The sequence below is a fragment of the Prunus avium genome, chromosome 8 (genome assembly GCF_965620075.1).
Source record: "Prunus avium chromosome 8, drPruAviu1.hap1.1, whole genome shotgun sequence".
Classification (NCBI taxonomy): Eukaryota; Viridiplantae; Streptophyta; class Magnoliopsida; order Rosales; family Rosaceae; genus Prunus; species Prunus avium.
The window spans coordinates 5,750,989-5,873,453 of NC_142291.1; the positions used below are offsets into that span (position 1 = coordinate 5,750,989).

A 122,465-nucleotide genomic window follows, 5' to 3' on the forward strand; every position below is an offset into this window, starting at 1 on the left:
GCAAAAACAATGTCATGTAAACAAAAGAACAGAAAATAAGCATGGAAATTGATGGCTCAAATTCAACGAAGTAAATTGCTATAATATATCTTGCTTTAGAGGTTCTGATTGTATGAAGGAGCTACCCTATTGCTAATTGAGAGTGACCTGCAAACCATGAAAATATAAACTGCCTAATATTGTAGATTATAAGATATTTTATTAAAATGACGAAATTATGTTGATAGTATAGGCATATGTATGAATTGTCATTCTTTCTAATTCAGTTACAAAAGATTTTAGTCGTTATAATCGTCCGATATATAAATATTCTTTTGTTTCTCTATGCATAAGGTATTAATCAAGTTACAAGACATACACAAGGAAACTCAAGTAGACATGTTGCTGCTCAGTTTTTTGCAATTCAGGATGGCACTTCCCCATTTCAGTTATTAGTGTTACACTTCCAATCGCTAAAACATGTGTTTAATGCAGTAGCTAAGGCAAGTCATTTCCTTTCACGGATGGCTTGTCAAAATGTACTTTGACTTAGTGGTAATTTCCATGCTAAATTTTCATTGGTCAACCAACTGACTAGAGAATATTATACTCAAGAAAGAAACAAAATCACGAAAACACAAAAAAAAAAAAAAAAAAAAAAAAAAAAAAAAAAACAGTAAAGTGTAGAACTTACATCAATGATTTCCCATTAAAGACAATTGGAGGAGCCCTCAACAATCAGCGCAAGGTGGAAAAAATACCCCTCAACAATCAGCGCAAGCAGTGAAGATAAGGATCATTTTGTGAGACATGCAGATGCTTATACTTTTGTATATGGTTCCTACATCGTCATTCCAAAAATCCTAGGTTGTCTTCGATCTAGGATCCATGATATTTCAGTCAAATATTTCTCTAAAGTGCCAAAAGTTCTATTATGTTCTATTCTATATTTATCTGGAAACTAGAAACAAATCTCTCTTTAAATATTTACATCATTGCCTATGAAACATGGCATCCAAGTAGAGCATAGATCGATGAGAGCACAAATATTTTAACACCTGCAGTTTATGAACCTCATCAGAAGATCCTATTGGAAGAGCTAATTCTACATATAATTCACAAATAACGAATATCACTATGTAAAGCTTATCTCCGCTTCTAATCCAGGAAATAATAACAGCAATTACTACATATCATAGAAAAACAGTTTACTATCAAAATATGACTAATTATGAAAAATGGATTTTTGAAATACTAATGTTTTCAATGATAGTTTTGTTGGGGATATCAATATTGGTATAAACTATATCTTTCTTATACTAAAACTGGATTTCCATATTTTGATTTGTTGGGGATTTGATTTTCTAGTATTTTTAATTGAATCCAAATGGGGGGTACTTCTTTATTTACATTGTAAACTTAAGTAAATGGAGTAATGAGCAGGCCTACTCGGGGCGGATCATGCTATGGATGAGCCTTGTTGGGCCAGGCTGAGGGCAGGCCGGAGGTTTCAAAATTTAAACCCAAACTCTACTCAACCTTAGAACAGGCCGGGCCGAGTGAACCTAATTATCGAACCGGACTACCCACTTCGGTCAGCGGGCCACAAGCCAAATGATGACCCTAGTTACGGACATATCATCCTTACTATTTAAATACATCACCAAAAGAAATTGAAAACAAAAACAAGGCATATCATATTGCTATTTACAATGATGTCCTTAACAATGAAAACATGCTATAAATGCACATAACCAAAAATGAGGGTGTGTGGGTGCAAAAAGTCTCATTTGCATATGAGCAAGATAAGTCCTATATTTAAGGGCATAACCATGAATTTTTTAATGGGCGGGCTAGCCTAAGTTATTATCTTAAAATATTTTTCTAGAAATAAAAGTATACATTTTGATAAAACAGTAGAGAGTTAAAATCTTGAGTGTTTATTAAGAGATTATATTTCTTAATTGAGCAAACAAATTAAATCTAAGATGATTATAAGCCTATAGAATTGAGTGAACAAGTTTAAAATACATGTAATATATTTTTATTTTAAAAAAGGGTAGCCCTCTTCAAAGTTCCATAAGTGCCTATATTTTACCAGACTATCTGAAATATTTTTCCACATGTAACATCCCGGTCCGAAGAAAAAAAAAAATAATTAAATTAAGAGGAAATAAATTAGAATGAGAAAATAAATTGAAATAAACAATAAAAATATAAAATGATTTGAATTAATTAAGGGTTTTGAAAATAATAAATATTTACTTAATTTTAAAAAGGGGCAAAAATGTCATTTTAAGTTCGGGAATGAATTTGGGAATTTCGATTGTACCGGTGCATAGAGCACGTCGAAACGAGTCCGTAGACACGTAGTGGGTTCAGATCAGAGTTATAACGAGGAAAGTACGATCTAAATACTCCGAGGGGTAAAATCATAATTAAGGAAAATCAGATTTTAAAAATCTGATTCTCCTTCTCTCTCCCCTCTCACGATCTCTCCCTTCCTCTCTCTGCGAAACAGACCCCCCCCCCTTGTGATGGCAGCGACTTCTCTCCTCCACCGCCACCACCACACGCCGCCACTTGGGGCGGCGCCGGTCCCAATAGGACCACCACACTTCCCTCTTCCAGTTCCGGCCCATCGTCGACCGGATCCGCCGTCGTGGTCGCCGGAAACAGCCACGAAACTGGCGGTTTTGGACAGATTTTTCGTGAACTTTCGGCCGCTCGTTCTCCCACTTCCGGCCACCAAATCTTGCGATCCAGGTATGGATCTTGAACCTCTCAAACTTTTCTAGCTGCTGGTTGTGTTAGGTTTGGGAAATTTCTGCGTTATGGTAGTTAATTAAGCGATAGAGAAATCTGCCGGTTTCGACCTCCGTTTTCAGCCACTTCCGGCCACTTTTTGGCCACAGCCCAAGAACAAAAGTGACTCCAAATTAGGTGTTTTACCTAGGGTAGGAGTTTGGAGCCAAGATTCTAAGATTTTCCGGCGAAGCGATATCGCTTTAGACACCCACGCGCTGCCAGCGCGTTTGGTGGCGCGTGGGCACTGTAGCAGAGGGACATTATGCCCCAATGCGATCCCCTGGTCGTCACGAGCGCGTAGGATTTTACGGATCTCATTTTGGATACCGTATGAGTCTCGAACGGATATCGCCTATTACGCGTTATCCGGGTTCGACAGGTTTGGACTATTGGATGGTCTTAAATTTATTATATGTTAACCTGGGCATCCTTAGGATTATGTAGGATTCGACGGATCGTGAAACGGAGTTCCGGATACTCCGGAAATGCCAACCCTAGGGCTAGGATTTCAGTAACCGTCCGGTCGTGCGATCGTGAGTGATCCGGCCATCCGATCTGGACCAAACTTGCAGGACGTGTGTTCGAAGCCTGGTAGGACACATAGGAACTTTTGGATCGGAGTTTGGAGGTCGTGGGCCCCGCGGGCCCGATTGACTAAGTTTGGACAGTTTGATTCTCGGTTGACCAAGAGTCTTTCGAGGTTGTTTTACCCTTCGAAAAGTATTAGGATAACCTTGCGAGAGAGTCTAGGGTCTCGGTTTTGAATATTAGTATTTAAGTGGACGTTTGTCTTCAGGAGTGTTTAATTTTTCTTTATGGAATTCTTGGATATTATTTGATAATGGAAATTACGAAATGGATGAGTATAGGATACTCGATTTGTTGGGTTGTGAAAGTGAGTCTTGGGACTCGGTTATAATTATTGGAAATAAATGGCATGAGTTTGTGATGGAAGTATTATATATGAACGTGATGGTTTATCGAAATTCATTTTATATTTATTGGTTGAATTTATTATCTTTGTAAGTATTTGTGATATATGTGAGTTTTGACATATTCTAGTATTTGGAGTATATATACACAATACTCGAGAAAGTGCTATGTTTGTTGATTATGTGTGGGGTATTTGGGTTGTTGATTTGAGATGCTAGGAAGATTTGAGTTAGAATGTTAATTTGAATGCTATTAGCACTACCTTAGGTACCTCCCCGGTTATGGGTTTTAGTTTGAGATATATTTTGCCCAGGCCCTTCAGATGTCTTCTTAATACGATGCCTTGGGAAAAATTGGATTAAGGAAGGGAATATTATTTTTATAATATTTATATAAGGATTACGAACTCCACCATCATACGTACCTTCCCCTTGGATGATGATACTTGGAATCAGTGGATATGGACACTGGGATACATGGATATGGTTTGGATATGACGGAACCCAGGGCATACCTTAACGGGGTGTCACTGTAGACCCTTAATTGGGTAGTCTGCGCGCGTAGGGCTGTTTTCAGGCGTACGGGTCTTGATTCTTCGTCCGTACGTGCTGGCTGAGAGTTAGTCCCCTAGTTGGACGGCTCGTCCCTAGCCACATGGGCGTTTGAGGCCGGATACTTGTGAGCTTGTCAACAATCCCCGGTTGGATTGTTTCCCCTGGTACATGATGATGGTGAGAGGTGGGTGTTATTATATTACATATGTGTATATGTGATTTTGATTCTGGTTTGAGATTTGTGAGCTTGTACATGTATGAACGTATAAGCCCTGGATTTGGGCAGTGTTGTTTGGCACCATACGCCTTGGATAGGGTATGGTTGCGGGCTTGAACTGTTATAAATGGAATAATTTGATAATGTGTCATTGTACATACGCCTTGGATAGGTTATGGTCGTGGGGTTTGAATTGATATAAAGAAAGAGATTGAGAGTGTCTTCTTTGTATTTTTGTCGGAAATTGGAGTTGTGTTAAATATGAAATGTATTGTTGGTTGTATTTCAAATAATTGTATATTATCGGAGTTGTGACTGTTCAGATGAGAACTACGTATGGCTTGATCCCTTGTCCAAGGGTACGTAGGCAGCCTGGGGTCTCACCTAGGTGCAGCTGCGAAATTTTACTGGGTGTAAAAGGTTTGATTGATTTTGTGTATGTGATTGGATTTTGATGGGGTTTTTGGATATGAATCCGATTTATTGAGATCATTAATTGTTTGGTCTATGCATTGTTCGACTTAAGAACTTTGCTAGTTTTGTTTCGAACCATTTGAAGGCCGGAGGCGGTATATGTGAATTGCATGAGATTGTATTGTGCGTGCTGCCTGTTGGGATATTAAAATGTGAATTTTGTGCAGGTTGAAATTTGGGGAATGTTCAATTTACAGGGGAGACTCTGCCGAAATTTCGGCAGAAAGTCTCGGTTCTTAGTAAGTGGGTCCGACATTGGTAAAATGTGGAAATTTTCGCAGGATTCGTCTCGAGTTTCGAGGAATTTGGGGCGGGTCCTGTCACCACAAAAGTCCTAATGCCCTATGTTAGTCTCCCCTAATTTTTTTTTAAATGATAACTAACTTTTCCTCATCTCTATTAAAATAATTCCAATGAAAGGAAAAGAATATCCTTCTAAAAAATAAGAGTATCCATTAATAACATTCTTTATTAATAATAACTTACAAGAATTCATTCAGCAAACAAATTTGGAGCTGTCTCTTCATATATCGAATTTTGATTCTATTAAAATATAAAAATCTGCAAAATGAGTCACAAATATAAATATGCGATTTCAATTTACGGTTTAACTGAATGAATTAAAATGTTCTTCCATTCAACAGAACCAAAAAAAAAAGGCTTGATATTTTGATCAAAATGATATGTATTTAGTTTCCAAATACCATAAATCTAATGCTACGTCAGTATAATCAATTAGTTTCCATATTTCTGAATAAAAAACGTGTTATTGAGAGAAAAAGGGAAGCACAATGATGTGGAATAGGATGTATAACTTCTAAGATGGCCCGACCTATTTCACACGTTTACCATACATAAAGAAATAAGACTTAATAAAGATATGAGGGAAGCATAACGCTTGCCATTCCAATTTAAATTTAAGAAGTAATAAGTTTTTTTTTTTTTTATTGAAAAATTTATGAAGCAAGTTCATTAAACATCTCTAATTCATCATTAATATATCATGTTGCATCAATGAAACGATCAACCATCATGGTTTCGTGAATGTTTAACACGAGGTTCAAAATCCATGAAAAACAAAAGTTATTTAAACTCTCAAAATATGAAGAAAAATATGATTTCCCATCTCCAAGCCTCATTTTTTATGAATCAAACGCATCTTAATGGGGAGGTGTTGGAGGTCAATTATAAGATTCATAGCTAGGCTATTAAATAAATACATTATGGGAAAGATGCAAAAGATTAAATAATGGGAAGGCTAGAACAATGTAAAGGGACAACATTTCAGAACAATTTAAATACAATAAAAACTAGTTGCTACGCCTATGCTGGATAACAATTGGAATGAAGTTCAATTTTGAGTATCCACCCCTCAAGATTGTAAATTTTAACTTTGCTGCCATTGCGCCTCTAGTTGTGTTCTGTTAATTGGGAAAATTCTTGTTTTTCTCCTTGAAATACCTCATGACCATAAATCTACAACTCCTAAATTTTTTTTTGAGAGAAATCCTAGTACTCCTAATATTATTTTTGTTTAATTTTTGTAGTGCTTGGTGTGTTGATTTTTTTTTTTTATAAAGGGAGTGTGTGCAAGTTGTTTATTTTAAAAATAGGCTGGATCCAATCAACTATATTTTTTTCATTATAACTTTTGTGTAAGACTGTTAGTGCGTCCCAGCACTATGTTTTCTAGCCATACATTTATCATTAGATTCATCACTTTGTTATAAGGATCCGTTTGGGTGCACTAGTTTAATTGTAATTTGTGTGAATGATATATGTATTTTGAATGTTTAATAATGTAGCGTTATATGTTAAATTATATATTTATTTATTTTGGTGCCAAATATATTTAATTTATAAAAGAAAAAAAGAAACAGAGGAGGAAACAGAGGAAGTTGACTTAAAATTTAAAAATAGGAAGAGAAAAAGGTTTAGAGTATTTTGATTTTTTCCTTTTGGGTTAAATCAACGTAATTAACTTTAATTTTGGAAGCTCAATATAATGCCTGAAATTAAAGTCTATAGTTGATTATTACCGAAGAAAAGAAAATAGTCTTTTGTTGATTCATCATCATATGTTGTTTATAATAACAAGACTGCTGTTGAAGCCCGCCAACTCAAATACAAACAAACAGAGGGAACAACACCTCCTCTAAGCAAAGCTTGTTGCATGATTTTTTATCAACTCGAGGGGATGAAAAATAGTTGCGTGCTTATTAGCCAGGTTCACTGTTGATTATGGCTCAACTTGCACCGAAAGAACTTTGTGCTATCATGTGGGAGGATGCTGTCATGTGGGGGCAGCAGCTTTGCAGGTGAATAACAACTTTGCAGCGCCTTTGCAGAGGAATATTGAAGCTTTGGCAGAAGATGGGAGCACGTGGGAGACAAAAGCCATGCAAACTTGGCTGGCTTTCTGACTTCATAGTTGGCCTCATAATTTGACTAGCTGGCCTTCACCCGTTGGCTTCTCTATAAATTGAGAAGTATGGCAGCAGCTGAAGAAGAAGAGTAGAGGGAGAGAAACAGCAAGAAGCCATTCGGCAGAGAGAAGAAAATTCTCTCAAGTTGTCTTTGCTTTGTATTTTCAGTTTCTCTTCCTATTGTAAATGTGTGAGCTTGGGTTATTTGGGTCTTTGGGAAATTGAGTGATAAACACTGTTGTATGTTCTCATTGATTATAGTGGAATGCTCCGTCGTCTCCAAACTGGATGTAGGCATTGCCGAACCAGTATAAATCTTGGTGTTCTTGTTGGTGTTGTTTTGTGTCCATTATTTTATATCCTGCTAGTTGTGTTTATTTTCACTCGCACTTGGTTGATGCTTCCGCACAACAAGTGGTATCAGAGCTCCAGTTTCGACTGGGGAAATTGGGGTGCTACAGTACTGTGAACAGTACCAGTCTACAGTGCCGTGAATAGTAGCTGTGAATAGTACCGAGTGGATTTGATGGCTGGAGATAAAGATGAATCTGTGAAGGAGAAGGAGTCGGCATCATCTTCGTCGGCACCTACATCCAATAGACATCCAATCGCCACTACAAGGTTAGAGGTTGAGAAATTCAATGGCTCTAATAGTTTTGGTATGTGGCAATGTGAAGTTATGGATGTGTTGTATCAACAAGAATTGGATATAGTTCTGGAGGATAAACCAGAAGATATTGATAACAAGCAGTGGACGCGAATTAATCTTCATGCTTGTGCCACTATTCGATCGTTCCTTGATAAGGAGTTGAAATACCCATATATGAAGGAAACTTCTGCTAAGGAGTTTTGGACGAAATTGGAGGAGAAGTATATGACCAAGAGTGCAGAAAATCGGCTCTTCTTGAAGAAGCGACTCTTCCGATTTCAGTATTGTCCAGGTATTTCTATGCATGAACACCTAAATGATTATAATAAAATACTTGCTGATTTAGCAAATCTTGATGTGAAAATTCCTGACGAGGACAAGACACTATGTTTGTTAAATTCATTACCTGATGATTATGATCATTTGACAACTACTTTGTTGTATGGAAAATCCGAGGTGAAACTTGAGGAGGTGTCTGCGGCATTGGTGAATCATGAGTGCCGTAAAAGGGATCAGAAGACTCACAATTCACAAACCGAGGCACTTGTTGCAAGGGGTCGAACAGAGGAAAGAAAATCTGGGAAGCGGGGAAAATCTCGTTCCAAGTCGCGAGGGAAGTTTCCTGCTAAAGATGAATGTGCCTTTTGTCGCCAAAAGGGTCATTGGAAGAAAGACTGCCCCAAATTGAAGAACAAAGAGAAGGAGAAAGCGAGTTCTGAGGCAAATGTTGCAAAATCTGGAGATGATGATTTCGAGTTTGCTTTGGCTAGTTCATCTGCTGATGGTCACTCCGAGGAGTGGATTTTGGATTCAGGTTGCACCTATCATATGTGTCCCATTCGGGAATGGTTTTCTAGCTTCGAGGAGCTGGATGGTGGAGTTGTTTTGATGGGCAATAATAATGCCTGCAAAACACAAGGAATAGGAAAAATCTATTTGAAAATGCATGATGGAACAGTCAGAGAATTGAGTGATGTTCGGTATGTACCGGATATGAAGAAGAATCTCATCTCATTGGGCGCTTTGGAATCCAAGGGTCTCAAGATCACCATGGAGGGTGGAGTTCTTAAAGCTGTGTACGGGGCACTGGTGGTGATGAAAGGTACAAGACGAAATAACTTGTATTTCTTGCAGGGGAGTACAGTTATTGGTAGAGCAGCTGTCACCGAAGCTGCTGACGCAGATAGCACAGACACCACGAGGTTATGGCATATGCGTCTTGGGCATGCTGGGGAAAAAGCGTTGCAAGGATTGGTGATGCAAGGCTTATTGAAAGGTGCAAAGGCATGCAAATTGGAATTCTGTGAACACTGTGTGTTGGGTAAGCAAACTAGAGTAAAATTTGGCACTGCTATTCACAACACTAAAGGCATTCTTGATTATGTTCACACTGATGTTTGGGGACCTTCCAAGAATGCATCTTGGGGAGGTAGCCATTATTTTGTCTCCTTTGTTGATGACTTCTCTAGAAGAATATGGGTGTACACCATGAAGCGTAAAGATGAAGTCTTAAAGATATTCCTGAAGTGGAAAAAGATGAGTGAAATGCAAAGCGGTCGAAAGATCAAGACTCTCAGATCAGACAATGGTGGTGAATATAAGTCTGATCCTTTCTTGAAAGTTTGTCAAGATGAGGGTATTGTGAGGCACTTCACGGTTAGGGAGACACCGCAACAGAATGGGGTGGCGGAGCGCATGAACCGTACTTTGCTTGAGAAAGTCCGGTGTATGTTGTCTAATGCTGGTTTAGGCAAGGCGTTTTGGGCTGAGGCGATTACTTATGCAAGCCATCTTATTAATCGGTTGCCGGCTGCTGCGAACGAGGGCAAAATGCCCATTGAGGTATGGTCTGGTAAACCTTGTACTGATTACAAGTTTTTACACATATTTGGTTGTCCTGCTTACTATCATGTCAGGGAAAGCAAGTTGGATCCAAGAGCAAAGAAAGCTCTATTTATGGGCTTTAGCACTGGCGTGAAGGGATACCGACTTTGGTGTCCAGATGAGAAGAAATTTGTTGTAAGCAGAGATGTGACTTTTGATGAGGCTGCTATGGTTAATCAGAACAAGCATGAAGTTGAAATTGAAGCAACCAAGACCATGGGTAGTTCAAAGCAGGTGGAGTTACTGAAGACTCCAGTTGTTCCAGTAAGGTCTGATGTAACAGACACTAGTCCTACAGTTAATTCTGATGATGAGGACGAGGATGATGAAGAGGAGGCACCTACCCAAGAGCCTCCACAGCAACAGGATTTTATTGCAATCAGAAGACAGAGAAGGGAAATTCGGAAGCCCGCTCGGTTTACTGATATTGTGGCATATGCACTTCCCGTTATTGAAGATGATATTCCATCCGCCTACAAAGAAGCTGTCAGAAGTTCAGAGAACGTGGAGTGGAAGAAATCTATGGATGAGGAGATGAAATCTCTTCATAAAAATGAGACTTGGAAGCTGGTTCAGTTACCAAAGGGGAAGAAAGCAATTGGTTGCAAATGGGTTTATGCCAAGAAGATGGAATCTTTGGGAAAAGACAATGTAAGATTCAAAGCCAGATTGGTAGCTAAAGGCTACGCTCAGAAGGAAGGCATTGACTACAACGAGGTATTTTCTCCTGTAGTAAAACATTCTTCTATTCGTATTTTGTTGGCTTTGGTTGTGCAGTTTGACCTCGAGTTAGCTCAACTTGATGTCAAGACGGCGTTCTTACACGGTGATTTGGAGGAAGAGATTTATATGTCTCAGCCAGAAGGTTTTAAGATTGCTGGCAAGGAAAATTGGGTTTGCAAATTGCAAAAATCATTGTATGGCTTGAAGCAGTCTCCAAGACAATGGTACAAGCGATTTGATAGGTTTATGATCGGGCATGAGTACACAAGAAGTCATTATGACCATTGTGTATACTTTCGCAAGCTACAAGATGGATCCTTCATTTATCTGCTTTTATATGTTGATGATATGTTGATAGCATGTAAAAGCAAAGTGAAGATTGAAAGGTTGAAGACTCAACTCAGTAATGAATTTGAGATGAAGGACTTGGGAGAAGCTCGGAAGATACTGGGTATGGAAATTGAAAGAGATAGAGCGAAAGGCAAGATTAGTCTGTGTCAGAAGCAGTATTTGAAGAAGGTACTACAACGTTTCGGGATGAATGAAAATTCAAAACCGGTTAGTACACCTCTTGCCCCTCATTTCAAACTTAGTGCTTCTATGTCTCCTAATACTGATGAGGAGAGTCATTACATGGCTCAAATTCCATATGCAAGTGCTGTTGGTAGTTTGATGTATGCTATGGTGTGTACTAGGCCTGATATTTCACAAGCTGTTAGTATTGTCAGTAGATATATGCATAATCCAGGAAAAGGGCATTGGCAAGCTGTGAAATGGATTCTACGGTATATTCTGGGTACTGTGGATGTTGGTTTATTGTTTCAGCAGGATAAAGTTAATGGTCAATGTGTTGTTGGATACGTAGATTCTGATTACGCAGGTGATTTGGACAAGCGTAGGTCCACTACAGGTTTTGTATTCACTATCGTTGGAGACCCAGTGAGTTGGAGGTCGATTTTGCAATCTACTGTTGCTTTGTCGACTACTGAGGCTGAATACATGGCGGTAACAGAAGCTATAAAGGAAGCCATCTGGCTTCAAGGGTTGCTTGATGACTTAGGGGTTCAACAGGACCATGTGGATGTGTATTGCGACAGTCAGAGTGCTATTTATTTAGCAAAGAATCAAGTTCATCATGCACGTACGAAACACATTGACGTGAGGTTCCATTTTGTTCGTGAGATTATTGAAGAGGGAGATGTTCTTCTTGAGAAGATTGGAACCACCAACAATCCTGCAGATATGTTGACGAAACCAGTTTCGTTGCTCAAGTTTAAGCATTGCTTAGACTTGATTGGAATTTGTAAAATTTGTTGATTGCCCCGTGGGGGATTGGGAGACGACCATTGGGAGTATTACGAGTTTGGTACAATTTGAGCCAAGGTGGAGATTGTTGATTATGGCTCAACTTGCACCGAAAGAACTTTGTGCTATCATGTGGGAGGATGCTGTCATGTGGGGGCAGCAGCTTTGCAGGTGAATAACAACTTTGCAGCGCCTTTGCAGAGGAATATTGAAGCTTTGGCAGAAGATGGGAGCACGTGGGAGACAAAAGCCATGCAAACTTGGCTGGCTTTCTGACTTCATAGTTGGCCTCATAATTTGACTAGCTGGCCTTCACCCGTTGGCTTCTCTATAAATTGAGAAGTATGGCAGCAGCTGAAGAAGAAGAGTAGAGGGAGAGAAACAGCAAGAAGCCATTCGGCAGAGAGAAGAAAATTCTCTCAAGTTGTCTTTGCTTTGTATTTTCAGTTTCTCTTCCTATTGTAAATGTGTGAGCTTGGGTTATTTGGGTCTTTGGGAAATTGAGTGATAAACACTGTTGTATGTTCTCATTGATTATAGTGGAATACTCCGTCGTCTCCAAACTGGATGTAGGCATTGCCGAACCAGTATAAATCTTGGTGTTCTTGTTGGTGTTGTTTTGTGTCCATTATTTTATCTCCTGCTAGTTGTGTTTATTTTCACTCGCACTTGGTTGACGCTTCCGCACAACATGAAATTTGCACCTCAAGATCTACAAGCTTGTTAGACCTAACTTTGTTATAATGGCTTGGTTTTTATTGACACAACTTATGAACTATAGCATTCTCAATAAGCTATTTATTCTCAATGTCTAAGTCGTAAAATGGTATTTTTATTAACCTTTTCTGTTAAATGTAGGGGCAAAATGATATTTTTGTATTATTAACCTTTTTTTCTTGTGTAAAACAGAGATATGAAGTTGTTAAATTCATATTTATATTTGAAGGCTCAAGCTAAGAGATAGGAAGTACTTGTACAGATTTTAATTTGTCAAGTAGAAAACTTGATCATATTTGCACTATAGTCTCTTAGGAAAACACAGAGAGAAAAAAAAAAGAGGAAATTTTGCACTATAGTCTCTTAGGAAAACACAGAGAAGGTTGCAGTGAGTCCATGGATAGGAAATTTTGTTGACTTTGGCATGCAGTGCGTTTTGGCTCACACTTTCTCTATTGCGGGTGAGCTTTCCAGGATGTTGTGGTAATTAGCAAGGCAGAGAAGGTTGGGGAACCCACTGTGATCACTGCAAATTGCCCTAACAAAACTGGGTTGGGCTGTGATTTGTGCAGAGTTATATTGCTCTTTGGGCGAAGCATTTGCAGATGAGGTGACAGACAGACGGTGTATTCAAATGCTTTAACAAAAAAATTATATTATTGATTGATCTGAGGGAAATATCAAGTAATTGCATTTTCTCACACCAAGAATAAAATAAAATAAATAAATAAATAAAAAAATATCACCACACCAAGAATAAAAATAAATAATTGGCCCGATCATTGACCCAAGAGAAACCGTGTGCTCGCCTCGCCAATACTCTCCCTCTTTCTTTCTCTGTCTCTTTTCTGAGGCTGTTAGCTTCATATTGTTGGTCTTACCAATTCTATCTGGCTTTGTCTCCATTTCATAATTGCTTTGTTCAGGTAACATTAAGATAAAGTATTTGAGTTTTTTAGTTCACCCATTATTTGAGATGACATCTTATTTTTGATTTAATGTTGAAATTGGTCGTTTAATGTTGAATTTCTCTCTGCTGAATTGGAAGTAGACATGTTTGCTAACATGGTCCAAATTGACATGTTTGCTTAGATGATCCAAATTAACACCGTGTTTGACTATCTAAATTTTCCAAATTTCAATTTCAATCTTTTTGATTTTTCAAGCCATTTATGATCATCTTCGTATTTATTCAGTTGAGTGTTTGGATTTTTGAATATTTAATTAGTTCTTGTTTCATTGAGTAGTGTTTACAGCAGAAGCAGCAGATTGCAAATGGCGTTGAGCACCCAAAGAGCCTCTGCTTTTCATCCTTCAGCTTATCGATGTTGTTAGAGTGGGACCCATCGGGCAGATCCAAAATTCAACATGGTATCAGAGCCGAGGCCCGTACAAAAAAAAAAAAGAAAAAAAAAAAGAAAAAAAAAAGAAGAAAAAAAAAAAGAAAAAAAGAAAAAAAGAGAAACAAGTCGGAAGGCCAACGAAGCTTGAAAAGAGCCGACCTCTGAGTTCCATTGAAAACAAGTGGGCCCAACGAGAGCCGACTTCTGAGTTTCAATTGCCGATGTGTGGATCTTCACGTGTGATTACACGTGAGGGGGAGTGTTGGAATCCCACATCGGTTGGGTGAAAGAAATGAAATGGGTTTAAATAGAATTACCCCACTCTAACTAATATCGAGGCCTTTTGTGGTAAAACCCCACACCTGACGGATTGGGCAGGTGGTAAAGTGGGGACAGTATCGATGTTGTTAGAGTGGGACCCATCGGGCAGATCCAAAATTCAACAATGAAGGAAGTTGAGATTCCACCCCAAAACCAATTGGCAATGGGGTGGAATCTCAACTTCCTTCATGGTATCAGAGCAAGGCTTCACGTGTTGGGCCTAACGGCCACACGTGCTCCCACGTCACCCAATATGTGTTGTTCACGTGTTAGGCTTGAAAGTTCGCCACACGTGCGGGGGCGTGTTGAGAGTATTTGTCCCACATTGAAAAGTTAAGGGACCAAGTCTGGGTTTATAAGGAGTTGGGCTACTCCCCCCATTGCCAATTGGTTTTGGGGTGGAACCTCAACTTCCTTCACAGCTGATCGGTCGGCTCCTCCTCAATGGAACTACGATGTGTTTTTGAGTTTCAGGGGTGTAGACACTCGAAATGGCATTTTATCCCATTTATACCACGAATTGCAGAACAGGTGCATCAAAACATTCATGGATGATCCAAAGCTTGAAAGAGGGACAACTATTTCTTCTGAGCTCTTCAAAGCAATCCAAGAATCAAGGCTTGCAATCGTTGTTCTCTCGCCAAACTATGCTTCTTCTTCCTGGTGCTTGGATGAACTTACAAAGATTCTCCAATGCATGAAATCCAAGGGCACAGTTCTGCCTGTGTTTTATAATGTGGATCCCTCTGATGTGCGAAAACAAAGTGGCAGTTTTGCAGGCGCGCTCGCTGAGCATGAGAAAAGGTTTAGGGAAAACATGGAAAAGGTGAAGCGCTGGAGAGCTGCTTTAACAGAAGTTGCCAGTTTATCTGGGTTGGATTCAAAGAATGAGTAAGCAACTTCTCCATATATACTTGGGTTTTTCGTAAGACCTTGTTATATCTATGGCTTATACTTTTGATTTAATCATTGTTCTTCCTTGTAGGTGTGAAAGAAAGCTCATTGAAAAGATTGTTGAATGGGTGTGGGGGAAAGTGCATCGCACATTCAAATTGTTAGATTCCACAGAGTTAGTGGGAATTAAGTTTACACGTGAGCAAATGGATTTGCTTCTAGATCCTACAGATGATGTTCGCTTTGTAGGGATATGGGGGATGGGAGGCATTGGCAAGACAACCATTGCTAGGCTTGTTTATGAAAGCATTTCTATTCATTTTGAAGTTAGCTGCTTTCTTGCTAATGTTAGAGAGGCTTCTGAAGGTAATCGTCTTGTTGATCTACAAAGACAGCTGCTTTCCCCGATTTTGAAGGAACAAATTACTCAAGTTTGGGATGAACAATGGGGGACCTATTTCATTAAGAGTTGCTTATGTGATAAAAAGGTTCTTCTCATTCTTGTTGATGTGAATGCATCAAGCCAACTAGAGAAATTTGCTAAGGAAAAGGATTGGTTCGGTAAGGGGAGTATAATCATCATTACAACTAGAGATGAACGGTTGGTTAAAAAGCATGATATGGAGATATCATATCAGGTTGAGGGATTAGGTGATGATGAGGCTCTTGAGCTCTTTAGTCTGAACGCCTTTAAAAAATTTGAGCCTGAGGAAGGTTTTTTGGAATTGTCCAAGTGCTTTGTAAATTATGCTGGAGGCCTTCCATTAGCACTTAAAATATTGGGATGCTCTATGTATAAGAGAGATCGAGATGAATGGAAAAATGAATTGGATAAGCTACGGAAAATTCCTGAGACAGAAATTTTGAAAGTGCTCAAAATCAATTTTGATACACTAGATGAGATGAACAAGAATATATTTCTTGATGTTGCATTTTTCCATAAGGGGAAGGAAAAGAATAAAGTAATTGAAATACTAAACATTTGTGATCGTTGTGGTGGGATAAATGCTCTGGTTGAGAAGTCGCTCTTAACTATTGATATTTCAAAGACTATTGATATTTCAAAGCACGTTCACATTGTTGGGATGCATGATTTGATACAAGAAATGACATTTCAAATTGTTCGTCAAGAGTCTCCTGAAGAGCCTGGTAGACGCAGTCGATTGTGTCATCCTAATGACATCATGCATGTATTAATAAACAATACGGTCAGTAGTTATGTAGAAAATACCAATTTTTGTTTGTTCTAAAAATATATATATGATTTCTTTTTAACTCAATACTAGACTTACTTGTCGAATTAACTTTTCCCTTTCTATTCTTTATTACAGGCAACTAACAAAATTCAAGGCATTGCCTTAAGAATGGTAGAACTTGAAAAGACAGATTGGAATTGTGAAGCATTCTCTAAGATGATGAACCTGAAATTTCTTGAAGTTGATAATGTGATCATTTCCTCAATCCCCAGAATTCTTCATAATTCCTTAAGAATTATGAAATGGAATCGGTATTCTTCCAAATATCTCCCATCAAATTTTCAACTGAATAAACTTGTTTCACTTGAGATGCAGGGCAGCAAACTAGTTGGGCTCTGGGATGAAAGAATTGTAAGATTACTGACCATTTGCCATCTTACGAATTTTTTGAAAGAAAAGAGTAAAAGTTTAAGTTTTCTGGTTGCTAATTATATATTCTACTATTTTTCATGTAAAATTTGTACAGGACTTGCCCAATTTGAAATACATGGACCTTAGATGGTCTCGAAGCTTGGCAACAACCCCAAATTTCACTGGCATTCCAAAACTCAAGGTATTGAATCTTAGAGGGTGCGTGAATTTAGTTGAGGTTCACCCGTCCATTGCATTTCTGAAATGGCTTACAGATTTAATTCTAGATGGATGCAAAAGTGTTAAGAGTCTTCCAAGGGAGGTAGAAATGGATTCTCTTATATATTTTGGTGTTGCGAATTGCTCAAAATTGAAAAAGATTCCAGAATTTTCAGGACAAATGGAAAAGTTGTCAATGCTTATTTTGAGTGGGACGCCCATTGAGAAATTACCTTCATCAATTGGACGTCTTGTTGGCCTTACTTTTCTGGATGTAAGCAATTGTGAAAATCTCTTGGGTCTTCCGAGTGAAATTTGTAATTTGAACTCTCTTGAAGTGCTCTATGCGGATGGATGCTCATATAGTGGCGCAGGCCCAATATACTGGGGGGAGATGTTCCATTTATATATCTCTATGCCTTATAATAATTCAGAGTCATGCTTTGTTGTTGAAGATTTGCGTTCTTTGAAATATGGATCACAGCCTAAAAAATCAAGGTTTAGGTGGGGCCTCCAAAGAAAGGCTATTGTGTTGGGTTCGCTACATAGTTTATGGTCTTTGAAGGAATTGGATCTAAGTGATTGTGGGCTTTGTGATGAGGATATTCCCATTGATATTGGCTGCTTGTCCTCTTTAGAAGCATTAAACCTTAGTAGAAACAATTTTGTTTGCCTTCCTGCAAGCATTGGATGTCTTTCTAAGCTTAGGAAATTTTGGGTGAATGGGTGCCAAAGGCTTCAACAATTGCCAAAGTTGAGCATAAAAAACGGAAGAAGAAGTGTTAGGTTGAGTTGTTTGAATTGCTCTGGATTGGTTGAGAATGATGGCTACGATGATAGTATAATACTTGGAATGCTCTGGACTGCTCTGGATTGCGGATTCCTTCAGGTTCTCTCTCTGTCTCTCTGTCTCTCTTTGTTTGCGATAATAATAATAAATAATCAAGTTACTAACCTATACATGGTACAGGTACCTGTACTGACTTGGCCACATGGATTGGCCTCTCCGTCTACCCATCCCCAATTCACCTTTCCCGATTTCGAAATTGTAACACCTGGAAGTAGAATTCCAGAGTGGTTCAATAATCAAAGTGAAGGAGATTTCTTAATTGTGGAGCTACCTCCATGTACCACGCCGATTTGGATTGCATTTTGTGCTGTCTTTGAAGAAAGTTCCCCTGTGGATCATGACGTTTCTGACAAATTTAGAATTACTTGTCGCCTAGAAGAATGCGTCCCTGTGTATAGTAGTGTTATCATTGATAGCGACCATCTTGTGTCACCTCACCTTTGGGCATCTTGTATATATCATTATGTAGACAAAGAATGCAGTCATATGAAGATTTCATTCCAATGTGAATATGTGTTAAGGGTAGGCAGAATACGTTCGGTTACTATAAAGAAGTGTGGGTTCCGTTTGGTGCACAAGCAAGACGTGGAAGAATTCAACCAAATCATGATGATAAACCACTCCATCAACATCAGCACAAAAGCTACTTCTCCGCACAATTCAGCTGATGCAAGTGCAAGTGCAAGTGCAAGTGGAAGCTCTCACCAAAAATCTCTCTGCCGCAAAAGCTATGCTCTTTCCAAATGGTTTTTAACCAAACTTGTAAAAATTTACTCCCTCTTTTTAACAACTGCAGTTTTTATGAAATCTTTCAACAATAGCAAACAATGCGGGTGCATAGGAATTTTGATTTGGTGGGTAACCACTTTGATTTCCTACTTGGGCCTTGCACCCTCTTATTTTTCGCTATTGTTGAAAAGTTTAATCAAAACTCTCATTCTTAAAAGAGCATCTAAATTTTTACAACCTTTGTTAAAAACGCCGCCTCCTCAAATGTCTGCACATAAATACTTGAAAGGCTAATGACGGTCTTCTCACAATTGATATTAGTAAGTTCCCATCATATCTTTTCTAGCCATACATTTACCATTAGATTCATCATTTATTGGTTCTTAGATGACAATTCCTCTCTCTCTCTCTCTCTCTCTCTCTCTCTCTCTCTCTCTCTCTCTTCATGTGCTTTTGCCATGAATGCATTTCTGTTTAAACTACTGCAGAGCATTAATCAACTCATGTAGTGTATACATGTTTGCAAGAGCTGCATATTTTATGCATTTGAACGAAGTATCTATTAACAATCAATAAGTATGTTCAGATAAGTAATTACATTAGCAATCAATAAGTATGTTCAGATAGACTGAATTGTTTTTTATTAGACCTAGCTGATCAAAAGTAGTCAACTCAAATTTGGGGTCTTGATACAGGATTTGGAGCTGATCAGAAGTAGTTGCGTGCTTATTGGCCAGGTTCGCATGAAATTTGCACCTCAAGATCTACAAGCTCATTAGACCTAGCTTTGTTATAATGGTTTGATTCTTATTGACATAACTTACGTTTCAATTGCTCTATTCTGTTGCGTGCAGGATAGAATAAGCCAACAAGAATTTTCAATCATAAGCTTAGCTTAGTGACACAATTGATTCTTATCTGCAACCGATCAATTGCTTTGTCAGGATTCCTACTTTGTTTGCTTCACTTCATCTCCTTGATAGTTTGTGCAATCTCCTTCAATTATGCAGCCTTCTCTTATATTAGCGCATCTAAGTTTTAAATTACCTTATGTAACAAAATGGAATTCTAAGACGTTCATTAAACTGTCATAGAAGTGAGTGTCGTCTGAGACGACAATTTTTCACCATGGTCAATATGTAGAGTAGAATTGGGCAGTGCTACTTGTATCTTGAAATAAACAAACTATAATAACGAAAATAACTTTCGTTATTAAAATATTTGGAGAACTGGATTTATGAGGTACCACATGATTTATGAATGAGTAGTAGGTGTCAATCTAGTCAAAATGTATGTACTCACATTTCCACGAAAGCAGAGGATGACATTTTCATGCTAGGGAAATCATTCTGTAGCTATAAGACTGACATTACAACATATGCTATAGTGTATATTAAAGTCACAAAAAATTAAGATGTATTGTGAGCTATAGATACTTTCTTAAAAGGAATGTCCTAAAGCGCTAACGCGCCTTATATTATTTGGTAAAGCAACCTTTCACCTTTATTGATATGATATAAAACAAGCTTACGTAGGGATATGGATGGAGGCTAAAAGGCAGTATGCAACAAACACAACCCAATTTATCTTTAATGCCATTGTAATTCAAACTAGAAGTAATGGATCCAAAAGCTGACAGTGATTTTAATGCCATTGTCTTACATATACAATGAAGAACGAAAATAGAGATCCAAGTAGGACTGTAATGTAGAAGAGCATAAAACTTCAAACATTCAAGATTGAGGCAGATTTAGCTAACATGTACTTCTTGAATCAAAGTACCAAGAGAAGAAAAAAGCTAGCACTCTTTATGCTGGTTTATTAAGTCCTATAAGCTAAAGGCATTTAAGGCATCAAGTAGTAGAAACATATTCCACAATACCACTATATGCATAGATTTTTTTTTTTTTGAAAAATAATGTAACTATTTATAAACCAGTTAATTTACTGTCTGGATGCATTTTATATAATGCATCGGTTGATAATCACCCATTTATCTATCTATTGTTTTGAATCTTAATGTTGCAGCAACAACATGATCTTACGAATGTTGTTTCCGAGGTTTGGTATTTCATAACCAAATTTATCTTTCAGTGCAGCTTGTCGCCAATTACAGTTATGACGACGTCCAGATGAGCGTCACTTGCTTCATCATCAAAATTCAGTTGATACTGAATCAAATTCTTTTTAACAAAATTTGAGAAACAAAAAGGCCTTACAAGGGAAAGCATCAATGGCGCCTTTCACCAATCTCCGGTTCTCTTCCTCATCCGAGTAAAAACTATTACCACCAGAGCAATGATCCAAGGAGGAAAATTCAAGCCAGAAATGTTCAATTTTTGGACCCACCGTGGAGGATCTCTCAAAATCAAGGTTATCAAGACGGTTATAACAGCTACTCCAAGCAAGATTTTTGTCACCGGTTGGATCAAGGAATCCTGCATTTAGAGAAGAATTAAGTAGGAAAATTAGTACCAAAAGACATATCACATGTCACTGCAACATTCCACTGTCTGCAACATAATGCATATCAAAGAATCTTGTGGCAAATAAATTGTAAACAGTCCACCTGCAGAGCATTCCTTTACATGGGAGAAAATCAAATTATTTGTCTTTTAGAAGGAAATGCGAGGGTGGAAAGACAAAAGATGCAGGAGATCCTGACAGACTGCTCATGAAATAGACAATAAACACATAAGGAAGTATGCGGTGCTGTGCTAATAGCAACAGTTTCTGACCATAAAAACGAACAATGCTGTGAAATCCTTGTTTTTTTTAGGAATATGTGGTTGTAAAACTCAGTGTCTATGATATAAATTATCAAAACCTATAAGATGAATCCTGCAGGTTCTTTACGGGAACTTTTGCTATTTTGACTTTTAGGAAAGGGGTCCTGTTTTTGTCAGACGAATGCCAAGAAACCCCAAACTGTTGGAACCCATTTTGGATTGTCTCACTATGAGTTACTGCTTCATGGAATCTTTAAATTAACTTTTGGGTAAGAGTTACTTATGTGGTCTTGACCTACTATCTTTGGTTCTTCCTTTCGCTTTTGTTTTCTTGTGTCCCAAATATGTGGATTTTCATGTTTGTTATACAATATTTGAGTTTAATTCAGCAAATCTTCAGTTCAAATACATCTCCCTTTCCCTCAGCTATTTCTCATGCTTGTTCAACTTCGCCTCTAATCTCTTCTCTTCAGTATCTCTAGATTTCCAATGGAAATATCCAAAATTACTTCAAATTTTGGTTATTTCTTTTGGGTCTTTCCATTAAATTTTCTTTTATATTTCTAAGCTAAAATAGGCATACATAACCCTTTACATCTCAACCTAAACCTCAGACTGTTATCATACATCATCATGTGTACAAAGAGAATTTGAACTTCAAGCGTCCTCTTTAGATTAAATACAACTATTAGGTTATTATTTACCTAACCAAATTGGAGGACAATATTTTGTGCCTTTTTTTTGTTGGTACAAATGATATTGAGGGAGTGGAAATCGAACCTAAGACCTCTCGTGTATGGATAAATGCCCTTAACCAACTGAATATCATAACTTAATACTTTATACTGCAGAGAAATTTAATATGACTAATGGCTTGATTAAGGGATGGAGTCTTATTTTGAAAGATCAAATTATTACTTTGATGCCAAATTTTCCAACAAATGAAAAAGAATTCTTCAAGAAAAATGCTGTGAAATCCTACTGTTCATTTATTTCATATAGTTGGAATATGATGGCTGCAAACCATGAAAATATAAATTGCCTTAACAAAGCATTCTCAATATGAAAAATTCTGCATTAAGTGTCAAACACTTCTCTATCTATTCTATCTCACACTCAAATTCAATATCTGTTACGACCACATTAAAGTTACATTTATTTCTACCCAATGCAACCAAATTTTCTAGGCAACCAAACAGAAACTTACTTCGATTAATTTCACAATTGGGTTTTCATAAAAATAAAAAAAATAAAAAGATATAGAAATGAAGTACCTTGGGCTCTCCGTCAATGTGAACCTTAGATCCATCTTTATAAGCCAGCATAGATCTGCCGTTCCTGGGGTTAAACCGGATCGGAACGCCGCGACCCGACCAGGTATTGAAAGCGTAAAGCGATCTTAAGCAGTATTTGTCGAGAATGTCTCGGACCTCCAACTGGTTCTGGTCCCAGTCCTCGAGGCTCGTCCTGAACGTCTCGATCGGGCCTTTACCTCGCCGATACAAGTAGATCTCCACTTCTGGAACCTTTGTCCTCGCGGTTTTAGGATTCGGATTCGGGTTCCGGGATGACTCGTCGGGTTTTGAATCTGATTCCTCGAGTTCGCCGATTTTGTTGGTACGTGAGAGGAAGGAAATTGGGAAGATCAAGTAGCTGATGCAGAGAGGCAAAGTTTTAAAAAGGTGATATGTGACTAATTGGAAGTATTTTTGGAAGACACTTTACCAAGATTTTCAAAAAGAGATCAGGCAAGCTGAAATCAATGCCACCTATTTCCCAGCACTCTATTTTCTGGCCATACATTTATCATAAGATTCATCTCTTATTGTTTGATTACAATTTACAATTCATCACTTTGTCAAATATATTTAATTTATAAAAGAAAAAAAGAAACAGAGGAGGAAACAGAGGAAGTTGACTTAAAATTTAAAAATAGGAAGAGAAAAAGGTTTAGAGTAATTTGATTTTTCCTTTTTGGGTTAAATCAACGTAATTAACTTTAATTTTGGAAGCTCAATATAATGCCTGAAATTAAAGTCTATAGTTGATTATTATCGAAGAAAATAAAATAGTCTTTTGTAATATTTTTTTCCTGTATTCAATTACATATATGTAGTTTATAATTGAAGCCAGCCAATTGTGCCATGTGGCATGTAGCCAACTCATTGGAAAGCATTGGAAAGGCGACAATTCATTGGAAAGCAAGCTTGTTGCATGATTTTTTATCAACTCGAGGGGATGAAAAGTAGTTGCGTGCTTCAAGATCTTCAAGCTCATTAGACCTAACTTGGTTATAATGGCTTGGTTTTCATTGACACAACTTATGAACTATAGCATTCTCAATAAGCCATTTATTCTCAATGTTTTGGGAGTGCTTCTGGAAGGGCTAAAAGCGCTTTTTGATAACTAAAAGCACTTCTGACAATGTTTGGCAGAAAAGTTTAGAAGCGCTTCTGGGTCATAGAAGCGCTTCCTGGAGAAGCACCTGCTATGTGCTTCTTCATGAAGCACTTCCAAGTGCTTTTCCACGAAGCACTTTAATTTTTTATGAAAATTCAAGATTTTTATAATAAAAGTGCTTTTGTTAGAAGCGCTTATGAGCAGAAGTACTTCCTAGAAAAGCAGTCCCAAACAAGCCCTAAGTCATAACATGGTACTTTTGTCAAATTTTTCTGTTAAATGTAGGGGCAAAATGATATTTTTGTATTATTTTTAATTTCTACCATCTGAATATTCCAACAGAGCCATGGACACCGAGCCAATTAACCCACCACCTCGGCAACAACTAATGGTGCTCTCACAACCGACACCCCCACCCTCCATGCGATGGTGAGGATAGGAAGAAGGTTTTTTAGTTTTTATTTTTATTTTTTGAGTGAAAGGAATATTCAGAAGGTGAAAAATAAAAATAATACAAAAATACCATTTTGCCTATGCATTTAACATAAAAGATAACAAAATTAACGGCAAGACTATTTGCCCTAACGAAAGTGAAGTTGAAGGACCACGAGAACAATTTTGGAAATTGAGGGACCAAAATGCGAATCGGTCAAAGTTTATGGATCATTAGACCTAAAAACCCTTCAGTTTTTTAGTTTTGAAGAAATTAAAGAAGCACTGGAGAGGGAATGCCCTGGAGCTGTTTCTTGTTCAGATATTCTTGTTTTGTCTGCTAGGTAGGGTGTTGTTCGGGTAATTTCCTTCACCTTTCTTTTTCTTTGACCCGACTCTCTTCTGTTAAACAGAGATCTCAAGTTGCTACAATTTGGTTTTGATCTTTATTTAATAATTTGACAACAACTCTAGTTGAATTTATTCTTCCCTTTCCAGCTAAAAGATAAGAAGGATTTTTTTTTATACTGATTTTAATCCATTTTGGACCACCAAAGCTGTGTTGAATTTTTAGATCTGCCCGTTGGGTCCCACTCTAACAACATCGATACTGTCCCCACTTTACCGGGGTAATTCTATTTAAACCCATTTATTTTCTTTCACCCAACCGATGTGAGATTCCAACACTCCCCCTCACGTATAATCACACGTGAAGATCCATACATCGGCAATTGAAACTCAGAGGTTGGCTCTCGTTGGGCCCACTTGTTTTCAATGGAACTCAGAGGTCGGCTCTTTTCAAGCTTCGTTGGCCCTCTTTTATTTTTTTCATTTTTTTTTTTTTTTAAGAGTCCGACTTGTTTCTCCTTCTCGGTGACAAGCTTCATTGGCTTGTACGGGCCTTGGCTCTGATACCATGTTGAATTTTTAGATCTGCCCGTTGGGTCCCACTCTAACAACATCGATACTGTCCCCACTTTACCACCTGCCCAATCCGTCAGGTGTGGGGTTTTACCACAAAAGGCCTCGATATTAGTTAGAGTGGGGTAATTCTATTTAAACCCATTTATTTTCTTTCACCCAACCGATGTGGGATTCCAACAGTTCTCTCTCTCTCTCTCTCTCTCTCTCTCTTCCATTATTTTTCTTTCCCCTCTCTCTTTTTTTCCATCTGTTCACTACGCTAGGGAAATCATTTTGGAGCTATAAGAAGACTGACATTACTGCATATGCTCAAAACCGAGGTTAGCAGGACGCTTATAACATCCAAGCAAGATTTATGTCACCAGTTGGATAAAGGAATCCTGCATTTAGAGAATAATTCAGTAGCAAAACTAACACCAAAAGACATATCACATATCAATGCAACATATGCATATGTGGCAAATAAATTGTAAAACAGTCACTTGCAGAGCATTCATTATTGAAACTGGTCTTATTATTTATTTGTACTTTCTATTTGGGGACAAACACTTAATAAAATGATTGAAACTGTTAGCGAATCATCAAATTAAATCAAGTATCCACCATCGTAAGACTACTTTTCCTTTTCCATGTCACAAACAAATATGTTTCAAGTTTCTAATGTGAGAATACCAAACCATCTAATCTTCCTAAATGTCACACATGACGAAGCTACCACGTGGCCAAGGAGACGACTCATGTGTACTCCATATATATTTTTCCCAGATTTGTTACGGATGAGATTCTGGGTGTGGCCGCGACGACGCTTCTTTAGGTGGTGGTGGTAGGATTCGTTTAGGCTCATGGGTTGATTTAGGGTTTCGATTATGTTGATATGTGGGCTTTGTTTGGGCTTATAGTTAATTGTGGTGATGTGGATTAGTAGTTTTAGTGCGGCTTTTGTCTGTTTTAATTTTGTTTTTAACGTGTTAGTTTGACGTGTTATGGTACTTTCGCTATCTTGTTGATATCTTTGAATGTGTAGTTCAAGTTTATAATTGATATTAAAATAAAGTAATTGCCTTTTTATTGACCACCCAAAAAAAAAAAAAGGTTGCCTTTTCCTTCCATACCATAGTTTTTCTCTATCGTTTTCCTCCATGGTATCCTTCCATACCATAGTACACGTTGTATACTAAGTAGGCCTCATCATTTGGCCCGCGGGCTCATGGGCCGATGGGGGCCCGCCCGGCCCATCGAAAAAAAGCCCGGCCCGGCCCGTTATGGGCTTTGAGATGGCCGGGCTCGCCTTGGGCCGGGTCGGGCCGGGCTTGGGCTTGAGTGTTTGAAGCCCAGCCCGACCCATAGGCCCGGCCCGATTAGGCCCAAGAAAGCCCGGCCCGGCCCGCCCACAAAAGCCCGGCCCGTTAGGCCCGCATACATAAATAATTATGTATAAATAAGAGTTTAGGATTATGATTATATCACTTAAATCACATATATAATTTGTTTCATTTCATTTACTTTTCTTAACTCATTCCTAGTTTTATAATTGGATGATTAGCACATTAATTTAATTTGTGTCAATTATTAATACAACAATTATATATATATAAATAAGATGAACAACATATCATATCACCAAATATAATCATATCACGAAACATAATCGTACCACCAAATATAATCATGCTTTTTGAACACATCACCAAATATTTGCATATTTATTCATACCATCCTTTAAAAAAAAAAAATATTATACTTATTATTTTTAAAAATTATTTCTTAAAACGTATTACGGTCTAATTATGTAATAACCTCAAAAACAATACTTGGTTTTATTATTTTTGTAGAAAATCTTATTAAGTTGTGTGACTTTATTAGGTGTTTTATGAATTTGGTTTGATGTGAAAATATTGGAATTAAGTGAGTTTAATATCAAATTTGGACTAAAATGCCTTTATGATTAAGTTTATGATTTTTTTCGATTGAAGTAGGCCCGTTTTGGCCCGGCCCGTTGGGCTTAGCCGGGCCCGGCCCGATGGGCTTTCTCAAGCCCGGCTCATGGGTCGGGCTTGGGCTTTGAATTTTCTAAAAAAACCCGGCCCGGCCCGCTATTCTCTCTCTCCTCTTTAAAACCCGGCCCGGCCCGGCCCAAGCCCACTAAATTTGGGCCGGGCTAGCCCGGCCCGGCCCATTGACGAGCCCTAATACTAAGTTATTTTTGTTTAGCCATGCTTTGACTTTTGCCATTTTGACTTTGAGGAAAGTAGTCATGTTTTTGTCAGATGAACTCCAAGAAACCTCAAACTGTAGGAACCCCATTTTGGATTCTCTCACTATGAGTTATTGCTTCAACTTTCGAAACGGAATCGATGCTTCTAGTTTTGACTTGCGATAATCAACTTCATGGAATCTTTAAATTAACTTTTGGGTAAGAGTTACTTGTGTTGTAACATCCTGACCCGAAAATATTGATAAGTTTGGGATTTAATTAAATTCAAGAAATGTGAATACAATTTTGCCTTCGGGGTAGGGGTAAAATGGTCATTTTAATCCGGAAGGATTTCGGGGCAGTGGCTAGTACCTTTACGTAGGTCGTACTGAGACGAGTCCATAGACGTGTGGTAGGCTTGAATCGGAGTTGTAACGAGAAAGGTACGAGTAAAACATTACCAGTAGCACAATCGTTAATAAGTTGAAGTTTAAATTTTATTAAAAAGTCAGAAAAGCCCCTCATTTCTCTCTCTCTCTCTCTCTCTGTTGATCGCAAGCAGCCCTCCCCCTCCCATTTTTTCTACACAGCCGGTGGCTCCAAGGAGCCACCACCGCCGCTACAGGCCACGGCTGGCCTCGAGATCAGACCCAAAAGGACCGGCTCAACTCTGCCGTCACATCCCGGTCCTTCCCCATCGACAACAGCCGCTTTAGCCGCCGGAATCTCGCCGGAAACTGCTGAATTTATTTGAGCAATTAATTCACCTCTAATGCTGGGCTGCCTAAATTTTTCATTTTTTATGCTTCCGATTCATAGCTGTTCAGACCACTTTGTAAAACCCAAGGGAGGTGTCGTATAGCAGTGTAGCTTGGAAGTCCGAGTGTCGTATCCACAGAGAGCGGTGTAAAGATAACAGAGCTGAAAAAGAACAAATATGATTGAAAAGTATATTTATGCAAGATTTGATTTCAAAAAAAATCAATTGATTAAAACACTAAGGCATTGGGTTTCCACTTTTAACATAAGCATGCAACTCTTAATAATTTGATCCACAAAATATTTTCCTTTGTAGTTGTTCAAAATAATTAAAGCCCTTTTTAATTTCCTTTAGAAGTATTCTAAGCATAATTTGTACCATTGGCAACAAACTATCAAAAAATAATCTTCATCAAAATTCTATTAATCTTTAGTAATTCTCTTCTCTTTTAAAAGCATGAAAGTTTTTACTACACAATGGGAAAAACATGATTGAACCCATGAAATAGAATATCAAACATTCATCAATTAATTAAAAAGAAAACTACAAATTCCATTTGAACAAAAACTACAAAATCACATTAAAGCTTAAGTTTGGATCAAACTAATAAAAATTACACACTTATATTAAAAGCTTTCTCCCTAGCCTTAGCTAGGGAGTTAGTTCCCCATAAAAACTAAAACATAAATTAAGACTATAAAAGAAATGGAGGAAGGAGAGAGCTCATAGAGTTTGAGGAGCTTCGTGTGTCATTTGAAGCTGCATCAATGATCTATTTATAGGAATGGGGGCTGCTTATGTTGTAAACCGATTGCAACATACTTGATTAAACTATTATCCCATCATTCCACTGCCGTAGCCTTCCTCTTCTTTAATTTTTCAATTGACACTCCACTTTCATTGTCTATCTGGTGCTGGCTGCGTAGCATCCTTCATGCCTTTTGTTTTATCTTACTGGAGCTATCTTTCCTTTGGTGGCTGACTTCCTTTGGTTTCTTCACGTGCTGGCTGCATTCTCTTCTTTTCCTTTCTTTTATGTGTTGGTGTCCCACTTCATTCTTCCTTTTCTATCTTTGGCTGATGCAATTCTTCATTCTTTTACTAAAGTTCCACTGAATTGTAAACAATACATCTGTCGCCACACCCAACAACCAATTGTCTAGCTTTTTCTTCCTCAAGCCATTATTATCTTTTCTCTATTTCTTATCTCCAGCTTTTGTTTTCAATATCTATTAGTAAATGCTGCACTTATTTATCAACTTGCTCTGCCAATCCCACTGTTCGTACCACTTTGCAATGCATGGCTGGCTCCCCACACTTTGCAAACATTAAAGTGCAATATTACAAACCAAAAAGTGGTGTAGAAAATAGTAAGCAAGTAAATAAGTGAAAACACACCTAATTAACTAAAATTGTAAGAAAAACAATTACTAGCAAATATATTTAGGGATAATAAATGTGATAGTTTATGTGCTCATCAATAGCCATTGTTTGTACACGCTGTATACTAAGTTATTTCTGTTTAGCCATGCTTTGACTTTTGCCATTTTGACTTTGAGGAAAGTAGTCATGTTTTTGTCAGATGAACTCCAAGAAACCTCAAACTGTAGGAACCCTAACTTGGATTGTCTCACCATGAGTTATTGCTTCAACTTTCGAAACGGAATCGATGCTTCTAGTTTTGACTTTGTGAGAATCAACTTCATGGAATCTTTAAAATAACTTTTGGGTATGAGTTACTTGTGTGGTCTTAAGCAACTATCTTTGTTTCTTCATTTAGCTTTTGTTTTCTTGTGTCCCAAGTTTGTGAATTTTCATGTTTATTATACAATATTCGAGTTTAATTCAGCAAATCTTCAGTTCAAATGCATTGTCATCATCTCCCTTTCTCTCAGCTATTTCTCATGCTTGTCCAAAAGTACTTCACACTTTGGTTTTTTCTTTTTTGTCTTTCCAGCAAATTTTCTTTTATATTTGTAAGCTGAAATTGGCACCCTCTTTATATCTCAAATTAAACCTTAGACTGTTATCGTACATCATCATGTATGCAAAACTTAGTATGAATGTATGAGTCGTGCCATTATGATGAGTCGCGCTACTAACAGATGCAAAGAGAATTTGAACTTCAAACGTCCTCTTTAGAATTAATAGTAAATTGAGCTTAGACCCATAAAATTCATTTGTAATCACCTACAACCCTTTCCTTTATTTTTCTATTTAAAATACCCAATTTTTTCAAATAAAACCCGATGACTATGATCCAAGTAAGCAAGTTACCTAATCTAGCTTCAAATCTGATTTATTCTATTTTTCGGATTCCAAAACTACCCCTATTTACAAGTTAACGTGTTATGTGGGGTGTAACTAATGGCACACGTTGAATTCGAAAAGATTTTCAAATAATGGTTGTAATGGATGTAGGAATTAATTTAGAAACTTATTTGAAATTAAATGTTAAATTCAACATGAAAGTATTAGTAACGTTTTTGTTTGTTTTATGACCCCAAAAAAAACGTTTTGGTTTATTTAATAATTTTTTTTTTGTTGTTTTCCTTTTATGAATTATACTACTAGTAATCTATTTTATTATAGTTTTATGAATAATAGTGTACATTCTAATTATGTTAAAAAATATTTTGATAATCTATTTATTGTTTGTTTTATGAAATTTTTTTTAAAATGAACTAAATAATGTACCTATTTTTTTCTCAAAATAATGTACATTTTTTTCTCTGAATAAAGTACCTATTATTTGTTTTATGAAAAACAATTTTTTTAAATGAACCTATTTTCTCTCTCCAAATAATGTACCTATTTTTTTCCTCTAATAATGTACCTAGTAAAACAATGTACGTATTTTTTTAAATGAACCTATTTTTCCTCTCCAAATAATGTACCCATACACATTTATAGGTATATTGTAAAATAATTTACCTATGGGTAAATAATGTACCTATATTTTCTATAAATTATTGTGTACCTATTTTTAATTTATGAAAAATGTACCAAAATTTCAATTACAAAGTAACTCACTTAGTTTTTTTTTTAATTTTTTTGGTAAATAATATACCTATATTTTATTTAAATAATATATTTATATTTATATTTTTCGTAGGTACATTATTGGATATGTAATTTACAGATGTTTTTTTGGTTTGCAATTTAAGGGGTGGTATGTGAGAGGGAATGTCAACCAAAAGAAATGGGATGATTGATATGCTATTAATAGGGAGTGGTAATTACAATTATGAGAGTTAATAAAATGCTTGAAATAAATTATAAATAAAATATGAAGTTTGGTGGCAACGATGTAAAAACATAGGAATACTACGACCTCTTATATCCTACTGGTCATTTAAATTTGAAATTGGGTTTTACACATAGATTTATAGAGTGATGGGTATATGTCTAGGAAATAGAAAATGTAGGGATCTATATTGGACAAGCCCTTAGATTAAATACATCTATAAGATTATTATTTACCTAACCAAATTGGAGGACAGTATTTTGTGTTTTTTTTAAATTATTTTTTATTTATATAAAGTGATATTGGTGGAAGGGAAATTGAACGTAAGAGCTCTGGTGTAGGGATAATGCTCTTGACTAACTGTAAGGTCTTTATTTAGTAGATTATACTGAGAAGAAATTTAATATGACTAATTGCTTGATTAAGGCCCTTAGTGTTATTTTGAAAGATAAAATGATAACTATGATGCCAAAATTTCCAACATATGGTAAAGAATCCTTCAAGAAAAGAGGGTGAAACCTAATGCCATTGGGACATGATCCTCTACATTAGTACGTAGGTGGGGATTTCATGCCAAAATCTTGTAAAATGGACCAGAATTGTTGTGCCTAATTACAATCCTGCATAATATGATTGAGGGATTCAACAAAGTTACGACAGAAGGATAACATTGTAAATTTACCAAAAGGTTTGACAAAAATAATAATAATTTGCCGATGGGAAAAATCCTTCCTTAAAAGGTTTAACATTGTAAATTTTAAGGGATGCTTTAAAATGTCGATATTATTGATTGATCGATTTACCAAGAAAGCAACTATTGAAATAATTGGCCCGACAGTCAAAAGAACTTGTCCGAAACTCCTTCCTCTTCATTGAAAAGCAAAAGAAATTACCCAAGGGGTTTGGTCTAGTGGATATCCTGGCTAGGCCTGCAAGTGGGCGAATGTTAGCTGGCCTCAGTGAGGTCCAGCGTTCGAATCCCACCTTGTGAAAAACACCCCCTGGGGAGAGTCAAATCCGTTCAGGTCTACGACTCGGAGTGGTTGCTCACTTGCTATTACCAAAAAAAAAAAAAGCAAAAGAAACTGTGTGCTCTCACTACTGTAACTACACGGTTTCCAACTTTACTCTCTCCTCTCTCTCTCTGCTCGCCACCATCTCTCTCTCTGTCTCTCTCTGTATCTCTTTCCTGAGGCTGTTAGCTTTGCTGCTTCTTGTTGGTTTCTTGGCTGATCTTGAGAAGTATTTTTTCTTTGTAAGTTTCTGGTTGGCTTGCTGGTCTTGTGCTACGTAATTTTTCTTTTGGTAATTTTTTATTGTCTTGTTTCGCACAATATGCCTCCTTTTCTGATCTTTATGTCCCCTCTCCACTACCTTTCGGTGGTCTCCTTTACTTTTGCGCAATCTTCTCATCTCTATCTTTCTTTTATTTATCTGCCCTTCAATCACAGCATTATTTTCTCTCTTTTTTGGGTTCCCGCACCTCTTTTTCTTCCACTAGTTTCATTTTAAAATTTGCCACATGCCTTTCCCATGCTTTACCTTTTAATATCTTTAGTTTCTTCCTCTTTGGTCTACCGATGTGGTTTCCTCTACTGCTATGCAGCCCGGCTCTTTTTTTATTACCACTGTATTCCGTTCATTTTAGTGATCCCAATTTTTCAAAGAAGGTGATAAAAGTAGAGGTAAAGAAAAAACACATTTCAGAAAGGGAACGTTCATGAAATTGTACGTTCCTTCCTTCGGGTGGAAAGTGTCGTCCTTTCTCTTGTGTGGTGGGTGTGTTCAAGTCTTTCTTTGGTATTTTTCCATGCTTCTTCATTTGCTTGTCTTTTTGTATGCAGAAATTGGTTATGAATTATTTTTACGACGATTCTTTGGTAAAGCTGGGTGACGGTTAAGAGAAATCATGTTCTCCTCAAACTAAATCTCATATAATGCCCGGCCCCATCCCATTGCAGACGACGTGTGGTTGTAAAGAGAAAGAGACCGTGTTCACTACGCGGTTCTCTCTCCCTCTTCCATTATTTTTCTTTCCCCTCTCTCTTTTTTCCCATCTGTTCCTACATTTTTCTTGTGGGTTTCCATCTATTCACTACGCTAGGGAAATCATTTTGGAGCTATAAGAAGACTGACATTACTGCATATGCTCAAAACCGAGGTTAGCAGGACGCTTATAACATCCAAGCAAGATTTATGTCACCAGTTGGATAAAGGAATCCTGCATTTAGAGAATAATTCAGTAGCAAAACTAACACCAAAAGACATATCACATGTCAATGCAACATATGCATATGTGGCAAATAAATTGTAAAACAGTCACTTGCAGAGCATTCATTATTAAAACTGGTCTTATTATTTATTTGTACTTTCTATTTGGGGACAAACACTCAACAAAATGATTGAAACTGTTAGCGGATCATCAAATTAAATCAAGTATCCACCATCGTAAGACTACTTTTCCTTTTCCATGTCACAAACAAATATGTTTCAAGTTTCTAATGTGAGAATACCAAACCATCTAATCTTCCTAAATGTCGCACATGACGAAGCTGCCACGTGGCCAAGGAGACGACTCATGTGTACTCACATATTTTTCCTAAATTTGTTACGGATGAGATTCTGAGTGTGGCCGTGACGACGCTTCTTTAGGTGGTGGTGGTAGGATTCGTTTAGGCTCATGGGTTGATTTAGGGTTTCGATTATGTTGATATGTGGGCTTTGTTTGGGCTTATAGTTAATTGTGGTGATGTGAATTAGTAGTTTTAGTGCGGCTTTTGTCCGTTTTAGTTTTGTTTTTAACGTGTTATGGTACTTTCGTTATCTTGTTGATATCTTTGAATGTGTTGTTCAAGTTTATAATTGATATTAAAATAAAGTAATTGCCTTTTTATTGACAAAAAAAAAAAATCATAATAATAAAAAGTTGCCTTTTCCTTCCCTACCACAGTTTTTCTCTATCGTGTGACCAAAGAATAAAAAATCTCACCACAGTTTACCAAGAAAAGCAACTATTCAAATAATTGGCCTGACACGTATAAAAAAATAAAATAAAATAGGCCTGACACTCAAAAGAACTTGTCGGAAATGAAATGATGCCCTCCTTCCTCTGTTCGCCACTACTTATCTCTCTCTCTGCATCTCTTTTTTGAGGCTGTTAGCTTTGCTTCTCGCTGATCTTGTAATTTTTGTGAGTTTCTTGTTGGTTTGCTGATCTTGTCTTACCAATTCTCTGACGTTGTAACATTAAGCTGAAGCTGCTGCCTTGCTTCGTCTCCATTTTCATATAATTGCTTTGTTCAGGTAACATTAAGATAAAGCATTTGCAGTTTGTAGTGATGAGGCTTTTTAATGCCAATCCATTATTTGATATGACATGATATTTTTGTTTTAATGCTGAAATTGGTCTTTTTTGTTCCTTATGAGCTGTGCTAAATAATATGTTGAATTTCTCTCTGCTGAATTGGAAGTAATGTTCTATTGTTAGATACTTGATATCTTTTGTTAACATGGTCCAAATTGACATGTTTGCTTAGATGATCCAAACTAACACCACGACAAAATCCATGTTTGACTATCTAAATTTCCCTAGTTGCTCCGAAACTTGTTCTGATGTAATTTTCAATTTCAATTTTTTCATTTTTCAAGCCATTTATGATCATCTTCGTATTTATTCAGTTGAGTGTTAGGATTTTTGAATATTTAGTTAGCGAAGTTCTTGTTTCATTGAGTAGTGTTTGCAGCCACAGCAGCAGATTGCAAATGGCGTTGAACACCCAAAGAGCCTCTGCTTTTCATCCTTCAGCTGATCAGTCGGCTCCTCCTCAAGGGAACTACGATGTGTTTTTGAGTTTCAGGGGTGTAGACACTCGAAATAGCTTTGTGTCCCATTTATACCACGAATTGCAGCACAGGGGCATTAAAACATTCAAGGATGATCCAAAGCTTGAAAAAGGGAAAACCATTTCTTTAGAGCTCCTCAAAGCAATCCAAGAATCAAGGCTTGCAATCGTTGTTCTTTCGCCAAACTATGCTTCTTCTTCCTGGTGCTTGGATGAACTTACAAAGATTCTCCAATGCATGGAATCCAAGGGCACAGTTCTGCCTGTGTTTTATAATGTGGATCCCTCCGATGTGCGAAAACAAAGCGGCAGTTTTGCAGGCGCGTTTGCTGAGCATGAGAAAAGGTTTAGGGAAGACATAGAAAAGGTGAAGCGTTGGAGAGCTGCTTTAAAAGAAGTTGCCAATTTATCTGGGTTGGATTCAAAGAATGAGTAAGCATGCAACTTCTCCATATATACTTGGGTTTTCCATATATCTATGGCTTATACTTTTGACTTAATCATTGTTCTTCCTTGTAGGTGTGAAAGAAAGCTCATTGAAAAGATTGTTGAATGGGTGTGGGGGAAAGTGCATCGCACATTCAAATTGTTAGATTCCACAGAGTTAGTGGGAATTAAGTTTACACGTGAGCAAATGGATTTGCTTCTAGATCCTACAGATGATGTTCGCTTTGTAGGGATATGGGGGATGGGAGGCATTGGCAAGACAACCATTGCTAGGCTTGTTTATGAAAGCATTTCTATTCATTTTGAAGTTAGCTGCTTTCTTGCTAATGTAAGAGAGGCTTCTGAAGGTAATCGTCTTGTTGATCTACAAAGACAGCTGCTTTCCCCGATTTTGAATGAACAAATTACTCAAGTTTGGGATGAAGAGTGGGGGGCCTATTTGATTAAGAGTTGCTTATGTAATAAAAAGGTTCTTCTCATTCTTGATGATGTGAATGCATCAAGCCAACTAGAGAAATTTGCGAAGGAAAAGGATTGGTTTGGTAAGGGGAGTATAATCATCATTACAACTCGAGATGAACGGTTGGTTAAAAAGCATGATATGGAGATATCATATAAGGTAGAGGAATTAGGTGATGATGAGGCTCTTGAGCTCTTTAGTCTGAACGCCTTTAAAAAATTTGAGTCTGAGGAAGGTTTTTGGGAATTGTCCAAGTGCTTTGTAAATTATGCTGGAGGCCTTCCATTAGCTCTTAAAATTTTGGGATGCTCTATGTATAAGAGAGATCGAGATGAATGGAAAAATGAATTGGATAAGCTACGGAAAATTCCTGAGACAGAAATTTTCGATTTGCTCAAAATCAGTTTTGATAGACTAGATGAGATGAACAAGAATATATTTCTTGATGTTGCATTTTTCCTTAAGGGGATGGGCATGAATAAAGTAATTGGAATACTAGACAGTTGTGACCGTTGTGGTGGGATAAATGCTCTGGTTGAGAAGTCGCTCTTTACTATTGATATTTCAAACAAAGGTAACATTGTTGGGATGCATGATTTGATACAAGAAATGGCATTTGAAATTGTTCGTCAAGAGTCTCCTGAAGAGCCTGGTGGACGCAGTCGATTGTGTCATCGTAATGACATCATTCATGTATTGATAAACAATACGGTAAGAAGTTATGTAGAAAATACAAATTTTTACTTGTTTTTTTTTTTTTTTAAAGAAATATGATTTCTTTTTAACTCAATATTAGACTTACTTGAGAAATTAACTTTTCCTTTTCTATTCTTTATTACAGGCAACTAGCAAAATTCAAGGCATCGCCTTAAGCATGGAAAAACTTGAAAAGGCAGATTGGAATTGTGAAGCATTCTCTAAGATGATCAACCTAAAATTTCTTGAAGTTGATAATGTGATCATTTCCTCAATCCCCAGAATTCTTCCTAATTCCTTAAGAATTATGAAATGGAATCGGTATCCTTCCAAATATCTCCCATCAAATTTTCAACCGAATAAACTTGTTTCACTTGAGATGCGGGACAGCAAACTAGTTGGGCTCTGGGATGAAGGAGTTGTAAGATTACTGACCATATGCCATCTTATGAATTTTTTGAAAAAAGAGAGTAAAAGTTTAAGTTTTTTGGTTGCTAATTATATATTCTACTATTTTTCATGTATTATTGTACAGGACTTGCCCAATTTGAAATACATGGACCTTAGATGGTCTCGAAGCTTGGCAACAACCCCAAATTTCACTGGCATTCCAAAACTCAAGGTATTGAATCTTAGAGGGTGCGTGAATTTAGTTGAGATTCACCCGTCCATTGCATTTCTCAAATCGCTTACAGATTTAATTCTAAATGGATGCAAAAGTGTCAAGAGTCTTCCAAGGGAGGTAGAAATGGATTCTCTTATATATTTCGATGTTCAAGGTTGCTCAAAACTGAAAAAGATTCCAGAATTTTCAGGACAAATGAAAAATTTGTCAATGCTTTATTTGAGTGGGACGCCCATTGAGAAATTACCTTCATCAATTGGACGTCTTGTTGGCCTTACTTTTCTGGATGTAGGCAATTGTGAAAATCTCTTGGGTCTTCCGAGCGAAATTTGTAATTTGAAGTCTCTTGAAGTGCTCTGTGTGGATGGATGCTCATACAATGACAAACACCCAGAAAACCTGCGGGGCCATTCAAAGAAACCAAGGTTTCGGTGGGGCCTCCAAAGAAAGGCTTTTGTGTTGGGTTCGCTACATGGTTTATGGTCTTTGACAAAATTGAATCTGAGTGATTGTGGACTTTGTGATATTCCGGGTGATATTGGCTGCTTGTCCTCTTTACAAGAATTAGACCTTAGTCGAAACAATTTTGTTAGCCTTCCTGCAAGCATTGGATGTCTTACTAAGCTTAGGTATTTTCGGGTGTATGAGTGCCGAAGGCTTCAACAATTGCCCCATCTCCGCTTTGGATTGGTTGATGATGAAGACTTCTGCTTTATTAACATGAACATAAACGATTGCACTTCCTTAAAAATGTTGCCAAAGTTGAGCATAAAAAACGGAAGAAGTTATGTTACTTTGAGGTGTGTGAATTGCACTGGATTGGTTGAGAATGATGGCTGCGATGATTATTGGAGATTCGTTCAGGTTCTCTCTCTGTCTCTCTTTGTTTGCGATGATAGTATAATAATAAATAATCAAGTTACTAACCCATACATGATACAGGTACCTACACTGATTTGGCCTCCTTCCAATTTCCGAATTTTAACACCTGGAAGTAGAATTCCAGAGTGGTTCAATAATCAAAGTGTAGGAGATTCCTTAATTGTGGAGCTACCTCCATGTACCACGTCCATTTGGATTGCTTTTTGTGCTGTCTTTGAAGAAGCCCCTGTGGATCACCCAAATCCACCTCCTTACCTTTCTAGATCTTTTCAAATTGAATGTCGCCTAGAAGGTCACCCTGTGCATAGACAAGCCATTGATACAGGCCATCTTGTGTCACCTCATCTTTGGGTATCTTGTGTATATCGTTATGTAGTCGACAAAGAATGCAATCAGATGAAGATTTCATTCCATACTTTTTATGACCTTTTCCCTCCGTCTGCCGGCAGAATATATTGCTCGGGTATAAAGAAGTGTGGGTTCCGTTTGGTGCACAAGCAAGACGTGGAAGAACTCAACCAAATCATGATGATGAACCACTCCATCAACATCAGCACAAAAGCTACTTCTCCTCACAATTCAGCTGATGCAAGTGCAAGCTCTCACCAAAAATCTCTCTGCCGCAAAAGCTGTGCTCTTTCCAAATGGTTTTTAACAAAACTTGTAAAGATTTTCTCCCTCTTTTTAACAACTGCAGTTTTTATCAACTCTTTCAACACTAGCGAACAATGGGGGTGCATAGGACTTCTGATTTGGAGGGTAACCACTTTGATTTCCTACTTAGGCCTTGCACCCTCTTATTTTTCGCTATTGTTGAAAAGTTTAATAAAAACTGTCATTCTTAAAAGAGCAGCTAAATTTTTGCAACCTTTGTTAAAAACGCCGCCTCCTCAAATGTCTGCACATAAATACTTGCAAGGCTAATGACGTCTTCTCACAATTGATATTAGTAAGTTCCCATCACTATCTTTTCTAGCCATACATTTACCATTAGATTCATCACTTACTGTTTAAACTACTGCAGAGCATTAATCAACTCATGTAGTATATTTTATGCATTTGAAGAAAGTATTTGTTAACATACTGCAAATCAATAAGTATGTTCAGATAGACTGAATTGTTTTTTTTATTAGACCTAGCTGATCAAAAGTAGTCAACTCAATTTTGGAGCTGATCACAAGTAGTTGCGCGCTTATTGGCCAGGTTCGCATGAAATTTGCACCTCAAGAGCTACAAGCTCATTAGACCAACCTTTGTTATAATGGTTTGATTCTTACGTTACTATTTCAACTGCTCTATTTTGTTGTGTGCAGGATGGAATAAGCCAACTGCTCTATTTTCAATCATAATCTTTGCATTGAGAATTGATCGTATCTGCAGCCGATCAATTGCTTTGTAGTAGAAAAATATTCCACAATACCACTATATACATAAAAAAAAAAAATTGAAAAATAATGTAACAAAGTTTATAAACCAGTTAATTTACCGTCCGGATGCATTATAATGCATCCGTTGATAATCACCCATTTATCAATCTGTTGTTTTGAATCTTAATGTTGCAACAAGATGATCTTAGGAATGTTGTTTCCGAGGTTTGGTATTTCAGACCCAATTTAAATTTGTTGCTAATCAATTTATCTTTCAGTGCAACTTGTCGCCAATTTCAGTTATGACGACGTCCAGATGAGCATCACTTGCTTCATCATCAAAATTCAGTTGATACTGAATCAAATTCTTTTTAACAAAATTTGAGAAACAAAAAGGCCTTACAAAGGAAAGCATCAATGGCGCCTTTCACCAACCATACTTTTTCAGCAAATCTCCGGTTCTCTTCCTCATCCGAGTAAAAACTATTACCACCAGAGCAATGATCCAAGGAGGAAAATTCAAGCCAGAAATGTTCAATTTTTGGACCCACTGTGGAGGATCTCTCAAAACCAAGGTTATCAAGACGGTTATAACAGCTACTCCAAGCAAGATTTTTGTCACCGGTTGGATCAAGGAATCCTGCATTCAGAGAAGAATTAAGTAGGAAAACTAGCACCAAATGACATATCACACGTCACTGCAACATTCCGCTGTCTGCAACAGAATGCATATCAAAGAATCTTGGGGCAAATAAATTGTAAACAGTCCACCTGCAGAGCATTCCTTTACATGGGAGAAAATCAAATTATTTGCCTTTTAGAAGGAAATGCGAGGGTGGAAAGACAAAAGATGCAGGAGATCCTAACAGACTGCTCATGAAATAGACAAAAAACACATAAGAAAGTATGTGGTGCACGACTTTTTGTGGTGTTGTGCTAATAGCAACAGTTTCTGGCCATAAAAATGAAAAACAGGCAAAGTACCCACCGTAACAATGCTGTGAAATCCTTTTTTTTTTTTTTAAGGAATATGTAGTTGAAAAACTCAATGTCTATGATATGAACAAAACCTATAAGATGAATCCTGCAGGTTCTTTACGGGATCTTTTGCCATTTTGACTTTTAGGAAAGTGGTCCTGTTTTTGTCAGACGAACGCCAAGAAACCCCAAACTGTAGGAACCCACTTTGGATTGTCTCACTATGAGTTGCTGCTTCAACTTTCGAAATGAAATTTATGCTTCATGTTTTGACCTGTGAGAATCAACTTCATGGAATCTTTAAATTAACTTTTGGGTAAGAGTTCCTTATGTAGTCTTGAGCTACTATCTTTGGTTCTTCCTTTAGCTTTTGTTTTCTTGTGTTCCAAATATGTGGATTTTCATGTTTGTTATACAATATTTGAGTTTAATTCAGCAAATCTTCAGTTCAAATGCATCTCCCTTTCTCTCAGCTGTTTCTCATGCTTGTTGATCTTCGCCTCTAATCTCTTCTCTTCAGTATATCTGGATTTCCTATGAAAATTACTTCAGTATCTCTGCATACATAACTGTTTATATCTCAACCTAAACCTCAGACTGTTATCATACATCTGTTAGTGTTTAATAAGCTTTTGATAAAAATGGAGGAATGAGTATATTGAAGAAGAGAGTGAAGGAAATAAAATGCTCTGTGTTTCCTTGTGTATTTCGTGTGTAAAATTCTGGTGCACTATGCACAGCCAACTCATTTTTCTGTTAGAGGAGAGAGAGAGCTAGACAAGTCCTAGCCTCAATCCTCACCATCCAACTACACTATCAAAGAGATTATGACACCTGTCCAAGTTAAGTCCTATGAGACTTAACAAACTGACTTAGCCTATGAGCTAAGGCTTAACACTAAACAAAATGATTATATAATACTAAATCAGTTCACCATTTACACACCAACACTCCCCTTCAAATTGTGAACTGATTTCACTCCAAGCAATTCTCTGAGATAAGAGAACTGTTCTCTTGCCAAAGCCTTGGTAAATATGTCGGCTACTTGCTCCTTTGTAGGACAGTAAATCAAGTCTATTACTCCCTGTTGTAGAGCCTCTTTGATGTAATGATACCTTCGGTTTATGTGTTTGGTTTTCTGATGAAAGATCGGATTCTTGGTGATACCAATAGCTGAGGTGTTGTCACAGTTTAGGGGTGTTGCCACAGTCTGCATCTCACCAAAGTCTTCTAATACAAACCGTAACCAGGTAGCTTGTGCAGTTGCCTCTGATGCACTCACGTATTCTGTTTCAGCAGTAGATAGAGCAACACATTGTTGCTTCACAGATGCCCAAGAGAATACCCCACTGCCAAATGTAAAAGCATATCCCGATGTACTCTTCATATCCTCTTCTGATCCAGACCAATCACTATCACAAAAACCTACCAAAATCGATCCTTCTCCTTTCTTGTATTCCAGACCAAAATCAAGTGTGCCCTGTACATACCTTAGTACCCTCTTGGCGGTTCCATAATGTTTATTTGTAGGAGAATGCATGAATCTAGCAAGCAAACATGCAGCATACATTATGTCCGGTCTGGTTGCAGTGAGATAGAGTAGACTTCCCACTAATTTTCTGTATTCAGCTTCATTTGCAGCTCCACTTTCGTCATCTTTCCTCAGTTTATCAGCTGGTACAAGAGGGATACCAACCGGTTTACAATCCTGCATGCTAAACTTTTTCAAGAGAGTAGAGGCATATTTTTTCTGATGTATGAAAATGAAATCTTCAGTTTGGATAATTCCCATTCCTAGAAAGTGATGTAACAAACCCAAATCTGTCATCTCATACCTCTGCATCATATCAGCCTTGAAGTCTTGCATTAGCTCTTGAGAATTCCCTGTATAAACTATGTCATCCACGTAAATGGATACTATGACCAGATCCGAGGTTCCCTTACCTTTAACATACAATGTTGCCTCACTTGTGCTCCTTTTAAAACCACACTGCATAAGGTAAGAGTCTATCTCTCCATACCAGGCTCGAGGAGCCTGTTTCAAGCCATATAAGGCTTTGTGCAATTTATACACCTTATCCTCCTCTCCTTGTATAGTGAAACCATCGGGCTGTTCTACATACACCTCTTCCTTAAGCACTCCATTTAGAAATGCAGATTTCACATCCAGTTGGTACATTCTCCAACTGTTCTTTGCAGCCAAAGCGATAAGAGTTCGTATAGTATCCAACCTTGCCACTGGTGCAAAGGTTTCATTGTAGTCTATCCCAGGCTTTTGTGCATAGCCCTTTGCAACTAATCTGGCTTTATGCTTTTGAACCGAACCATCCAAGTTTAATTTGGTCTTGTACACCCATTTTACTCCAATTACAGGTTTATTGAAGGGTCTACGTACCAACTCCCATGTCTGGTTTTTCTCAATCATGCTCATCTCATTTTCCATCGCCTTTTTCCATGCTTCATCCTGTGCAGCTTCAGCAAAGTTTTCAAGCTCAACTATACATAAATGACATCTCTCATAAATCTCGCTCAAGTTTCTATACCTCAAAGGTGTGTCATCATAATGAGGTGAAGACTGTAGTCCACTCGATTCACCACCTCCAGCAGCTAAGGGACTATCAATTTCCACTTGAGAAACATCAACAATGACTTCCCCTGTAGGTGCAGCCACGGTTTCTGATGCTCCCCTATCTGAAATATCATCTGCAAGTAGTGGAATGCAGATTTCTTTCACTGTGTGCCTCTCCCAGTCCCATTTGCCATTTTCATCAAAGGTGACATCTCTAGAGAGCAAAACTTTCTGAGTTGCAGGGTTCAATATTCGATAACCCTTCTCACATGTTCCATATCCGATAAATACTCCAATGGCACTTGTTGCCTCTAGCTTATGCCTCAATTGTCCCGGGATAAGAGAGTAACACACCGAGCCGAACACCTTGAGATGTTTAACCCCAGGCTTTCTCCCACTAAACCTCTCAAACGGTGTAGTATTCTCCAAAGCTCGGGTGGGACTTCTATTTAGCAAGTACACAGAAGTATTCACTGCCTCACACCAAAGTGTGTAGGGCAGCTCTTTGTCATGAAGCATACACTTTGCCATTTCGACAATGGTTCGATTTTTCCTTTCCGCTACGCCATTTTGCTGTGGAGAGTAAGCGACTGTGAGTTGCCTTTCAATTCCCAGATTTGCACAAAACTGAATAAAATCTGTGGAGATGAACTCTCCCCCTCGATCGGTTCTCAACCTTTTCACATGGTATCCAGATTGCAGCTCAACCATTACCTTGAATTTCTTGAACACATGGAACGTCTCGGACTTGTTTCTCAGAAAATAGACCCAGCACATCCGTGAAAAATCATCGATGAAGGTGATAAAATATTTATTTCCACCGAGACTTGGGGTTTGCATTGGACCACACAGATCCGAATGGATCAGTTCCAATGGTTCCTTGGCTCTCCACTGTGATTCTTTAGGAAATGGCTCCCGATGACCCTTTCCCAATTCACAACCTTGGCACACCACATCGGCATTTTGGATTTCAGGCAGCCCCAATACCATTGCTTGGTTCTGCAGCAGCTTGAGACTCCTAAAATTTAGATGTCCAAACCGCTTGTGCCATATCTTGGAACACTCTTGCACCTTTGCTTTCAATGCAACCTCCTTGAGTGTGTTGAAAACCAAAGGAAAGCATCGGTTCCCCTTTTGTTTCACACTTACTACCATGTTGGTTAAGGAACTATCATCGAAAATGTCAACCTTGTGATCCCCAAATACAAGAAAATAGCCATGCTCTGTCATCTGTCCTACACTTAGAAAATTTTCAGCTAGACTAGGTACAAGCATAACCTCCTTTATATACCTCTTACCCTTCATTGTTTCAATGATCAGTGTCCCTTTTCCTGCCACATCAACCAAAGCACCAGTGCCTACCTGAACCTTAGCCTTTACCATTCTGTCAATATCCACAAGTAAATCAGCCCTTGATGTCATGTGGTTGCTGCAGCCACTGTCAATATACCACTCATCACCGACTCTTCTTCTGTCTGCACTAGAGTGGTTTGCATAGAACAGATTTCCGGTTTCTTCAAGCTGATGAGCAAAATTCACCTGTTGGACAGATTTGTTCGTATGACAGTACCTTGCAATATGTCCTATTTTGTTACACTTATGGCACTTGACCTTATTCTTAAGCCAACATTCTCCGTAATGCAATTTATCACAGAACTTGCATTTATTTCCAGCATTATCAGTCTCATTTTTCACAGAGGAATTAGACTTATTACCTCCATCACCTTTGTTACTCCATTGCTGCCCCTGTGACTTGTTATTCCTCTGAGATTTGCTAGTGTGACCATTAGACCGAGATGACTTCGGCCCAACATTCAAGCTAGCAAATGCCTTCTCCGCACTATTGTCACCATGCCTATCAAGCCTCTGCTCATATCCCTTTAAAATGGCTACAACATCCTGAGCATCAATGGTATCTAAATCCTTTGTATTCTCTATCACAGCAGCTATACTATCATAGGATTTAGGTAAACTGATAAGCAGTTTCTGAACAATACGTTGATTGCTCAGATCCTCACCATAGCTCCTCATTTGGTTTATCAGATCAAACAACTTAGCAATATATCCAAACAAAGAATCATTATCATTCATCCGAGAGTACTCAAAATCACGCCTAAGACCCTGAAGTTTCACGGATCTTACCTGCTTATCACCCACAAATTCTTGTTTCAGAATATCCCACGCAGCCTTTGCAGATTCCTGAGTTGCAATTCGTGGAAAAATTTGATCTGATACAGCCCCTTGGATGATACCCAGAGCTCGTGCGAACGAAAGATGGTTTTCATTTTGATTTGCCAGAAATCGAAATTTTCACCATTAAAAATGGGTGCCCTGAGTTCTCCTCCTCCAGACCCAGCCATGTTAGACTCGATCGATGCAAGCTTGAATCACTGCAATAAGCTTTTGCTTGTGAATCGGAGCTCACCCTAACAATCCCGACGCCCAGAAATTCAGACCGAACCTGGCTCTGAGGCCATGTTAGTGTTTAATAAGCTTTTGATAAAAATGGAGGAATGAGTATATTGAAGAAGAGAGTGAAGGAAATAAAATGCTCTGTGTTTCCTTGTGTATTTCGTGTGTAAAATTCTGGTGCACTATGCACAGCCAACTCATTTTTCTGTTAGAGGAGAGAGAGAGCTAGACAAGTCCTAGCCTCAATCCTCACCATCCAACTACACTATCAAAGAGATTATGACACCTGTCCAAGTTAAGTCCTATGAGACTTAACAAACTGACTTAGCCTATGAGCTAAGGCTTAACACTAAACAAAATGATTATATAATACTAAATCAGTTCACCATTTACACACCAACAACATCATCATGTGTGCGAAGAGAATTTGAACTTCAAGCGTCCTCTTTAGATTAAATACAGCTATTAGGTTATTCTTTACCTAACCAAATTGGAGGACAGTATTTTGTGCCTTTTTTTTTTTTGTACAAGTGATATTGAGGGAGTGGAAATCGAACCTCTCGTGTATGGATAAATGTTCTTAACCAACTGAATGTCATTACTTAATACCTTATACTGAAGATAAATTTAATATGACTAATGGCTTGATTAAGGGACGGAGTCTTATTTTGAAAAATCAAATTATTACTTTGATGCCAAATTTTCTAACAAATCTTCAAGAAAAATGCTGTAAAATCCTACTGTTTAGGAATATGTGGTTGTAAAACTCAGTGTCTATCATATAAATGATCAAAACCTATAAGATGAATCTGGCAAGTTCTTTAGGTGAACTCAATAGTCAAAATCATATCCATGCTTAGGCTGCAAACACAATGTCATGTAAACAAAAGAACAGAAAATAAGCATGGAAATTGATGGCTCAAATTCAACGAAGTAAATTGCTATAATATATCTTGCTTTAAAGGTTCTGATTGTATGGAGGAACTACCCTATTGCTAATTGAGAGTGACCACATTAAAGTTACATTTATTTCTACCCGATGCAACCAAATTTTCTCGGCAACCAAACAAGAACTTACTTCGATTAATTTCACAAATTGGGTTTTCATAAAAAAAAGAAAAAAGAAAAAAGAAAAAAGAAAAAGGGTATAGAAATGAAGTACCTTGGGCTCTCCGTCAATGTGAAATGTAGATCCATATTTATAAGCCAGCATAGACCTGCCGTTCCTGGGGTTAAACCGGATCGGAACGCCGCGACCCGAGCCGGTATTGAAAGCGTAAAGCGATTTGAAGCCGTACTTGTCGAGAATGTCTCGGACCTCCAACTAGTTCTGGTCCCAACACCCGAGGCTCGTCCTGAACGTGTCGATCGGGCCTTTGCCTCGCCGATACAAGTAGACCACACCTTCTGGAACCTTCATCCTCGCGCTTTTCAGATTCGGGTTCCGGGATGACCAGTCGGATTTCGGGTCCGATTCCTCGATTTCGCCGACTCTGTATGTATCTTCTTTGTCGTCCATCTTTGTTTCTGGGTTTTGATTTCCTTTCTGTTACAAAAGATTTTAGTCGTTATAATCGTCCGATATATAAATATTCTTTTGTTTCTCTATGCATAAGGTATTAATCAATGTACAAGATATACACAAAATTCAGGTACCCAAAATTCCCGACAATCTAGTTATCATACTGCTCATGCAAAATGGATATTTTCCAGCAAGGAAACTCAAGTAGACATTGTTTGGGCCCAAATTTAGCACGCCAAAAACAAAAGCCCACACCATCTCCTGGGCCGCTTGTATCAGACGACCTCAAGCCCATCAGCACGACCCAACCTATTAAATGAGCGGCCAGGCCAAAATCACGGCCCAAAACATTAAAGGGCTTGTGAACAATAGGAATCAGAAAAAACTTGGGCCTCGAAGAAATCCAAAACTAGGCTCAAAAGCAAATTAGACTCAAGCTGGCCTTCAAAACGGAACAGTCCCACGTGATCCCTGACTTGGAGGAGTCAATAATTTCGGCTGAAAACTGGAAATAGAACAGGAGCAGGTATAAAAGAAGAAAAAATCTAAAGTAGCTTGCTGCCAGAAGATTAGAGCCCGCTTAGTTTATCTAAAAGATATTCTGATATTTTGGAGGAATACCATTTTCGAGGATAAGCAGACTCTGTTTTTATAAAAAGAGAGATAAGCGGGAAACATGAAACTGTCCAAAAGCTGAGAGCCAGCCATCTCCAAGGCTCCAGACCTTTTGCAGAAGCAGGTGGAATGGAAGAACAGGCAGGGCACTCCATCAAAAATACAGAAGTGGTCACCTCAGGAACTAATCGTTGAGTGCTTACTCGCCAGAAAATGGATAGAACCCCTGTTTATTTCATTTTAAAATTAAAAGATCTTTTGATTACTTGACCGCCCATTCTCGGAGGAACACTTCCTATATATACAAGAGAGGGTGAATAGAGCAAAGGACAATCAATCAACCAATCAACCAAAACTCAGTCAAAAGACAAACACTCAAATGATCACTTGATCACAAAATCCTAAACAAGTTCCAACAGACTTCGAGCCTGAAATATTCAAAAGCTTGCCAACAAGCTTGCAGAATCATCCTGTCTTCTCCCAGCAAAGACAAGTTTAAATCGCTACCTCTGGTTTGAATCCCAGTTCACTAGTCAACAATAACGAGATTTCTCTCGTTACAAATTTGGTTTAGTACAAGCCAAGCTAAGCAGAGTTTCGAGTTTTCTCAAATATGAAAAACTCAACAAATTTGTGAAGAGCCCTGACTAAGCAGCACAGGTATTACAGCCCACTTCCAGCTCGAGTCCAGCCAATTCTGCCCCTTTCAGACTGGAGAAGTCCCAGTTCTGCCCATCCGAAAACCTTCCAGGGTTCGAAATAGATTAAAGCTCTGCCAAACTCAAGCTTTGGTATCGATTTACAGCTGAAGCCTAACAGTTGAAGTTGTTAAAAGTCCAGTCCAGCACAGGCGTATCCAGTCCAGCCCAGAACAGAGGCAACTATCCAGACAGAAATGGAAGCGCAGCCCTCTCCTTGTCCTTGTATAGTCAGTTTTTTCCCTTTTTGAGTCTTGTAAAAGGGAGTTCTGCCTGAAATTGGTTCAATCTGTCATCTTTCATTCTGGCCAGAACTGCCGGTTTTTATACTGAGATAAATTGTAAAAGTCCTTACCAGTCTGAGGCATAGAAAAGAACTTACTTGGGAGATATTCCTCACCCAAATTCACAATCGTTTGGTAAAAGTTAATAACTTGGGGCGCAAGTTATTTTACCATAAGTCTGTTAGGGTTGAAAAATCGCTAACAGTGGCACGCTCAACACATAAAGAAAGTTAATTCACTGACCAAAACATGGTCTTTGAATTAATGGGGAACTTTGCCCTGTCATCTCAGGAAGTAAATCAAAACGGGTGAACAATTTGGCACGCCCAGTGGGACTTCTCAGTATACACACCCTGCAGTATTTTGAAAGTATATGTATATTGGAAGTTCTAGCCAGAACCCATATCACACGATGGAACGAGACCAAGCAGCTTTCCAAGAAGGACCAGACTCGGAAGAAAGTGACGCTAGACAATCAGCTCATGGCAGTACAGGAAGCAGACGTTCCAGAACTGGTTCCAGGAGGCTGAACCAAATACAGGAAGCCGTGTTCCGACAAGAGGCCACAACACAAAGGAGTCAGGAGTCTTTGAACAACATAACAGCCATGATGCAGTGGCAAGTTAACAGGCAGTTCAGGAAAGACCGCGAGGCCGCTATGGCCAGGATTCCAAATCCTGACGCCGTAGTGCAACAGTTGGACCTTCCCTACGGTCCTCCACCAGGACTGGCATGGCCATATCAAGAGAATCCTCTTATTGCACAGATAGCTGGAGTACCGGGACCCGAAGAAATCCAAGCTGGACAGAGGGGCGGAGCCCTTCTAGCCCAAGAACACGAGGCCCCAGCCAGGCCAGAAGGTCTTGCACCAGTTCAGGTTCTCCAGAATCGGCCAGAACCGCCTGCACCACAACCTGTGGCCCCACGAGATCAACCATTGCCACTTCTGCCTAAGGCGCCAGCCGTGCCACCCTACAGACCAAGAAGAATGGACCCCAATCCATTCCCTCCATTAGCAAGGGGCAGGAGAGGCAGAGGGGGAATTAACCCTTTTGCCAACAATGACAGGAACAGACCGGGGGCAAATTGGAGAAACCATCTGGAGATTGAAGAAGAGGAAGAACACAGGGAGGAAGCTCTGCCCCGACCATACAGAATAGAGCATAGGTTTGATAATGATCAGCCAGAACAGGGACGAAATCCACGTCCTGTCAATGCTTTGAATGACATGGGGGCACTACAGAGAATGATCAGAGAAATGATGGAGCCAGAGGCCAGGAGAGGAGAAAGGCCCACCTACAGAAAGCCGTACCCGGCTTACATAGATCAGATTCCTTTACCTGCAGGTTTCAAAGTACCAAACTTCACCTTATTTAACGGAGAAGATCCTCATGCTTCGTCCGTTGAGCACATAGGCAGGTTTTCTGTCCAGTGTATAGCCATAGAGAATAATCCTCTGTTAAAGCTAAGGCTTTTTGGGAATTCTCTCTCCGGACAGGCTTTCACCTGGTATACCAGTTTGCCAGCCAATTCTGTTCAAACCTGGGAGCAAATGGAAAACATTTTTCATGACTATTATTTCAGGGTCCAGCCAGAAGTCACCATCAGTGATCTTGCAGCTCTTAAGCAAAGCGAAGACGAACCCGCCCAGGATTTCATAACCAGATTCAGGAAGCTCAAGATGAAGTGCCGAATTCCCATGGAAGAAATACATTTCATTCAGATGGCTCAGACCTCCCTCAAAATTTCATTAAGAAAAAGATTTGACGGGATGCTGTTCGGAGATCTGGCAGAACTGGCAGACAAAGCGTCCAAATATGAGGAACTGCTGAGGGAGGAACAGCAGAAGAGGAACTCTTCCAAAGGCACATACTACAAGTCCCCTTCTTCTTCAATTCATTTGATTGAAGTAAAATCAGAAGAAGACACAGATGGCTCGGAGGAAAGAGAGGTTGCAGTGGCAGAAATGGCAAAGTTAAAGCATCCTATCAGCTGCAAAGCTCTTACAAAGCCACCAAAGGACCAGAAACCGCCACCATTTACAGGAGGATTTGTTCCAAACAAACCAACACAGAACAAGGTTTACTCTTTCGATCTAACCAAGGTCGATGCTCTGTTCGATGAAATGTTGGCACAAAAGGCAATAGAGACGCCTCACAAGCTGCCCAAACCAGAGGAGCTTAAGGGCAGGCAGTATTGCAGATGGCACAACTCTTGGAATCACTCTACTAACAGTTGTGTCGTGTTCAGAGATGTCATACAGGAAGGAATAATTGCAGGAAGATTGAAACTAGCAGAAAAACCACCTTCAGTCACCACAGACCCGTTTCCCCAACCTCAAGTTAACATGGTCAATTTAAATTGGCCAGAACGGAGGGAAGATGCCAGTTCCAGCAGAAGCAGGAGAACTACAAAGGAGAATTTTCAAAGGCCAAAGGCGACCATCTCGGCCGGGATAGTACTATGCAGTAAATGCAAGTGTAAAAGTGAGTTAGAAGTTACTCTGGACAGGCAGAAACAGCCCACACACAGCGTATTTGACCGGATTGGAACATCGCACCAGCAAGGCCTAGCTCCGATTCCTCCCAGAAACAGAGTCAGACAAAGGGATTATCTCAGGCCAGTTCAGCAAAACAGAAGAATGCCAGGACAACCTAAGGAGGAGATACCAATTAGGATGCCAGGAAATGACAAGCCTTTGGCAACTATCATAGAGGGAAGATGGTATTCCGTCGGAAAAAGCGGCAGACCAACCTTGGAATTAACCAGAACTCAGAAAAGAAGGGTTCAGAGGCAATATTCCACCTTCCTTAGAAACAGGAAAGATGTGCAGGAGTTGACAGAACCAAATTCTGCCAGGAGAAGAGAAGATCCAGAAACAATTCCTCAGGCAGAACAGACAAAACATAAATCCCAAAAGCTGATAAAGACAGAATCCTTCATCTGTTCAACCTCATCTCCCGCCGATCAACCCAAACTTCAACAAGTACGAGAAGGGCCAGAACCTGTTCCAGAAGAAGAACAACAAGGCTGGACAGAAGAAAACGAGGAGGAACAGTTGGACTATGAGCCATCTGCAGATGATCAAGCTGGTTCCCTCGAAACAGGAGAACAAGGAGAATGGACAGAGGAGATGGAATACGATGGGGGATTAGATGAAGAAACCGAAGCTTTTGGGGCAGAATTGGAGAACTTGTTGCAAGGTGATCTTGGCATTAACATGGTATTTATCCTATCAGAGAAATTCAGGGCAGCAGAAGGACAAGGAAGCACTCTAGAGGGAGACGTACTTTCGCAAGAAAGCTTCGAGTGCAGACTGACGGAAATAGAAGGAGCGCCAGAACAGCAAGTGCCTGCTGCCAGAACAGGCGGAACCACCATGAAACTAGTTGCAGAACAGCTTTGTTTCTCCAAACCAACCGGGGAAATGGCCAATCACCTCAGGCCTCTATTCATAACTGCAAACTTTGGAGGCATTCCTGTTTCCAAGGTAATGATAGATGGAGGCGCAGCCATTAACCTTTTACCACACAGACTGTTAAGTAAAATGGGCAGAACAGAAAAGGATCTAATTCCAACACGTCTGACCGTCACCAACTTTGCCGGGGGCATCACTAAGACTCATGGAATTTTGGACGTGGATGTCATTGTTGGGACCAAAAAGCTGAAAATTGCATTCTTTGTGGTGGACACTACTTCTACTACCTACAATGCATTGCTCGGAAGAGACTGGATTCACCAAAGCCTCTGCGTTCCTTCTACTCTGCATCAGCAGCTAGCTCTTTGGCATGAAGAAGGTTACATGGAGATAGTAGAGGCCGATCCACGGCCATTTCTGCCTTCTGCCATGTGTTTTGAGGCAAGATACTATCACGATGACCTTGGTCCTTTCACTTTCTTTGGAGTCAACCAGAACGGCCGCCCTCATGGTGTCACGGCCCAAAGGCTCATTGAAGACGGTCTGGCCAGTTCTCTAGAAGACTGGAATAGGCATTTTGTTCTGAACCTCCAGAACTCCGATGTTTAGTCCCAATCAACAGGAAAAGGATCGAGCTGCAACAATCCGATCCATTACAAAAAGATTGTTGATATACTGGGAAGAAAAGAAACTCATTGTGCAGAATCCAGCCATTAATATGGCAGAATTCACACATGAGAGCATCAAAGAACAGGAAGAGAGTTTACAGGAGGAAATATTGGACTTTGCACCATCAGCACTAGATGATTCCTTACCAGAAGTGGAAGATCCATTACAGGAGATTAATCTAGGGACAGAAGAGGATCCAAGACCCACTTTCATTAGTGCACTATTGGAAGAACCGCTCAAAAACGAAATCATCGCACTTTTACATGATTTTAAAGACTGTTTTGCTTGGCATTATCACGAGATGCCAGGATTAGACAGGAAACTGGTAGAGCACAAGCTGCCTATCAAAGAAGGCTACCTTCCAGTTAAACAGGCCAGAAGAAGAATGTCCATGGAAACAGAATTAAAAGTCAAAGAAGAGATAGAAAGACTGCTTAAAGCAGGATTCATCAGGCCGGCCATCTACACTGACTGGCTAGCCAATATTGTGCCAGTTCTAAAAAGGAAAACAGGGGCAGTTAGGATCTGTGTGGATTACAGAAATCTGAATGAAGCATCCCCCAAGGATGAATATCCTATGCATATGGCAGATATGCTAGTAGATGGAGCTGCCCAGAACCAAATGCTATCTTTCATGGACGGCAATGCAGGGTATAACCAGATCATGGTAGCAGAAGAAGATATCCACAAAACAGCTTTCATGTGTCCAGGGCACATAGGTGCTTTTGAATACACTGTGATGCCTTTTGGCTTACGAAATGCAGGAGCCACTTATCAAAGAGCAATGAATTCTGTTTTCCATGATATGATAGGACATTCTCTAGAAGTATATATAGATGATGTGATAATTAAATCCAAGGAAGCTGAAAGTCATGTGTCGGATTTGAGAAAGGCATTCCAAAGAATGAGACAGCATAAATTGAAAATGAATCCTAAAAAATGTATTTTTGGAGTGCAGGCAGGAAACTTCTTGGGTTTTTTGGTCCATCAAAAAGGCATAGAAGTCGATAAAAATAAAGCAAAGTCCATCATAGAAGCTCAACCACCTCGGAACAAGAAGGAACTGCAAAGTCTTCTGGGAAAAATTAACTTCCTAAGAAGATTCATATCCAATTCCGCGGGAAAGATTCAGCCCTTTTCTTCCTTGCTAAGGCTAAAACAGGAACAGATCTTCAAATGGGAGGAACAGCACCAACAGGCTTTTGAAGAAATCAAACACTATCTGTCAAATCCACCAGTTCTGTCCCCACCAAAGAAGGGCAGACCGCTCAAACTCTATGTGTCTGCGTCAGGAACATCTATTGGAAGTCTGTTAGCCCAAGACAACAACGAAGGGAAGGAGCAAGCGGTATACTATCTGAGCAGAACTTTGACAGAAGTAGAAAGAAATTATTCTGTGATCGAAAGGCTTTGTCTGGCTTTATATTTCACTGCCATAAAACTCAGACACTACATGCTGCCATTTACCATTTATGTCATTGCCAAGACAGACCTAATCAAATATATGCTAACAAGGCCAATGCTAAGAGGCAGAATTGGGAAATGGACTCTGGCTCTGACAAAATTTGCCTTCAGATATGTCCCTCAGAAAGCTGTCAAGGGGCAAGCTGTAGCAGACTTCCTAGCCGATCATCCAGGAGAAGAAATCGAAAATATGGACTCTTTGGATATAGCAAATGTAGATCTATTGACAAGAGCTCATGTTTGCCTTAACAATCCCATTTATTCGATTCATCTCACACCATGGAAGCTGTATTTTGATGGATCAAAAACTGACTTAACTTCCGGAGCAGGAATTGTTCTAGAAGAACCTTTGGGAGTCAGACATTGCTATTCTTTCCAGTTGGATTTCCAATGCACCAACAACAGAGCTGAATATGAAGCTTTAATCATTGGCCTTGAAATGTTGGTGGAACTAGGAGTCCAGTCTGTGGAAATTTTGGGAGATTCTATGCTTGTTTTAAAACAGATTGCTGGAGAATACAAATGTTTGAACCCTGCCCTAGCTGTCTATTTAGTAGCAGCTAGGAATCTGTTGACAGAATTCAGGGAAGCCACTTGGGAACACATCCCAAGAGAAGAGAACTTTGCAGCCAATGAATTGGCTCAAATAGCTACAGGAATACAAATCCCGGAAGATTGTGTGCAAAGGATTATTAGGGTAGGAAAGAAAAGTCTGCCATCTGTTCTGACCAGAGGAATGGAGGTAGATGTCAATTCTGCCATAATCACTGAAGATGATTGGAGAACTCCCATCATAAACTACCTGCAGTATCCAATTCTGCCTTCTGAAAAGAAAGTCAGAATCATGGCTTCAAATTATCTTATGTGGAATGAAGATTTGGTCCGGAAAAGCAAGGATGAAGTATTATTAAGATGCTTGGGAAAGAAAGAATACATGAAGGTCATGGGAGAAACACATGAAAGGATATGTGGAGCACATCAAGGTGGAAGGAAAATGTGTTGGCTAATCAGAAGGTATGGTTATTTCTGGCCAACCATGATGAAAGATTGCATTAACTACTCCAAGGGATGTGAAGCTTGTCAAAGACATGGACCGATCCAGCAGGTTCCTTCGGTTCCCATGAACCCAGTAGTCAAGCCATGGCCATTCAGAGGATGGGCAATGGACCTCATTGGCAAGATTTATCCAGCCAGCAGCCAACAGCATTGTTTCATCATTGTAGCAACGGATTATTTTACCAAATGGGTAGAAGCCAAGCCTGTTAAGTCTACCACGTCTCAAGAAATCATCACTTTCATAGAGGAACAGATCATACAGAGATTTGGTATTCCAGAATCAATCACTACCGATAGGGGATCTTCTTTCATATCCGGAGATATGCTGAACATAGCAGAAGCGTTCAAATTTAAGCTACTCCAATCCACGCCTTATTATGCTCAAGCCAACGGACAGGCAGAATCAAGTAACAAAGTGATAATCAATATTATCAGGAAAATGCTTGAGAAGAATCCAAAGCAATGGCATGAGAAGTTGTCAGAAACCTTATGGGCATATAGAACTTCGAAAAGGGAGGCGACTGGTATGACTCCATATGCTTTGACTTATGGTCACGATGCAATTCTGCCTATGGAGATAGCAGTCCAATCCCTCAGAATTTCCCATCAAAACGAATTGGTTGGAGAAGACTATAACCAAGCCATGTTATTAGAACTGGAAGGGTTGGACGCAAGTAGGATTGATACCCTCAACAAACTCTTAGCAGGAAAACAGGCTGTGTCAAGAGCATACAACAAGAGAGTTAAAAACAAGAGTTTTGAAGAAGGAGAAATAGTTTGGAAAGCAGTTCTGCCCCTCGGAACACATATAGCTGGTTATGGAAAATGGTCACCAACTTGGGAAGGACCTTTCATAGTTAACCAAGTCCTAGGATTAGGGGCGTACAGACTACAGGATCGAGATGGAGAAGTCCATGCTGCGCCAATCAATGGCAAATGGTTAAAGAAATTCTATCCAACTATGTGGGATTCACAGGCTGTGCAGACAGATCCTGGGATAGAAAGACAACAACTTGAAACTGTTGTTTGATCTTGTTTTAAGTTTTAATTCGGTATTAGTATAAGCTTTTATTTCAGTTTGTCAAGAGAAATCGAAATTCCAAAAAATATAAATAAATAAACTTTCATTTTCAAATAGTCACTTTGGTGACTCAACCAGTTCATTACAATTCCAAAATCTGAATGTTAAAATCCTAGTTTTCTAAGGGTTTCCTGCAGACTCGTCTTCTTAATCGAAAGCTCTTTCTGAAGCAGTACTCCCTGATGGATTGAAGCCTCTGCAACTTCCAAAGCTGGCCTGGAGGCTGAAACCATGGTCTGCACCAGGAAAGTGGCCATAGTCTTGGAGCTCAGTCCAGCACCCAGCCTGCGCTGTGCCTCCCTGCGTTCTGCCAGCTGCTTTTGAAGCTCCTCAATCTGCTTCTCCAGCCTGTCTGCAGTAGCCTTGGCCTCTTTGTACCCCGCGACCATCTGATCCAGTTCTGCCTTCTGTTTTGCATAATCAGCCAAATTAGCGTCATGAGTTGTCTTGCAGAGTTCAGAAGTCTCGAAGGTAGGCTTGAGATCCTCATAGCGATCGCGAAGGTTAAGCACATCTCTGGCCAGGTTCAGACTTATCTCAAGAATTGGCCTAGGAGCCATGTTCTGCCTGTGCAGCAGGTCCAGATCTTTCATTAGTTGTTCTACAGCTTCCCTATTTTCCTCCAGTTCCAGCTCAGTAGATTGCCAGACCTTTACCCTCTCCATGGCCTCATCCACTGCTTTGAATTTGGTCTTGGTAGGGGTAGAACTGAGTTTCTCCAGCCTGTCCAGTTGGGCGTCCAAGTCCATAGCCTCGAATTCAGCCAATTCTGGGTCAGCAAAGGAGGCTGTGATGGTTGAAACAGCACGGGATTGGACGGGCATCTGCAAAACCAAAACTGTGGATTAAAAAAGGGAGAAACAAAAGAAAAATTCATGACATGGTGAAAACTTACAGCTGCGAGAACAGGCTTCAAAGGGCTGATAACCACTGCCATGGCTCCTGCGGCTTTAGAAATAGTAGCAGTTAATTCTGCTTCAGATTCTGGGGTTGCAGCAGGAAGCTCCACCTGCTCCACAGGCCCCGAGGCAGATGGTTCTGCCAGGCTCGCAACCGGAAGTTCTACCCGTCCCACAGGTCCCGATTCTGCCAAAGCCTCCATATGCTCCCCAGACCCTAGCATTGCCTGTTCTGCTTGAGCTGTGACAGAGAGTTCTGTTTGTTCTACAGGCTCGAATGCAGGTTGATCGGTTGAAGCGGCTATAGGAACTTCTACCTGCTCCACTGGCTCTGAAACAGAAGGCTCTGGCTGTTCCTCAAATACTGGAGTTGCAGTAGAATGTTCAGCCTCCGTGTCCTCAAAGGCGGCCAGTTCTGAGCTAGTCAGCTCTGTCCGGGGAATGGCACGCTGTTGTTGAGCCAAGGCAATGCTCTCTGCGATCACCTCAGCCGGGATCTCCTCCTAAACAGACAAACAGAAATCAGGAGTTAGAAAAGAAAAGCAGAAAGAGCATGTCTACAAATGACCAGAATTCAACCCCACCTCTTCGTCGAGATCTTTCCCTTTCGTTTTTAGAGTTTCCACTGCCGTTTCTTGTTGCCCCTCTTTTTCAACAGCCTCAAAAGCTTCTCTCAGCTCATCATCAGTCCCAGAGGCTTCATTCGGATTGGCGGCAAACTCTTCTGTCTCATCAGAATCGATCTCACGCCTCTTCCTAAGTCTTTTAGGCCTGGTGCGAGGAGGAGGAGGAGGGCTTTCAGCTGCACAAAAGAAGCAAGTATTAGAAGAAAGAGCAAGGCAGAACAGGTCAAAAGGAAGTGGGACCTAAACACAAGGACCCTACCAGAAGTTTCAGACCGGGCAACGCTGCCCTGAGCAAAAGTACTCTCTTTCCTTTTCTTTCCAGCAATTGGACTGGCCACGGCAGGCTGTTCTGCCAGATCTTCATCCTCCTCACCAGAAGGAGGCTCTAGGTCCCCAGCAGCAATGACAGAACTGACTATATGAGGAAAAAATTTGAAGTCAGAACTAAACACAGTATAAGGAAATAAAAGGAACAGGGTAGATCGAAGCTTACCAAACATTGCTCCAGCTTGAGCCGTCTGTTCACCAATGATTTTCTTCATGGAGGGGTCTGATACAGGCAGAATTGATTTGTCAGACAAAGTATAAACGACAGAACAAGAAATGGCAGACAGAACGAAGAATTTACCTTCTATGATCTGATCATTGACATCTTGAATAGTCTTAACTGTGAATTTTCTGGCCTCAGCCTCGCCAAACACATTTCCACAGGCCCAGCCCTCAAAAAGCACCTTGACTGCAGCAGCCGAAGCAGGCATCCCTCGAAACCTGGCCTTCCACCAAGCATCAAAATCGGAGGAACTGGATGAATTCGGCTCCCAGGATGGATAAAGACCATCCAGACTGTTATTGATTTTATTAACTGCACAACGAGCATCCTTGTGCACCTCCAGATTATCTGAATCTCTCCAGGACGAGGCTCGATTGCAACTTCGATAGTATTTGAACGGAATGACCTGTGGACAGCCAAGTTGTCGTGCACAGAAATTGGGATGGTAGACTTCCGCCCCCAGATGATAGCTTGGTGGCTTCCCACCTCCATGAGGCAGATCCCTCAGCAAGGCTACACTCAGAAATATCTTCCTGTATTCTGTCCTGGCAGCTTCGTCTTCTGGCTCCTTTTCAAAAAGCCGGTGCCCAGGCTGGAACCAAGGATAGGTTCTTCTGATCACCACTTGCCATTGAGCCGCGGAGCGCTTAAGACAGTGTCTGAACCACATCAGGTATTCGTCAATGGAACGCTTGGGCACTTCTGCGACATCAGAGGGAGAGCCAGAACCTGCTTTTCAGGCAGAACTAGATCAGGAAACTGGAACTCTGGAAAATACACCTGCAACCAGACCTGGATCATCCAAAACGAGCCAGGAGCAGATAAATTCAGGGGATTCTCCGTTGTGGCAGTATGCAGGTTCTTGAAAAGGTGAGCCAGAACTGACGGCCCAAGTCCAACGTCGGTATGGTTGTGTAAAGCTTCTGCCAAATGCCTATACTCAAGCAGAACAGCAGAAGAACGATTGGGGAACACAAATCTGTTCAGCCAATACAGAAGGAATAGCATATGCTGCTGATCCTTGTCCTTCTCCACACTGAATTTCCTCAGAAAAACAGAAAAGGAGCAGTTCTGATTGATAGTGGCAGGAGAGACAGTGAAGGGCTTGGCTAGCTTCTCCTGGTTCCTCCTACGATGATAGTCTCCAACAGCATCCACAGGTCGTCCATGGGGCCTAAACCCAAAGATCTGAGCCATGTCCAGCAGAGTTGGCGCCATTGGACCCACACGGAAATCAAACGTGTTGCTGGCAGAATTCCAGAAACATAGGGCAGCAGCAAGCGGGTTCTCATCCCGGTTGATGGATAGCTTAGACAGAAGAATCGCATCATAAATTCCTGCCCGCCTCCAGTGAGCTCCAAACTTGGGAAGAAGTTTGTCAATCCAGTCCGCCCACTTCACAGGACTATTCCTTACTTCACTGGACGGAAATGAACGACTTAAATTCTTGCTGACCCAAGAATAAGAGGATAGGGCAGAGTTCCCTTGGTAACATAAAGGCGCTTCGGCATCCTTCTTAACCAACTCTGCCATCTCAGCTGGGACAGGACCAAACCAGCGAGGTCCCACAGTCAGAGTACTGTCAAACAAGTGAAGGACGTTTTCGTCCAATTTTTTCTGAACAAAAGGATGAAGTCTGCTTCGAACTTCCATGGCGTGAGCATCGATTCCACTCCCAGTGATGTAGTCTGGAGGAACCGAGGAGGAAGCACTGTGGGCACGAGTCCTTGGAGAAGACATTTTCTGGGTTTACAGGTTAGGAACGAAAAAGGGTTTAGGGATTGAACGAAGCAAAGGAAAAGGATTCTGACAAAAACCGAGAAAATTGAACCCTGAGAAAGCTAGGTTTTGAGATGAACAGGAACTGGAAATTTCAAATTTCTTTTAAAGGACTCAAAATCGTGGGAAAGGGAAGACAAGACGCCAGCTGAAAGCCAATAGTGACGAGCTAGTGACCAGCTAGTAACTGACCGGTTTCCCACGAAGTCTAGGTAGGTGGACGTGGCAGACAGGGGACATTTTAAACTGGCGCGCACAAATTAATAGCCGAAAAAACATTAACTCTGAAAACCGGTTGATAAACGGTTCAGATTTAATGGGGGCATTGTTTGGGCCCAAATTTAGCACGCCAAAAACAAAAGCCCACACCATCTCCTGGGCCGCTTGTATCAGACGACCTCAAGCCCATCAGCACGACCCAGCCTATTAAATGAGCGGCCAGGCCAAAATCACGGCCCAAAACATTAAAGGGCTTGTGAACAATAGGAATCAGAAAAAACTTGGGCCTCGAAGAAATCCAAAACTAGGCTCAAAAGCAAATTAGACTCAAGCTGGCCTTCAAAACGGAACAGTCCCACGTGATCCCTGACTTGGAGGAGTCAATAATTTCGGCTGAAAACTGGAAATAGAACAGGAGCAGGTATAAAAGAAGAAAAAATCTAAAGTAGCTTGCTGCCAGAAGATTAGAGCCCGCTTAGTTTATCTAAAAGATATTCTGATATTTTGGAGGAATACCATTTTCGAGGATAAGCAGACTCTGTTTTTATAAAAAGAGAGATAAGTGGGAAACATGAAACTGTCCAAAAGCTGAGAGCCAGCCATCTCCAAGGCTCCAGACCTTTTGCAGAAGCAGGTGGAATGGAAGAACAGGCAGGGCACTCCATCAAAAATACAGAAGTGGTCACCTCAGGAACTAATCGTTGAGTGCTTACACGCCAGAAAATGGATAGAACCCCTGTTTATTTCATTTTAAAATTAAAAGATCTTTTGATTACTTGACCGCCCATTCTCGGAGGAACACTTCCTATATATACAAGAGAGGGTGAATAGAGCAAAGGACAATCAATCAACCAATCAACCAAAACTCAGTCAAAAGACAAACACTCAAATGATCACTTGATCACAAAATCCTAAACAAGTTCCAACAGACTTCGAGCCTGAAATATTCAAAAGCTTGCCAACAAGCTTGCAGAATCATCCTGTCTTCTCCCAGCAAAGACAAGTTTAAATCGCTACCTCTGGTTTGAATCCCAGTTCACTAGTCAACAATAACGAGATTTCTCTCGTTACAAATTTGGTTTAGTACAAGCCAAGCTAAGCAGAGTTTCGAGTTTTCTCAAATATGAAAAACTCAACAAATTTGTGAAGAGCCCTGACTAAGCAGCACAGGTATTACAGCCCACTTCCAGCTCGAGTCCAGCCAATTCTGCCCCTTTCAGACTGGAGAAGTCCCAGTTCTGCCCATCCGAAAACCTTCCAGGGTTCGAAATAGTTTAAAGCTCTGCCAAACTCAAGCTTTGGTATCGATTTACAGCTGAAGCCTAACAGTTGAAGTTGTTAAAAGTCCAGTCCAGCACAGGCGTATCCAGTCCAGCCCAGAACAGAGGCAACTATCCAGACAGAAATGGAAGCGCAGCCCTCTCCTTGTCCTTGTATAGTCAGTTTTTTCCCTTTTTGAGTCTTGTAAAAGGGAGTTCTGCCTGAAATTGGTTCAATCTGTCATCTTTCATTCTGGCCAGAACTGCCGGTTTTTATACTGAGATAAATTGTAAAAGTCCTTACCAGTCTGAGGCATAGAAAAGAACTTACTTGGGAGATATTCCTCACCCAAATTCACAATCGTTTGGTAAAAGTTAATAACTTGGGGCGCAAGTTATTTTACCATAAGTCTGTTAGGGTTGAAAAATCGCTAACAGTGGCACGCTCAACACATAAAGAAAGTTAATTCACTGACCAAAACATGGTCTTTGAATTAATGGGGAACTTTGCCCTGTCATCTCAGGAAGTAAATCAAAACGGGTGAACAGACATGTTGCTGCTCAGTTTTTTGCAATTCAAGATGGCACTTCCCCATTTCAGTTATTAGTGTTACACTTCCCCATTTCAGTTATTAGTGTTACACTTCCAATCTCTAAAACATGTGTTTAATGCAGTAGCTAAGGCAAGTCATTTCCTTTCACGGATGGCTTGTCAAAATGTACTTTGACTTAGTAGTAATTTCCATGCTAAATTTTCATTGGTCAACCAACTGGCTAGAGAATATTATACTCAAGAAACAAATAAAATCACGAAAACACAACAAAAAAAAAAAAGAAGAAGTAAAGGGTAGAACTTACATCAATGATTTCCCATTAAAGACAAATGGAGGAGCTATCGCCGCAAAAATGCAAAATCCAATGTGGAGCTACCTCATGAAATTAATTAAAAATCAGATCAATCAGCTGCACAGTAAGAATTCAAAATGATACAGAATTTTCGTCATTACATACCATGTAGAAAAGGAAAAACCAACCAAACTTAAAGGCAGTATCTGTCCTGCAAGGTGGAAAAACCACCCCCCAACAATTAGCACAAGCAGTGAAGATAAGGATCATTTTGTGAGACATGCAGATGCTTAAACTTTTGTATAAATGGTTCCTACATCGTCATTCCAAAAATCCTAGGTTGTCTTAGGTATGTCTAAGATCCATGATATTTCAGTCAAATTTTTTTCTAAAGTGTCGAAAGTTCTATTCTATTCTAACAAGCAGATTCTCTATGAACTCCAAATGAACTACAAATCCTATATTTATCTAGAAATTAGAAACGACTCTTTCTTTTAATATTTATCTCATTGCATGATAGAGAGGCGTGTACCACACAACCTATGAAACAAGGCATCCTAGTAAAGCATAGATCGTTGTAAGCAAACATATTTGTTTCCCTCTTTTCGGCCGGGTAGGCCGATTGAAGGAGTTTTTGGTCCTTCTTCTTTTTTGAGTGCGGGGTGTGCCACCACCAAGCCCCCCAAGTCCACTTGTTCGGCCAATCTTGGCCTTTGGCTGGGGCTCAATAAACTTGACCACTTGCAATTGTGGTCTCGCAATGTCGAGTTTTTCTCCTACAATCATGTCTATTATGATTCCACCTTGGGTCGTGCTTCGACCTCCTTCTTCACTAGGTGGAAAGCTATTACATCCTAGGATAGTGGCCTTGGGTTGGACGATATTTTTATCCTCAACATTAACCACTTTTTGAGTTTTATCCCTTTGGGTGGGCTCATTTTCCTCAACCAATGTCAGGTTCTCAATAGGGAGGTCAACTTGAGTATTCGATTTTAAGGTCGTCTCGCCCACCTCTTTCTCACTCTCATATTCCCTACCAACCTCATTTTTCTCTAGAGGAGTAGGTTGAACGGGTGGCCGAATTGCAACCATATGAGAATTTTCCTCTTGTGATTGAGAAACAAGGTTAGGGTTGAGAGTTTGCTCTTCAACTGCAAGTAGCGAGGCGATTTCACACAAACCTTGGATCAAAAGTTTGTTGGAAGCATAAAACTCATTCGCCATATCTTTCATTTTAGATACTTCCTTTATGAAATTTTGATGTTCTTTGTCCATGCGGTCAACATATGGCCTCTCACTTACGCTAAGAACATTTTGGCCATCATAGCCATTAGGATGAGTCGTTTGGTGGGAGTCATAACTAGGCTGATCATAAATATTGGCCGGATTATTTTGGCCATCTGGGTAAGTGTATTGCCCTCCGGCCACCTGATTGTATTGGCCATTCGCATAATTTTGATATATCATATTATTTTGGCCATGATTGTTGTTTCCGTCATGTTGGCCGTTGAATTGGCTACCAGAGCTATATTGATATGTAGAATCATGTTGGCCGTTATAGCCACCTTGATTGGTTTGGCCACCAAAGCCATTTTGATCATTTGAACCATTTTCGTTCATAAGATCATATCCGCCAATATAAGTGTGCCCAGGTCACCAAATCCACCAACATAGTTGTGCCCACCATATTGGCCACCGAATTCGCCAACATAGTTGTGCCCACCATATTGGCAACCAAATTGACTACTTGAGCCATATTGGTTGTTAGGCCCACCTTGATGGGTAAAATTATATTGGCCATAGTGTTGGCCGATGGATTGGCGGGGCGTGCCACCACCAAGCCCCAAATTTGGGCTTGAATGGAATGTGAGTTGATGGATGTGTTGCATCCGAGATCTGACTTTAATCAAACGATTGTTCGGCCGAGCAAGGAACCTCCTCACGGCCTAGGTTCTTTCACTACCTCGGGGTCAAGGCTTTATGTGAGCGACCAAATGATGTGGAGTGGGTGGAGATGAAGATTGAAGGTGAAACGTAATGAAACGAAGAATAATTGCGTAAAGTAAATGTGCTTAAACTTAAATATAATTTAAAGACAAACGCGTAAAGTAAAGTGCGAAAGATAAATAACGTAAAGACGAGAATTAAAGTGCGATAAAATGAATTAAAGCAATAAATAAAGCAAGAACGAAATGAAAGCGATAAGAACGATAAAGTAAAATGAACTTGAAATTAAACTTAATTGAAGTGCGATAACAATGAAAAGTAAAGCAATTGAAATAAACTTGAATTTAAATGACAACGTAATGTAAATTGCAAGAATTTAAACTTACACTAAGAAAAGGAAGAACTTGCTATACTAGGTGCATGAAAAGTAAAATCCTAAGTCTAGGAAAAGAAAAGTGCGAGACGAAAAATAGGTTTGTCTGTCTGATGTTGTGTGTCTTCTGTCTTCATTTGGTGAGGTTTATATAGGGCACTCGTCAGCCCATGGGCTGGCCATTGAATGGCCAAATGTCAACTCTTCTAAAAAATCTTTCCTTACGAAGCCCTCCTAAATCCGTGGGATTGCATTGATTGAAATATTCTGACATGCTTGATTCTTCCTCTTTTGGAACACTCGAAGTTACTATCAAATTCCTTGATTTCTTTCCTTGCAAAGCCTTTGTCACGTGCATATAATCCTCCGAAAATCTGGGCTTGAATTGGTGTCTTAAACTTGGGCGTATGATTTTATTATAATTTTATTACATATATTATATAAATGTGAAACAATACAAGAAGGGCCAATGATGTAGATTTGCCGATGGTGCCAACTCCACTTCCACGATTTTGAGTGCATCATCTTCTAGACCTTCATGGATAAATTCCACTTAGTTAGCGGTGGACCTATGCTCGGCCACTCTTTTGGCCCAAAACCATATAACCGCCTCAAAGTATCTTCCACCGCGGCCTTCTTCTGTCCCTCTATGGTTGTATCACTCATTGAAGGAGAAAAAAATTAGCTATCATGGGGTGCTCCCCATTTTCTTGGGCATCATGTGCCCCCAAGTTTATCAACTTTTGGGCCGAGACTCCCATAGGTCAGCCATTCATATCTGACCCCATAAAATAAAGAGGCATGATATCATCTTCATAAAACTTTGCCTCTACCGCATTAGCGGAAGCCATTAAGGGCCGTGCATCGGCCTGAACAGTCTCTATACTTCCATCCTCGTGCGAAAATTGTAAAAATCGATGAAGTGAAGAGGGCACACACATGCTTCCATGGATCCAATCTCGGCCCAACAAAGCATTGAAATGGGCTGTTGTCTCCACCGCAAAGAAAGCAATCTTTCTAATCTTTTGCCCCACTCTAACTTCGAGCGAGATGATCCCCTTTGAAGTCGTGGTGTCTCTCACGAACCCACTGACCGTTGTCTCGGTCGGAATTAATTCATTTGAGCCTTTCTTTAATTTCCTCATGATTGAGGCATGGAGGAAATTGACTGTAGCCCCTGTATCTACAAGGACCTTGCCAATCGGAACTCCATCAAAATGTGTGCCCATGTATAAAGGCTTAAGGTGGAGGACATTTTCTTGGTGGGCATCTCATAGCACACCTTTTCAGGCAATTTTTCCTCCGTTTTGGGCACCACGATGCAAGGTTGGGAATTCCATTCCTTTGGAATTTCTTGGGCCACCTCAATTTCTTTGGCTCATTCCATTTGGACCATGGACTCAACCTCATTGAACACATCTCCATCCATATAATTAGGATGATCCGGCCGAGCTTCGAAAAATAGTGGGAGTGTAACAACCATGGCATTTACCTCGTCAAAGTCTCCAAACTTCACTTTGGCCTTGCCCACTTTTAGTTCATTCTTAAACTTGGCCATGACTTCCTTGAACTCCTTTTCAAGATGCTCCACACCCTTCATCTCCATATTCTTCATCTTCGGCTATCAAACCTTCGGCCGATGCAAAATTGGGCTGGTGGTTTTCTAGCATCTCTTTATCTTCTCCTTCAACCGTATATTCGGCGTCTTGTCTTCCCTCGGCCGTATGTTCGGTCTCTTTTCCTATTCTGTTGGCCTCGGCCTCGGTCTCGACCATGACTTGGTCTTCCTCCACCTTTGGCCCACTTTCTTTCATATGGAGCTCGCCCCTAGTTTCTTCGACCATGTTCTGGTCATTTTCTCCTTTCTTCTTAACCTCGGTGAGCTGAGCTCCCTTGGTCACTATCGGAGTCTTGGCGACCAAAGGTTTGATTTTTGGTCAAGCAACCCTTGCTTTCTCACCCTTCAAAGGTTTCTTGCCCACCATTTTGGTTGGCCTACTAACTTCAGCCTTAGAATTTTTTGTCTTGAAAGCCCTAGTCAAATGGGCCTCCAATTCCGAGATTGGCTATTCCGGGGCCATTACCACGACTCGGTCATTCACCCATTCTCAATGTATTTTCATCTCCTCTGTCGAGGCTACCTCCAAGGAAGCGACGATATCGGCCTTGGCCAACTCCAATTCCTCCAATCGAAGCTCCTCTCGAAGCTCGACCAACCGGTCGAGTTGAGCTTGCCCTTTGTCCGCCCATTCTAACTCCGCCTTGCAAGTGGTGGCATATTGCCTTTGAGCCCTTCTAGTTTGAGTCTTGCTTAGGGGTACCGGTGGGAGTTTTGTCCTCTGCTTCTATACCATTGGCCCGCTTTTGTGTTTGGCACCATTGAAAGTTGGAACACCACTACCGTTTGCGGGGCGGGGTCTTGATACATAGGCCACATCTTAGCTTTTGCCTTCGCCCATTGAAATCCACATGCTTCTGTTTTGGCTTGAGTCTAGCGAATCAGTGTCTTCACACCTTAGAGGGGCATGTTGATTTCTCCTCTTAGGCTGATATCGTGGCCTCTCGTACCTATCTTAATTTTCATGCAATGGCCGTTTGTTTGGCCTTACTTTCATTTTGCCTATTGGGCTATGTGGGCTGTAATTCTCGGCCGGATTTGTTATCATAATCCTTTCAAAACTCCTAGGTCTGCCCACTTGGACTTGATCCTTGGGTTGCTCCTTAATCAGCCCCTTGGTAGGTTCCTTGGTTAGCTTCTTGGGCTTTGACGGAACCACTTCGAGAGTTACCTCGCATTGGCATCGACTGCATAGCACAATGGGCTTTGGAGGTTCTTCCTTGGTCGAAACTTTTGTTTCGAGAACCTTGGCCACCTCAGGGTACATTTTGGCCTTGCCTCTTGCCTTAGGGTCCGTCGGAATCTCCCTTGCCCTTCTTTCTAACTCAGCCTTTGCTGAGCCACACAAGTCCAACCTTTGCATAGGTTGGTCTGGCCTTGGGAAATTGACATTCACCATATTGACTTGGGCATTTGGAAAAGGGTTCTGGTCGATGCCCATGATAACTTTCTTTGGAAACTTCATGATCTTCAAATCGATGAAGTCTTTTGGGAGGTTCCACTAAACTTGGAAATTTGAGCTGTCGTCGGCCTTTGATCCTTGAAGGCTTTAGACAAAGCCTTGCACATATGGCCCTTTTGCCATAATCTCGGCCAAGTCTACCCCAGCCGACTCATCTTCTTTTTTTTAGTAAAACCTCTTGATCTTTTTCTTCTAATTTTATATCTTCAACGTCCACCGCGTGGACCGCCATAGTTCTAGGCCCGAAGGGTTTGGCCGAATTCTTATAAAAGGTTGGTCGAGGTGCCGGCGGCCCCTTTTGTTGTTCATCCTTTAAAAGGGGTTCGTATCGGTCCACCCGAAGTAAGAGATCATAAATGTCACGGAACTAAATTCCATCAAATTTCTTTCGAAGGTCAAGCAACAATCCTCATTGGGCCAATTTTGCAAATTCATACTTTGGCATATTAACCGTTCACCTAGCCCTTACTTCTCTAAATCACCCCAAGTATTCTTGGACCGATTCATTTGGCTTTTGGCTTATCTTCATCAAGTTGGCCATTGAGACTTCCAACTCCGGCTGATAAAATTGCTCATGAAAGATTTTCTCCATGACTTGCCAATTTGGGACGGAGTTTCGTGGAAGTTTGACATACCACAAGAAAGCTGCCCTCGTGACTGTACTTGGGAATAACCTTAGTTTCAAGGCCTCACGATGCCCAATCTCTGCACATTGGGTCGTGAATCGGCCAATATGTTCGACGGTCGATTGGAGCCCATCTCCCGAAAATAGTGCAAAATTCGGAACCTTGAAACCCCTCGGAAATTCCTCTTGATCAAAGTGCTCTGGATATGGCCTCTGGTAGACTGGCCTACCAATCCTCCTAGCATGGGGCACCATATCTTGAATCATTTGTTCGACCGCACCTCGGTCGATTACTAGATTCCCTAGCAATGGGTTGTTAGCATTCCCGCCGGGATTATTCCAACCACCGACTCTGGCGAATTGGTTGATATGAGGCCCAGCAAAATTGGCCCCAACCCCTTGGTGAGCTTATGGGCAGAATTAATTATAGGGCGGGAACACTTGGAATTGGTTGGCCCCCACATATAGGTTATTGCTCATCGGGGGAACATTAACCGCCGGGGCAGGATTGCCCCCAGCTGGTGGATTAGGTTGGGGCGAATTCACCCCAAAAATATTTGGTTGGGCCTCCGGCTGAGGCCCCATTGCTGGCATTCTATTAGGCATCACTAGATTCCACTTTGGCCATTTTGTTGGCCTAGCAATCGATCCAATCACTCTTTGATCGAGTGGCCAAGGTTTGAGGAATGGTTTGAGTCGCCTCTTGCATTCGTTGATGCTTGAAGTTATTCGACATCTCCATTGTACGGATGAGTTGTTGGATTTCCAACGAAGTGGCATGATTTGGCTTGAACAATGGTCCTCCAGCGACTTTCGTAACATCTTCAACCAACACATGGTCCAGACCGACGACTGGATCTTGGCCGAAATTATTTTGGTCGATGGCCGTGGTTCGGCCAAGACCATTTTGGCCCGGTTGAGCGGTCGGAATATTTTGTCGCTGAGTATACATGGGGAGTGAACCAACCATCTGATTATGATCGAAGGCATGTGAATCCCTCCGACGGATTACTCAGGTGGTGGACATGCCCCTAAGTCATTTTTGCCCACAAATCACAAACTTCCACTTCCGGGGCCGAAATAAAGGAATCATTCATCTTCCGCCAACGAAACTCAATCTTGAGCCTTCCACCAAGCAAAGTATAATATGTCATATGAAGAGGCCTTTTAATTTTTTAAAACTAAGTGGCCAATTTGTTTAAGAATGAACCATGACCTTTATTAGAATCTCAACGGCCTACCTAGTAGGTGGCCGTGTTGAACAAAATTTTCATGGAGACCATGGCGGTGGCCAACCATGTTTTACTCCAAGCTTGGAGCCCTTCTTATTCTCGACTTGGATCTTGCCATTTTGTTGGCGATGGGTTGAAATACTAGGATGACTAGTACGACCCGGATGACTTCTGGCCATCACTTTGGCCGACCCTTCATGCCCCCCAAGTCCACTTGTTCGGCCAATCTTGGCCTTTGGCTGGGGCTCAATAAACTTGACCACTTGCAATTGTGGTCTCGCAATGTCGAGTTTTTCTCCTACAATCATGTCTATTATGATTCCACCTTGGGTCGTGCTTCGACCTCCTTCTTCACTAGGTGGAAAGCTATTACATCCTAGGATAGTGGCCTTGGGTTGGACGATATTTTTATCCTCAACATTAACCACTTTTTGAGTTTTATCCCTTTGGGTGGGCTCATTTTCCTCAACCAATGTCAGGTTCTCAATAGGGAGGTCAACTTGAGTATTCGATTTTAAGGTCGTCTCGCCCACCTCTTTCTCACTCTCATATTCCCTACCAACCTCATTTTTCTCTAGAGGAGTAGGTTGAACGGGTGGCCGAATTGCAACCATATGAGAATTTTCCTCTTGTGATTGAGAAACAAGGTTAGGGTTGAGAGTTTGCTCTTCAACTGCAAGTAGCGAGGCGATTTCACACAAACCTTGGATCAAAAGTTTGTTGGAAGCATAAAACTCATTCGCCATATCTTTCACTTTAGATACTTCCTTTATGAAATTTTGATGTTCTTTGTCCATGCGGTCAACATATGGCCTCTCACTTACGCTAAGAACATTTTGGCCATCATAGCCATTAGGACGAGTCGTTTGGTGGGAGTCATAACTAGGCTGATCATAAATATTGGCCGAATTATTTTGGCCATCTGGGTAAGTGTATTGCCCTCCGGCCACCTGATTGTATTGGCCATTCGCATAATTTTGATATATCATATTATTTTGGCCATGATTGTTGTTTCCGTCATGTTGGCCGTTGAATTGGCTACCAGAGCTATATTGATATGTAGAATCATGTTGGCCGTTATAGCCACCTTGATTGGTTTGGCCACCAAAGCCATTTCGATCATTTGAACCATTTTCGTTCATAAGATCATATCCGCGCAATATAAGTGTGCCCACCATATTGGTCACCAAATCCACCAACATAGTTGTGCCCACCATATTGGCCACCGAATTCGCCAACATAGTTGTGCCCACCATATTGGCAACCAAATTGACTACTTGAGCCATATTGGTTGTTAGGCCCACCTTGATGGGTAAAATTATATTGGCCATAGTGTTGGCCGATGGATTGGCGGGGCGTGCCACCACCAAGCCCCAAATTTGGGCTTGAATGGAATGTGAGTTGATGGATGTGTTGCATCCGAGATCTGACTTTAATCAAACGATTGTTCGGCCGAGCAAGGAACCTCCTCACGGCCTAGGTTCTTTCACTACCTCGGGGTCAAGGCTTTATGTGAGCGACCAAATGATGTGGAGTGGGTGGAGATGAAGATTGAAGGTGAAACGTAATGAAACGAAGAATAATTGCGTAAAGTAAATGTGCTTAAACTTAAATATAATTTAAAGACAAACGCGTAAAGTAAAGTGCGAAAGATAAATAACGTAAAGACGAGAATTAAAGTGCGATAAAATGAATTAAAGCAATAAATAAAGCAAGAATGAAATGAAAGCGATAAGAACGATAAAGTAAAATGACCTTGAAATTAAACTTAATTGAAGTGCGATAACAATGAAAAGTAAAGCAATTGAAATAAACTTGAATTTAAATGACAACGTAATGTAAATTGCAAGAATTTAAACTTACACTAAGAAAAGGAAGAACTTGCTATACTAGGTGCATGAAAAGTAAAATCCTAAGTCTAGGAAAAGAAAAGTGCGAGACGAAAAATAGGTTTGTCTGTCTGATGTTGTGTGTCTTCTGTCTTCATTTGGTGAGGTTTATATAGGGCACTCGTCAGCCCATGGGCTGGCCATTGAATGGCCGAATGTCAACTCTTCTAAAAAATCTTTCCTTACAAAGCCCTCCTAAATCCGTGGGATTGCATTGATTGAAATATTCTGACATGCTTGATTCTTCCTCTTTTGGAACACTCGAAGTTACTATCAAATTCCTTGATTTCTTTCCTTGCAAAGCCTTTGTCACGTGCATATAATCCTCCGAAAATCTGGGCTTGAATTGGTGGCTCAAACTTGGGCGTATGATTTTATTATAATTTTATTACATATATTATATAAATGTGAAACAATACAAGAAGGGCCAACACTCTCAGCCCGGCTGCCCATTCTTACTCATTCATATATATATGTTGTATATAAATAAGCCACCAATCTGTAAGGGCTCCAAAGACTCCGGCCACATTAAATTAAATTCATATATATATATATATAAATATATATATATAAAATAGGGCAATGAAGTTTCAATTCAAAGAGCCCAGCCACCGTATTCTCACAAGCCCACTCATTTGATTTCTTGCATATATCAATATATGTGTATATAATAAGTCAATCAAACTACCAACTGAAAACCCTTTTCGGCCCAGCTTGCAAACAAACTAAATATCCCAGCCGCCATCTAGCAAGACTCGGCCGCATATTTATATTCGTTTATTATATATAATATATATAAACTTAGAGTAATGCAAGGGTGGCTAAAAATCTAAAAACCTTTCAACCCCATATTCGCAAGACCACCTAAAGGCTCCAGCCACAATATCCCTCATACTCATCTACATATATATATGAAAGGCAATTAGATTTTTGCCCTGCAAACCCTTCAACCACATATCCAGCCGCAATACTCCTTAAATCCGTATTCCAATTCTCGACCGCCAAGGTTCCAAAACTTCAACCCAAAGACTCGGCCGCATATTTATCCCAATAGTTTTGGCCGTGCCCACACAAATGTCATAGCCCCAGCCACTTTCAAGCCCAGCCGCAATTCGAACTACGCCCGGCCTCATCTCGAACGATGCCCGGCCGCAAAACTCCAACAGATTAGCCCGGCCGCAACCTTGCCCAGCATAGATCGCTCCAGCCGCCTTTGAGCTCCATATTACAATATTCAGCCGTGACTATGCCCCATTCGAATAAAACCCCAACCGCAACTTCCATTCGAAAATCCGGCGGAGATTTTCCAAGATCGCTCCAGCTGTCCCGGCCGTAACAAACTCTAAGCCCGGCCATATTTTTCAGTTCCTAGCCCCGGTCGCATTCCAACAAAACCCAGCCGCTCCATCTCTTCAAATCTCGGCGGCCACTCTACAAGAGCCCAGCCCGGCCGCGATTCCATTCTAAAAAACCCGACCGAGATTCCATTCTCAAAGCCCGGCCGACATTCCAAGAGTCTAGCTGCCCGTGTCTTTGAAAGGTGCCGGGTGAATTTTCAACAGCCCCAAACAATATTTTAATACCTGTAGTTTATGAACCTCATCAGAAGATCCCATTGGAAGAGCTAACACCACATATAATCCACAAATAACGAAATATCACTATGTAAAGCTTACCTCCGCCTCTAATCCAAGAAATAATAACAGCAATTACTACATATCATACTAATAGTTTTCTATCAAAATATGACTAATTATGAAAAATGGATTTTCCTAATCCTTTACTGTATCTAATTCCTTGTAAAGCACTCATATAAACTCTTATATATACCTCCTTATGGAGAAGAATAAAACCTAACTTAATATATTCAAACCCATATTCATATTTTAGCATGGTATCAGAGCAATCGATCCTCGGTTGTCTCTAAATCCTCATATCAAAGTTCTTCAATCACAAACCCTAAATCCTCATATCAAATTTCCTCAAACACAAACCCTAAATCAAATTCTTCATATTTACAGATTCATATTCAGATCTTCATACCCGAGTCCTCATATACCCTTATCACAACACCCTAAACACATATTTTTTTTCTTCTCTTATTCTTAAATCCTTCCGCTACCATGGATATCATCTCATCTACCCAAACCACCGCCTCCCAAATTGCCACCATAGGTACCAAGGTTATGTTTTGCATAGTTCTTCAAAGAAACACACATGGGTCATTGACACCGGAGCCACTGACCACATGACCTTTGATCCTGGCCAAATTACCTCTCATACACCGTCTTCTCAATCGGTGGTGTCTAATGTCAATGGTACCCCCTCTCTCTCTCTGACTCCCTCACTTTGGATTCTGTGTTGATTGTTCCATCATTACATCATAATCTCTTGTCTGTTGCCCAAATTACTACGGTTTTGAATTGCACTGTAACCTTTTGGCCTACTCATTGTGTTTTTCAGGACATTCTCAGCAGCAAGACGATTGATTGTGGTACTAGGAGGGGCAAACTCTACTATCTGGACTTGGCATCTGACAGTGAAGCCAGCCTCAGCCAAGCTTACAAAATTAGGGGTGCGAGTGTTGAGAAGCAAACTTCCGAAGTATGGTTATGGCATCATAGTCTTGGACATGCTTCGTTTGGATATTTACAGAAGCTATTCCCTTCCTTATTTTCCAATTTAGATATTTTCAGTTTTAAGTGTGACATTTGTGAACTAGCCAAGAGCCATCGTGTTCCTTTTCCTTTAAGTTCACATAAAAGTTTGGTTCCTTTTTCTCTTGTTCATTTTGATGTTTGGGGCCCTACTAAAATTACCACTCCAGGGGGAGCTAGATGGTTTGTCACGTTTATTGATGATTGCACACGCATGACCTGGGTTTCCCATCTCACAACAAAAGGGGAAATCAGTTCCAAGTTTCAACAGTTATATCAAATGGCGGAGACACAATTTCATTCTAGAATTCAGGTTCTTCGTTCCGACAATGGCGGAGAATTTCTCAACCATGATCTTACCCAGTTCTTACAAGATCATGGCATCATACATCAACGCTCATGTCCTTACACTCCCCAACAAAATGGGGTGGTTGAAAGAAAGAACAGACACTTATTGGAAGTAGTCCGTGCCTCTCTCTTTGGCGCAAATATGCCACGATCTTTTGGATTGAAGCCGTCATCTCTGCAGCATACCTCATCAATCGGATTCCCTCTAGTATCCTAAATTTCCAAACCCCCCTTCAAACACCCCACCACCATCTCCAAATACCTCTTACCAAAAACCTGGAACCCCGGATTTTTGGTTTTGTGGCCTTTGTCCACTTACATGATCACCAACGCAGCAAATTGGATCCCAGTGCCGAAAAGTGTGTTTTCATTGGTTATGCCCCTCATCAGAAAGGGTACCAGTGTTACCATCCTCCTAGTAAAAAATTCTATACTTCTATGGATGTTGTGTTCCTGGAACAAGTTCAACCGTACAGGAGGAGCATTGCGATGCCAACACTTCTCAAATTTCAGAAATTTTTCCTTCATATTCGTCTCTACTTGAAAACGACCGGTCGCAAGAGACTCTGTCTGAAAGCAACCGGTCGCAGGTTGAAAGCGACCGGTCGCCAACGACACTACCCGAAAACAACCGGCCGCATTTTGGAAGCGACCAATCGCTCCCCAGAAATCTGCATACGCCTGATCTGGTTCAAAACGACTGGTCGCCAAAGGACCGCGACCGGTCGTCTCCCTGCTGCCAAACTCAGGTGGAGAAAATTGAGGAGTTTTTGCCCACTCCGGAGAATTCTTCAACTCCAGTACCACTCCAATCACCTGCTGAGGATGTCATTCAGGTAACATCTTTTCCTGAAACTGATAACATTAATAAAATATCCCATAATGATTTGATTTCAGAAGGCACAGAGCCAACATATTAGATTCCAAACAGGAAGAACCGTGGCAAACCTCCAGTCCACTATGAAGCAGATCTTAATGCAAAAGGGAAATATCCCATCAACAATTATGTATCTCTCAACATATTATCAGAGTCACAAGTACACTTTGTGAAGCAGTTGGCCGACATATCTATCCCCAACAGTGTAACTGAAGCACTAGAAGACCATAAATGGAAAGAAGCCATGAATGAAGAAATGTGAGCTCTCTAGAGGAGTGGCACATGGGAACTTGTGTCATTACCTCATGGAAAGAAGACAGTGGGATGCAGATGGATTTATACTATGAAACTCAAAGCAGATGGATCCATTGAAAGATATAAAGCTAGATTGGTGGAGAAGGGGTACACACAAAGATATGGGATAGACTACCAAGAGACCTTTGCCCCAGTAGCCAAGATTAAAACTATCAGAGTCCTTTTGTTTCTAGCAGCAAATCTCGATTGGCCATTACATCAGTTTGATGTAAAAAATGCATTCTTACATCGAGACTTGGAAGAATAGAAGTATTTATGGACTTACCACTAGGATGTAACTTAGCTCGTGACAAGGAGAATCAAGTTTGCAAGCTCAGAAAGTCATTGTATGGGTTAAAGTAATCTCCTAGAGCATGGTTTGGCAGATTCACTAAATCCATGAAGAATTTTGGATATATACAGAGTAATGCGGATCACACTTTGTTCTTGAAGCGTGATGGAAGAAGACTTACTGCATTGATTGTTTATGTGGCTGACATAGTCGTAACTGGAAACGACACAGAAGAGCAACTGAAACTGCAGAAGTATTTGTCTCAGGAATTTGAGATGAAGGATTTAGGTGATCTGAAGTACTTTCTCGGAATTAAAGTAGCAAGGTCCACAACTGGTATTTTTCTATCCCAAAGGAAGTATGTATTAGATCTACTCACTGAAACAGGAATTCTTGAATGTAAGCCTGCTGACACACCCATTGAGATGAATCACAAATTGTGTGAAGATATGGATCAAGAACCAACCAATGAGGAACAATACCAACGCCTTGTTGGAAGGTTCATATATTTAGCCCACACAAGACCAGATATTGCATATGCTGTGAGTGTGGTTAGTCAGTTTATGCATTCACCCAGTGTGTCTCATAGGAATGCAGTTGATCGGATCTTAAGGTACTTAAAGTGAGTCTCCTAATTAATCAAGGAGATTTATTTTCTTGATTAACTAAGGGATTTACTTTTCTATTTTATATAGTTGTCAAATCATTGTATAATTAGGAGATACTTTCCTAATCCTTTACTGTATCTAATTCTGTTTGCGCTAAAACTAGACAGGTAGTATGTAGGCCAACTTAAAGATGAGGTGGATGTTGAGGGTGAGGACCCTCAGTATGTAAGAGCAATCGGTAAATAAATGGACATGCATACAGAAGACAAATGTACGTGGTTCACCCGAATAATGGGCTACGTCCACAGAGAAGTATGCTCTCATTATCATAATGTGTGTATACATTGTACATAGGGTTAGACCCAAGGGGAAGAGGAAGAATACCGAAGGCCGAAGGCTGAGGGCAGATGCCGAAGGCTGAAGGCAGATGCCGAAGGCTGATGGCCGAAGGCAGATGATCTGGCTGATGGCCAAAGATTCGTGGGCTTGTAAATGGGCTCATGGGTAAGCCCATAAGGCCCTAGTAGCCTGCCCAACCTCTTTCTTCCTCTCTCTCCTTCGAAGGAGAGGGGTCTTCTTTTATAGGGAAGGGAGAGTCCCCTTCTCTTGTGTTTTGTCGATGTGGGACTCCCTTCCCTTTGCTTGGATTAGCTTGGAAATGCTTGGAAATTCTTGGCCAGATATTGTACAAACAGGAGTCCCCCAAGTTCCCGATTAAGGAGGTACTTCTTGATTGGGGACTTGTAGTCATTAATGCACTGGCCAAGCATTGCTTCAGCTAATGGTCGAAGGCTGATGGTCGAAGGCTGAAGCTGATGGCTGAAGCTGATGGCCGAAGGCTGATGGCTGAAGCTGATGGCCGAAGGCTGAAGCTGATGGCTGAAGCTGATGGCCGAAGCTGATGGCTGAAGCTGATGGCCGAGAAAAGGCGCTGGAGAAGTGTCTCCTAGAAGGTGCCGTTCGGCATGGCTGAAGGCTGATGCTGATGGCCGAAGGCTGATGGCCGAAGGCTGAATCATTGGGGGATGTGAAGACATCGCACGCGCCGAATGATGATGGGTGCCGAAGGCGAAAGGCAGATGCCGAATCATTGGGGGGATGTGAAGACATCGCACGCGCCAAATGATGATGGGTGCCGAAGGCCGAAGGCAGATGCCGAATCATTGGGGGGATGTGAAGTCATCGCACGCGCCGAATGATGATGGGTGCCTGATCGGTGCATATTTACATATCATTTTGTACCCTTCTAATTTATGATTTGGTTATGTTTTTGAGTTAAATTTGTGCTTTTAATAAGTTTTGTGTTTATTTCAGTGTGATAAGCTTGAGAATCACTAATTGCATTTTGGAGACAAGTTAGCTCAAAACGGTGTCTGCAGATCAGTCAACTTCACGGATTGGACTGCACTTGCTCAAGAAGAACCAGTTGATGAGCCATACATCATTGGAAAGATACGGAAGTCTATTGTCTGTAGAATTTTACGGTTCATGATTCCGAGTCTTCTAGAGAAAGTTATACATGTTTTGGCAACTTAAGGTCAAATTCGGCAGCATCTGCGTTACTGGGCCAAAAATCACATTTGAAGGCCTTCCGGATTTTTCCTTGAGTTGGGCTGCATATGCTTGGAAAGATAATTCAAAGATCTTCAAGATCCATATTTTTCCAGAATTTTATGGATGGAGAAACAAGCCCAAAACGAGCCCAAAAGAAGACTGCAATGCATTGTCATGCTTGACATATGCATGAGGTGTTATTGATTGTGGGGAAGTTAGGTGAAGCATATTCAATTCCTATAATTGAGTGGAATTTTGCAGCAGCCAAATGAATTGAAAGATGTTGAAGTGGATGATGCAACACTAAGCTTAATGACAAGAAGAATTGTTTTCAAATGCAATTGTGTGTTAGGTTAAGTTGATGAATTAAGTGTTGTGTGTTAGGTGAAGTTAGTGTGTTTAGAAACTTCAATTGTATAATTCAGATTTTCACTTCCCCTAGGCCTATAAATAGGGAGGTTCTCTAAGCTTGTAAACACACCCCAAGGGGGGGAGCTCTCAAACACTTCTCTAGAGCTCCCTTCCCTTCTCTCCCTCAAATTCTCTTAGTTTCTCTTTCTAGTTTTCAATTGTTATAATGAGATCTTTGGGCTGAAATTTTCCTTTAAGTCTTTCCAAGTTCTACTTTAATTTTCATTGTTATGTAAATTCTTTTCTTTAGTTTCAAGTTTGATTAGTTTCCAAGTTTCAATTATGAGTTTTGTTCTTATTCATTATGCTTATAAGTTAATATGCTAGTTTGAATGATTGATCACCATTTAGGCTTGCATGTTAGCTATCTTGGTTTGAATTAAGAGTAGACACCATACTTTAATTCGAATTGAACTATGAATAGGAAGAGTATGTATGGACATTCGACAACAGGGATTAGATACATGCTTGGTTGTTTAAATTGTTCTTCTATGCTTAATGGGTTCCTAATGCTTAATTTTAGGTTAGACAACAAATGATCAAATTAGGGAATTAGGAACACAAGGTTATGACCACACACCATGGCTTAATCATACATTAGCTAGAATCAATCCGTTAATCTAATTGAACTTGGGAACTTATCTGCTTGAGTTAGTTATTTTCTTTCTTCCTTGTTTTATTTATTACCCTTCTTTTTCATTTCTGTTTTGTGTAGGGAAAATGAATTGAATCATTCAATCACCAATCCTCGTGGGATCGACCTCGCACTTACATACGCTATACTACCGAATGGCTCGTGCACTTGCGAGTATCACAAGTTGAGGATGCAGCTGAATCCATTTTGGTGCAGCTGTATCTACGCAACAGTGCCGAAGGCCGAAGGCAGATGCCGAATCATTGGGGGGATGTGAAGACATCGCACGCGCCGAATGATGATGGGTGCCGAAGGCCGAAGGCAGATGCCGAATCATTGGGGGGATGTGAAGACATCGCACGCGCCGAATGATGATGGGTGCCGAAGGCCAAAGACAGATGGTAGGAGGTTCCGAGGGCATGGCTCAAAAGGGTGCCGAAAGCACTCGTGAAGGAGAACGACATAGCGTTTTGTGTCGTTTCCCACAGACGGCGCCAATCTGTTTGCGCTAAAACTAGACAGGTAGTATGTAGGCCAACTTAAAGATGAGGTGGATGTTGAGGGTGAGGACCCTCAGTATGTAAGAGCAATCGGTAAATAAATGGACATGCATACAGAAGACAAATGTACGTGGTTCACCCGAATAATGGGCTACGTCCACAGAGAAGTATGTTCTCATTATAATAATGTGTGTATACATTGTACATAGGGTTAGACCCAAGGGGAAGAGGAAGAATACCGAAGGCCGAAGGCTGAGGGCAGATGCCGAAGGCTGATGGCCGAAGGCAGATGATCTGGCTGATGGCCGAAGATTCATGGGCTTGTAAATGGGCTCATGGGTAAGCCCATAAGGCCCTAGTAGCCTGCCCAACCTCTTTCTTCCTCTCTCTCCTTTGAAGGAGAGGGGTCTTCTTTTATAGGGAAGGGAAAGTCCCCTTCTCTTGTGTTTTGTCGATGTGGGACTCCCTTCCCTTTGCTTGGATTAGCTTGGAAATGCTTGGAAATGCTTGGCCAGATATTGTACAAACAAATTCCTTGTAAAGCACTCATGAAAACTCTTATATATACCTCCTTATGGAGAAGAATAAAACCTAACCTAATATATTCAAACCCATATTCATATTTTAGCAATGTTTATCTTAAATAATCAAACACAGTTTTATGAGATTTTAGGATAAAATATACATTGACTTATTAAGGTATCAATATTGGTATAAACTGTATCTTATACTAAACTAGATTTTCATATTTTGATTTGTTGGGGATTTGATTTTCTACTATTTTTAATTGAATCCAAATGGGGGGCACTTTCTTATTTACATGTAAACTTAAGTAAATGGAGTAATGAGCGAGCTTACTCAGACCGGGTCAGACCATGGATGGGCCTTGTCGAGCCAGGCTGAGAACGGGCTGAAAATTTCAAAACTGTAACCCAAATCCTACCGAACCTTAGAACGGGCCAGACTAAATGGGACTAACGCCTAACTATCGGGCCAGGCTACCCACTTCGGCCCACGGGCTGCGAGCCAAATGATGACCCCTAGTTACGGACATATCATCCTTACTATTTACATACATCACCAAAAGAAATTGAAAACAAAAACAAGGCATATCATATTGTGTAATATTACTATGATGTCCTTAACAATGAAAACATGCTATAATTGCGCATAACCAAAAATGACGGGGTGTGGGTGCAAAAAGTCTCATTTGCATATGAGCAAGACAAGTCCTATATTCAAGAGCATAACCAAGAATTTTTCAATGGGTGGGCTAGCTAAAGTTATTTTCTTAAAATATTTTTCTAGAAATAAAAGCATACATTATGATAAAATAGTAGAGAGTTGAAATCATGAGTGTTTATTAAGAGATTATATTTCTTAATTGAGCAAACAAATTAAAAATAAGATGATTGTAGACCTATAGAGTTGAGTGGACAATGGGTTATTAGGCTACATTGGGTGAGCTACTAAGCTTTTATGGGGTGAATAAGTTTAAAATACATGTAATATATTTTAATTTTAAAAAAGGGTAGCCCTCTTTTTTTTCTTTTTTTCTTTTTGATGAGATAGGGGGGACAAACTGCAGAAAGAAACAAAAACTAACTAGTACAGATCAAGCGAGACCTAACAACTCCTAATAAATCATCCTCCAAGAAAGAGCTAACCCAAGCAGGGGCCTCATTCAAATGACAAACCCCCAAATCCAAGTTAAATCTCCAGTTAGCCATACAATCAGCTACAACATTCATTTCTCTGTAAGTGCCTATATTTTACACGACACTCTGAAATATTTTTCCACAAAAGTCATAATGCCCTATGTTAGTCTCCCCTAATTTTTTTTAAATAATAACTAACTTTTCCTCATCTCTATCGAAATAATTCCAATGAAAAGAAAAGAATATCCTTCTAAAAAATAAGAGTATCCATTAATAACCTTCTTTATTAATAATAACTTACAAGAATTCATAGCAAACAAATTTGGAGCTGTCTCTTCATATGTCGAATTTCGATTCTATTAAAATATAAAAATCTGCAAAAAAAGAGTCACAAATATAAATATGCGATTTCAATTTACGGTTTAACAGTTTAACTTTGGATCTGAATCATATAATTAGGTCAAAATTTTCCAATAGGTAAATGATCATTGAGCTTTCCTTTTATTTTGATCAATTAAAATGTTCTTTCATTCAACAGAACCAAAAAAAAAAAGCTTGATGTTTTGATCAAAATGATATGTATTTATGGGGAAAAAAATAGTATATGTATTAGTTACTATGATAGGAGTGACGATACTACACTGGAAAAGAAATTAGTACTTGCCCTTCAAAAATATTATAGTACTTACTGGTACTTTTACAAGCAATTAGCTTACAGCAATTGGTGGCAGAAAAGACATGTAAATAAAATTTAAAAAAAAAACCATAAATGTAATGCTACGTCAATATAATGAATTAGTTTCATGATTTTTGCATGATTTTTTATCAACTCGAGGGGATGAAAATACAAGTAGGAAAACAAGTAGGAATCAAATAACAAACAGAGGGAACAACACCTCCTCTAAGCAAAGCTTGTTGCATGATTTTTTATCAACTCGAGGGGATGAAAAATAGTTGCGTGCTTATTAGCCAGGTTCACATGAAATTTGCACCTCAAGATCTACAAGCTTGTTAGACCTAACTTTGTTATAATGGCTTGGTTTTTATTGACACAACTTATGAACTATAGCATTCTCAATAAGCTATTTATTCTCAATGTCTAAGTCGTAAAATGGTATTTTTATTAACCTTTTCTGTTAGTTGTAGGGGCAAAATGATATTTTTGTATTATTCAAATGGTGAAAAATAAGAATAATACAAAAATACCATTTTGCCTATGCATTTAACATAAAATATAACAACATTGACGGCAGGACTATTTGTCCTAACAAAAGTGAAGTTGAAGGACCACGAGAAAGATTTTGGAAATTGAGGGACCAAAATGCGAATCGGGTCACAGTTAGGCACGATTAGACCTAAAAACCCTTCAGTTTTTAAGTTTTGTTTGTCTTTGAAACCTATATGAACCGAATTGCGTTTTATCCTATAGATCAGTACTTATTCCTCTGTTTTAATTCTCTTCTTTTTGGCTATTTTTGAGACCATGAGCTTTGGGATGAGAAACTTTTGGTACATTGAAGAAATTAAAAAGAAGCACTGGAGAGGGAGTGCCCTGGAGCTGTTTCTTGTTCAGATATTCTTGTTTTGTCAGCTAGGGAGGGTGTTATTCCTTGTCAGCTGGTAATTTCCTTCACCCTTCTTTTTCTTTGACCCGACTCTCTTGTGTAAAACAGAGATCTTTATGTAATAATTTGACAACAACTCTAGTTTAATTTATTCTTCCCTTTCCAGCTAAAAGATAAGAAGGATTTTTTTACAGATTTTAATCCATTTTGGACCACCAAAGCTGTTGTTACCTTTTTTTCTTGTGGTTTTGGTAAAACAGAGATATGAAGTTAGTATACTTGTACAGATTTAAATTCATATTTATATTTGAAGGCTCTAGCTAAGAGATAGGAAGTACTTGTACAGATTTTAATTTGTCAAGTAGAAAACTTGATCATATTTGCACTGTAGTCTCTTAAAAAAACACAGAGAGAAAAAAAGGGAAGGCAGAGAAGGTTGCAAGGACATTTTGTTGACTTTGGCATGCAGTGTGTTTGGCCTCACACTTTCTCTTAGGAAACACACACAGAGAAAAAAGAGGAAGGCAAAGAAGGTTGGGGAACCCACCGTGATCACTGCAAATTTCCCTAACAGAACTGGGTTGGGCTGTGATTTGTGCACAGTTATATTGCTCTTTGGGCGAAGCATTTGCAGATGAGGTGACTAATTAATGAATTTTGAGTCAATGCTTACTTCATATTTGGGAATATTAATAAGCCGTGACAGACAGACGGTGTATTCAAATGAAAATAAAATATATTATTGATTGATCTGAGGGAAATATCAAGTAATTGCATTTTCTCACACCAAGAATGAAATAAAATAAATAAAAAATTATCACTACACCAAGAATAAAAATAAATAATTGGCCCGATCATTGACCCAAGAGAAACCGTGTGCTCGCCTCGCCACTACTCTCTCTCTTTCTTTCTCTGTCTCTTTTCTGAGCATGTTAGCTTCTTATTGTTGGTCTTACCAATTCTCTCTGGCTTTGTCTCCATTTCATAATTGTTTTGTTCAGGTAACATTAAGATAAAGAGTTCAATCATTTGAAAAGTGAAAAACAGGTCGAATAGTGTGATAAACGATCATGTATGAAGACAATGTTGCTTGTATTGCTCAAATCAAAGAAGAGTTCATCAAGGGTGACATAGTTTTAGAAAAAAAGCCAAGAGATTGGAGTTAAACAAATTCATTCACAAGATAATTTGGCGGACCTTTTTACCAAAGCTTTTTCTGAAGCCTAAATTCCAGAAGTTAATAAAAATCAAGGGGAGATATTAATCAGGGGGAGATATCAATTAGGGGGAGCATCCCAATTCTACTACATACAGGACATATGGGCGTTGTACTCTTTTTCCCTTCGACTAGGTTTTTGTCCCACTGGATTTAACGAGACAACATAAGCGTGTCCAACACCATATCAATAATCCAGAAGAAAGCTACACTATTTTTCCCTTCTCTTCGGTTTTGTCCCATTGGGTTTTCCAAGCAAGGTTTTTAATGAGGCAACAATGTCATTGTATGGTGGACATCCAAGAGGGGGAGTGTTATAAATCTATGGAATGTGGATGACCACCATAATATCCATTACCTCCACCCCTTATTGCTTAGTAACCTATGCCCTTATTATTGTAATTAGTAGCTATAAATTGTGGGTTAAATACCTCTACTGTAAGCCTATAAATAGGCGCTTATCAAAGATGAATAAGATAAGTTGATACAAGTTCATAGAACAAATTCTCTGTATTTCTCTTCCTCTTATTGCTCTCTACAATTCTCCCTAGTTTTATAACAGTATTTTTATTAACTTTTTCTGTTAAATGTAGGGGCAAAATGGTATTTTTGTATTATTTTTAATTTCCACCATTTGAATATTCCAACAAAGCCATGGACAACTTCCACTTGACACCAAGTCAATTAACCCACCACCCCGGCAACAACTAATGGTGCTCCCACAACGACACCCCCACCCTCCATGCGATGGTGAGGATAGGAAGAAGGTTTTTTTAGTTCTTATTTTTATTTTTTGAGTGAAAGGAATATTCAGATGGTAGAAAATAAAATTAATACAAAAGTACCATTTTGCCTCTGCATTTAACATAAAAAATAACAAAATTGTTGGCAGGACTATTTGTCCTAACGAAAGTGAAATTGAAGAACCATGGGAACGATTTTGGAAATCGAATAACCAAAATGCGAATTAGGTCAAAATTTAGGGACCATTAGATCTAAAAACACTTCAGTTTTTTAGTTTGTTTTTTCAAATGTAGAACCGAATTGGGTTTTATCCAATAGATCAGCACTTATTCCCCTGTTTTAATTCTTTTCATTTTGGCTATTTTTCACACCATGAGCTTTGGGATGAGAAACTTTAGGTACATTGAAGAAATTAAAGAAGCACTGGAGAGGGAATGCCCTGGAGCTGTTTCTTGTTCAGATATTCTTGTTTTGTCAGCTAGGGAGGGTGTTGTTCAGGTAATTTCCTTCACCCTTCTTTTTCATTGACCCGACTCTCTTCTGTAAAACAAAGATCTTTATTTAATAATTTGACAACAACTCTAGTTTAATTTATTCTTCCCTTTCTAGCGAAAAGATAAGAAGGATTTTTTTACACAAGTAGAGACATGTTGCTGCTAAAATATGAATACGGGTTTTCAATATGTTCAGATAATTTATTCTTCTCCATAAGGAGGTATATATAAAGAGTTTACAAGAGTGCTATACAAGGAATTAGATACAGGAAAGAATTAGGAAAGTATCTCCTAATTATACAAAGATTTATCAATTATATAAAATAGGAAAGTAAATCCCTTAATTAATCAAGGAAATAAATCTCCTTGATTAATTAGGAGACTCACTTCAACACTCCTCCTCAAGTTGGTGCATATACGTCACCAATGCCCAACTTGGTAAGTGAGTCATGAAATACTCTTCCACAAACAGCTTTGGTTAAGATATCTGCCAATTGATCTTCTGATTTTACGAATGGTAGGCGAATGATCTTCTTCTCAATTTTTTCCTTGATAAAATGTCTATCCACCTCAACATGTTTAGTTCGATCATGTTGAACTGGATTATGAGCAATATCGATGGTTGACTTGTTATCACAATGTAACTCCATTGGTTTTTTTGGCTTGAAACCCAATTCTGTCAACTATCTTCTGATCCATAGTAATTCACAAACTCCGTGAGCCATTCCTCGATACTCTGCTTCAGCACTAGACCGAGAAACTACATTTTGTTTCTTACTCCGCCAAGTGACTAGGTTACCTCCCACAAACGTGAAGTAACCTGAAGTAGAGCGTCTATCAGTAATAGAGCCAGCCCAATCAGCATCTGTATATCCCACAACTTCGAGATCTCTATTTTTTGAGAACATTAATCCTTTCCCAGGTGCTGACTTTAAGTATCTTAAGATCCGATCAACTGCATTCCTATGTGACACATTGGGTGAATGCATAAACTGACTAACCACACTCACAGCATATGCAATATCTGGTCTTGTGTGGGCTAAATATATCAACCTTCCAACAAGGCGTTGGTACTGTTCCTTATTGGTTGGTTCTTGATCCATGTCTTCACATAACTTGTGATTCATCTTGATGGGTGTATCAGCAGGTTTGCATCCAAGCATTCCTGTTTCGGTGAGTAGATCTAATACATACTTCCTTTGAGACAGACATATACCAGTTGTGGATCTGGCTACTTCAATTCCTAGAAAATACTTCAGATCACCTAAATCCTTCATCTCAAATTCCTGAGACAAATACTTCTGCAGTTTTATTCGCTCTCCTGTGTCGTTTCCAGTTACGACTATATCATCCACATACACAATTAATGCAGTAAGATTTCTTCCATTACGCTTCAAGAATAAGGTGTGATCTGCATTACTCTGTATATATCCAAAATTCTTCATGGATTTAGTGAATCTGCCAAACCATGCTCTGGGGGATTGCTTCAACCCATACAGTGACTTTCTGAGTTTGCAAACTTGATTCTCCTTGTCATGAGTGAAGTTACATCCTGGTGGTAAGTCCATATATACTTCTTCTTCCAGGTCTCCATGTAAGAATGCATTCTTTACATCAAACTGATGTAATGGCCAATCGAGATTTGCTGCTAGAGACAGGAGGACTCTGATAGTTTTGATCTTGGCTACTGGGGCAAAGGTTTCTTGGTAGTCTATCCCATATCTCTGTGTGTATCCCTTTGCCACCAATCTAGCTTTATATCTTTCAATTGATCCATCTGCCTTGAGTTTCACAGTATAGATCCACCTGCATCCCACTGTCTTCTTTCCATGAGGTAATGGCACGAGTTCCCATGTGCCATTCTTCTAGAGAGCTCGCATTTCTTCATTCATGGCTTCTTTCCATTTTGGGTCTTCTAGTGCTTTGGTTACACTGTTGGGAACATGTATGTCGGCTAACTGCTTCACAAAGTGTACCCGTGACTCAGATAATCTGGTGAGGGATAAATAATTGTTGATAGGATATTTCCCCTTTGCATTGAGATCTGCTTCGTAGTGAACTGGGGGTTTATCACGATTCTTCCTTTTTGGAATTTGATATGTAGGCTCTGCGCCTTCTGAAATGCAATCAGTTATTTCATTAATGTTATCAGTTTCAGGTAGAGAAGTTACCTGAATGACATCCTCAGCAGGTGATTGGTGTGGTACTGGAGCTGAAGAATTCTCCGGAGCAGGCACAAACTCTTTAATTCTCTCCTCCTGAGTGTGATGGCTGGGATCGGACTGAAGCGGAACAACTTCAGAAAAAACTGGGGGGAGCGACCGGTCGTTAGGGTCAAGCGACCGGTCGCTTTCAGGCAGAGTCGTGGACATGCGTTGCGACGTGCGGGGCGACCGGTCGTTAGGGTCAAGCGACCGGTCGCTTTCAGGCAGAGTCGTTGACGTGCGTGGCGACCGGTCGGTAGAGACATGCGACCGGTCACTTTCAGGCAGAGTCGTTTGCGACCGGTCGTTTTCATTTGGCGACCGGTCGTTTTCGTAGGGCGACCGGTCGTTTTGAGTCTGGAACGAATCTGGAAAACCGGCTGAAGGGAAAAAAATCTGAAATTTGAGAAGTGTCCTCATGTGCATCTGAAAAATAGAGCTCGTGTTCTCGGAACACAACATCCATCGAAGTATAAACCTTCTGACTAGGAGGATGATAACACCGGTAACCTTTCTGATGAGGTGCATAACCAATGAAAACACACTTGTCGGCCCGGGGATCCAATTTGCTGCGTTGGTGATCATGTAAGTGGACAAACACCACACAACCAAAAATGCGGGGTTCCAGGTTTTGGGTGGGAGGTATTTGGGTATGGTGGTGGAGTGTTTCAAGGGGGGTTTTGAACTGGAGGATACTGGAGGGAATCCGATTTATAAGGTATGCTACAGAGAGGACGGCCTCTCCCTAAAAGGACCTAGGCATATTTGCACCAAAGAGTGAGGCACAAACTACTTCCAATAAGTGGCGATTCTTTCGTTCTGCCACACCATTCTGTTGAGGAGTGTAAGGACATGAGCGTTGATGTATGATGCCATGATCTTGAAAGAACTGATTCAGATCATGGAGTGGGAATTCTAGCCGGGCCCCAAACATCAGAATGAACAAGAGAAAAAGGAACCAGACTTTTAGCTGAGCGTAAGGGAAAAGGAACACGATGGCTCTTGGCCAGTTCACAGATGTCACACTGAAAACTGGAAATATCTAACGTTGAAAATAAGGAAGGAAATAGCTTCTGTAAGTATCCAAACGAAGCATGTCCAAGACGGCGATGCCATAACCATACTTTGGAAGTGTGCTTCTCAACACTCGCACCCCCAATTTCGTAAGCCTAACTGAGGCTGGCTTCACTGCCAGAAGCCAAGTCCAGATAGTAGAGTTTGCCCCTCCTAGTACCACAACCAATCGTCTTGCTGCTGAGAATGTCCTGAAAAACACAATGAGTAGGCCAAAAAGTTACAGTACAATTCAAAGTCGTAGTAATTTGGGCAACAGACAAGAGATTATGTTGTAAGGATGGAACAATCAACACAGAATCCAGTGTGAGGGAGTCAGAGAGAGAGAGGGAACCCTCCCCAATTACTGGGGAGGGGGTACCATTGGCATTAGACACCACCGATTGAGAAGACGGTGTATGAGAGTAAATTTGTCCGGGATCAAAGGTCATGTGATCAGTGGCTCCGGTGTCAATGGCCCATGTGTGTTTCTTTGAAGAACTATGCAAAACATAACCCGGGGAACCAGTGGTGGCAATTGCGGAGGAAGAGACGATATCCATTGCAGCGGAATGATTGAAGAATACGAAAAAATATTTAGGGTTTCGGGTTTGTGTTTAGGGTTTCGGGATTCAGGATTCAGGATTTCGGGATTCAGGATTCAGGATTCAGGGTTTCGGGATTCAGGATACGAGGATACGGGTTCGTGTTTCAAGGAATTCGATACGAGGGATTCGGGTGTCGAGAAATTCGATACGAGGATTTAGAGACAACCTAGGATCGATTGCTTTGATACCATGCTAAAATATGAATACGGGTTTTCAATATGTTCAGATAATTTATTCTTCTCCATAAGAAGGTATATATAAAGAGTTTACAAGAGTGCTATACAAGGAATTAGATACAGGAAAGAATTAGGAAAGTATCTCCTAATTATACAAAGATTTATCAATTATATAAAATAGGAAAGTAAATCCCTTAATTAATCAAGGAAATAAATCTCCTTGATTAATTAGGAGACTCACTTCAACAGTTGCTGCTCAGTTTTTTGCAATTCAAGATGGCACTTCCCCATTTCAGTTACACTTCCAATCGCTAAAACATGTGTTTAATGCAGTAGCTAAGGCAAGTCATTTCCTTTCACGGATGGCTTCTCAAAATGTATTTTGACTTAGTAGTAATTTCCATACTAAATTTTCATTGGTCAACCAACTGACTAGAGAATATTATACTCAAGAAACAAACAAAATCACGAAAAAAAGATGGTAAAGGGTAGAACTTACATCAATGATTTCCCATTAAAGACAATTGGAGGAGCTACCTCATGAAATTAATTAAAAGTCAGATCAATCAGCTACGCTGATTAGGTCAAAATTTTACAATAAGTAAATGATCATTGAGCTTTCCCTTTATTTTAATCAATTAAAATGTTCTTTCATTCAACAGAACCAAAAAAAAGCTTGATATTTCCCTCTATTTATATGGTCAAAAAAATTGGATATGTATTAGTTACTATGATAGGAGTGACGATACTACACTGGAAAATAATTTAGTTCTTGTCTTTAAAAAATATTATGGTACTTACTGGTACTTTTACAAGCAATTAGCTTACCGCAACTCGTGGCAGAAAAGACATGTAAAAAAAAAAATCAAATACCATAAATCTAATGCTACGTCAATATAATAATTTTGCAAGTTTTTTTTTTATTGAAAAATTTAAGAAGCAAGCTCATTAAACATCTCTAACTCATCATAAATATATCATGTTGCATATTAGTGAAATGACATGAAATGACAAAAATTGAAAGTTAAAGTTGCTCCAACGGAATAGTCAAATCCTACATGGATTTGAAGGCTAGAAGAAATATGTTTAAAATAACATATCAAAAGCTTGATGTCAAATATTATTTTAATAATTTTTTAGTCATGGACCCCGCTATCATTTACTATCTTTTCAAACCTTATGCATCATATGGGCTCATTTGCTTTTAAAAATATAATAAAATAATATGATATTTGGCATTTCGGGTGGAGTTCAATATTTTTCAAAGTGTCAAATTGCCACATAAGCCATCAAATTCAAATTTAACATTTTACATTTAACATCTCCCTTGGAGATGCTCTAAAGAAGTAGAATGGGAAGGCTAGAACAGTGTAAAGGGACAACATTTCAGAACAATTTAAATACACTAAAAAGTAGTTGCTATGCTACGCAGGATAACAATTGGAATGAAGTTCAATTTTGAGTATCCACCCTTAAGATTGTTAATTTTATCTTTGCTGCCATTGTGCCTCTAGTTGTGTTCTATTAAATGGGTAAATTCTTGTTTTTTTCCTTGAAATACTTGGCAACCATAAATCTACAACTCCTAATTTTATTTTATTTTGGAGAGAAATCCTAGTACTCCTTATATTATTTTGGCTTAATTGTTGTTTTTCCCTTGACAAATCCAATAAATCTGAGCGTAGTGCTTGGTGTGTTGATTTTTTTTCTTTTTGGGTTAAATCAACGTAATTAACTTTAATTTTGGAAGCTCAATATAAACCTGAAATTAAAGTCTATAGTTGATTATTACCGAAGAAAAGAAAATAGTCTTTGTTGATTAATCGTATGTTGATTTACTTTGCTCCAATCACTCATAAATGGAACATTGAAGAAATTAAAGAAGCACCTTTCTTTTTCTTATTCAGATATTCTTGTTTTGTCAGCTAGGGAGGGTGTTGTTCGGGTAATTTCCTATACCTTTCTTTTTCTTTGACAACAACTCTAGTTTTGATCTTTATTTAATAATTTGACAACAACTCTAGTTTAATTTATTCTTCTCTTTCTAGCTAAAAGATAAGAATGATTTTTTTACAGATTTTAATCCATTTTGGACCACCAAAGCTGTTGTCACCTTTTTTCCTTGTGGTTTTAGTAAAACAGAGATATGAAGTTGTTACCTTTTTTTCTTGTGGTTAAATTCATATTTATATTTCAAGGCTCAAGCTAAGAGATAGGAAGTACTTTTTACAGATTTTAATTTGTCAAGTAGAAAACTTGATCATATTTGCACTATAGTCTCTTAGGAAAACACAGAGAGAAAAAAAAACACAGGAAGGCAGAGAAGGTTGCAGTGAGTCCATGGATAGGAAATTTTGTTGACTTTGGCATGCAGTGCGTTTTGGCTCACACTTTCTCTGTTGCCACTGAGCTTTCCAGGATGTTGTGGTAATTAGCAAGGCAGACAAGGTTGGGGAACCCACTGTGATCACTGCAAATTGCCCTAAGAAAACTGGGTTGGGCTGTGATTTGTGCAGAGTGATATTGCTCTTTGGGCAAAGCATTTGCAGATGAATTTTTTTTCTTTTGGGTCTAAACCATGAGGTGGTCCTAGATGGGCCCCAACTATGGGTGGCATCTTTAAGCCTTAACCACAACCCAGACTAATCCCCACTCATACCGGGTCGGCCCGTAAGGAGTAAAGTGTTGGCCAAAGTGGTGACTCCGTACGAGAGCAGGGATCGAACCCCTGACCTCTCTTAAGGAATAAGAGTGCCGAACCACTCACACCAACCACCTTGGTTAGCATTTGCAGATGAATTTTGAGTCAATGCTTACTTCATATTGGGAATATTAATAAGCCGTGAAAGACAGACGGTGTATTCAAATGCTTTAACAAAAAAATTATATTATTGATTAATCTGAGGGAAATATCAAGTAATTGCCTTATCTCACACCAAGAATAAAAAAAAATAAATAAATAAATAAAAAATTATCACCACACCAAGAATAAAAATAAATAATTGGCCCGATCATTGACCCAAGAGAAACCGTGTGCTCGCCTCACCAGTGCCACTACTCTCTCTCTTTCTTTCTCTGTCTCTTTTATGAGGCTGTTAGCTTCTTATTGTTGGTCTTACCAATTCTCTCTGGCTTTGGTTCCATTTCATAATTGTTTTGTTCAGGTAACATTAAGATAAAGAGTTCAATCATTTGAAAAGTGAAAAACAGGTCGAATAGTGTGATACATGATCATGTATGAAAACAATGTTGCTTGTATTGCTCAAATCAAAGAAGGGTTCATCAAGGGTGACATAGTTTTAGAAAAAAAGCCAAGAGATTGGAGTTAAACAAATTCATTCACAAGATAATCTGGCGAACCTTTTTACCAAAGCTTTTTCTGAAGCCTAAATTCCAGAAGTTAATGAAAATCAGGGGGAGATATCAATCAAGGGGAGCATCCCAATTCTACTACATACATGACATATGCGCGTTGTACTCTTTTTCCCTTCGACTAGGTTTTTGTCCCACTGGGTTTAACGAGGCAACATAAGCGTGTCCAACACCATATCAATGATCCAGAAGAAAACTGCACTCTTTTTCCCTTCTCTTCGGTGTTGTCCCATTGGGTTTTCCAAGCAAGGTTTTTAATGAGGCAACAATGTCATTGTATGGTGGACATCCAAGGGGAAGTGTTATAAATCTATGGAATGTGGATGACCACCATAATATCCATTACCTCCACCCCTTATTGCTTTGTAACCTATGCCCTTATTATTGTAATTAGTAGCTATAAATTGTGGGTGAAATACCTCTATCGTAAGCCTATAAAATAGGCGCTTATCAAAGATGAATAAGATAAGTTGATACAAGTTCATAGAACAAATTCTCTGTATTTCTCTTCCTCTTATTGCTCTCTACAATTCTCCCTAGTTTTATAACAGTATTTTTATTAACTTTTTCTGTTAAATGTAGGGGCAAAATTGTATTTTTGTATTATTTTTAATTTCCACCATCTGAATATTCCAACAAAGCCATGGACAACTTCCACCTGACACCAAGTCAATTAACCCACCACCCCGGCAACAACTAATGGTGCTCCCACAACGACACCCCCACCCTCCATGCGATGGTGAGGATAGGAAGAAGGTTTTTTAGTTTTTATTTTTATTTTTTGAGTGAAATGAATATTTAGATGGTAGAAAATAAAAATAATACAAAAGTACCATTTTACCTCTGCATTTAACGTAAAAAATAACAAAATTGATGGCAGGACTATTTGTCCTAACAAAAGTGAAATTGAAAGACCATGGGAACGATTTTGGAAATCGAATGACCAAAATGCGAATCAGGTCAAAATTTAGGGACCATTAGATCTAAAAACACTTCAGTTTTTTAGTTTGTTTTTGAAACCTATATAGAACCGAATTGGATTTTATCCAATAGATCAGTACTTATTCCCCTGTTTTAATTCTTTTCTTTTTGGCTATTTTTCAGACCATGAGCTTTGGGATGAGAAACTTTAGGTACATTGAAGAAATTAAAGAAGCACTGGAGAGGGAATGCCCTGGAGCTGTTTCTTGTTCAGATATTCTTGTTTTGTTAGCTAGGGAGGGTGTTGTTCGGGTAATTTCCTTCACCCTTCTTTTTCTTTGACCCGACTCTCTTCTGTAAAACAGAGATCTTTATTTAATAATTTGACAAGAACTCTAGTTTAATTTATTCTTCCCTTTCCAGCTAAAAGATAAGAAGGATTTTTTTACACAAGTAGGGATTATTCTTCCCTACGGGGTCGTTTGGTACGGCGGACTGTCATGGACTGGACTAAATCCTGGGACTATCTTGGATTAGCTCGGATTGGACTAAGCTGTATTAAGTACTGACCTACGTTTGGTGTTGCGTCGGACTAAGAAGCTGAATTGTAAAAATAGTGAAGACCTATGTTTGGTGCTGTGTCGGACTAAAAAATAATTCTTGTAATATTTAAATTTAATTTGAAATTTTGACCTAAAAATAAATAAATGCTACAAAGAAACACAATTCAAAGATTTAAAACAATAAAACAAATAAAATTATGATTGTTTATGAAGAATAAAATTTTGATATTTTTTTTTTGGCTTCTCAAGATTTATCTTAGTTGCTCCTTAGCCTTGCCCCAAGACTACTACAAATCTTCTATTTTTTGTTGGTCGAAACATTACTAAGGAGCTAAACTCACTCTATATAATTCTATGTCTTTCATGGAAGACCAAGTAAAAAATAATTTAAAAAAAAAATATATATATATATATATATATATGTGTGTGTGTGTGTATAATTTTTGTATATTTGACTTTTGACTTTAAACTGAAAAATATAATTTAACAAGGTAATAATTGCTTGCGATAAAGAAAGCAGCACATCATGAATTATTAAACTTGTTTCAATATAAAAAGAATATCAAGCATTTGTCAATTATTATAGTTTGATTTTCCAGCACATCATGAATTATTAAACTTGTTTCAATATAAAAAGAATATCAAGCATTTGTCAATTATTATAGTTTGATTTTCCAAATACAAATGTGGTCAAATGCAATATCAAAATAATTCTTGTAATATTTAAATTTAATTACGGATTTTGACCTAATAAATAAATAAATGTTAAAAATCCCAATTAAAAATTTAAAACAATAATAAAAAGAAAACAAATAAAATCCTAATATTTTTTAAAGAGAGGAGTCGGACTAGCGTGTTCTATTTAGGAACGTGCTATTTAGTGAACCACTTTTCAGGCTCACTATATTAGACGGGCGAGTGAGGCCTTTTTTTCACTATTGGACTATATAGTCTCATTTAAGTTAGTCCCGTCTGTTACCAAACATGGGTTTCGAGTGCTATTTAGCCTAGTCCAGTCCAGTCCAGTCCAGTGAAGCGTACCAAACATACCCGTAGAGACATGTTGCTGCTCAGTTTTTTGCAATTCAAGATGGCACTTCCCCATTTCAGTTACACTTCCAATCGCTAAAACATGTGTTTAATGCAGTAGCTAAGGCAAGTCATTTCCTTTCACGGATGGCTTCTCAAAATGTACTTTGACTTAGTAGTAATTTCCATGCTAAATTTTCATTGGTCAATCAACTGACTAGAGAATATTATACTCAAGAAACAAACAAAATCACGAAAAAAAGATGGTAAAGGGTAGAACTTACATCAATGATTTCCCATTAAAGACAATTGGAGGAGCTACCTCATGAAATTAATTAAAAATCAGATCAATCAGCTATGCTGATTAGGTCAAAATTTTCCAATAAGTAAATGATCATTGAGCTTTCCCCTTATTTTAATCAATTAAAATGTTCTTTCATTCAACAGAAGTGACGATAAAAAGCTTGATATTTTGATATAAAAAAAAGCTTGATATTTCCCTCTATTTATATGGGCAAAAAAATTGGATATGTGTTAGTTACTATGATAGGAGTGACGATACTACACTGGAAAATAAATTAGTACTTACTGGTACTTACTGGTACTTTCACAAGCAATTAGCTTACAGCAACTTGTGGCAGAAAAGACATGTAAAAAAAAATCAAATACCATAAATCTAATGCTACGTCAATATAATCAATTAGCAAGTTTTTTTTTTATTGAAAAATTTAAGAAGCAAGTTCATTAAACATCTCTAATTCATCATAAATATACCATGTTGCATTAGTGAAATGACAAAAATTGAAAGTTAAAGTTGCTTCAACGGAATAGTCAAATCCTACATGAATTTGAAGGCTAGAAGAAATATGTTTAAAATAACATATCATAAGCTTGATGTCAAATATTATTTTAATAATTTTTTAGTCATGGACTCCACTATAATTTACTATCTTTTCAAACCTTATGCATCATATGGGCCAATTTGCTTTTAAAAATATAATAAAATAATATGATATTTGGCATTTCGGGTGGAGTTCAATTTTTTTCAAAGTGTCAAATTGCTACATAAGCCATCAAATTCAAATTTTACATTTAACATTTAACATCTCCCTTGGAGATGCTCTAAAGAAGTAGAATGGGAAGTCTAGAACAATGTAAAGGGACAACATTTCAGAACAATTTAAATACACTAAAAAGTAGTTGCTACGCTACGCAGGATAACAATTGGAATGAAGTTCAATTTTGAGTATCCACCCCTTAAGATTGTTAATTTTACCTTTGCTGCCATTGTGCCTCTAGTTGTGTTCTATTAATTGGGTAAATTCTTGTTTTTCTCCTTGAAATACCTGGCGACCATAAATCTACAACTCCTAATTTTTTTTTTGTTGAGAGAAATCCTAGTACTCCTTATATTATTTTGGCTTAATTGTTGTTTTTCCCTTGACAAATCCAATAAATTTGAGCGTAGTGCTTGGGGTGTTGATTTTTTTTCTTTTCGGGTTAAATCAACGTAATTAACTTTAATTTTGGAAGCTCAATATAATGCCTGAAATTAAAGTCTATAGTTGATTATTACCGAAGAAAAGAAAATAGTCTTTTGTTGATTAATCGTATGTTGATTTACTCTGCTCCAATCACTCATAAATGGAACATTGAAGAAATTAAAGAAGCACCTTTCTTTTTCTTGTTCAGATATTCTTGTTTTGTCAGCTAGGGAGGGTGTTGTTCGGGTAATTTCCTTCACCTTTCTTATTGGGAATATTATTGATTGATCTGAGGGAAATATCAAGTAATTGCCTTTTCTCACACCAAGAATAAAAATAAAATAAAATAAATAAATAAATAAAAAATTATCACCACACCAAGAATAAAAATAAATAATTGGCCTGATCATTGACCCAAGAGAAACCGTGTGCTCGCCTCGCCAATACTCTCCCTCTTTCTTTCTCTGTCTCTTTTCTGAGGCTGTTAGCTTATTATTGTTGGTCTTACCAATTCTCTCTGGTTTTTCTGTGAATCTTGGGGTTGGGACAATCCTAGAGGCTGAACTGTGGGGTGTTTTTTGGGGCCTCAAGTTGGCTTGGAATATGGGTTTCAGAGTTGTGGAAGTTGAATGTGATGCTAGCTCTGTGGTGGCCCTCCTTCAGAATGCTCCTATGTATGATCATCCTCTTTTTAGTCTTCTAAACTGCTGTCATCTGAAGCTTCATGATGATTGGACTTGCTCTCTTATCCATATCTACCGTGAGCAAAATCGTGCTGCTGATCTTCTGGCTACCAAAAGCTATGATCTCCCTCTTGGACCTCATATTTTTGACTCGGAGCCTGCCTTTCTTAGTACTGTCCTTGCTGCTGATACTAGCAATGTGGCTAGTCCTCGTTTAATTCCCTTATAGTTGCTGTTTCTTTTTTTGGGCGTTAGCCCTCCTTTGCACCAAAAAAAAAAAAGATAAAGTATTTGAGTTTTTTAGTTCACCCATTATTTGAGATGACATCGTATTTTTGATTTAATGTTGAAATTGGTCGTTTAATGTTGAATTTCTCTCTGCTGAATTGGAAGTAGACATGGTCCAAATTGACACCATGTTTGACTATCTAAATTTACCCAGTTGCTCTGAAACTTGTTCTGCTGCATTATATGCCTTCAACGCAAGTAATTTTCCTCGGGTTTATTAATTTTTCATTTTACCAAATTTCAATTTCAATCTTTTTCATTTTTCAAGCCATTTATGATCATCTTCGTATTTATTCAGTTGAGTGTTTGGATTTTTGAATATTTAATTAGCCAAGTTCTTGTTTCATTGAGTAGTGTTTACAGCAGCAGTAGCAGATTTCCAATGGCGTTGAGCTCCCAAAGAGCCTCTGCTTTTCATCCTTCAGCTGATCAGTCGGCTCCTCCTCAATGGAACTACGATGTGTTTTTGAGTTTCAGGGGTGTAGACACTCGAAATAACTTTGTGTCCCATTTATACCACGAATTGCAGCACAGGGGCATTAAAACATTCAAGGATGATCCAAAGCTTGAGAGAGGGACAACCATTTCTTCTGAGCTCTTCAAAGCAATCCAAGAATCAAGGCTTGCAATCGTTGTTCTCTCGCAAAACTATGCTTCTTCTTCCTGGTGCTTGGATGAACTTACAAAGATTCTCCAATGCATGAAATCCAACGGCACAGTTCTGCCAGTGTTTTATAATGTGGATCCCTCCGTTGTGCGAAAACAAAGCGGCAGTTTTGCAGGGGCGTTCGCTGAGCATGAGAAAAGGTTTAGGGAAGACATAGAAAAGGTGAAGCGCTGGAGAGCTGCTTTAACAGAAGTTGCCAATTTATCTGGGTTGGATTCAAAGAATCAGTAAGCAACTTCTCCATATATACTTGGGTTATATCTATGGCTTATACTTTTGACTTAGTCATGGTTCTTCCTTGTAGGTGTGAAAGAAAGCTCATTGAACAGATTGTTGAATGGGTGTGGGGGAAAGTGCATCGCATATTCAAACTGTTAGATTCCACAGAGTTAGTTGGAATTAAGTTTACACGTGAGCAAATAGATTTGCTTTTAGATCCTACAGATGATGTTCGCTTTGTAGGGATATGGGGGATGGGAGGCATTGGCAAGACAACCATTGCTAGGCTTGTTTATGAAAGCATTTCTATTCATTTTGAAGTTAGCTGCTTTCTTGCTAATCGTCTTGTTGATCTACAAAGACAGCTGCTTTCCCCGATTTTGAAGGAACAGATTACTAAAGTTTGGGATGAACAGTGGGGGACCTATTTCATTAAGAGTTGCTTATGTAATAAAAAGGTTCTTCTCATTCTTGATGATGTGAATGCATCAAGCCAACTAGAGAAATTTGCTAAGGAAAAGGATTGGTTTGGTAAGGGGAGTATAATCATCATTACAACTAGAGATGAACGGTTGGTTAAAAAGCATGATGTGGAGATATCATATAAGGTAGAGAGATTAGGTGATGATGAGGCTCTTGAGCTCTTTAGTCTGAACGCCTTTAAAAAATTTGAGCCTGAGGAAGGTTTTTGGGAATTGTCCAAGTGCTTTGTAAATTATGCTGGAGGCCTTCCATTAGCTCTTAGAATTTTGGGAGGCTCTGTGTATAAGAGAGATCGAGATGAATGGAAAAATGAATTGGATAAGCTACGGAAAATTCCTGAGCCAAAAATTTTCGATTTGCTCAAAATCAGTTTTGAGAGACTAGATGAGATGAACAAGAATATATTTCTTAATGTTGCATTTTTCCTCAAGGGGAAGGACAAGAATAAAGTAATTGAAATACTAGACAGTTGTGACAGTTGTGGTGGGATAAATGCTCTGGTTGAGAAGTCGCTCCTAACCATTGATATTTCAAACGACAACAACATCGTTGGGATGCATGATTTGATACAAGTAATGGCATTTGAAATTGTTCGTCAAGAGTCTCCTAAAGAGCCTGGTAGACGCAGTCGATTGTATCATCCTAATGACATCATTCATGTACTAATAAACAATACGGTAAGAAGTTATGTAGATAATACCAATTTTTTTATTTTTTTTATAAGAAAATATGATTTCTTTTTAACTCAACATTAGTCTTAAATGTAGAATTAACTTTTCCTTTACTATATTTATTACAGGTAACTGACAAAATTCAAGGCATCGCCTTAAGGATGGCAAAACTTGAAAAGGCGGATTGGAATTGTGAAGCATTCTCTAAGATGATTAACCTGAAATTTCTTGAAGTTGATAATGTGATCATTTCCTCAATCCCCAGAATTCTTCCTAATTGCTTAAGAATTATGAAATGGAATCGGTATTCTTCCAAATATCTCCCATCAAATTTTCAACCGAATAAACTTGTTTCACTTGAGATGCAGGACAGCAAACTAGTTCGGCTATGGGATGAAAGAATTGTAAGATTACTGACCATATGCTACATTACAAATTTTTTGAAGAAAAAAAAAAGTTTAGGTTTTTCAGTTGCTAATTATATATTCTACTATTTTTCATGTAATATTGTATAGGACTTGCCCAATTTGACATACATGGACCTTAGTTGCTCTCGAAACTTGGCAACAACCCTAAATTTCACTGGCATTCCAAAACTCAAGGTGTTGAATCTTGAAGGGTGTGAGAATTTAGTTGAGATTCACCCGTCCATTGCATTTCTCAAATGGCTTACACATTTAATTCTAAAGAAATGCAAAAGTGTTAAGAGTCTTCCAAGGGAGGTAGAAATGGATTCTCTTATATATTTCGGTGTTGAGGATTGCTCAAAACTGGAAAAGATTCCAGAATTTTCAGGACAAATGGAAAATTTGTCAATGCTTATTTTGAGTGGGACGCCCATTGAGAAATTACCCTCATCAATTGGACATCTTGTTGGCCTTACTTTTCTGGATGTAAGCAATTGTAAAAATCTCTTTGGTCTTCCGAGCGAAATTTGTAATTTGAAGTCTCTTGAAGTGCTCTATGCGGATGGATGCTCATACAATGATAAACCCCAAAAAAACAGGCAGGAGATGGGCCATTTAGTGATGTCTGAGCCTAATAATTCAAAGTCATTCTCCTACTCCTATGGAGGTTGGCGCTGGCATATGTCGAAATGTAAATTAGAGCGTAATAAATCAAGGTTTTGGTGGGGCCTTCAAAGAAAGGCTTTTGTCTTGGGTTCGCTACATGGTTTGTGGTCTTTGAAAGAATTGGATCTGAGTGATTGTGAGCTTTGTGAAGGGGATATTCCCGTTGATATTGGCTGCTTGTCCTCTTTAGAACAATTAGACCTTAGTCGAAACAATTTTATTAGCCTTCCTGCAAGCATTGGATGTCTTCCTAAGCTTTGGTCATTTTGGGTGAAGGAGTGCAAAAGGCTTCAACAATTGCCCGATTTCCGCTTTGGATTGGCTGTTAATGAAAACTTCCGCGCTATTAGAATATACACAGACGATTGCACTTCCTTAACAATGTTGCCAAAGTTGAGCATAAAAAACGGAAGAAATGGTGTCACGTTGAGTTGTTTGAATTGCTCTGGATTGGTTGAGAATGATGGTTGCGATGATAGTATAATACTTGGAATGCTCTGGATTGCTCTGCATTGGAGATTCCTTCAGGTTCTCTTTCTGTCTCTCTGTCTCTCTTTGTTTCCTACAATAATAATAAATAATCAAGTTACTAACCACATTATAGGTACAGGAAGAATTCCAGAGTGGTTCAATAATAACACGTGGAAGTAGAATTCCCGCTTTCCAATTTGTAATACCTGGAAGTAGAATTCCAGAGTGGTTCAATAATCAAAGTGTAGGAGATTCCTTAATTGTGAAGCTACCTCCATGTACCACGAAGATTTGGATTGCTTTATGTGCTGTCTTTGAAGAAGAAGATCACCCAAATCCACCTCATGACTTTCTTACCTCTTTTCAATTTGAATGTCGCCTAGGAAAAGGTGCCCCTTCGTATTGTTATGACACTAGGAAAGGCCATCTTGTGTCACCTCACCTTTGGGTATCTTGTGTATATCATTATGTAGTCGACAAAGAATGCAGTCAGATGAAGATTTCATTCCATACTTTTTATGAGAAACGTACTCCGTCCCCATCATCCAAAAAATATTGCAAAAGCAAGAAGGGTATAAAGAAGGGTATAAAGAAGTGTGGGTTCCGTTTGGTGCACAAGCAAGACGTGGAAGAACTCAACCAAATCATGATGATGAACCACTCCATCAACATCAGCACAAAAGCTACTTCTCCTCACAATTCAGCTGATGCAAGTGCAAGCTCTCACCAAAAATCTCTCTGCCGCCAAAGCTATGCTCTTTCCAAATGGTTTTTAACAAAACTTGTAAAGATTTTCTCCCTCTTTTTAACAACTGCAGTTTTTATCAAATCTTTCAACACTAGCGAACAATGGGGGTGCATAGGACTTTTGATTTGGAGGGTAACCACTTTGATTTCCTACTTAGGCCTTGCACCCTCTTATTTTGAGCTATTGTTGAAAAATTTAATAAAAACTGTGATTCTTAAAAGAGCAGCTAAATTTTTGCCAACTTTGTTAAAAACTCCTCCTCCTCAAATGTCTGCACATAAATACTTGAAAGGCTAATGACGGTTACAATTGATATTAGTAAGTTCCCTTCACTATCTTTTCTAGCCATACATTTACCATTAGATTCATCACTTATTGTTTCGTGCATGACAATTCCTCTCTCTCTCTCTCTCTCTCATCATGTAGTATATACAAGCTCATTAGACCTAGCTTTGTTATAATGGAGCTGATCAGAAGTAGTTGCGTGCTTATTGGCCAGGTTCGCATGAAATTTGCACCTCAAGATCTACAAGCTCATTAGACCTAGCTTTGTTATAATGGTTTGATTCCTATTGACATAACTTACGTGACTATTTCAACTGCTCTATTCTGTTGTGTGCAGGATAGAATAAGCCAACAAGAATTTTCAATCATAAGCTTAGCTTATTGACACAATTGATTCTTATCTGCAACTGATCAATTGCTTTGTCAGGATTCCTACTTTGTCTGCTTCACTTCATCTCCTTGATAGTTTGTGCAATCTCCTTCAATTATGCAGTCTTCTCTTATATTAGCGTATCTAAGTTTTAAATTACCTTATGTAACAAAATGGAATTCTAAGACGTTCATTAAGCTGTCGTATAAGTGAGCGTCGTCTGAGACGACAATTTTTCCCCGTGGTCAATATGTTGAGTAGAATTGGGCAGTGCTAGTTGTATCTTGAAATAAACAAACTATAATAACTTTCGTTATTAAAATATTTGGAGAACTGGATTTATGAGGTACCACATGATTTATGAATGAGTAGTAGGTGTCAATCTAGTCAAAATGTATGTACTCACATTTCCACGAAAGCAGAGGATGACATTTTCACGCTAGGGAAATCATTCTTGAGCTATAAGAAGACTGACATTATTGTAGAGCTATAAGAAAACTGACATTACTACATTTGCTATAGTGTATATTAAAGTCACAAAAAATTAAGATGTATTGTGAGCTATAGATACGTTCTTAAAAGGAACAACTAGGCTAAAAGGCATTATGCAACACACACAACCCAATTAAGCAGAGCCGAGCAAACATCCAGTGTAATTCAAACCAGTTAATTGAAAAATCCAGTGTAATTAAGCCGAACCGAAAAAAAATTGAAAAATAATGTAACTATTTATAAACCAGTTAATTACCGTCTGGATGCATTTTATATAATGCATCCGTTGATAATCACCCATTTATCAATCTATTGTTTTGAATCTTAATGTTCCAATAAGATGATCTTAGGAATGTTGTTTCCGAGGTTTGGAATTTCAGACCCAATTTAAGTTTGTTGCTAATCAATTTATCTTTCAGTGCAACTTGTCGCCAATTTCAGTTATGACGACGTCCAGATGAGCATCACTTGCTTCATCCTCAAAATTCAGTTGATAATGAATCAAATTCTTTTTAACAAAATTTGAGAAACAAAAAGGCCTTACAAGGGAAAGCATACTTTTTCAGCAAATCTCCGGTTCTCATCCTCATCCGAGTAAAAACTATTACCACCAGAAATGTTCAATTTTTGGACCCACTGTGGAGGATCTCTCAAAACCGAGTAATTTTTGGGTGTTCCAGGTACACCACGTGACTGGTGTACCATCCAATAGACGAAGGACATATGGAATATTTCCAATACAGCCCGCCAGATGTCATAAAAAGAAATGCAGTAAGTTGGACAATAATTCCACATGTCCTACCTGGAACATATAAAAATTTCTCCCAAGACGGTTATAACAGCTACTCCAAGCAAGATTTTTGTCACCGGTTGGATCAAGGAATCCTGCATTCAGAGAAGAATTAAGTTGGAAAACTAGCACCAAATAACATATCACATGTCACTGCAACATTCCGCTGTCTGCAACATAATGCATATCAAAGAATCTTGTAGCAAATAAATTGTAAGTCCACCTGCCGAGCATTCCTTTAAATATAAACACTTCTCTATCTCACACTCAAACTCAGTATCTCTTATGAGACCACATTAAAGTTACATTTATTTCTACCCAATGCAACCAAATTTTCTCGGCAACCAAATAGAAACTTACGTCGATTAATTTCACTAATTGGGTTTTCATTAAAAAAAAAAAATAATAATAATAATAAAAAAAGATATAGAAATGAAGTACCTTGGGCTCTCCATCAATATGAACCGTAGATCCATCTTTATAAGCCAGCATAGACCTGCCGTTCCTGGGGTTAAACCGGATCGGAACGCTGCGACCCGACCCGGTATTGAAAGTGCAAAGCGATTTGAAGCCGTACTTGTCGAGAATGTCTCGGACCTCCAACTGGTTCTGGTCCCAACCCCCGACGCTCGTCCTGAACGTGTCGATCGGGCTTTGCCTCGCCGATACAAGTAGACCTCCACTTCTGGAACCTTCGTCCTCGCGGTTTTAGGATTCGGATTCGGGTTCCAGGATGACCTGTCGGGTTTCGGGTCCGATTCCTCGATTTTGCCGACTCTGTTGGTATCTTCTTTGTCGTCCATCTTTGTTTCTGGGTTTTGATTTCCTTTCTGTGAATATGAATCCGAGTTTTGTGTTGTGCTATTTATAGATTTTGTGCTTGGAGACGAAGATCGGAGGCCCCGCAAAGCATAAAGAGGTAAACGCGCACAACAATATCCAGAGCAGGCGGTTCGCTTCGGTGCTGATTGGAAAATAAGCGGCTTTACCACCAAAATTCTCTATTTCGCTTTTGTGATTTTTTTTATAGTAAATTGAGCTTAGACCCATAAAATTCATTTGTAATCACCTACAACCCTTTCCTTTATTTTTCTATTTAAAATACCCAATTTTTTCAAGTAAAACCCGCTGACTAGGATCCAAGTAAGCAAGTTACCTAATCTAGCTTAAAATCTGATTTATTCTATTTTTCGGATTCCAAAACTACCCGTATTTACAAGTTAACGTGTTATATGGAGGTGTAACTAATGACACACGTTGAATTTGGAAAGATCTTGAAATGGTTGTAATGGATGTAGGAATTAATTTAGAAACTTATTTGAAATTAAATATTAAATTCAACATTAACATATTAGAAAAGTTTTGGTTTATTTTATGACAAAAAAAAAACGTTTTGGTTTATTAAATAAATTTGTGTTGTTGTTTTCCTTTTATGAATTATACTACTAGTAATCTATTTTATTATAGTTTTATGAATAATAGTGTACATTCTAATTATGTTGAAAAATATTTTGATAATCTATTTATTGTTTGTTTTATGAAAAACTTTTTTTTTAAATGAACCTATTTTTTCTCTAAATAATGTACCTATTTTTTTTTTCTCTAAATTATGTACGCTTTTTTCTCTGAATAAAGTACCTATTATTTGTTTTATGAAAAACAATTTTTTTAAATGAACCTATTTTTTCTCTCCAAATAATGTGCCTATTTTTTTCCTCTAATAATATACCTAGTAAAACAATGTATGTATTTTTTTAAATGAACCTATTTTTCCTCTCCAAATAATGTACCTATACACATTTATAGGTATATTGTAAAATAATTTACCTATGGGTAAATAATGTACCTATATTTTCTATAAATTATTGTGTACCTATTTTTAATTTATGAAAAATGTACGGAAATTTCAATTACAAAGTAACTGACTTAGTTTTTTTTTTAAAAAAAAAATTGGTAAATAATATACCTATATTTTATTTAAATAATATATTTATATTTTATATGTATATATTTATATTTATATTTTTTTATAGGTACATTATTGGATATGTAATTTACAGATATTTTTTTTGGTTTGCAATTTTAGGGGGCGGTATGTGAGAGGGAATGACTGTAACAACCCAAACCTTAATTATTATTTATTTAACTATTAATTTAAGGAAGGAAAAGACTAAACTACCCTCGGAATAATTTATTAGGTTTTAAGTTGACTTTTTGACCGAGAAAGAATTTGGAAAATCCACTTGTACCATTGCATAGAGCGCGACGAAACGAGTCCGTAGACACGTAGTAGACTTGAATCGGACTTGTAACGAAGAAATTACGAGCTATTTACGAAATTGGGCTAAAATTGTAATTTCGGAAAAATCAGATTTTTTTTAAAAAAAATCTGCTTCTCTCTCTCTCCTCACTCTCCCTTCTTCCTCGCGTAAACCCCTCCCCTCTTTCTTATTTTTCCAGCAGCTCCTTCAAGCCTCCATAGCCACCACCTCACCTCATTGCCTGGCACGAAACTGGCCAAGATCGGACCAGCCCAACCTCGCCGCCACACCCCAGACCTGCACCGCCGTTCAGCCGCCACGAAGCTGCCCAGAAAACCAGAAAATCGCGTCAGTTTTTGCAGAATTTCGTCGGCTCCGTTCGTCGTCATCCGGCCACCAAATCGGACAAATGAGGTATGGTTTTTCAACTGATTTTCATGCTCTAGCTGATGGTTTGGTAGGATTGGAGAGATTTTGAGGTTTGACAGGTTAAATTTCGAGTTGAAATTCTGCCGAGTTTGAGAGCTCCGTTTCAGTCACTTCCGTTCATTTTTTGGCCATAGTCCAAGAACAAAAGTTGTTCCAAATAGGGTGTATTACCTAGGATAGGAGTTTGGGCCGGCGGTTTGAAAATTTTCCGGCCGCCGGAATTTACTATTCACACCCATTTTCCGGCCGGCACGTGGGCGGCCAGGTAGCAGGGACCGCTCTTGGTCCCAGAACGATCCTCGTGTCCTCACGAGCGTGTAGGAATTCGCGGATCTCAATTCGGATAACGTTTGAACCCCGAACGGATTTCGCATAGTGTGCGTTTTCCGGGTTCAATACGTTCGGGCCGTTGGATCGTAGTCAAACTGGAGTATGTTGATCTAGGTAATTTTATAATCGTATAGGATTCGACGGATCGTCAATCGGAGTCCCGAATACTCCGAAAAGGCCAACCCTAGGGTTAATGTTACGGAAAAATCATTCGTTTGCCCGATCGTGCGATCGTGAGCAATCCGACCGTCCGATCAAGACCAAACTTTCGGGACATGTGTCCTAGGCCTATTGGAACCTCTAGGAATGATCGGATTAGAATTCTGAAACCGTGGACCCCACGGGGTCCCGAGTTGACTTTTGGGGACTTTATCGCTTTTGAGTCCCGAGATACTTCTAAAGTGTGTCCACTGAGAGGAAAAGCTAATGTGGGCATAGGAATGACTTTTAAAGTGATGCACGCACTTTTAGGAGCCGGGGGTCAGGGTTTTTAATTTAATATTATATTACTGAGCAGAGTTTTTAATAAAGTATTATGATGGTTATACAGGCACCCGGGCACCAGGTGACCCGCAGGAGGGACCTTCAAAGGGTCCAGCTAGCTCAGAGTATCTGTGAGTGGACTTTTTGTTTTATAAACGATTTATGCAATATAATTTCATTATTTGATCTTGAATAAGTTTTACTGAATACAGTTTTTCTAGCATGACTAGATAGATTTAAACATTTCTATTTGTTTGTATGCTGCCTAGTTGAGCATGATTAAAGGGATTTGGAGAGTCAGAATTGAGGTATTACCAGATTAAATGGCAGCAAGATTTAAGGAATGGTTTTATAAACTTTAATCTTTTTCAGAATCATTTATATATATTTATTTTAAACCACCATAGGTACCCAAGATTTATTAAGGTTGCCTTCAGTATAATAAATGTTGCCTCGGAAATAAAGTTGCCTTCGGAATAATATTATGTTGCCTTCGGTTATAATGATGTCGACGGACATCCAGTTGCCTTCGGGTAGGTCAGCATGCTTGACACAGCCCCACGAGTCTCGGGGACGCTCGAACCGTGTGGTGCTAGGATTTGCGGATCAGGCCGACCAAGTGTCCCCTGAATTCTGCTAGGATTGCGGATCAGGCCGACCAAGTGTCCCCTGAATTCTGCTAGGGTTGCGGATCAGGCTGACCAAGTGTCCCCTGAATCTGCTAGGATTGCGGCTTGGGTGACCTTGTGTTTCCCGAGGTCTGCTAGGATGTGTCACTCTGGTGGCACAAGGATGGAATTGACGGATTATATGGAATTGACGGAATTATAAATGGGTACACCTGGTGGTAGATTAAAAGTTGGTTTCAATGCTTTCAAGGATTTAATGTTTTAATCAAGTGTGTGATTGTTTATATATATATATATATATATATACATGCTTGCATTGATTTCTGTACGTATATTTATATAAGACTTAATGTTTGATTAAGTGTATGATTGGCTCTTAAATATAAATAGAAATGCATTGATTTTAGTACTAGTATAAATAAGAAAATGATATAGTTTTATAACTGTTTTTACAGAGGGGTTAGTATGTTCTAATACTATTTTCTAACGCTTTGTTTTGGTCCACTCACCCTTTTTAATGTTTTGCGCCCCCAGGCAGTAGTCGTGCATCAGTGCGCCACCACCGGGCCGAGTCCATCTTCCCCCACATTTCCTGACAACGTAGGGTCTTGTGTAATTATTTTACACCTGTAATCTTCTATGTAGAGCTCTGATATTGCCCTAGATTGCATGTCTGACTGTTGGAATGTAATTATTTGCATGCTGACAGTTGGTGTATATTTTATATGCATGTTTGACAGGTGTAATCTTGGGATTGGTTTAACTACGGGGGAGATCTTGCTGAATTTTTCAGCAAAAGTCAAACCCCAGTTTTAGTTGAAAGTTGACTACAAGGGCAATTAGGTCTTTGGTGCTCGGCACTTGCCAGGTGTCGGACACAAACAGGGTCCGGCTCGGATTCCAAAGTGGAATTTGGGTCGGGTCCTGTCAACTTGGTATCAGAGCATTAGGTTAACTTCCTGTAGACTCCGCACTTTATGTGCATCTTGATTTTAACGAGTTCTGTTCCTTTTGACAGCAATAATGGGCCCAAAACGTGGTGGCACTAGGAGAGGGACTAGACAGCCGTCCCGATTCGGGGAACAGGATCCCCAGGCAGAGCCAGAAGAATTCCCTATTCCGCCACCGGTACTTGAACCGGTAGAGCAGTTAATTGTTGGAGGCCCAGCAGGGACCATACCTGTGGTGCCCACATCGTCAGGAGATACCAGTTTCTCGCAGACTTTGGAGTTATTGACTCAAGCTCTATCCAGAACTGGGCAATCTAGAGATCTTTCTTTGAGCTACGTAGATCAGGCTACAAGGATAGGGGCCACCGACTTTGATGGGGAGGGTGACCCAACTGTTGCCGAGGAGTGGATAGAGAGGATGGAGTGGATTTTGGAGGTGATGGCCGTCCCACAAGATTACAGAGTGTCCCTAGCCACTTCCTTTTTGGCTAGGAAGGCTAGACATTGGTGGGAGACGGTTAGGAGGCGATACCAAGATCCGTCAGATATTACATGGCCAATTTTTAGATCAGAGTTTAATACGCAGTTCTATCCACTCGCATATCAGAATATGAAGTTGGAAGAGTTTTTGCAGCTGAAACAGAGAGGGATGACAGTAATGGAGTATGAAAAGAAGTTCCATGAGTTATCCAAGTATTGTGTTCCCCTAGTAGCAGATGAAAGAAAGAAGTGTCAATTGTTCACCAGAGGCTTGAGGGCTTCCGTCAGAGATATTTTGATTAATCAGCGGCTGAATAAGTTTGCAGATTTGGTTATGACAGCCTCACTAATCGAGAGCAGCCAGATGATGGTTCAAGGGCGGGGTAATTCCCGCAGGCGACAGTTTGAGGAGGGTGGTCCCAGTCAGGGGTCATAAAAAAGGGGCAGTTTCAGTTCGGGATCATCTAGTGGCCGCAGTCATGGAGGTTTTCGACCGAGAGTAGGTTCCAGCGGAGGGTCTAACCCGAGTGATAGTTTTGGGAACCGCTCTGGAGGTGGTACAGCTAGAAGTGCTGGGAGACAGTTGCCGTCAGGTTCTAGCAGAAGGAGTCGTTATCTGTGCACAGAGTGTGGCAGGTACCATTCCGGGCCTTGCCAACAAGGCGCTACAGGATGCTACCATTGTGGGCAAGCCGGACATTTCCGGAGGGAGTGCCCGATGCGCTCTCAAGGCGGAGAGATGACAGTTACATCGACACAGGGGACACCACAGTTGTTAGGGGCCTCGTCTAGCGGAGGGGCCCAGACCAGTGTAGCCAACAGAGGCAGTCGACAGCAGAGGGAACGAGGTGGACGTTCTAGGGCTTTGGGTAGACTATACAATTTGTCGCAGCGGGAGGCACAGACATCACCCGACGCGAGAACAGGTATTTTACCAATTTTCAAGATTTTTGCTAGAGTTTTAAATGACTGTGGGGCTACGCATTCACTTGTCACACCTAGTTTTGCCCACAACGCCGACGCGAGACTCTCAGCTCTACGGAACGAGCTAGTAATGTCTGTATCTACAGGAGAGACCTTTATGGTTGGTACGCTGTATAAAGATGGTATGGGGCCAGGAGGAGACATGTTTCTAGAGGCGAATTTGATTCCCCTAGACACGGTTGACTTGGATGTCATTTTGGGGATAGTTTGGTTAGCCAAGCACCATGTCTTCATAGATTGTTTTCGGAAAGAGGTTAGATTATGTAGTCCCAGACAACCTGAGGTGACATCTTATGATGAGCACATTGTCCTTCCATCTTGCCTCATTTCAGTTATGACGGCAGGACGGTTGCTCAGGAAAAGATGTTCAGGGAATTTGGCGCATATTAGCGACACCCAGGATAATTGATTGAGGTTGAAGGATATTCCAGTGGTACTTGAATTGCCAGATATGATTTCGGAGGATCTCAAGGTTTACCACCTCACCGAGAGATTGAGTCCACTATTGAGCTCATTCCGAGTACGAACCCCACTTCTCAGGCGCTGTACAGAAAGGCCCCAGCAGAGTTAAGGGAGTTAAGGACTTAGTTATAGGAAATGGTGAATAAGGGTCTCATCCAACCCAGTTTCTCTCCATGGGGTGCTCCAGTATTATTGTTGGGAAGAAGGATGGCACCATGAGATTGTCTAGTGACTACAGGCAGTTGAATAAGGTCACAGTAAGGAACCGGTATTCATTGCCATAGATAGATGATCTGTTTGATCAGCTTAAGGGTGCCAAGGTATTTTCTAAGATTGGTTTGAGGTCAGGTTATCATCAACTACGTATTAGAGAGGAGAATATGCCTAAGAAAGCAGTTCGGTTGAGGTATGGGCACTATGAATTTCTGGTGATGCCTTTTGGATTGACTATTGCTCCAGCTGCGTTTATGGATCTCATGAACAAGTGTCCGATGTTACTTGGATCACTTGGTGATTAGGTTCATAGATGATACCCTGGTATACTCCAAAGTAAAAAAAAAAATGGGGCACATCCAGTTTTTGGAAAGTGTGCTGAGGACTTTGAAACGGAAACAGCTGTATGCCAAGTTCAGCTAGTGTCAGTTTCGGTTGGACAGAGTGAGTTTCTTGGGGCAAGTGATTTTTCGCCGAGGGTATTTATGTGGATCCCCAGAAAGTTGAGGCAGTAGTGAATTGGCCACGACCAACCAATGTTACTAAGATACGGAGTTTCCTTGGGTTAGCTGGTTATTATCGTCGCTTGGTGGAAGGTTTTACTGCCATAGTGGCACCCAGAAGGAATTTAATTTGAGGTCAAGAAGATGGCTAGAGTTAATCAAAGATTATGTTTGTAGTATTGAGCATCAACTAGGAAGAGCAAATGTGGTAGTGGATGGCCTCAGCAGGAAGTCCTCGGGATCAGTAGTTCATATTCGAGGGAGGTATGTGCCATTGTTGGTGGAGTTGTGGAAATTAAGAGTTGGGCTAGGTATGGATAATCAGGGAGCACTGTTAGCTACTCTCCTTGTGAGACCAGTGCTAGTAGAGCGAATAATTGAAGCCCAGTCTCAAGATCCGTTAGGTTATGCATTGATATTAGAGGTTGAGAATAGCGACAGGACAGATTACTCAGTAAGGAATGATGAGACAGTAAAAAGGAGGACTCTCGAGGAGGCCCATTGTTCAGTTTTTGCCATGCACCTAAGTAGCACTAAGATGTATGATACTCTGAGGGAATATCAGGGGTGGCCTTTTAAGAAGGAAGAGATAGCAGAGTACGTCAGTAAGTGCCTAGTTCTCGGCAAGTTAAGACAGAGTGACGGTACTCATTGGGATTGCTGCAACCACTTCCGACTAAGTTAAGGCTTATTACTAGGGATTTCATGTTCCTGCTTTTTCAGACCCTGAGGAAGCATGATGGAGTTGGGTATTCCTAAGATTATCGCCTTGGAAAGGCATAGTGAGATTTGGGAAACGAGGAAAACTAAGCCATCACTATGTTGGGCTATATGAGAATGTTTAGCGTGTGGGCCCAGTAGCTTACAGACTGGACTTCCAGCAGATCTTTCCCGTCTACATGACGTATTTCACGTATCCATGCTCCGAAAGTATATTTCAGACCCATCCCATGTCTTGGAAGAACAACCCATAAAGTTGAAGGATGATTTAAGTTATGTGGAGCAACCTGTTCAGATTATGGATCGGAAGATGCAACTGCTTCGATCTAGAGAGATTCCACTAGTAAAGGTCTTGTGGAGGAGTCACGATGTGGAAGAGGCCACTTGGGGACCTGAAGAACAAGTGCTGGCTCAGTATACTTACCTCTTCGAGTGACAGGTACGTAAATTTCGAGGACGAAATTTTCATAAGGGGGGTAGATTGTAACAACCCAAACCTTAATTATTATTTATTTAACTATTAATTTAAGGAAGGAAAAGACTAAACTACCCTCGGAATAATTTATTAGGTTTTAAGTTGACTTTTTGACCGAGAAAGAATTTGGAAAATCCACTTGTACCATTGCATAGAGCGCGACGAAACGAGTCCGTAGACACGTAGTAGACTTGAATCGGACTTGTAACGAAGAAATTACGAGCTATTTACGAAATTGGGCTAAAATTGTAATTTCGGAAAAATCAGATTTTTTTTTAAAAAAATCTGCTTCTCTCTCTCTCCTCACTCTCCCTTCTTCCTCGCGTAAACCCCTCCCCTCTTTCTTATTTTTCCAGCAGCTCCTTCAAGCCTCCATAGCCACCACCTCACCTCATTGCCTGGCACGAAACTGGCCAAGATCGGACCAGCCCAACCTCGCCGCCACACCCCAGACCTGCACCGCCGTTCAGCCGCCACGAAGCTGCCCAGAAAACCAGAAAATCGCGTCAGTTTTTGCAGAATTTCGTCGGCTCCGTTCGTCGTCATCCGGCCACCAAATCGGACAAATGAGGTATGGTTTTTCAACTGATTTTCATGCTCTAGCTGATGGTTTGGTAGGATTGGAGAGATTTTGAGGTTTGACAGGTTAAATTTCGAGTTGAAATTCTGCCGAGTTTGAGAGCTCCGTTTCAGTCACTTCCGTTCATTTTTTGGCCATAGTCCAAGAACAAAAGTTGTTCCAAATAGGGTGTATTAACTAGGATAGGAGTTTGGGCCGGCGGTTTGAAAATTTTCCGGCCGCCGGAATTTACTATTCACACCCATTTTCCGGCCGGCACGTGGGCGGCCAGGTAGCAGGGACCGCTCTTGGTCCCAGAACGATCCTCGTGTCCTCACGAGCGTGTAGGAATTCGCGGATCTCAATTCGGATAACGTTTGAACCCCGAACGGATTTCGCATAGTGTGCGTTTTCCGGGTTCAATACGTTCGGGCCGTTGGATCGTAGTCAAACTGGAGTATGTTGATCTAGGTAATTTTATAATCGTATAGGATTCGACGGATCGTCAATCGGAGTCCCGAATACTCCGAAAAGGCCAACCCTAGGGTTAATGTTACGGAAAAATCATTCGTTTGCCCGATCGTGCGATCGTGAGCAATCCGACCGTCCGATCAAGACCAAACTTTCGGGACATGTGTCCTAGGCCTATTGGAACCTCTAGGAATGATCGGATTAGAATTCTGAAACCGTGGACCCCACGGGGTCCCGAGTTGACTTTTGGGGACTTTATCGCTTTTGAGTCCCGAGATACTTCTAAAGTGTGTCCACTGAGAGGAAAAGCTAATGTGGGCATAGGAATGACTTTTAAAGTGATGCACGCACTTTTAGGAGCCGGGGGTCAGGGTTTTTAATTTAATATTATATTACTGAGCAGAGTTTTTAATAAAGTATTATGATGGTTATACAGGCACCCGGGCACCAGGTGACCCGCAGGAGGGACCTTCAAAGGGTCCAGCTAGCTCAGAGTATCTGTGAGTGGACTTTTTGTTTTATAAACGATTTATGCAATATAATTTCATTATTTGATCTTGAATAAGTTTTACTGAATACAGTTTTTCTAGCATGACTAGATAGATTTAAACATTTCTATTTGTTTGTATGCTGCCTAGTTGAGCATGATTAAAGGGATTTGGAGAGTCAGAATTGAGGTATTACCAGATTAAATGGCAGCAAGATTTAAGGAATGGTTTTATAAACTTTAATCTTTTTCAGAATCATTTATATATATTTATTTTAAACCACCATAGGTACCCAAGATTTATTAAGGTTGCCTTCAGTATAATAAATGTTGCCTCGGAAATAAAGTTGCCTTCGGAATAATATTATGTTGCCTTCGGTTATAATGATGTCGACGGACATCCAGTTGCCTTCGGGTAGGTCAGCATGCTTGACACAGCCCCACGAGTCTCGGGGACGCTCGAACCGTGTGGTGCTAGGATTTGCGGATCAGGCCGACCAAGTGTCCCCTGAATTCTGCTAGGATTGCGGATCAGGCCGACCAAGTGTCCCCTGAATTCTGCTAGGGTTGCGGATCAGGCTGACCAAGTGTCCCCTGAATCTGCTAGGATTGCGGCTTGGGTGACCTTGTGTTTCCCGAGGTCTGCTAGGATGTGTCACTCCGGTGGCACAAGGATGGAATTGACGAATTATATGGAATTGACGGATTATATGGAATTGACGGAATTATAAATGGGTACACCTGGTGGTAGATTAAAAGTTGGTTTCAATGCTTTCAAGGATTTAATGTTTTAATCAAGTGTGTGATTGTTTATATATATATATATATATATATATATACATGCTTGCATTGATTTCTGTACGTATATTTATATAAGACTTAATGTTTGATTAAGTGTATGATTGGCTCTTAAATATAAATAGAAATGCATTGATTTTAGTACTAGTATAAATAAGAAAATGATATAGTTTTATAACTGTTTTTACAGAGGGGTTAGTATGTTCTAATACTATTTTCTAACGCTTTGTTTTGGTCCACTCACCCTTTTTAATGTTTTGCGCCCCCAGGCAGTAGTCGTGCATCAGTGCGCCACCACCGGGCCGAGTCCATCTTCCCCCACATTTCCTGACAACGTAGGGTCTTGTGTAATTATTTTACACCTGTAATCTTCTATGTAGAGCTCTGATATTGCCCTAGATTGCATGTCTGACTGTTGGAATGTAATTATTTGCATGCTGACAGTTGGTGTATATTTTATATGCATGTTTGACAGGTGTAATCTTGGGATTGGTTTAACTACGGGGGAGATCTTGCTGAATTTTTCAGCAAAAGTCAAACCCCAGTTTTAGTTGAAAGTTGACTACAAGGGCAATTAGGTCTTTGGTGCTCGGCACTTGCCAGGTGTCGGACACAAACAGGGTCCGGCTCGGATTCCAAAGTGGAATTTGGGTCGGGTCCTGTCAATGACAACCAAAAGAAATGGGGTGATTGATATGCTATTAATAGGGAATGTTAATTACAATTATGACAGTTAATGAAATGCTTGAAATAAATTATAAATAAAATATGAAGTTTGGTGGCAACGATGTAAAAATAAAGGAATACTATGACCTCTTATATCCTACTAGTCATTTAAATTTGAAATTGGGTTTTATACATAGTTTTATAAAATGATGGGTATATGTCTAGGAAATAGAAAATGTAGGGATCTATATTGGACAAGCCCTTTTTTTTAATACAAGTTTTTGTGATATTTAATACTCGTGATTAAAATAAGCACAACATAATTTTGAAAAAGTAGCCGTTGGGATTCAATCAAATGGGCAGCTTGTTGCAAAACTCACATAGGGCCAGCACTTTTTGTTGTTCACGTGGGCTTCCAAGTAAAAAACAAAGAAGAAAAAGCAGATTTGGGGCCCACAAACATTATCAGTCCAGGCAATAGTTTGGGTGGAATTCCAGTCCAAATTCGAAATTTCTCAAATTTCCACCCGTCCAAATACATGGGTTGGAGAAGTTTTTTGGACTCAAATCCTATAATTTGGGTTTCCACCCATTGGGTTGGAGATGGTCTAAGGCAAATCATTTCCTTTCACGGATGGCTTGTCAAAATGTACTTTAACTTAGTGGTAATTTCCATGCTAAATTTTCATTGGTCAACCAACTGACTAGAGAATATTATACTCAAGAAACAAACAAAATAACGAAAACACACAAAAAAAAACAGTAAAGGGTAGAACTTACATCAATGATTTCCCATTAAAGACAATTGGAGGAGCTATCTGTCCTGCAAGGTGGACAAAGTACCCCTCAACAATCAGCGCAAGCAGTGAAGATAAGGATCATTTTGTGAGACATGCAGATGCTTATACTTTTGTATATGGTTCCTTCATCGTCATTCCAAAAATCCTAGGTTGTCTTAGATCTAGGATCCATGATATTTCAGTCAAATATTTCTCTAAAGTGCCAAAAGTTCTATTCTATTCTAACAAGCAGATTCTCTGTAAACTCCAAATGATGAACTACAAATCCTATATTTATCTGGAAACTAGAAACAAATCTCTCTTTAAATATTTACCTCATTGCACGATAGAGAGGCGTGTACCACACAACCTATGAAACATGGCATCCAAGTAGAGCATAGATCGATGAGAGCACAAATATTTTAACACCTGCAGTTTATGAACCTCATCAGAAGATCCTATTGGAAGAGCTAATTCTACATATAATTCACAAATAACGAATATCACTATGTAAAGCTTATCTCCGCTTCTAATCCAGGAAATAATAACAGCAATTACTACATATCATACTTGAAAAACAGTTTACTATCAAAATATGACTAATTATGAAAAATGGATTTTCGAAATACTAATGTTTTCAATGATAGTTTTGTCGGTTTATATTCCTTATATCTTAAATAATCAAACACGATTTTATGAGATTTTAATATAAAATATACATTGACTTATTGGGATATCAATATTGGTATAAACTATATCTTTCTTATACTAAAACTAGATTTCCATATTTTGATTTGTTGGGGATTTGATTTTCTAGTATTTTTAATTGAATCCAAATGGGGGGTACTTCTTTATTTACATTGTAAACTTAAGTAAATGGAGTAATGAGCAGGCCTACTCGGGGCGGATCATGCTATGGATGGGCCTTGTTGGGCCAGGCTGAGGGCAGACCGGAGGTTTCAAAACTTAAACCCAAACTCTACTCAACCTTAGAACGGGCTAGGCCGAGTGAACCTAATTATCGAACCGGACTACCCACTTCGGCCAGCGGGCCGCGAGCCAAATGATGACCCTAGTTACGGACATATCATCCTTACTATTTAAATACATCACCAAAAGAAAAGAAAATAGTCTTTTGTTTAATTTACTTTGCTGCAATCACTCATAAATAGAACATGTTGTAATATATTTTTTCTGCATTCAATTACATATATGTAGTTTATAATAACAAGACTGCTGTTGAAGCCAGCCAATTGTGCCCTGTGCCTGTAGCCAACTCAAATATGGGTTTTTTTTTTTCTTTTTGGTCAAGACGATAATTCATTGGAAAGCAAGCAGGAAGTAAATACAAACAAACGGAGGGAACAACACCTCCTCTAAGAGCAAGTCCAACAGTGGGTTTTGGACTGAGGCTAGGGGGGGTTTGGGAGAAAAAGGGCCTCTAGCAGCAAGAGTTAGCCCGAGTTGCTTTTGGGGGCCACGAAGTCCGGCTGGCCCGAGGGCAGGTCCAGCCCCAGATACAAAACTCGGGGGGAGCAATGCACGCGCCAACGGTAAAAAAATTTAAGTTGCGTGTGCTGACGTCATCGATGACGTCAGCCCTGCGCGCGCCCAACGGCTCTGGGATAGGTGGCGTCGTTTGGGCGCTCCGATCTCCTTTCTCTCTCCAATCCAACGGCAGCCTATATTTTTGCTATAAAAATATGAAGAAAAAAAATCTGAAATTTTAAAAAAAAAAATACACAAAAATACTGGAATTTTTTTCTATAAATACCTACCACTACTGTTCACTTTCAACACCAAATCCTCATACATTTTCTTCTACTTGTACTATTATTCACTTTTTACTCAACATTTTATTCACTTTCAAGGTTTATTTTTCTTTATCATCTTTATGGCTTCTTCTATCGATGGTGTTGGGGCATGGAGCACAATGGAAGATGTTTTGTTGTGTGAGTGTTGGGTCCAAATTTCTCATTGTCCCGTCACGGGCAATGAGATAAAATTCTTTCAAGTGTGGAAAAAAATTCATTCCGAATTTTGTGAAAGATCGGGTTCGACCCGTACGGAAATGGCATTGTCTAGTAGGTGGAAAATTCTCAATAAAGAGTTGGGGAAATGGAGAAATGCTTTGGCAAAAGCGATGGACAACCGCAGAACCGAGGAAAATCTTACCGATGAGGTAAATTATTTGTGATTTTTGTTTTATTAATTTTAATGTGCTCATATTTTTTTTATAAATGTTTATTGCATTGTCAATATTTTGTTAATATTTCATTAATACCCAATATTTTGTTAATGTTTCTTGCATTGCCATTATTTTTTAATGTTTCTTGCATTGCCAATATTTTTAATGTTTCTTGTATTTCCAATATTTTTTTATAAATAGAATGTACAAGCACAAATGTGATTTGGTGCTATTGGGCAAGGAAAAAAATCTTTTAACCATCATGAATGTTGGGAGATAGTCAAAAATTGCAAACGTTTCAGAATTATTCCCACGGGTCCGGAAGTTGTGTTGAACGAGATGCCACTCCATAATTCAACGGCATCGGATTCGCCTCTCGATTCCCCGATGAGTGAAGACTCACCCATCGAAGAGGAGCCGAGGCCTATTGGGAGAAAGGCGGCGAAGGCAAAGAGAGTGAGTAATTCATCTAAATTTTTGGAGGAAATTGCAAGGCAAAGTGCCATGAGACTTGAAATAGAGAGGAAAACCCAAGAAGATGACAAGATATTTCAAATGGAATGTGTAAAAGAAAGGGAGTATGTACGCAAGCAAAACATTCATAAGCAGGATCGGGAAACCATGGCCATGGATACAAGCCATATGTCCCTTGAAACAAAACAATTTTGGAAGCTAGAACGAAGGGATGTTATGAAACGAAGACTTTTTCGTGATGATGGACCTAGCAACACGGATTGGTTAAATGATGAAAACAATTAAGTTAGTTTGCTTGCCTTTTATTTTCATTGTATTTTAATGTTTTATTTTGAAAATTAGTTGTAATTCATGCATTCAATAAAATACTTTTTTTATTAAAAACATTCCATACATAAAAAAAACGAACCACATCCAAAGCATTAAAAATAAACAAACCACAACCAAACCCTTAAACTAAAAAAACATAACAAAAAATAAAACATAAACATAATAAATAAAACAAACTTGTTCACTTCACTTCATTAACCGTCATTGCCTTTCACTGCCCATAAATGCTCGATCAAGTCAAGTTGATGTCGTTCATGAATATAAGATGATTGCATCTCCGTATATCGATCAATCATATGGGTCATTACACCAACGTCCCTAACCAACGGTTCATGCTGCACTGGTTCTCCATTTGGCCCCATGGGTTTTTCATAAATTCGTGTCAAGGCCGTGTTCATTGGATCTGGTTCGTACACGTCTTCAGATGAATAATCATACTCATCCTCCACAATCATGTTATGGGGGATGATGCATGTAATCATTATGCTCCTCATCACCTCCTCATCAAACATACGTGCCGCACCCCTAATAATAGCCCATTAGGCTTGGAGGATACCAAAGCACCTCTCCACATCTTTTCTGTACCCCTCTTGATATGTAACAAAAAAAATTTTGCTTCCGGGATTGGGGATGCGGAATTGACTTGACAAATGTGGTCCACCTCAGGTAGATGCCATCAGCTAGATAATACCCATTTTGGTAGACAGTATTGTTGATTTGATAGGTGATATTTGGGGCTTCACCTCTCAAAACATCATTGAACACCGGGGATTGACCCAGGACGTTCAAGTCATTTTGAGATCCGGCAACTCCGAAGAAAGCATGCCAAACCCATGTATCAAAACTTGCAACGGCTTCAAGGATGATGCTTTTTTTGCCTTTCCGATTTCCATAATCGCCTTGCCAAGCGGTAGGGCAATTCTTCCACTACCAGTGCCTGCAGTCGATGCTACCAATCATTCCTGGAAATCATCTCTCTTCCGCTTTTTGTAGAAGCCGTTGTAGGTCCCTGGGCGTAGGTCTGCACAAGTAGTCCCTGGTGTACAGAGTTTCGACTGCATCACAAAATCTCACCAAGGTCTCCAAAATAGTGGACTTCCCCATCCAGGCAATCTCATCCACTTGATCAACAAATGAGCCATACGCCAACATTCGGATAACAGCTGTGAACTTTTGCTCTGGAAGCAGTCCCAAATTTCCAGTAGCATTTCTCTTTTGAACAAAATATTCATCATAATTGCAAATATCATGCATAACTTTCTTGAACAAATGGGGTTGCATTCTATATTTCCTTCGAAAATCAACATCAGAGTATAGAGAAGTTGGGATAAAATAATCTTCCATGAGATTCGTACCCCGAGAATGTCTATGTCTGTCCACATTCGGTTTACGACCTTCTCGTGAACCACCGCGGCTCTGGTTTTCTTCATCATGCATATAGCCACTGCTGTGACAATTTGCATATCCAGTTCTGCCTGCGCCCTTTTGCCCGCAGCTCATCTACGCCTTCTTTCTCTAAATTCCTGGATTTGCCTCTCCAAGACCTCGTTCATGTCTGCCATTAGAGTATGAATTCTAAAATCCGAGAAATGAAAATGAAGAGAAGATATGGTGTGAGAGGTATGAGCTGAGGCTCTGGTTTTATTGAAAAATTTTGGTCGATAAGGATGACATGTGGCGCAATTTTAGTGGGTGAAAATCTTATCTGAAATTTGAAATTCAGATGAAATTTATATGAAATTTGAAATTCAGATGAAATTTCATTGAAATTTGAAATTCAGATGAAATTTCATTGAAATTTGAAATTCAGATGAAATTTCATTGAAATTTGAATTTTGAAATGTACCTGAAATTTGAAACCGAAAATCTTATCCGAAAATTTTATCCGATTATGAGATATGAATAGTATTGACATGTAGGAACCCAAAAATATTGTCCAAATTAATTACTTAAGTAAACAAATTTGTGAAAAAAATAAAAAAATGAATAGTGTTTGCCCTAGACTAGGGCAACTGCTGGAAACGTAAATTGCTTTTTGCAAGGGCAGCTACTATTTACTTGAATAGTGGCTGCCCTAGCCCCCGCCCTACCCCCCCCCCCCCCTGCGCCATGGCTAAGGGCAACTGGTGGAATCAAAGCTTGTTGCATGATATTTTATCTACTCGAGGGGATGAAAAGTAGTTGCGTGCTTATTAGCTAGGTTCACATGAAATTTGCACCTCAAGATCTAGAAGCTCATTAGACCTAACTTTGTTATAATGGTTTCGTTTTTATTGACACAACTTATGAACTATAGCATTCTCAATAAGCTATTTATTTATTCTCAATGTCTAAGTCGTAAAATGGTATTTTTATTAACTTTTTCTGTTAAATGTAGAGGCAAAATGGTATTTTTGTATTATTTTTAATTTCCACCATCTGAATATTCCAACAAAGCCATGGACAACTTCCACCTGGCACCGAGTCAATTAACCCACCACCTCGGCAACAACTAATGGTGCTCCCACAACGACACCCCCACCCTCCATGCGATGGTGGGGATAGGAAGAAGGTTTTTTTGTTTTT

The 122,465-nt window shown here is 39.4% G+C and overlaps 6 protein-coding genes and 3 pseudogenes across 19 annotated transcripts; 4 read left to right on the plus strand and 5 right to left on the minus strand.

The window, feature by feature from the left end:
• Positions 1–7,917: 7,917 nt before the first annotated feature.
• On the plus strand, positions 7,918–19,194 carry LOC148291208 (uncharacterized). The gene is made up of 8 exons (XM_088245713.1): positions 7,918–10,494; positions 10,702–10,789; positions 11,006–11,950; positions 14,756–15,224; positions 15,319–16,435; positions 16,559–16,834; positions 16,950–17,942; positions 18,024–19,194. The coding sequence occupies exons 1-8, from the start codon at positions 7,918–7,920 to the stop codon at positions 18,924–18,926; spliced, it is 7,368 nt and encodes a 2,455-aa protein (XP_088101839.1). The 3' UTR covers positions 18,927–19,194.
• Positions 13,472–103,296, plus strand: LOC110761536 (TMV resistance protein N-like). Of its 7 annotated transcripts, none has more exons than XM_088244966.1 (7): positions 13,472–13,595; positions 98,315–98,854; positions 98,932–100,006; positions 100,129–100,404; positions 100,516–101,601; positions 101,678–102,610; positions 102,719–103,296. In XM_088244966.1, exons 2-6 carry the CDS (start codon positions 98,343–98,345, stop codon positions 102,587–102,589), a joined length of 3,861 nt encoding a protein of 1,286 aa, XP_088101092.1. In that variant the 5' UTR covers positions 13,472–13,595; positions 98,315–98,342; the 3' UTR covers positions 102,590–102,610; positions 102,719–103,296. The 7 variants fall into 7 exon arrangements, 6 of the variants coding, with proteins under 6 accessions (XP_088101092.1, XP_088101091.1, XP_088101093.1 ...); XM_088244965.1 differs by lacking the exon at positions 13,472–13,595 and adding an exon at positions 84,044–84,126; XR_015826042.1 differs by lacking the exon at positions 13,472–13,595 and having other exon boundaries at positions 97,958–98,854; positions 102,719–102,791; positions 102,915–103,296.
• Positions 20,237–23,082, minus strand: LOC110765320 (uncharacterized; annotated as a pseudogene). The gene is made up of 2 exons (XR_015826049.1): positions 22,636–23,082; positions 20,237–21,070 (listed from the first exon to the last, which is right to left on the minus strand). The product of XR_015826049.1 is annotated as an uncharacterized LOC110765320 (transcript).
• LOC110765318 (disease resistance protein Roq1-like) lies at positions 34,379–39,734 on the plus strand. 5 transcript variants are annotated; one of them, XR_015826044.1, is made up of 8 exons: positions 34,381–34,621; positions 35,053–35,592; positions 35,680–36,778; positions 36,909–37,184; positions 37,299–38,252; positions 38,331–39,219; positions 39,404–39,473; positions 39,584–39,734. XR_015826044.1 is itself a non-coding variant. In XM_088244973.1 (7 exons), the coding sequence occupies exons 2-7, from the start codon at positions 35,081–35,083 to the stop codon at positions 38,855–38,857; spliced, it is 3,270 nt and encodes a 1,089-aa protein (XP_088101099.1). In that variant the 5' UTR covers positions 34,379–34,621; positions 35,053–35,080; the 3' UTR covers positions 38,858–38,999. The 5 variants fall into 5 exon arrangements, 3 of the variants coding, with proteins under 3 accessions (XP_088101099.1, XP_088101098.1, XP_088101097.1); XR_015826045.1 differs by having other exon boundaries at positions 35,062–35,592; XM_088244973.1 differs by lacking the exons at positions 39,404–39,473; positions 39,584–39,734 and having other exon boundaries at positions 34,379–34,621; positions 38,331–38,621; positions 38,720–38,999.
• Positions 39,886–47,140, minus strand: LOC110765319 (uncharacterized). The gene is given in 2 exon segments (XM_021968413.2): positions 39,886–40,277; positions 46,759–47,140. Coding segments are annotated over 2 exon segments (570 nt in total). The 5' UTR covers positions 47,116–47,140; the 3' UTR covers positions 39,886–40,064.
• Positions 56,508–57,227, minus strand: LOC148291209 (uncharacterized). Its single transcript, XM_088244975.1, has one exon. The coding sequence runs from the start codon at positions 57,225–57,227 to the stop codon at positions 56,508–56,510; it is 720 nt and encodes a 239-aa protein (XP_088101101.1).
• On the minus strand, positions 65,666–66,130 carry LOC148291210 (uncharacterized). The gene has a single exon (XM_088245714.1). The coding sequence runs from the start codon at positions 66,128–66,130 to the stop codon at positions 65,666–65,668; it is 465 nt and encodes a 154-aa protein (XP_088101840.1).
• Positions 103,297–104,228: 932 nt separating the features above from the next.
• Positions 104,229–105,240, minus strand: LOC110761538 (uncharacterized; annotated as a pseudogene). The gene is made up of 2 exons (XR_015826048.1): positions 104,671–105,240; positions 104,229–104,324 (listed from the first exon to the last, which is right to left on the minus strand). The product of XR_015826048.1 is annotated as an uncharacterized LOC110761538 (transcript).
• A 1,116-nt stretch (positions 105,241–106,356) lies between these two features.
• On the plus strand, positions 106,357–115,937 carry LOC148291211 (uncharacterized; annotated as a pseudogene). The gene is made up of 6 exons (XR_015826046.1): positions 106,357–106,904; positions 108,896–108,961; positions 109,102–110,717; positions 113,505–113,719; positions 114,615–114,678; positions 115,733–115,937. The product of XR_015826046.1 is annotated as an uncharacterized LOC148291211 (transcript).
• The last annotated feature ends 6,528 nt before the right edge of the window (positions 115,938–122,465 follow it).

Excerpts from the sequence above, each read along its gene's own strand:
- LOC110761536 (XM_021964021.2), top strand. The coding sequence starts at position 98,235 with ATGATCATCTTCGTATTTATTCAGTTGAGTGTTTGGATTTTTGAATAT. Across the intron at positions 98,855-98,931 it reads GGGTTGGATTCAAAGAATCA|GTGTGAAAGAAAGCTCATTG; the intron begins GTAAGCAACTTC and ends TCTTCCTTGTAG. Across the intron at positions 101,602-101,677 it reads TGCATTGGAGATTCCTTCAG|GTACAGGAAGAATTCCAGAG; the intron begins GTTCTCTTTCTG and ends ACCACATTATAG.
- LOC148291209 (XM_088244975.1), bottom strand. The coding sequence starts at position 57,227 with ATGCCCGTCCAATCCCGTGCTGTTTCAACCATCACAGCCTCCTTTGCT.
- LOC110765318 (XM_088244972.1), top strand. The coding sequence starts at position 35,081 with ATGGCGTTGAACACCCAAAGAGCCTCTGCTTTTCATCCTTCAGCTGAT. Across the intron at positions 35,593-35,679 it reads GGGTTGGATTCAAAGAATGA|GTGTGAAAGAAAGCTCATTG; the intron begins GTAAGCATGCAA and ends TCTTCCTTGTAG. Across the intron at positions 36,779-36,908 it reads ATGTATTGATAAACAATACG|GCAACTAGCAAAATTCAAGG; the intron begins GTAAGAAGTTAT and ends TCTTTATTACAG.
- LOC148291210 (XM_088245714.1), bottom strand. The coding sequence starts at position 66,130 with ATGGGCACACATTTTGATGGAGTTCCGATTGGCAAGGTCCTTGTAGAT.
- LOC148291208 (XM_088245713.1), top strand. The coding sequence starts at position 7,918 with ATGGCTGGAGATAAAGATGAATCTGTGAAGGAGAAGGAGTCGGCATCA. Across the intron at positions 10,495-10,701 it reads AAAATGAGACTTGGAAGCTG|TTTGACCTCGAGTTAGCTCA; the intron begins GTTCAGTTACCA and ends TTGGTTGTGCAG. Across the intron at positions 16,835-16,949 it reads GGCTCTGGGATGAAAGAATT|GACTTGCCCAATTTGAAATA; the intron begins GTAAGATTACTG and ends AAATTTGTACAG.